This window comes from Hippopotamus amphibius, chromosome 16 (genome assembly GCF_030028045.1).
Source record: "Hippopotamus amphibius kiboko isolate mHipAmp2 chromosome 16, mHipAmp2.hap2, whole genome shotgun sequence".
NCBI classification, from domain to species: Eukaryota; Metazoa; Chordata; class Mammalia; order Artiodactyla; family Hippopotamidae; genus Hippopotamus; species Hippopotamus amphibius.
This window is the reverse complement of record NC_080201.1, coordinates 44,579,422-44,723,600: the sequence shown is the minus strand read 5'-3', so window position 1 is coordinate 44,723,600 and position 144,179 is coordinate 44,579,422. Positions and strand designations below refer to the sequence as shown.

The 144,179-nt window shown below is 40.0% G+C and overlaps 1 protein-coding gene and 1 long non-coding RNA gene across 7 annotated transcripts; one reads left to right on the top strand and one right to left on the bottom strand.

Annotated features, from left to right (window-relative positions):
* Nucleotides 1-66,194: 66,194 nt before the first annotated feature.
* On the bottom strand, nt 66,195-135,703 carry DPY19L3 (dpy-19 like C-mannosyltransferase 3). 6 transcript variants are annotated; one of them, XM_057712779.1, is made up of 19 exons: nt 135,478-135,695; nt 133,565-133,710; nt 131,242-131,375; nt 112,332-112,422; nt 106,371-106,492; nt 105,202-105,347; nt 103,622-103,745; nt 102,951-103,085; nt 94,020-94,151; nt 92,416-92,517; nt 90,254-90,327; nt 89,933-90,091; nt 86,879-87,001; nt 86,388-86,499; nt 85,711-85,767; nt 81,705-81,787; nt 74,114-74,246; nt 71,441-71,599; nt 66,195-69,979 (listed from the first exon to the last, which is right to left on the bottom strand). In XM_057712779.1, exons 4-19 carry the CDS (start codon nt 112,357-112,359, stop codon nt 69,818-69,820), a joined length of 1,851 nt encoding a protein of 616 aa, XP_057568762.1. In that variant the 5' UTR covers nt 112,360-112,422; nt 131,242-131,375; nt 133,565-133,710; nt 135,478-135,695; the 3' UTR covers nt 66,195-69,817. The 6 variants fall into 6 exon arrangements, 5 of the variants coding, with proteins under 5 accessions (XP_057568762.1, XP_057568759.1, XP_057568760.1 ...); XM_057712776.1 differs by having other exon boundaries at nt 133,569-133,710; nt 135,478-135,693; XM_057712777.1 differs by lacking the exon at nt 135,478-135,695 and adding an exon at nt 134,823-134,960 and having other exon boundaries at nt 133,569-133,710.
* Nucleotides 85,435-122,197, top strand: LOC130839010 (uncharacterized). Its single transcript, XR_009049758.1, has 3 exons — nt 85,435-85,457; nt 91,196-91,290; nt 121,997-122,197. It is a non-coding gene; the product is annotated as an uncharacterized LOC130839010 (long non-coding RNA).
* Nucleotides 135,704-144,179: the final 8,476 nt, after the last annotated feature.

Genomic DNA, 144,179 nt, shown 5'->3' with positions numbered 1-144,179 from the left:
GTCTGGTTTTGGTATCAGGGTGATGGTGGCTTCATAAAATGAGTCTGGGAGTGTTCCTTCCTCTGCAATGTTTTGGAAGAGTTTGAGAAGGATGGGTGTTAGCTCTTTCCTAAATGTTTGATAAAATTCACCTGTGAATCCATCTGGTCCTGGACTTTTGTTTGTTGGGGGATTTTTAATCACAGTTTCAATTTCATTACTTGTGATTGGTCTGTTCATATTTTCTACGTCTTCCTGATTCAGTCATGGAAGATTATACCATTCTAAGAATCTTTCCATTTCGTCCATGTTGTCCATTTTATTGGCATATAGTTGCTTGTAGTAATCTCTTATGCTGCTTTTTATTTCTGCGGTGGCTGTTGTCACTTCTCCTGTTTCATTTCTAATTTTATTGATTTGAGTCCTCTCCCTCTTTTTCTTGATGAGTCTTGCTAGAGGTTTATCGATTTTATTTATCTTCTCAAAGAACCAGCTTTTAGTTTTATTGATTTTTGCTGTTGTTTTCTTTGTTTCTATTTCATTTATTTCTGCTCTGATCTTTATGATTTCTCTTCGTCTACTAACTTTGGGTTTTGTTTGCTCTTCTTTCTTTAGTTTCTTGAGGTGTAAGGTTAGATTGTTTATTTGGGATTTTTCTTGTTTCTTGAGGTAGGATTGTATCGCTATAAACTTCCCTCTTAGAACTGCCTTTGCTGCATCCCATAGGTTTTGGATCATTGTGTTATCATTGTCATTTGTTTCTAGGTATTTTTTGATTTCCTCTTTGATTTCTTCAGTGATCTGTTGGTTATTTAGTAGCATATTGTTTAGCCTCCATGTGTTTGTGTTTTTTACAGTTTTTTTCCTGTAATTGATTTCTAATCTCATAGTGTTGTGGTCGGAAAAGATGCTTGATAAGATTTCAATTTTCTTGAATTTACCAAGGCTTGATTTATGACCCAAAATGTGATCTATCCTGGAGAATGTTCCATGTGCACTTGAGAAGAATGTGTAATCTGCTGTTTTTGGATGGAATGTCCTGTAGATATCTATTAAATCCAGCTGATTTATTGTGTCATTTAAAGCTTGTGTTTCCTTATTAATTTTCTATGTGGATGATCTGTCCATTGGTGTAAGTGGGGTGTTCAAGTCCCCCACTATGATTGTGTTACTGTCAATTTCCTCTTTCATAGTTGTTAGCATTTGCCTTATGTATTGAGGTGCTCCTATATTGGGTGTGTGTGTATTTATAATTGTTATCTCCTCTTCTTGGATTGATCCCTTGATCTTTATGTAGTGTCCTTTCTTGTCTCTTGTAACATTTTTTATTTTAAAGTCTATTTTATCTGATATGAGTATCGCTACTCCAGCTTTCTTTTGATTTCCATTTGCATGGAATATCTTTTTCCATCCCCTCACTTTTCGTCTGTATGTGTCCCTAGGTCTGAAGTGGGCCTCTTGTAGACGGCATATATATGGGTCTTGTTTTTGTATCCATTCAGCCAGTCTGTGTCTTTTGGTTGGTGCATTTAGTCCATGTACGTTCAAGGTAATTATCGATACGTATGTTCCTATTACCATTTTCTTAATTGTTTTGTTGTTGTTTCTGTAGGTCCTTTTCTTCTCTTATGTTTCCGGCTTAGAGAAGTTCCTTTAGCATTTGTTGTAAGGCTGGTGGTGGTGCTGAATTCCCTTAGCTGTTGCTTGCTGTAAAGCTTTTGATTTCTCCATCAAATCTGAATGAGATCCTTGCTGGGTAGAGTATTCTTGGTTGTAGGTTCTTCCCTTTCATCCCTTGAAATATATCATGCCACTCCCTTCTGGCTTGCAGAGTTTCTGCTGAGAAATCAGCTGTTAACCTGATGGGAGTTCCCTTGTATGTTATTTGTCGTTTTTCCCTTGTTGCTTTTAATAACTTTCCTCTGTCTTTAATTTTTGTCAATTTGACTACTATATGTCTTGATATGTTTCTCCTTGGGTTTATCCTGCCTGGGACTCTCTGCACTTCCTGGACTTGGGTAGCTATTTCCTTTCCCGTGTTAGGGAAGTTTTCTTTGTTCTTTTCTTTTTTGAAGATAGAAACAAGGATTTATTGATCAAGGCATGTTGAATAGCCCTTTTTTAATTTTTTTATTTATTTTATTTTTTATTTTTTTACATACAATAAACTGCATATACTTAGAGCATACAATTTGGTATCGTTTTCAACTATAATCTCTTCCAATATTTTCTCAGGTCCTTTCTCTCTCTCTTCTCCTTCTGGGATCCCTATAATGTGAACGTTGGTGCGTTTAACGTTGTTCCAGAGGTCTCTTAGGCTGTCTTCAGTTCTTTCCATTCTTTTTTCTTTATTCTTTTCCACATCAGTGATGATCACCATTCTGTCTTCCAGCTCACTTATTCGCCCTGCTGCCTCATTTAATCTGCTATTGGTTCCTTCTGGTGTATTTTTCATTTCAGTTTTTGTGTTGCATATCTCTGTTTGTTTGCTCTTTAATTCTTCTAGGTCTTTGGTAAACTTTTCTTGCAAATTTTTGATCTCCGCATCCAGTCTTTTTTCAGAGTCCTGGATCATCTTCACCATCATTATTCTGAATTCTTTTTCCGGAAGAGTGACTATCACCTTTTCATTTAGTTGTCATTCTGGTGTTTTATCTTGTCCCTTCATCTGGTACAAAGTCTTTTGCCCTTTCATTTTCTCTGTCTTTCTGTGGCTGTGATTTTCAGTTCCAAAAGATGAAATACTGCTGATAGTGCTTGATTCTGCTGTCTGCCCTCTTGTGGAGGAAGCTGTCTAGGTGTCTGGTGGGTGCTTCCTGATGGGAGGGACTGATGGTGGGTAGGGCTGGGTGGGCGGAGCTCAGTAAAACTTTAATCTGATTTGGTGGGTGGAGCTCAGAGACACTTTAATCTGCTTGTCTGCCAATGGGTGGGGCTGTGTTCCCACCCTGGTGCTTGTTGGCATGAGGCAACCCAGCACTGGAGCTTACAGGCTCTTTGGTGAGGCTAATGGTGGACTCTGGGAGGGCTCACGCCAATGAGCACTTCTCAGAACCCCTGTTGCCAGTGCCCCTGTCTCCTCGGTGAGCCACAGCTGCCCCCCACCTCTGCAGGCAACCCTCCAATGTGAGCAGGTAGGTCTGGTTCAGTCTCCTATGGGGTCACTGCTTCTTCCCCCTGGGTCCTGGTGAGTACACTTTTTTGTGTGCCCTCCAAGAGTGGAGTCTGTTTCCCCCAGTCCTGTGGAGGTCGTGCAATCAAATCCCACTGGCTTTCAAAGTCTGATTCTCTCAGGATTCCTCCTCCCTGTTGTTGGACCCCCAGGTTGGGAAGCCTGACATGGGGCTCAGAACCCTCACTTTAGTGGGTGGACTTCTGCAGTTCTCCAGTTTGTGAGACACCCACCCAGCATTTATGGAATTTGGTTTTAACGTGATTGCACCCCTCCTACCGTCTCAATGCGGCTTCTCCTTTGTCTCTGGATGTGGGGTGTCTTTTTTGTTGAGTTCCACTGTCTTTCTGATGATGGTTGTTCAGCGTTTAGTTTTAATTCCGGTGCTCTTGCAAGAGGGAGTGAGCCCCTGTTGGGATTTTGACTTGGATTGCGTTGAGTCTATAAATCAATTTGGGTAGAATGGCCATCTTAACAAATACTGAGTCTTCCAATCCATTTACATTTCTCCATTTCTTTAGATCTTCTTAAATTTCTCTCAGGAAAGTTTTGCAGTTTCCAATATAGATGTCTAGCACAGATTTCATTAAACGTATTCCCAAGTATTTCTTGTTTTTTTATGTGATTTCTACCACTATAGATTATCGTCGATGGTATTTAAAAATTGTGTTTTAAAATTTTGTTTTCCATTTATTTGTTGCTGCATTCTAGAATGAGACATTGTGACACTAAGAAAACTGAGAATCAGATTCACCTTTGTGTATTTTCATTAAACACAACATCTTAGTTTACGGCAAAAATGTTTGTAAAACATCATGTTAAATTCTGTTTGTGTGTGTGTGTATTTGGGCATAAGACCTATTCCCTGATTTCAAGAATTTTGTTTGCTGAGATTGATTAAAAGGAGCTGACTTTCTAGAAAAATGGGTTCACTTTTTTCTTATCCCCCTCTTTCCTGAAGGCAGGAAGTTCTTGGATGGAATCCAATTCTTTTGTCCCTTTATCTGTTTCTGAACAAAATAAATGTAAGTGGAGTATTACAGAGAAGAACCAGGACATCCTCAGATGAACCAGGACACTGGCAATATGCACAGACTTTTCTTTCTTTACCTAGATTTTTCTGATAGGCTCAGAGTCTTAATCCAGAAACTCAGCCCAGTAGGAGAGCCAGCTCTCAGATGGCCTGGAGTCATTGGAAGTCCAACCATTTGAACATGTCTGATAAAATCTTCTGGGAGAGATACTTCCCATGTATCACCTGGAGCCCTTTCTGTCTGCCACAGTAGAAGCTCTAGAATGCACTTACCTTGTGATACCGTTTCCAACACGCAGTAGAGTTAGTGCCCTGGATGCTGGGCTCATGTTCTCCAAAAACCCATGTGGAAGACATTGGAGAGAGGCATCCCAGGATAAGAACTAGATTAAGGGATGGGATAGCCAGGTGGCTTCCCTGGGCACCAGTCTAGAGGGAATGCTAAAATATCACTGAAACACATCAGAAATGTGGTGCCAGTTAACTCAGGTTTCTATACTCAACTCTTCACATAAATGGCAACGTGTAAATTGCTCCTGTAGTGGTGAGAATTTACTTGATGTAATGGTAGCCTCTTATACTATCAGGCAGCCTACCCCAGAGGCAGCAGAACCAAAAGACTCACAGGCCAAATTAAGATGCTTGTTATGTCCATTTTATTGAGTCAGTTTGAAACATACAGTGAGAAACAAGGGAAAACAGAAAAAGGGGCCCAATATATGGAAGGTGCCTGGGGTCAACACATACTTGCCTTATTGGAAGAAGGCAGGGGTGTGGCCATAGCTCTTGCTCACAGGTGACCTGCTGAGCAGTCATGACTTCTACCTGCATGTCCCAGGCAGGGGACTCATGGGACCAGAATGGGTGGCATCAGTGGCTGTCATCAGTAGGGTTGACAGAGCTGAATGAGCTGACATGAGCTGTGCCTCCTGAATAAGTGAGATTCCCTTGGCCCTTCCATGCTTTTCTATCTAAAGATAACATTGGTTTGTTCCATCCTTTCCTGCTATGCTCACCTCACATAGGCTCTGTTCTTCTTTCCCATATTGCACACGTTCCTAATTTACAGACACATCTTAGGAGTTTTCCTAGTGCTCTACTCATTTGTGTCTTTTATTCTACACACCAGAACTGAGTTTTCTCAGGAATTCTCTGGTGGTCCAGTGGCTGAGACTCTGCATTTTCACTGCCAAGGGTGTGGGTTCAATCCATGGTGAGGGAACTAAGGTCCCGCAAGCTGTGCAGCATGGCCAAAAAAAAAAAAAAAAAAAAAAGGGAAAAAAAAGATTAAAAAATAATAATAAAATAAAATCAGTTAATAGGAAAAAAAAAAAAAAAACAACTGAGTATTCTCAATAGTATAGCAACATCCCTTACAATCCAGTCCTAGTTATTCAGTTCTCTGACTCAAATGCATCTTCCAGTTGAGTTACAGCCCACAGCAATCCACCCCAAAAAACTCCATTCTGTCCCAGGGTGAGATTTGGATCCAGACAATGTGGTTCCAGGCATTCTGTTGCTTTTCCATGCTCTTGAATTGTCTTTTCAAGGCCAGAGTCCGTCTTTGGTGTCAGGCAACATGTGTTCAGTTATCTTCTGTGCTTTGTGTTGGAAGCATCATCCTTCTTTATTGGTGACATTCATTCTAACACGTCGAGTCCCCTGCCCAAGTGATGCAGGTAAAAGCCACAGTGCTCAGAGGGTTGTCGGCCAGCTACAGTCTGGGCCAGGCATCTTTGCCCATGTAGCTCTTGATAGAGCAAGTGTGTGCAGGCCCCAGGCACCTACCATCTACCCACTTGCTCATCCTCACCTCTGGTCCCCATGAGTGGGGAAGGCTGATGCCACTGGGTGACGCGGGACATATAAACATTGCCTAAGCCAGGATTCAAGCAGTGAGGTCCTTCCAACCACCTTCTGCACCCTATTCTAAGGGTGCTGACCTGCCGCATCTTATTCCTTTTGCTTCTAGCTCTCTTTTCTGTTGTTCCAACACACGGTGTGATTCCAGCATCATAATTTGGTTATCACCTCTGGGATATGCTGCCTGGAAGTGACCTGCGAGGCTGCCATTACATCAGGGCAAGATTCCACCCAAGAATGTTGCTCCTGCCGAGGTGGACAGTAGCCGGGAGGAGAAATGGAAAGCCCTCTTCTTCCTGACTGATCTAAGGGGTGTCTTTGACATTCAGTACAAGCAGCACAGACAGCTTTAGGTGCACAGCTGTAGGTGAGACCAGCCAGACCGGCCAGCCAGCTTGCACGCAGCTGGGATTCTTTGGGGACTGGGCCTGCTTCACTGGAAACAAATGAGTTACTGTATTTTTTTTTTCCTTTTTGGCCGTGCCAAAGGGCTTGTGGGATCTCAGTCTCCGGACCAGGGATTGAACTCGGGCCAGGGCAGTGAAAGCATGGAATCCTAACCACGAGACCACCAGGGAACTCCCAAGTTACTGTGTTTATAATCTACATTTTAATGGGTATAATAAGCCTCCAAAGAAGTTGTGTAGTTTGGAAATGTGTATAAACTTATTTGTATATTTTTTATACATTTTATATTCTTTATTTGAAAATCAAAGCATATTAGTTTGGAAGGGTGCCTACTTATAGACCATGCCCAGGTGCTCAAGAACCTGGTCTGACCCTGCAGTAGTGACCAGGGTGTGGGTCTCCTCCCTGCCCCTCTCTCCAGGGCCCCAAGGGGGAGGAGGTGGCCTAGGCAGCCAAGGCCTGGGAGGGGTGGGGGTGGGTGGGAGGGTCACCCCCCTCTATCCCACTGCCTGCCTCTGCCTGGAGACCCCTCTCTGGTCTTCCCTTCTCCTTCCAGCCCCTTCAGCAGGGAAGCAAGGGCACGAGGAGAGACAGGAGATCTCAGATCCTTGGCGCTCCTGTTTTTCAGGCACTGGCAGAAGAGCCCAGAGGGTGCCAGGCTACAGATCACATGGCGGGGGGCACCGTTTTCGTCTGTGGCAAGGATCCCCGGCCTAGGAGTCACATGGCAGCTGAGCTGCTCAGGCAGAGGCAGTGCCTGGTCTTGCCTGAATCCTGCCCAGCGCATTTGGGCAGCCTCCTTGCCACCGTCTAAGACCCTGACAAGCTCTGGAAGACGGGAGGGGCTGGGACCGCTGGCCACGTGTCCGAGGCGGTGGGGATGGGCTGCAGTGCCGGGACTGGGAAGTGACAGGGAGCCCCCTCGTTGCGGGGTCACCGCAGGCGCCTGCGCCGCTTACCTGGGAAACGTGCCCTTAGCCAGCCACTTAAGGGATTAATTTTGCAACAGAGACTTTGGCACAGTAGAAACCACATTGAGTTTTCGGCAACACCTTCCACGCTCCCGAGTGGTGAAACCAGAAGTGTTCAGTGGTTAACCGAGGCCGCGGAAAAGAGCCATTGCTAACAAGCGCTCTGAGGATGGAATCAAAAGACTGCAGGTGACGCGCTGTTTTCAGCGATGGGTCCTCCCTCCCACCGAGTGGGGAGTCAAGGGGCTCGGCCAGTGTCCCCTCTCCGCAGCGGGAATCTCAGCTCACCAAGCTCGGGGGTCGGGCGCTTAGGGCGCCACCAAGATTCGGTCCTGGGTGCCGCAGCCACGGTTCCCGGTGGTGATGGGGAGGAGGCTGGGAACCGCCACGCACAGAAACATCGAAGGGTCTTTCTTAGCACTGGAGTTAACCTTCCTCTGGCCAAATCCTTGTTTCTGGGTTGCCCTCAGAGGCATGCCTCCCCCTGTCTTCTCGGGGCTTCTCCATGCGGTGGTCCGGCAAGCAGAGAATGTGGGGGAGAGTCAGAGCAGGGACCACCCCCTTAAAACCTGGTCACCCTGCCCCAAACTGGGAGCATCTGGCATCTTCCTGCTCTAGGCGGCTGCAGAGCTCCTGAAGGGCCCTCAGGCATCTGGGCGCAGGCTTGTCTGTAAGGAGATGGGGTAGGGAGGAAGCCTGGAGGGAGACAGTATTATTTGACTACTTGACAGCAACATAAACATACTTTAAAAAGAAAAATATTTCTTTTCTGCCAGCTCTAAATTCAGGGCACGTACTCTTACCACCACAGGGGAGGGGATATGGGTTAAACAAACAAATAAATATCTGCTAACAGATATTTGTCTTAAAATCATTATTTTAGCAGAAATGATGACCACGCCAAACCCCCACCCCACGCCTTTTGGTACAAGTCCTATGTCCCAGTCCCCAGAGGGGTTGAAAGTCAGGGACAAGTTGAAGAGTGCCTCTTTGTTTCCTAGAAAAGCAGCAATGTTTTTTCCTGCTAATAATAATAATACAGATAATAATACTTGATGAGTACTGAGCACATTTCATGTGCTAAGAACTCCACTCCCAACTCGAGGGGCACAGAGGATTCAGGGCTGAGCAAATCAGCAGGTTTTAATCTCCTGGCCACAGGGACCCATTTGGAGCCAAGGAGGAAAGGTGAGACTTAAGCAGAAGGAGAGGCTAGTTCTCTGTGATGACCTTGGGAAGGCTGGATCAGCCGCAGCTCCTTGCCCCCGGGGGCAGGGGGGAGCCAAGTGCCAGGAAGTGTCCAGAAAAGTGCTGGGGTTCACTGATTGGACCAACTTGGGTTACAGCTGAAACAGCAGCTGTCTACTGGAATTGCTTTGTTTATTTGTGATGAGTTCAAAATTCCATGATTTATGATAAAAAACAAAGTTATCATTTGCTATTGATTGGTGCAAAACAAATCACCCCAAAATTTATGGCTCAAAATGTCAACAGTTTATTGTATCTTATGGTTTTTTGTTTTGGTTGTCTGGGTGGTTCCTCTGCTGATGTCACTTGGGGTCAGTTATAGGGCTGTGTTCAGCTGCTGGGTCAGCTGGGCTGGAAGGTCCAAGATGGAGTCACTCAGGTGCCGGGTAATTAGTGCTGGCCCCTTGGTTCTCCTGCACGAGGTCTCTCGTCCTCAGTGGGCTGAAGTTTCTTTAAGTGGCAGTATAGAGGCAGCATTCCAAGAGAGAAAAACTTAAAATTGCCATGATCAGGAATTCACACACATTCTACTACCCAGAGTAAGTCAGAGGATAACCTAGGTCCAAAGGCTGTGTAAACAAACTCTACCTCTTAACGGAAGGAGATATAAAATATTGTGGCTTTGTTCTTCTGAGTAGATGGCAATTTTTTCTGAGTATAACTGTGTCCCCATCTGACAGATTTTCACATATATTGCTCTTACAGTCCTTTATTTATACATGGTGACTTTTGTTGATTTTCAATTTGATCAGGAGAATGACTTTCAGCTTACAAGTCATTAGATTTTATGTATTCATTTTTTTGATTTAACTTTTTTTTTTTTTTTTTGTGATGGTGCTGGTAAGAGTATGTGCCCTGTTATTTGGGGAATTAATTTAGGTTTTATTTGTAGCTTAGTATATAATTACTATTTTTTATGTACCATGGACATTTGAAAAGATTGTTTTTTCTGTTTAAAAAATACAGAAATTGATAGATTTATTGGTTTATATTTTTCAAGTGTCCTATATCCATTCGATTGTTTTCTCTATTCGTCTAGTGTATCATGGCACTTTCCTACAGGATTCTTATGACAGGCAGAGTAGGGGGCCATTATGTTGAGGAGGGTGAGGAGGAATTGAAATAAGTAAAGGATGATTGTTGTTGTAACCATAGTTGACTTCAGGGAAGGGAAAACTGTAGAGTTTTTTCCCCCTAGGTCCTTGCAAAACCTAAACGCAAGCTTTCTATATTTCACACCCTTAACAATGATCACAACCACAGAAACAAGAGTCCTCATTTTCTTTTTTTTTTAATAAATTTATTTGTTTTTATTGGCTGTGTTGGGTCTTTGTTGCTGCACGAGGGCTTTCTCTAGTTGCGGAGCGTGGGGGCTACTCTTTGTTGAGGTGCACAGGCTTCTCAGCTCGGTGGCTTCTCTTGTTGCAGAGCACTGGCTTTAGGCATGCTCGAGGGCTTCAACAGTTGTGGCACTCAGACTCAGTAGTTGAGGCTTGTGGGCTCTAGAGTGCAGGCTGAGTAGTTATGGCACATGGGCTTGGTTGCTCCGAGACATGTGGGATCTTCCTGGACCAGGGATTGAACCCGTGTCCCCTGCATTGGCAGGCAGATTCTCAACCACTGCGCCACCAGGGAAGTTTGCTTATTTTCAAAGAATGCCATAGAGATATTGAAGACAGTATTATGTGCTTCTTGGTTGGTGATGGATTACATAATTGACTTAGGGAGACAAAACTAACATAGCAAAAATATAAGGGAAAACAGAGGAGGTGGCCAAAAGTTGTGAACTAAAGAGAATGCCAGAGATGAGGAGAGCTATGGGGAGGGGTTGGGTGGAGAGCCTCTGAGCTGGGGTAGGGGTCTGGGCTTACAGAGCTGGCTTGACGCCTAGGCACAGTTTCCTTTGGCCTGAGAGAAGGGCCACTCCTGAAATGCCTAAAGCACATAAGCAGTTTAAGTTGTAATCACCACTAGGCTTCCCAGTGAACCAACAGGTTCCCATTTTTGGTGGAGCCTTGCTTTGAGCTTTTGGTGGCTGCCAATGTACCTTATGAATGTTGATATACAGCACAACAAAGGCTGGTCTTGAACAGAGGAGTTGGGGTGGCCAGCTCGGTTTTCACAGGACAGGGACCTCATGGCTTGTCTTTGGTCCTATAGAATCATGTGATGATTGTGGTATCCTCAGAGAACTCATGTTCTTCATGAATAAAGAACTTTTTATTAAAACAGCAGGGTATAGTTCCAGTTGTTGCAAACTGTAACTTATTTTTTTGTCTTCTAAAAATGTTCGCTAGTTGATGGCTAAGTTTTTGACCATTTTACCTGCCAGAGTGATACCCATCTTAGGCCACTTAAGAATTCAAGAACAGACTCCCTGTGGGATGTCTTTCTGTGGTCATGGTAATAACCAGTTCAGCAAAGGTCCAAGCATAATCATAACGTGGAATGGAATGCATTACGCAGGGTGTTTCAAACCCTGAGGTCTTGAACTAGTATGCACATCTTGATTGCTAATTAGAAAAAGGTGTTTCAGCCCAGAAACCACTAAAATATGTGAACTGAGAGGCATTGGTTATGGAAATTAAAATCAAAGGCATCAAGCTTTGCATTTTTGATTACATATTCAAGTCATACAATTACAGTGTATAAAATCAATTTTTACCATAGTCATAAGTAGTAATTAGACATAGACTTTAAAAATTCAAATCATATTTGTATTAGATGAAATTCCTCCAGTTCTTTACCCTCAAGCAGAAAAAAAGTCTGAATGGGAGACTATTGCCTGTTCCTTTCTCCAGAGATAATCACAGCTCAGTTATAACCTGTTTCAGCTTGAGGGGACACACTGGGAAAAGAAATGAAGAAAGACAATGAAGACGTCTCCCTTCAAATGTTGTACCATTTAGGTCCACATTTTCTAGTCTTCAGACCTTCCAAAATTCTGTCAAGGATTTGATGCCAAAGAAGGGGGGAAAGAAAATGAGGGTGGGATAGAGAAATGATGGAGAGCTGATTAAACAGCAGAGACCAGCTTTTTACCAGAGTGAATAAGTTAAAAGAGCCCAGAACCAGTGAAAACCCCTAGCACCCAGACTGTGGTCTCTAAATACCATTCCGTACTCAGAGGAAACAAGGCTTCTTGAAAAATAGTGGATTTCAGGTCTGGAGCATAAAATGTGCAAACTGAGGCTGGAACATCTTGTTCCCAAATGCAAGGACATTCTGCAAGACTCATGGGAACATGGCAAAAGGATGCAGGAGCTAGCTTGAAGGCATCCCCATTGGGCAAATCTGAGACAATTTGAGCATAAGAATGATGATGATAATGGATTATGACACACTGAATACAAAATAGTTTGAGTCATAATAGTACTGTCCTGCATGCCCTACCCTGTAGAAAGATTGGCAATTAGTGTAGAAGAAATGGTGAAACTAGAAAATCATTTTTTGCAACAAATTTTATAATTGATTCAGATAAAAGTTATCAGTGGATGCTAAAGCACTGAGTCACAGGTTGTTGCAACAGGATAGTCATGCAGTCTCAAAGTATCACCCCCAAAGATAAATGCCACCTTGACCAAATGATCAAACTTCATTGCTAATGATGGGACCAGCTGATACCATAAGTCTTCTGATGCAGGGCACAACATCACTTGTGATATCCTGCCAAAAATGTTTCACCTGAGTCTAGTCATGAGGAATCAACTGGAAAATCCATATTTAGAGACTTCCTGCAAAACAACAGGCCTGGATTCTTCAAAAATGTCAGTGTCAAGGAAGGCCAAGAGAGATTTGGGGAACTGTTCTGGATTAAAAGAGACATAACAGCTGAATGCAATGTGTGATTGTTGGCCGGATCTTGGATGAGAAAAAACGAGTATAAAGGACACAATTGGGAAAGTCTGGGGAATTTAAATATGGGCTGTTGGATTAGTTAATAGTAAATTTCTTGATGGCATTAACTTGTGTTTTTGTAGGGAATGTCTTTGTTCTTAGGAAATACATGTTGAAATACATAAGGGTTGGGGCTTCCCTGGTGGCTCAGTGGTTAAGAATCTGCCTGCCAATGCAGGGGACATGGGTTAGATCCCTGGTCCAGGAAGATCCCACATGTCGTGGAGCAACTAAGCCCGTGTGTCAGAACTATGGAGCCTGCGCTCTAGAGCCCACAAGCCTGAACTATAGTGCCCACGCACCACAACTACTGAAGCCCGCACGCCTAGAGCCAGTGCTCCGCAACAAGAGAAGCCACCACAATAAGAAGCCCACGCACTGCAGTGAAGAGTAGCCCCTGCTCTCCACAACTACAGAAAGCCCTCATGCAGCAGCAAAGACCCAATGCAGCCAATAAATAAAAATAAATAAATAAATAAATTTTAAGAAAAGAACTACATAAGGGTGTAAGTGTCATGATGTCTACAACTAATTCTCAGATAATTTAGGCAAAAAGAAAAAGGGTGTGAATTGCTTGTGTACATGTGTATAGAGAGACTGATAAAGCAAATGTGGCAAAATATTAACAAGTAGTGAATCCAGAAGAAGGACATATGGCTGTTTAATGTGCTATTTTCAAATTTTTTGCAGTTTTGAAAATGGCTGAAATTAAAGTTTGGGGGATAAGAGCTGGCCAAATCAGTGTGGCTCTATTTTTGCCTATGTTAAGACAACTTTTAAGTGAAAAGAATAACTTTAGATGCAACTACATTTTGAAACTAATGTCATTATGATTGTAATAATACTTGCTTTTCTTAAAACACCTAATGAATTTTTGTGTGTGTTTAATTTTTGAAAAGAAGTATTTTCACATGACTTTAAAAATGAGTATAAAGAAATTTCTTTCCATCCTTGCTCCCATCTGCTGTGTTTCTGCCTCACTTCCCCTCTATACCTTTCTAGAGGATATTTATGCATGCATAAAAATATAAAATATATATTTTATACATATGGTTCTGTATCTTGCCCTTTTCATGTAACATCTTAGATATCTTTCCATATGAATATACACAGAGTTTGGTCATTTTCATTCTTTATTACAGCTGCATAGTACTCTACTTTATGAACATACTATATCTTATTAACTTTTTTTTCTTTAAGAACTTTTATTGAGATACAGTTGACATACAATATCTTAATTAACTTTTGACAAACTTTAGAAATTTTTCTTGTCTTTTGCCGCTGCAAACAATACTACAGTGAACACCCTTGAAGAGTTACCTTTTCACATATGTACACTGGTGTGAATACCTGTAGAATAAAATACCAAAGTGGGATCACCTAGTCATAAGGGGTATGCTTTTGTAATTTTGATGGGTACTGCTGATTGGGAAATAGAAATCCCTTCAAATGCACTCCCCACCCCCAGGGTGGAAAAGTCCTTCCCACAGCCATGTCAGCAGAATGGCTATCAAACCTATGGGTTTTTGTCAATTAGACAGATGAAAAATGTATCTTGGGAAATTTTCATTTGCCTTGTAATAATGAGGCTGAACATCTTTTCCTATTTTTTTTAAATTTTTATCTTTTTGCAAGGAATGCCTGCATTTTATTTGCTTTTCTTTTCATATGTTTAACAGTCATTCGTGATTCCTTTTCTCTGAACTGTTCACATCTTCTGCCCCCTCTCCTATTTGATTATATTTTTTGCGAACAAAGGATTTACTGGATGCTGGGATCAACTCGGCGACTCGAGGTGAGTGACGGGTGCCGCAAGCTTGAAGAAGACACAGACACAGACTGAAGAGAAAGATGGGACCGGGGGACTCAAGACCTCTAGGATCAAGAGCCTTGCTGATTGATCCCAGTTGCTTTTATTGAGTTCTCTGCATAGCCTAAGGGTCTAACACGCCCAGGTTAATCCCATAAACAATCAAAGGCCTCACATGACTGGGGGCAATGATCTTTGTTGGCCTCCTGGGTCCTGATTTGAGCTGGGTGTGGAGAGCAAAGCAGCCCTGGGGGCAGGAGACCTCTCTCAAAAGGATTAAGGGTCTGTGCCCCACCCGTGTTGGCCCCTCTGCGACTGTGCCTGTCTTAGGTTGTTCCTCCCTTGAGGAATCTTACCCGTCTCTGGCTAACCAGTCATCCTCCAGGGCCAAACACGGTGATATAAGGAAGGCTCTATGCACCACCCCTGTTGGCCCCTCTGTGGCTGTGCCTGTCTTAGGTTGTTCCTCCTCTGAGGAATCTTACCCGTCTTTGGCTAACCAGCCATCCCTCAGGACCAAACAGGGTGATATTAGTCTCCATGCCCCGCACCCTCAGCTCCTCCACTGCTCAAGCAGGACATTCTGAATCCCATCGCTCGGCCCACATACTTCAACATTTTCAATGTTTCAAAAAGGTTCCAGAATGTCTTCCCACAACTGGAGGAATTAGGACTTACACAAATGTGGGAAATGAAAGGTCTGGATTAGGGGTGTTCAAAGTCTGTAATCACAACAGCCAGAAACACTGGTGGGTGCAGCTGGGCAGGTCAGAGCTTGTGGTACAATCCCTGAAGCAGGTGTGTGAAAGGGAACACAGGTGTGTGAAAGGAGGTGTGTAAGGTGTATGGGAACACAGCCCAGCACTCTGCTGTGGGCTGGGGGCCCCTGTTGGTTGATGGGGCCTGAAATTAGGAAGTGTCTCACCAACAAGACCTTCCAAGAATAGTGGCTTCTGCTTTTTAACTATCCTTTCTAATGTCACACTTATTCCTCCCTTTGGCCGGCACTAACCCAGGACCATGCATGATTTCCCAACCTTAGACTAGAGTGGTGATGCCAAGTTGAAAAGAATCTAGCACACTCCACCTTTGTCATCTTGGCATCCTTACTCACTTCCTTTATCCACACTTAAGTTCCAAATAAAGACAGTAATAGAATCACGATTTCACCTAACAGGATGCAACTATCCCTCACAGAATCAACGCATGTACTCCCTGGTCCTAGGAAAAGGGTACACAATCCTGTTCGTCACTTACCCCATCTTTAGGTGATGTTTAGCCTCTTCTGAGTCACAATCCATATTTGATACCCTGTAACTTAAAAACTGAGATGCAGGGTTAACTACTGTTGTCATCAGTCTGGGATACTATAATAGAATACCACAGACAGGGTGGCTTAAACAGCAGACATTTATTTCTCACAGTTCTGGAGGCTGGAGGTCCAAGATCAAGGTGCTGGCAGATGTAGCGTCTGGTGAGGACCACCTTCCTTGTTTGCAGATGACTGCCCTCTTGCTGTGTCCTCACATGGTAGAGTGAAAGGGGGAGAGAGAGAGAGAATGAGTGAGGCTGCACGTTCTCTCCTGTCTCTTCTTGTAATCCCATTCATGGGGGCGCCACCCTCATGACCTGATTACTCCCCCAAAGGCCCCACCTCCAAATACCATCACATTGGGGAATAGGCTTCAGTGTATGAATTTCGCTGAGACACAAGCATAGTTATCTGTCTGTTGCTGTATACAAAACCACCCTAAAACATGGTGGCTTAGAGCAACCACCCTTTTATTTGTTCATGATTCTGTGGACCAGTCATTTGCGTTGGCTTCAGGTGGTTCTTCTGCTATTCTCGTCTGGACTCACTCAAGTGGTTGTAGTTACCTGTGGTCCACCTGGGGCTGGACACTCTAAGATGATTTCACTCACATATTTGAATTCTTACTGGATTCTTTTACTTGTTCTATTCATTCCCTTGAATTTTCCAATCATTTCATCTCCAAATAGTGATAGTATACCTCCTCCCTTATAATTTTTATGCTTCTTTTTAAAACAATTTTTTATTGGAATATAGTTGATTTACAGTGTTGTGTTAGTTTCAGGTGTACAGCAAAGTGAATCAGTTATACATATACATACATCCACTCTTTTTTAGATTCTTTTCTCATATAGGCCATTACAGAGTATTGCGTAAATTCCCTGTGCTATACAGTAGGTCCTTATCAGTTATCTATTTTATATATAGCAGTGTGTATGTGTCAATCCCAATCTTCCAGTTTATCCCTGCCCCCTTACCCGCTGGTAACCTTAAGTTTGTTTTCTACATCTGTAACTATATTTCTGTTTTACAGATGACTTCATTTGTATCCTTTTTAAAGATTCCACATATAAGGGATATCACATGGTTATTTGTCATTCTCTGACTTACTTCACTCAGTATGATAATCTCTGAGTCCATCCATGTTGCTGCAAATGGCATTATCTCATTCTTTTTTTTATGGCTGAGTAATATTCCATTGTATATATGTACCACATCTTTTTTTGTGAGTTTGTTTTGTAGCTTTACTGGGGTATAATTGATATGCAAAAATTACAGACATTTAAAGGTAAGTTTGGACATATGCTTTCACCCATGATGCCATCAAAGCAGTAGGCACATCCACCACCTTCAAAAATGTCCGTGCTAACACAGGGAGATCAACTCGATGATTGGTGATGATTTAGAGGGGTGGGATAGGGAGGATGGGAAGGAGTCGGAAGAGGGAGGGGATATGGGGATATATGTATAAATACAGCTGGTTCACTTTGTTGTACAGCAGAAACTGGCACAAGAGTGTAAAGCGATTATGCTCCAATAAAAAAGTAAATCAATTAATTTTTAAAAACCCATGCTTTTTTAAGTTTTTTGTTTATTTTGTTACATAAGATCTGTTCCCCTAATGTATTTTTCCTTCCAGTTTTATTGAGAAATAATTGACATGCAACACTGCATAAGATTAAGGTGTACAACCTGAAACAACACAACATTATAAATCAACAGTTATACTCCAACAAAATTTAAAAAAGAAAAAAGAAGTAGAACATTAACCACACCACAGAATTTCCTTTCCAATCACTATTACTATTCCATTCAGGGTTATAGTGATTTTGAACATTGTAGATTAGCTTAGCTTGTCTTTGAACTTTTTACAGATGTGATACTACCATTTATACACACACACACACACACAGGCACACATACATATACAAAGATTAAGATATACAGCATGACTTGACATAGGTATATATTGTGAAATTATTTTTTTTCTTGGTTCCCAAATTTTATCTCGCTGATCTTCCCATTTTATCACAAACTCTTTATAGTGAGAGCGTTGCAAGTTAATAGGATATATTGGGGTTAAAAGGTTATTGCTTTGGAAGAGTTTAGGAAATTTTAGAATGTTTCTTTAAAACTCTGTACCACATCTTCTTTATCCATTCCTCTGCTGATGGACATTTAGGTTGCTTCCATGCCCTGGCTATTGTAAATAGTGCTGCAGTGAACATTGGGGTGCATGTGTCTTTTTTTAATTATGGTTTTCCCCAGATATATCCCCAGGAGTGGGATTGCTGGATCATATGGTAGCTCTATTTTTAGTTTAATTTTTATGCTTCTAATTTCTATCAACTAATTGCTTGGCTAGTGTTACCAAAACAATGGTATATAATAGGGGTGATGGGGCATCCTTGTTCTCTTTACAACTCTAGTGGGAATGTCCCTAATGTATCCCCACCATGCCGATGCTGGCTTATTTCTCATATTAGAAATAGATGGAAATTTCCTTGTTTCTGTGCTTATTAAGATTGGTATTGAATGTATCTTTTTAGCATTTATGGAAGGGATCATAATTTTCTCCTTACTTTCACTGATATGAAAGCAAACAACATGGTTGGGAATCTATTCACAGAATTCAAACCAATTTCCTGTTGAATATTGGCAATAGAGGTTTCTATAGAGAGCTAGATCCAGGCGGGAAATGATAGCTGTCCAGGATCAGGGTCATGATGGTGGTAATAGAAGTAGATGAATCTGAGTTACATTTTGGGAGTGAAACCATTGATGGATTCAACGTGGAATGTGAAGAATAAGGAGGACTTAAGGGTAGTTTCTAGGCTCTGACAAGTGGCTCAGATAGAGCCAAAAACTTTTTATTTTTTAAAATTTACTTATTTTTTATTTATTTTTGGCCACATTGTGTTTTTGTTCCTGTGCACAGCTTTCCTCTAGTCGCGGTGAGCAGGGGCTACTCTTCGTTGTGGTGCTTGGGCTTCTCATTGCCGTGGTTTCTCTTGTTGCGGAGCACGGGCTCTAGGCGCGTGAGCTTCAGTAGTTGTGGCACACAGGCTCAGCAGTTGTGGTGCACGGGCTTAGTTGCTCCCCGGCATGTGGGATCTTCCTGGACCAGGGATCAAACCCATGACCCCTGCATTGGCAGACGGATTCTTACCCACTGCGCCACCAGGGAGGTCCCGACATAGCCGATCACTCTCGATTGCCAAATGCAGTGGGGTTTTCCTCACCTTACTCAACACCTGAGGTCTGAGAGCCTGCTGACCATGCCCCCCACCTTCTGTTCTGCAGCACCAGGGCCTCCTCCTTCCCTGCCCTCACTGTTTCTTCTCAGTCTCGCGGTGGGCTCTTCTCCACCTGCTGGATGCCCAGGCTGAGACCCCCACCTCAGGCTCGGTTCTTAGCCATCTTCTCTCCTTAGACATTTTCTCTCCTTGGACTTTTTCATTTCTCCCCAGGGTTTCATGTATCACTTGTAGCGCTGATGGCTCCCCAAACTGTGTCTCCAGCCCCATCCTGCTCCTGAACTCCCAGGGGAAGATCCAGCTGCTTATAGGATTTCTCTCTGCATGGGTCTTCTGTAGGTGTCTCAAATCCTTCAAGTTTGAAACCAAACTCCTTATCTACTCCAATTCTGATCCCAATTCCTATGTTTTTTTTCACACCATCAAGCAATTCCCCAACACAAGATAAGTGTCCTACAGTCCAACTCAATTCTGACACTAACTACCTGGAGATAGCAACAGATCCCACAGGTTAATGACTCAGTCCTATAAGACCACCCCTCCCTTCAGATGCCAACTGAAAGTTTGTGCCTGGGGAGGTTCCAACAACCTTCTCCTTGGGTTTGCTTAACTTGCTAGAGTGGCTTACAGAATGCAGGGAAATATTTTACTTTCTAGATTTCCAGTCTGTTATAAAAGGATGTAACTCAGGAACAGCCAGGTGGAAGAGATGTGGAGAGCAAGGTCTAGGGAAAGGGTGTGGAGTTTCCATGCTCCCTAAGGGCGCCATTCTCCCCTCATCTCCACATGTTCACCAACCCAGAAGCTCTCCAGACTGCATCCTTCTAGGGTTTTTATGTAGGCTTCGTTACAGAGGCTTGGTTGATTCAGTCACTGGCCATTGGTGAGTGATTCAACCTCTAGCCCCTCTCCCCTCCCCAGAGGTCAGGGGGATGGGACTGAAAGTGCCAACCCTTTAATCACTTGGTTGGTTCCCTTTGCAACCCCATCCTTAGGTGCTTCCCAAAGTCATCTCATTAATATAACAGAAGACACTTTTTATCACTCTGGTCACTTAGGAAATTCCAATGGTCTTAGGAGCTCTGTGCCAGGAACTGGACAAAGATCAAATATATATTTCTTATTATAAATCACATCATGTCTATCTTCCCCCAGACATGATGGGGGTGAGCCTTATCATGGGTTCCATTCTCTCCTTCACCCTTTTTCCTAATCAATAAATCACGAAGTCTTGAAGATTCTACCATCTCATATCAGTTCCTCCCAGCTTCTTAGTCCTGGTCATCTCTATTGGGACTTACATGACAGCATCCTGGACGCTCTCTTCACTTCCTTCCTGCATTTCTCCCTCACATTCACCATTTCTGAGCGTCTCTGTTTTCCTAGAGTGTTTCAAAAAGTCTGTTGAGAAAAGTTTTGTGTTGTAAGAGACTCTTCTCTAAGAATGGCTTTTTACTGGAAAAAACAATGAGCATAAGGACAGAATGTTGCGTCCTTCCTAGCTCCTTATTCTGACCATAGAAAAAGGATTCCTTAACCTTGTGACCAGTGCTTTGTAGAAGTTCATGTATTGTTAAGAGTATTTAGTTGACCAGATCCATCACAAATCATGTGCAGGCTCCTAGCTTGAATCGGTCTCAGGCATCTGAAATACAGTCTCTCATCGATGAGCCTGAGATGCCTTGCTGTTCCATAAACTGCTTTCCTACTCCCATCACTTGACTTTCAAGGTTAACATTTAGAAATTTGTATGAGAAAATTTTATCCAGGAATGTTTTGTTTTGTTTTGTTTTTTGCCTCACCACATAGCTTGCAGGATCTTAGTTCCCCGAACAGGGATCGAATATGAACTCCCCCCCCAACCCCCTGCCCTCCGGCAGTGAAAGCGCAGAGCCCTAACCACTGGACCACCAGGGAAGTCCCCAGAAATCATTTTAACTAATCACAAATACCAAGAACCACAGTCTGCTGCCACTGGCATTTTGAATGACAGAGGGAGAGGTATGTGTCCTGAAGGCTCAGCTGGGGCAGTGGCTGCCAGTCTGTGGGGCTGTGTGGCTTTTAGGGCAGGATGTGGCAGCCTGGAAGGTGTAGGACTGGGGCAGGTAGGCTGTGAGACTGAGGCAGGGCATTGGGGATGCCAGAGGGAGACTGACAACCCTGCAGTGTGTGGGAGTCGGATAAGGAGGGAAGTGGGACCAGGAAGTTTGGGAGGGTCTAGGGAAGGGCAGGGAGGAGGGGATAGAGGCTCAACCAACGAGCTGATAGTGTCGGGGGTGGGGAGCAATAACCTCAGTTTATGGGAGTTCCTGGAGAGAAAGGGATAGAGAGAGACAGAGACATAGACACAGATAGACACAGACAGACCCCACCAAATGAGGGAAAAACAGCCAGAACTGACTAGGCAGAGAACTTAACTGAAGTGTCCCTACCTGTGGAATCATTCTAAAGTGGTAAAAGAAAAAGAAAAGGAAAAAGAAAAAATATATATATTATATTATTACATATATTTATATATACTCTCATAATATATATACTATTATTGCATAATGTATATTTGACCACTTTAGAAGGATTCAACATGTATTTTTTCTTTTTCTATATTCATAGAAAATAAGTTATGCTTAATGAAGGCTCTCTGGGCCAGACACTGTGTGGTGTGCTTCAGGGCATTATTTCTTTTCATCCTACTGCAGTCCTACTTTACAGATGAGGAAGTGGAGTCCAGAGAGGTTGAGCAGCTGGTAATCAGAGGAACTGGTATTACAGCCCCGGAGCCTGAGCTGACAGCTGCTCTGGACAAACGTTTCACCACTTGTGTAGAGTATTCGGAGGTACCTTGGACAGTTCCGTTCCTGATGGTAATGAGTTTGAAAGAATAAATGATGATCTTAGGTGGCTGAGTGGTCTCCAGTTCTTGTTGCTGCCCTGTGCGATTTGGGGCTGTGAAGGTGAGGACTGTTGAGCAGGTGTGAAGACAGTCAGTAAATAGGTAACGGGCATTTTAAAATAAGGTGCTGGATTGGATATGAGACATGACATCCTCGCTCTCAAGAAGCTTCTTATTAAAGTCACTAGAGGAATCAGCTCTTGATAGCAAGCCGACGGGCACATCTTTTTCTCTCCATTAGGGCAACCCCAATTAAGAAACTGGACTTACGATCACTTAAGAACTGTATAAGATTTTAATGTCTGAGAATCCAAATCAGCATGTCTCTGTCCAAAGGGTATGAAAAACTAATCTGAGTATAATTACCATATAATGTGAATCCGGGGCATGGACCTGGAGTCTGCTGCCTGTGGACCTAAGTTATTAATGAGGGGGTGGGGTGTGGACCACTAACAGCTCCATCAGTCAGAGTCCCACTTGGAGCAGCTTAGGGGAACAGCTGGGATGGTGACCCCTGCAAGGTCTGAGAGAGGTCAGCTGCCGCTGAATGTTGATGGCCTTACAGCCAGGTCCTGCAGAGAGATTGCTTGGAGTCCTGGAAGAAAATCCACATTTAAAATTCAGATGTGAGATGCTCTCAGGGGGAAAATGCTTGTTCAGTGAGAGGTGTGACTAGGACAATAGGAGGGGAGGGGGTCTTCGAACTGTTGATTGAATGCTACCTGCCTCAGCGCATCAGATCTGCCTTCAGGCTGCTCCAGGGAGCTGACCTGTGTCTTCTATTTGATTCTAAGGGGTGGGGCCACCTCTAACAGGGTGTCAATAGAGCTTCAGGATAATTAAGTGCCTAATTGAGTGTCTAAATTCAGCTGAAGCAATTTACATGCAATCTTGCCATGTCTGGGATGCCTTTTCACTTATGTCTGAGAAGTCACATTTTTGACTTTTTATTTTGCTTCTTAAATTCCTTTGATATGACTGTGGCTGCCTTTGCATATTTATAACATTGGATAGGTTGCTGTGGCCACACTATGCAAATCAACAAATAAATGCAGTAGAAAAAGAATATGGAAATCTAAAAAGGTAAATAACTGGGGGTTAGAAAAGAGTTTAGACAAGAACCGCAGAAACTCCCTTAGTGAGAATGACCGTCAGTGGAGCACTGGAGTATTTGGAGTATTGGCACTTATTCATGCCAGGGAGCTGTTGGCTTTTTGTTGGAAATTATGTACGTTTTTATTCTGGCCTTTATCAACAGACCTCTTCTCTCACCTCTGGGAAAAAGTTACTGCCTTTCTTCAGTATCTATGCTTTGGGTCCCATCCATCCAAACATTTATTATGTGCCTACTGTATGCACTCTTCCAGTTGCTGGTCTGGTTCTCGCTCTCAAATCTTGCCCCCCACTCTCTCCTTCTGCTTCATTCTTGGTGGAGGTTGGAGGGGGGGGACTTGGGGCTATTTCAGAAGGGTCCTTGGAGCTTTGGGGAGTACAAAGAATGGTTCCCTTTTGTGCATTTCTGGTCTCTCTGTTCCACACCACCCAAGAGCTGGAGATTGCCAGTGTAATCACACTTCAACTCTTCAGAAATTTATGGTCAAATCTCTTAGGAGGAGAATCTGCCCCAATTAGGGCTTTACCTTAAAACTGAACATTACATTTAAAAAAAAATTTATTTATTCATGTATTTATTGGCTGCAATGGTTCTTTGTTGCTGTGTGCAGGCTTTCTCTAGTTGTGGTGAGCGGGGGCTACTCTTCAGTTGTGATGCGCAGGCTTCTCAGTGAGGTGGGTTCTCTTGTTGCAGAGCACGGGCTCTAGATGCGCGGGCTTCAATAGTTGTGGCACATAGGCTCAATAGTTGTGGCTGGCGGGCTCTAGAGTGCAGGCTCAGTAGTTGTGGCACATGGGCTTAGTTGCTCTGCGTCATGTGGCATCTTCCTGGACCAGGGATTGAATCTGTGTCCCCTGCACTGGCAGGTGGATTCTTAACCACTGCGCCACCAGGCAAGTCCTGAACATTACATTATCAATAAAAAATATAAGATGTCAAAATGTATGCTATTGCCACTTAGTGTATATGTCCCTATTTTGTGTCTGGCTTTAATATGGACAATTTCAAACATACATACAAGTTGAGAAAATAGTATGACCCCCCCACATTTCAATAATTATCAACTTATAGCTAGTTCGCTTTTATCAGTACCCTCTTCCCACTGGATGATTTTGAAGCAATCCCAGACATTGTAAAATGTCACCTGTAAATATTTCAACACTTCTAAAAAAATATGTAAAAATAATCCACAAACCATTATACCATCAATCCCCTTCTTCAATTCCTTAATGTTAAATACCTATCAGCACAGGCTCAAGTGATTCAACTGCTTTTTTAGTTTGTCTGTTCTAATGGGTTTTCAGAGAAGGTCCATATTTTGCAGTTGGCTGAGATGTCTGTTAAGTCTCAATATGTACATCACCCCCTTTCCCTTGTGTTGATCAAGTCTTTTTTTTAAAAAAAAATATTTATTTATTTTGGTTGCGCCAGGTCTTAGTTGCAGCACATGGGATCTTTGATGATGCATGCGGGATCTTTTTAGTTGCGGCTCATGGACTTCTTAGTTGAGGCATGCATGCGGGATCTAGTTCGCGGACCAGTGATGGAACCCCACGCCCTCTACATTGGGAGCGCATAGCCCACTAGACCACCGGGGAAGTCCCTGTCTTTTTTAAGATGGTAAACCACCTGTTGAATATTATCGAAGATGTGTTTTGATGTTACGAAGTGATCATCAGTGAAAAGTTAAAACTGTTTGATCCGTTTACCCATGGTTGAATACATACATGGAGAATTGCTTACGATGGAAAGAGTTCCCCACGCCATCGTCTTCCCCTCCGAGTGACTCCTTCATTTTCTCGTTTCTCTAGTATTTGCGTCTGCGACTGTAATTAACATACGTGGATCTCTGTTCCATGGATGTTACGCACTGGCTTCCCACTGTGAAAGATGGGGACTTAGTGCTCCTACCCTATCCCCCCTCCTCCTCCTTCCTATTTACATTTTGTTGGTGGTGGTGGTGGTGGTGGTTCCTTTTGTAACATTAAATAACTCCCTTGAAGTTCTGTGTCTTAATCCCTTACTGTTCAGTAGAATCTCTAAGCTTGTCACCATGGAGAGAGAAAGCACTGATCCCCTCTAACTTGCCCTCCCCTTTCCTTCTACTTACATTTCCTGACTTCTGTTAGACCAGGGGTCCTCAAGCCCTAGGCTGTGCACCGGTAGCGGTCCGAGGCCTGTTATGAACTGGGCCACACAGCAGGAGGTGAGTGGCAGGAGAGTGAGCGAAGCTTCATCTGCCGCTCCCCATCAATCGCATTACAGCCTGAACCACCCTCCCCCGCCTCGCCCCCCGCGCCCATGCCCCCACCTGTGGGAAAAAACTGTCTTCCAGGAAACTGGTCCCTGGTGCCAAAAAGGCTGGGGACCACTGTGTTAGAGGGTCCTTTCACTTTTTCCTGTGTTGAAGGTAAAAACATTGACCTTTTTTTCCCTATAACTGTTCATTCTTTCTGATCTGCCTAGAGGCTAATTCAAAAAGGAGAATCCAGTGCACCATTTATATTATCTGTAAAACAGAAGTTGGCGTAGATCAAGCAAATACTGTTCACTGGAAGACCTCATTTGTAGTTAAGTGCATCCACATGTAACTTTCTCAGAATGAGGGCTTGGCAGGTCAATTTTCTAAATCTTTGCTTATTTGAAAACACTTGATTGATGGTTGGCCTGGGTTAGGAGTTCTAGGGTCAAAATTATTTTACCTAAGAACTTTGAAGTCCTTTTTCCATTGAAAATGTAATTTGCAAGGTTAACTTCCTTAGCTGTTTTTACTGTGTGCTCACATTTGAGTACTTATGATTTGAACAGTGCCGAGCACTTTTCCAAGTGTTTTCATCAGTATTGAATTTTATCCTTAACCCTTTGAAACTTGTAGTATTATCATCCACATGTATAGATGAGGTAACAAAGGCATGTAGCTTGTCCAGGCAGGATTTAAACCCCAGAGCCTGCATCCTGAACCTGGCAGCTTTCTTCTACCTAAGACCACACCTCCTGTCAAGGACCCCCTCCCACAGTCCCAGTGCTCACAGGATTCCCCTTCTGACCCCTTCAGGCCCAGGAGTAACAGCTTCCCAGGGTTGCTGGTTGCCCTACCCCAGCCCACACCTTTAAAGAGTCTGTTTGCTGCCGAAACTCGACCTCTGTTCACCAGGGACGAATAGAAACGTGGAGACAGAGTTTTGGGGTCAAGTAGAAAAGAGCAGTTTTATTGCTTTGCCAGGCAAAGGGGGCCCTCCAAACTGTGTGTCCCACCCTGGAGGGGGTAGTGAGGCATCTTACAGTGTTCAAGGAGCAGGGCGTGGTCAGCTCATGGACATGTTTCTGATTGGTTGGCGGTGAGGTCATCGGGAGTCAGCATCATCCGCCTTCTGGTTCCCACTGGTCTGGGGTCTGCGTGCCTGTGGGCAGCGTACAGTCAACTTCTTCCATCTGGTGGGGGTCGCGGTATCTGCAAAACAGCTCAAAGGACATGTCTCAGAATATTACCTATAGTCCTTGAGGAAAAACTAAATGTTCCTGACTGTGTTTAATGGCTAAAATATTATTATTTTGTCTTGCTTGACTGTTTTCCTTTCTCTCTGCATTTTTTCACTTCTCTGATTAAACTTACTCATTGACTGAAGTTTTTCTACAGACCAAAGGTAGGCAGAGGACATGGTGGGGGTCTATTCTGGGAAGGCCTCACGGGGTCCTGCTTGGTTATATGCTCATTAACAGCTTTCCTTAAACCTTCTGAGCACCCAGCAGAGACCATGACCGATGCAGTCGCATGTCTGGGAAGTACCAGGGCTCACATTCAGCCTGGTTCTGTCAGACTCTGGGCGCTTGTTACCCAGAAATAGGTTTAAGATGTAAGAAGACGACAGTTTAGAAGCTGTAGAAAATGAAAATGGAGAAAATTTAGGTTAGTGTGTTTTAATTTAGTATTGAATATCCCCATATTTTAAAAAAGCAAACCTGTTCTAATATTATTATAATCACACTGTCTACTTTGTCATTTTTATTTATTACTACTTCATATCTGTATAGCAAAATAGTTGATCTAAGCAGCTTATCTTTTTACAAGTGTCATATAACTTTAAGCTCTTGTTTTACCATTTTTGAAGTGTTTTGAAAACCAGTGAGGGTCTCCCTGTGGTATACCCTGGGGCTGCCAGGTTCCCTCTCCCCAGTGGGTTTTTATTGTCATCACAGAGCAGAATGGCTGTTCTCCAGAGTTTAGACAACTGGTCCACAGTGCAGACATTGTTTCTGAAACAGTTACCATGACAACCTCCTTCTTCAAGGTAAGCATTTGAGTTTTATCAAAACAAAGGACTTGGCTTTGTATTAAATTGGTCCCCATGGCAGTGTTCATCACGCTGTGCATGCTGTATTAGCTGTCTTCACTCCTGGTATATTTTTTTCTTGAGATTTAGGGGCTAGGCTCATGACTGGATGACCACCTCCTTGCATCTTGGCCTCAGACCAGAAGCTGTATCTCTTCTGTGAAACAAGATCAATCTTCCCTAAATAAAGCAAGCTCTCTGTTGGCTGGATACGCCTCCTTACTATGCAGTTACTATTTCCTCTTTGAATACAGGCCGTTAGATTTGGAAAGAAAATTTTTTGCACTGGAATGGATGCTTGTTTTTTGCATCTGTCTGGCATCTCCCTCCTCTCTCCTTTATCTGATAATAGTATTTCACTTCTCTTGGTGGATTGGTCCATTCGTTGGTCCATTGGATTGGTTCAGTAAATATTGCCTGGACAACTGGTTATCCATTGGGGGAGAAATCAGTTCTCTGCTTTCATGTTATTCACAAAAACCTTGATGGGTTAAAAATAAAAGAATTTCTAGAGTAGCAGAAGAAAATATAGGAGCCTATTTTCATAATCTGAGAGATGGAAAGAAAAGAAATCTAGATGCAATAGAAGAAAAAAAGAGGAGACCCCTCAAATTTAACTTATATACACAAACAATTATAAATAAAGTTAAACAATAAATAACAAAATTAGAAACATATTTGTGACATTTGTCAAAGCATTAATATCCATAACATGTAAAGGGCTTCTAAGAACAGATAAGACATAGGTAAAAGGTATGCAAGTTTATGAATCAAAGATAAACAAATACGAAACTAGCAAAAATACCACTGTCAGACCAACCTAAATGTAAAAATTTAGGGAAAAAGATCAGCATTTGTAAGGATGTGGGGAAGCATTCCTGCTCTGTTGATGGGAGGGTGAAATTGTTTACCAAATCAGGTCTGGCTGCTCACTGCTGGAAAATCAGTACACGAGAGAGAGACAAGTGTTGGTAGAAACGAAAGTTGTTTGTAATCAGAATGCCGGCAATCTGGGGAGACAGCGGACTCAATGTCCCCCAAAAACCACCTCCAAAGATTCGCTTGGCCATGAAAGTTTTTAAAGGGAAAAAGGGAAGTAATCTCAGTTAATCACTCAGATAGCGGATCAGAGTCGTCGCCATCCCCCACTGTGTGAAGGCTTGCTGACGTCTAGTGATTTTTCTTTAGATGCTATCTTGTTCACACAGTTTGTGAGATTACTGAAAGGGAAGCTAGGGAAGAGATCTGGTCATCTGTTAATTACTTATACTTCATTTCCACTTCTTTGATCTATGGAAAGAACCAACAGATTAGGCAAGGTATTGTGTGGTCAAAAGATCTGAAAGATATGTTAGCAGAGATGAGTAGAGCACAGGGGTGCCTGGTGTCAGGTTAGTGACAAGACAAGGGGGCCTCCTGCAACGAGCTCTTTCCTGCCTAAAGCTGCTTACAAAATTATACCCTCTTGAATGGGTAAATGTGGCAGTTTTTGTCCATTTGTCCATGACTTTCAGTCCCCAGATTCCCTTCATAGAAATCTATTCTACAGGAATACTGATACAGATTCAAGATGAGTGTGTGCTAGAATGTGTGTGAGTGTGTGTGGGGGTGTATGACAGTGTGTGAATGTGGGACTGTGTGGGTGTGCGAGTGTGAGTCTAACATGCTTGGTAAATTTGCTCACAGACTCTCTCCTCCACTAGAAGCTCCCTGAGGGCAGGGTTCTTTTGGTTCCATTCACCTCTTTGTCCCCAGCTCCAGGGATGGAGCCCCCCACATGGCAGATGATCAAATATTTGAACAAATAAATGAATGAGTGACTATCAGGCAGCTGCAAGAGAAGAAGTGGGATTATGTTATTAACATGCAATATGGATTGGGTCAATGTGTTAATGATACAGAGGGCACGATTCCCAGTGAAGATGTTCATAGCACCCACACAGATGTAGTACATTACTGAAGTTGAAATATACACAGCAAGAAAAGAAAAGAATAAACTGTCATAAGGAAAATCAGAGTGAGACACCTCAACACACGGTTCTCAACCTTTGACAGGTCAAACAGGAAAAACAGAAGAGTTACAGACTTTGTATGTACAAGGTTGACTTACAAATCCATGGAATTTTGTGCCCTGTGCATAATCACCTTTTTGTCTCAGTGAAGAGGAAAGTTAGAAACTTACACTCAGCTAAAAATAACTCCATGCTTGCTTTGCTTTTGTGAAATATGCTTGCTGCACCAAGAAAAACAGAAAAACAGGATGACCTAACAATCCAATGTAACTTTAAGATGTTTTGCTAAAAAATGGAATGTTCTGCACCTGCTCTTGTAAGTTTCTGTTTGGAAACTTCCATGCTCTGTAAACATGTGCGCTATAAAAGTAAAGTTCACCCTGAGCTCAGTGCCCAGAACTTCGGAGCGTCAGCTCGTCTGGGGCCGCTGGCTTAATAAACCTGAGTTCTCCAACCCGCCGAGTGTGGTGCTTGGTTTCTCAATGGACCGATTTCTGCAACATCAGAACTTGTGAAACTCTCCAGTTCCAAACGGCGGGAGTACATTTTCTGACAACCAATGTCATAAAACTAAAAACCAATTACAGAAAGTTTGGTTTAAAAATTCAAGGCCTGAAAGTGAAGCAAAAAGAAGTCTTTTCAGTAACCCTCTGTCAAGGGTTAACTTCTTCCAAAAGTAATTGTCTGCTGGAAAAAAACCCACAACCTGAAAGTTGAGAATTATGTTTTATTTGACCAACAACACTGAAGACTTAAGCCCAGGATGCAGCCTCTCGGAGAGCTCTGAGAGACTGCTCCGAAGAGGTAAGAGTCCTCCAGCATATATAGGAGTTTCTGGTGACAAAGACCAGTTAGTCAGAACATCAAAAGATTACTGTTAATTAAAGAAAACCAGACATTTCAGGTTAAGGAGTTTAGCGCTTTTTCTATATATGGGAAGATGCAAGAGTCTAGGCTCACTGAAATCATGCCTTTGATATGCACCTCAGCTATCTGGGGCCAGCATGCTGTGCTTCCTCATCCTGAGTCTTCTCAGGGTGCATCGTAGGGGTGGCTGCAGTGGCTGCCTGCTTGATGGTGGGCGTTCTGTTTCTTTTCTTTTCCTTTTTTTTTTTTGAATATATTTAAGAAATAAATTTATTTTTTATTTATTGGCTGCATTGGGTCTTCGTTGCTGCATGCAGGCTTTCTGTAGTTGCAGAGAGCAGGGGCTACTATCTTCATTGCAGTGTGCAGACTTCTCACTGCGGTGGCTTCTCTTGTTGCAGACCATGGGCTCTAGGCACACGGGCTTCAGTAGTTGAGGCACAGGGGCTCAGTAGTTGTGGCTCACGGGCTCTAGAATGCAGGGTCAGTAGTTGTGTCTCACTGGCTTAGTTGCTCCACAGCATGTGGGATCTTCCCAGACCAGGGCTTGAACCGTGTCCCCTGCATTGGCAGGCAGATTCTTATCCACTGGGCCACCAGGGAAGTCCTGGGCATCCTGTTTCTAACCTGAGTTTCCTCAGGGCTCACCTTTGGGCAGATGAAATGTGATGGCTTGATGGCTACAACATCCTTTGTTCAGTGGTATGGCAGGCAACATGCTTTCATTGACACAATTATGGACTCCTTAAAAGTTAGGACCGTGGAGAGCACCAGGCACCAAAGCTTATGAGGGATGCAGGCAAACTTTTCTCAGAGCGAGAGAATGAAGCATTTTCATTATTAGGCAAGAGAGGATGAAAATAAATGAACTAAGGATTCAATAAAAAGCTGGAAAACCAATAAAACAAAGCCAAGGAAAATAAAAATGGAACAACTGGAGACAACATTAGAGAACAACAAATTAGAGAAAAGAACTAGAGTAGGATTTTTAATATGAGGAATGGTTCTCTGGAAGAAGTTAAAAATGACAGATGTTAGCCATGCTAATCAAGAAAAAAAAGAGAAAACATTAGTAAATGGTAAAGGGCATGTGAGCACAGAGATGTGGGGGGAGGTGAATGCCATTACAACACATCCCCTCAGCCCCCAGCCTCTCCACGGGCCCAGCTCTCTCCGGTATCAGGAGGTAGTGAGGGCCCTCAGGGAAGCCACCCCTGGTCCCTGAAGTGGTACATGGTAATGCGCCTGCAGAAACGTCACAGCCTTGTGCTTATCTTCCAGTGGCCAAGAGGCAGATGCTGGAATCGTACTGGGCAGTCTCTCTCCTGGAAATGGAATTAAGATTCTTGGACTCTAGTCAATCTGGGTCATTTCCTCTAAGTGGAGAATAAGCAAACTTGAGAGCCATTTTCCTTAAGTGTTACCAACAGGGTTCTTGGGCTCCTTAATTGATAGAAATTGATAAGAGACCAGACAAGAAATTCAGGCAAGGCTTTATTGGGGCCCCTGCTGCAGTGAAGGGGGAGGAGGGAGTGAAAACAAACAGTAGGTTCCCTGGCTTGCTCCTTGAGGTGGGGGGAGCTGGTTCCTCATATGGGGTGAGGGGTTAGGCCAGAGGGGTGGATTGGGTGGTCTGTCCACCCCCTTGGTGGTGCCGTGTGGAGTTTTGGTCTTTTTGTATCTTGTTGTTCATCATTTGCCCCAACTGGGCATGAACGCAGTTATTTTTAGTCCCTTATAGTTTCTTTGCATTTTGTTGTTCAGAATGGCTCTTTCCACACCCTTATGAGACAGGCTGGGACCTGGGACCTGGGACTCTTTGGTGCAGTGCTTGCACCTGGAAAAACAGCTCCTCCAGCAAGTACTTGTTTTTGCTCCCTGGTGCTGCAGCCTGAGTCCCATGAAACTCACCTGAAGTCCTCCTCTGGCCTCCTGTCAATTTCTATTGATTAAGGAGTCCAAGGACCTGAGTTGATAATTCTGGCAAGAGGGGAGTGCAGTAGCATGGGGACTAATGGAGAGAGAAAGAGGAGAGAGAGGAGAGACAGACAGACAGACAGACAGACACACACACACACACACACACACACACACACACACACACACACACACACACACATGCTGTGTGGCCTAGAGTGACCCCAAGGCCGTGGCTGCTACAGGCCCTTGGGTTCTCTGATACCTTTTTTTTTTTTTTGGCCTTACATAATTTACAAAAGATTAAATAACATGTTTAGGGTTTCCTTTAACTCAATTAATGTGGGAACTGGGAAAATGTTGAAACTGGTTCAAAGTGCATTTGAGGAACTGGGTATTTTAGGCAACTTTAGTAAAGGAATGTTAGTGTAGGATTGTTGGTTTACACAGAAAACTGGGTCATCTACAGGACTATAACCATAGCATCTGCAAGTATTTTTTTCACTGCTCAGAGCGTATTTGCATATCAACTGAAAACAAAAAAATCTTTAAATTCAGCTCTGCTTGTACAGAGCTGTAAAATAGCCCAGTCAATAGAAAAGCAATCACGGATGCAACTCAGCACTGCACTGAACGCGACCCCAGCAAACCTCATCTATTTTCAAGCTTTGGATAGCTTTTATGATACTTAAAAATAAGTCCCACCTTCACCTAGTCTGAGAGGAGTTTTGGTACTCAGAGCCTAAAGGTGTGGTGGGAAGGAAGGGAATCCAGCAGTGGGGAGCAGCCAGGTATGTCCTCAGCTGATTGGAGGACCAGCTCCAGAGCACCCATACTCCCATACTCCCTGCGCCCACTTCTAAACGAAGCTCTGTAAAAGAGCAACATTGGGACAAACATCAGTGGATTTCAGTTCATTATAAATTAACCAGTTAAACTATCAATCAACTTGTGTATTTGAAAGTCTGCTATGTGATCATGGTCAGGTTGGTGTCTGCGGGTTTCGCATCCTGGGTTCAACAACTGATCAGGTCCATGGTTGGTTGAATCCACGGATGTGAAACCTGGGGATAAGGAGGGACCCGCTGTACTATGCCTTTTTACCTAAGGGACTTGAGCATCCACGGAGTTTGGTATCCGCGGGGGTCCTGGAAGCAATCCGCATTCCCCATACTGAGGGTCAACTGTATACAGATGCGGAAGTACTCTAAGACCACCCTCAAGACTTCATCCTCGTAGTCAGCACACTGAAATTAGTTCTGCGTGTATCACCATACATATGTTATTTTCTCCTAGAAACTTTTTATAAGCGTAATCATAGATGTTATTGTGACTTATGGAGAGACTAGGAATAATAGTATGTGAACTAGCAGCAATAATTAGTAGTGAAAAAAAATGAGAAAAATCACATTTGTGTTTTCAGGGATTATTGGTGATAGTCACACCCACTGCGGTGGTTTCCAGTATCATAGAGGCTTTTCTGGGAAACTGGAGATTTGGAGATGGTGTCAGTTATCTAGGACTCCTTAGCAAACCACCCCCAAAAGTAATGTTTGCAAACAAGAATAACTTACTATTTCTCACGCTTTCATGAGTTGGCGGGACTCAGCTGGGGATCCTTCCGTTGGTCTCACCAGGCGTTTGACACAGGACTGTAGTTCACTGGCAGCTGAAGGGTCCGAGATGGCCTCCTCACATGTCTGGGGCCTTGATGCGGGACCTCTCTCTCCACTTGGTCCCTCATCACTCGGGAGTCTGGTACAGGCTTGCTCACATAGCAGCTGCAACAATCCAAGAACTGGAAGAGAAAGCTGCAAAGTTCCTTCCTGCCTAGCCACACATCTACTGTGTTCTGTCAGCCAAACTTGCAAAGCCTAGATCCAAGCGATGGGAAAACAGACCACACCTCCTGATGGGAGGAGCTGCAAATTCACGTGGAAAGTGGGTGTGGCCCCAGGGATGCGTGAAGTGTTTGGAGTCTTATTTGTCTCCTGTACCACAAAAGCATAAAGTAGTTGCTATTCACCAGGTTCAGCGTGAAACAGACATTTGGCACCTACAATATCTGCTTAATTCAGACAGGACCAGGCCAATAGGAGGATTTTAATAAACACTTACTATATTGAACCAGACTGAATGAATTTAGACCCAAAATGTTTCCTCTCCTTGATTTGTAACCTTTATAACCTTACTTTGTACAGTCAATGGACCAAAAGCCCTGAAAAAGGTAGTTAAAGGATGGAGTAAAACCCTCTTCAGAATTTTTCATTCTACTTAATTTTAACAAATAGTGTATATGTCAGCTAATGAATATTTCAGTCTTTCGTGTATGAACCAAAAATGTAATTATGGATTTGATTTTACCAGCGTTTGCTGCCTGCAGTAGTCAGTGATCACAAATCGCATTAAATGAAAGGTGAACCCCATTATGGTATCTGGAAAATGGTACTTAATAAGTTATGTAATTATGGGGCAAATCTATGCAAATTGCAATTTTTATTAGGCAATTTTCCATCTTCATCTAGGCTCTAATAGTCTATTAGACTTGTGGCAGTTCAGTGCTTTTATTAAAGAAGTTCTTTAACTTCTTTTCTGTTTGGTTCCTTATAATGAAGAAATTGTATTTTGGGGTAAAATGGTCACAGACCCGCTTTAACTTATCTTTTTCAATCGTATTGCAAATAGGAAGCTGAATTCTAAGTTATTTTTCAGCTAAAACTCTATAGAGCCATCTTATATAAAGACAGAGAACTTAAAGAGAATTTTATGCCAAGAAAAAAGAAATCTTACAATCCAGTTCTTTTCCATTTACTGCACCATGTTGCAATGTTGGCTGAAAGAAAAGAACTTAAGTTTAAAATCTTACCAGGCCAATTTCTCATCCTAAAAATGTTGTTTCACCTGTTTGGTGATTATGAAGCTATAAATCATTTTATAGGCTGGGAATTCAGAGTTGACACATGAAATTACCCATCATACTACCCTTTTCTACTACTTTGTGGTTGTGGTAAGATTTTATGATATATACGATCCAGTAATTCTATGTTTAGCAAATTCTCAGGTTTTATTGTCATTTAAACATTTTTGTAATATGCTTTTAAATTATGATTTCATAAGAAGAAAGTGTCACTAAGTATTAGGAAAAAGCTTTGTGGAAGGTTTCTCCAGGTTGCTTGGATATTTCTATACACAGCATTGGAGGTGGCTCAGGTAGGATGGGGCTGAATTCTGCTCCAAGCTCAGTTAGAGATTTAAAGTGTGGACTTGGCCTGGAAACAGAGGACATGACAAATGATGCTTGCTGTGAATAATTCCCAATACAACAGAATTCATCTGACTAGGCTCAGGGACACGCACACTTTTGGTTTAGTTTTTCTTTTTTTAAATTAATTTTTATTGGAGCATAGTTGATTTGCAATGTTGTGTTAATTTCTGCTGTACAGCGAAGTGGTTTAGTTTTAAGAAGGTTTTGTGACAGGTGCTCCTGTCTCCATAACATTTTAAGTTTTTGGTGATGTGAAAAACACATCTATCTCTTCCAACAAACTACTTTACATCGTCTACATGTCACCCTTACAGACAGTGCAAACAACCTCTCACTTGGTGGGGTGGGGCTTCCCAAGTAAATGAAGATATGGATTTCCTTGGGATCAATGATCCAACAGATTATTAAATCTGATCAAGATTTTGACTTCATCTGTATCTATTCTAAGACCTTACTCCTTCCTCTCCTGTTAAGGTCATAGATAACATTCATCTGATAACTAAGATTTAACTGTACATGTATTAGTATCTTTCTTTACTAATCTGGGACATTTCGTGGCTCCTCAAAGTCTGTGTTTTTCATCTGGCTCTTAATTTTGAAAGCTAATCAGGCTGGAAATGATTTTCTAGGTGCAGAATGATTGTCCCTCAAAACCTTGAAGAAGTTGCTCTATTGTCTTATAATTAGGGTTGTCATTGAGAAGCTTACTGATTCTCGTCCATTGTAGGAAACATTTCTTTGGACACGTCTCTCTCTCTCTCACTCTCGCTCTCACTCTGCTGTTGTGAATTTTGCACATTGTGACTCGGGTAAAGGTTTCCTTTTGACTGATGATTGGAGGGCACTTTGATCTCGGGACTCAGGTATCTTCAGCTACAGTTATTCTTCCTTTATTTTTTTCTTCACTTCTCTTTTCCTTCTGGATCTTCAGCTGAATTGCTGTTGACATTCTTGGATATCTCTCTGGCTCAGCCTTCAGCTTTCCATCCTGGTCTTGTGTGCATCCAGTTCCACAAGGGGCTCTCTCACTGGCTTCTGTCCATTCTGTCGCTTGGCCCATCGCTTCATTTCCAAGATTTTTACATGCTTTTTTTCACCCAGCCCTTTCTTACTCTGTGGGTTCCTAGGAACTCACCCTCTTTGCTCTTGCCCACTGTTGGGCGTGGCCTGGGGAGAAGACTGGGTGGACCTGCCTGGGGGGTCACTGCTGCGGTGTGATCAGTGCCTGTTTGGACACCTCCTCGAGCGTGCAGTCCCTTCCTGTCCAGCACCCCAACTGCTCCCACAGTCCACAGAAGTCCGCTCTTGTGCATTTTTTGGCCTGGTGAGTTCTCCTTCAATTCAGGCCCGCCTGCCTTCTGAATCTCAGGAATTCTTCATAATTGCTGGTTTATTAAAGACATGCCTTCTTTTTGTGAGGCCTGTGTCACAGATTAAAAAATATATGTTTCTGTGTGCGTATGCGTGCATGCCATTTTTAGACATTTGCTGTTAAAGGAAGCTGGATACACTATCTTTACCTAGTCTTCCTAAAGTACTCTTTGAGAACAAGATTCTTAGTGGTTGCATGACATTTTGTTGCAGGTCTGTACCATTGTTTATTTAACTAACCCCTTATTATTAGAATATAACTTTTGCTATCATATAAAGATATATAATAAATATCACACACATTATAACTGCAGACTTCTCTCCAGTTATTACCTCTTCATTTGTATTTCCTTGTGTTGTTATTCATATGTCCCATCTCCTGCTTTGGGGTTATTGCCTTTTTGTTTCTTTTGGCATTAGAAAGCACATTTCTTTTAATTGAAATATAGTTGATTTGCAATGTTGTGTTAACTTCTGTTGTGCAGCAGAGTGATTCACTTGTGTGTGTATGTTTGTGTATTCTTTTTTATAAATCACATTTCTAATGAATAATATTCCATATGTCTCTTGGGGCACATGTGCAGGATTTCCTTTAGTCGGGGAATTACGGGATCGTAGAATACGTGTGTGTTCAACTTTGTGAAACTGCTGTGTTCTTTTCCAGGTTGGTTTTGGCAGGTCCCACTCTGATCAGCAGTGGGGCAAGTTCCTGCTGGTCTGCGTGCTCATCAACATGGGTCAGGCTTCTTTTTTGGCCAATCAGTTGGGTGGAAAATTGTATCTGTGGGCTGAATTGTGCTCCCCCCAGATTCACATGTTGAAGTCCTAAACCCTCAGAACCTCAGAGTGTGACTGCATTTGGAGGTAAGATCTTTAAAGAGGTAATTAAGTTAAAATAAGGTCACTAGAGTGGGCCCTATTTCAGTATGCCTGGTGTCCTTATTGAAGAGGAAATTAGGACACAGATATGAACAGAAGAAAATATGATGTGAAGATGTAGGAGGAGGACAGCCATCTGCAAGACAAGGAGAGAGGCTTCAGGAGAAACCAAACCTGCTGACACCTTGAGCTCAGACTTCCAGCTCCCAGAACTGTAAGAAAATGCATTTCTGTAGCGTTAGCCCTCCAGTTTGCGGTACTTTGCTATGGCAGCCTGAGCAAATGAATATAGTATCTAACTGTGGGGGTTTGGAAAGGTTTCTATTATGGGCATTTTCAAGTGTTTATAAGTAGAGAGAGTAGTAGTATAACTGGCCTCATTTCCCCATCACCCAGCTGTGTATATTTACTGAAGTATTTTAAGGCAGGTCACAGACATCGTATTCACTGCGGTCTTCAGTTGCATTTCTGGGATGTCTAATGAGGTGGAGTCATGATTATGTTTATGGGTCATTCTTGTGTGAAATGACTGTTCATATGTTTTTGTTTTATTTTTGTGTTTAGTATTTTGTGTGTGTGTGTGTATACTTTTTTTCTATTGGGTTATTTGTATAGTTTTTCTTATTGACTAGTAACAGTTCTTCACATACGACATTAATCCTTTGACGGCTTATATGTGCTACAAATATTGTCTCCTATGTTTGTGGCTTGTCTCTTCACTTTCTATTTATTTGTTTATTTATTCATTCATTCATTTACTTATTTTTGGCTGCGTCGGGTCTTAGTTGTGGCATGCCGGATCTTTCGTTGCAGTGCGCAGGGTTCTCTCTAGTTGTGGTGTGTGGATTTTCTCTTCTCTCGTTGTGCGCAGGCTCTAGGGTGTGTGGGCTCTGTGGTTGTAGTGCGTGGGCTCCAGAGCATGTGGGCTCTGTAGTTTGCTGCACGCAGGCTCTCTTGTTGAGGCGCATGGGCTCAGTAGTTGTGACACATGGGCTCAGTTGACCTGAGGCATGTGGGATCTTAGTTCCTCGATAGGGGAGCAAACCTGTATCCCCTGCATTGGCAGGTGGATTCTTTACCACTGCACCACCAGAGAAGTCCTTCTATACTTGGTTTTAAACTTTTAATTTTGAGATCATTTGAGACTAACAGAAGAGGTACAACACAATACAGAAAGTTCTTGTGTACCCTTTATCTACCTTCCTTGCTGTTAACGTCTTATACAACCTGCAAAATATTTTTGGATGAACAAAAGTTCTTAATTTTAATGTACACATTCATATTAATATTAATATATAATTTGTATAATATATGATACAAATAAAATATAAAATATACTCATATATAAATATATATACCATATAATATATTATTAAAATATACAATATATAATTATAAAGTAACTATAAATTAATATAGTATATATAAATGTACATTATATTAATATTAATACTTTCTTTTACAGTTGGTGCTTTCTGTATCTTATTTAAGGAATCCTTCTCTACTCAAGGTCATATGTTATCCTATGCTAGCTTCTAGGCATTTTTAAAGTTTTGCCCTTTAGATTTAAACCTTTGTAACCCATGAACAATTTCACCCATCAGGTAAAAGGTAGGGCCTCAACTTCAACTTTTCTATACCAATTGTTCTATTACTGAATGTTCCATCCTATGACGCCGCCTCTGTCACATAGGGTTTCCATATTAATGGAATATGACAGGTGAGAAGGCATGTCTAAGTGCAGGTTTAACACACATTTCTCTTATGCATTTGGAGTCATCTCTTAAATAATATTTTCAAGACATAGGGTGAGAAGTGGTGAGCGGGGAAGGGAATTAACAATTGCTGAGAACCTGTGATGTGCTGGCCCTTCATGAGGCCCAGAGGCATCGCTTCATTTAATTCTCATGATGTCCTGATGAGACGAGGAATCATTACCTTCCCCATTCTCGGTGAGGACGCTATGCTCACGGAGCCAGCAAGTGGCTGAGCGATGGCTCTGGCCAAGCCTGTCTGGCTCCACACTTCTGTCCCCAGCAACATCTTCAGGGATGGTGCATATGCCCCAGGACCAGTCTGGTGTCAGAGGTGGGGTGCTGCCTGCTGTGCCTCCTCTCTCATTGCTGAAATGACATTGGTGGGGGACTGGTTAGCCATGTAGGACCTCAGTCGATGTGGAATGTCAGCTTTCTCCTTGCCTGACTCCTTTTCTACCTTCTCCGCATCAGGATATGAAGCTTTATTAAAAGAAATAATCTTGCGTTAAACACACGAAACTTTACGATCTTTCTAAAGAATTTATCAATTATGGAGATATTGTGATTTATAGGAAATATATATTTGGTCATTCAGGTGACCAAAATATATTTCTCAAATATATTCGGTCTTCATTTACAGTTCCAGGCTTACAACTCCCAAAACCCTTGGAATTTCCTAAATGTTGAGCATGATAAAAGTTTCTTTTGTTATGTGAATGAGGTAAGCACCTAAGAAAGGGGGCTGGTTGCCTGGAGAGCCAACCATGTGATTAGAGGGTGGGAATTTTCAGCCCCACCCTCTGATTTCTGGGGAGGGGAGAGGGGCTGGGGGGTTGAATAAATCATCGTTGGCTCATGATTTAGTTAAGCATGACTGTGTAATGAAGCCACCGTACAGACCCAGAAGGGCAGCTTTTTGGCCCCATTTCACGTCAGGGAAACAGAATGCTACTGAGTGCCACCTTGCCACGCCCCGGGCTCCGTGAGGGCAGAGCTTCTTTGTTTGGAACCTTGCTCTGTGTGTCTCTTCATCTGGCTGTCGGTTCACAGCCTTCAACATCCTTTTATAATAAGTTGGTAATCGAGTGAGTAAGTGGGTTTTCCGGAGTTCTGTGAGCTGTTCCAGCAAATTAATCAAATCCAAGGAGGGGGTTATGGAAACCTCTGGCTTATAGTCAGTTGGTCGGAAGCACAGGTAACAACCTGAGTTTGCTCCTGGTGTTTGAAGTGGAAGGCAGTCTTGTAGGACTGAGCCCTTTACCTGTGGAGTCTGATTCTCTCTTTGGGTAGATAGTGTCAGAATTGAGTTGAATTGTAGGACACCCTACTGGCATCCGAAAATTGCCTGTTGTTGTTGTGGGGAAGCCTCTACACACACAAGTTGGAATTGGGTCCAGGAACCCTTTCCAATCACTGACTATAGGAAAAAGTTGCAGAGACAATCTTTTGATTTAGGCAAAATATGTATCTTTTAATTGATAGTTTTGTTTGAACAGAGTTAAACTTGAGTTTTTGTGACTTTAGGATAAAAAAGTTATGACTCTAAATTGCCCAATGACATTTGGCAACAATTATTTACATGTATGTCTGTTTCACTGAATTGGATGTGACAGTTATTTGATACCCTAGAGCTTTTGAGTAATGTGCTTTTGGTATGTAAATGGTCTAGAGCCCTAGGGTCTATTTCTGTGTGGCCTACAGATTTATCTTCATTTACGTGCAGGGAGACAGCCTAAGGAATCCCAGTTGACAGAAGGGTCTTAGAGGGGCGCTTTAATCTCTTGCTTCTTGCCTCTGTAGACAGCGTGCAGGAGCACATTTTTATCAATGACACGAAGGATAAAAACAAAGTCTTGGGACTTCTGGTTTCAGCCCCAACATCTAAAGAGCTTAGAAGAAATAGATAAATCCACTATTTGGAGAGTTCAAACTCTTCTGTCAGTAATTGATAGATCAAGCAGGCAGAAAATCAGTAAGGATGTAAATGACCTGAGCATTATCAATCAACTTCATCTAATTGACACTTATGGAATACTCCATCCAACCACAGCAGATCACCAAGATAGACCACATTCTGGTCCATAAAACACACCTTAACAAATTTGAAAACATATAAATCATACAGAATATGTTCTCAGAACAAAATATAATGAAACTAGAAATCTGTAACAGAAAGCTGGAAAGTAACAGAACGCAATAAAGATAGCTGGAAAATTCCCAAATACTTGGAAATGAAACAACATACCTCTAAACAACACATGGGTTGAAGAAGAAGTCTCAAGACCAGGTGGCCAACAGGTACATGAAAAGATGCTCAACATCACTAATCATTAGGGAAATGAAAATCAAAACCACAATGAGATATTACCTCACACCTGTCAGAAAGGCTGTTATCAAAAAGACAAAAATAGCAAGTGTTGGAAAGGATGTGGAGAAAAGGGAATGCTTGTGCACTGCTGGTGGGAATGTAAATTGGCGCAGCTATTATAGAAAACATTGCTAAATGAAAGAAGCCAGTCTGAAAGGCTACATACTGTTTGATCCTGATTACACGACATTCTGGAAAAGGCAAAACTGTAAAAATGGTAAATGGGTCAGTGGTTGCAGGGGTTTGAATAGGTGAAGCACAGGGGATTTTTTTAGAGCAATGAAACTATTCTGTATGACACTGTAATGGTAATGATGGATACACAACACTCTGCATTTATCAAAAACCATCAAGTGGTTTCTGTGTGCTTTAAAGTTTGAGAAGCACAGGTTTACCATGACCCACATACTCAAGAGCTCCCCACTCCTTTTTTAGCCCTAAGACAGAGGGAAAGTAGTTCTGTCCCAGAAGTCAACTGTTGTATCCCTCCAATCTCGACTGTTTTAATTCAAGTCACATGCATGCCAAAGACAGCAGCTCTGCAATGGCTCCATCTAAAAGCTGACTTGTGCTTTTTGGAACTCTTGCACAGGGGTTGCAGGTTGCCATGTAAGAAGTCCAGCTACATTGAGACCACCATACTGTGAGAATGCCCAATTAACCATGAGGAGAGAAGCCATTTGAAAAGAGAGATGCCCCACTCTTCTATCTATTCTATCCACCCCGGCTCAGATGCCAGACATATTCGTGAAGAAAATCTCAGATGACTCCAACCTCATCTGAAAGCAACAGCATCAGACATTAGAATCGCCCACCTGAGCCCACTCAACCCACAGAATTGTAAAGAGATAATAACTTGTTGTTCTTTGCTGTTAAGTATTGGAGTGGTTTGTAAGGCCACGATAGAGGACCAATCCAGAGCTGTAGGCTTTATCTTGATCTGGGGACTCCTGCCATGTTGCCTTGCTTACCCCAAAGAGAGAAATGCCTGAAATAACAGAGGAGCATGATGGAAAAGATTTGGAGGCACTGTTCCCACGTCAAGGCAGACAAGTTAGTCTAGCTCACTCCTTGCCCTTCTCTCTCATTCTCCAGCCACTGCAAGAATGAGCAGATTTCATTATAGTCAGTAGGTAGTTATTCTCTTTCTAAGGGAAAAATTAAAGCAATGCTCAGTGTCCATCAGCAGATGAATGGATAAAGAAGATGTGGTACATATATACAATGGAATATTACCCAGCTGTAAAAAGGAATGAAACTGGGATATTTGTACAGACATGGATGGACCTAGAGACTGTCATACAGAGTGAAGTGAGTCAGAAAGAGAAAAACAAATATCGTATATTAACACATATATGTGGAATATAGAAAAATGGTACAAATCAACCTGTTTGCAAGGCAGAAATAGAGACCCAGATGTAGAGAACAAACATATGGACACCAAGTGGGGAAAGCGGGGAGGGTTGGGGGGGGGATGAATTGGGAGATTGGGATACCAAATTGTGCACTCTAAATATATGCAGTTTGTTGTATGTTAAATGTATCTCAATAAAAGTTCTTAAAAAAACAACAACACTCAGGTTATCAGGAAGAAAGGGTGATGGCATCACGCAGTTCTTAGTCAGGCTCAGAAAGCTACGAACCAACGTGGGACTTAGGCATCGACGTTATAAAAATGGGGGTGGAGAGTGCAGATACACACTTGAATAAGAGTTAGCTCACACAACTAAAGAAACTTTTTTTTTAAGCTGCACTGTGCGGCTTTCGGGATCTTAGTTCTCCGACCAGGGATTGAACCTCGGCTCAGGCAGTGAAAGTACCGGGTCTTAACCACTGGACTGCCAGGGAATTCCCTGAAGAAACATTTAGATAAAACTTCTCCAAAGTCTCGAAGAAATTATCCTTAATCTTAATCATAGGGCATGCCTATGAAACAAGAGGCCAAAAAAAGGGACAAAGACAAGAGCATCAGACAACAGAAGGAGAAGGAAAGTGGCTCTTGGAGGTTGAGTGGAGGGGAAGCTTTACAAAATGAAAACCACCTCAGAAGCACCTTGGAATCAAATCTGCCATGCTGCCATGGAGATGAGATCCGCGCGGAAAACCCATCAAGTGCAAGGGGCAAAGGCAGAGGAGACACGTTATTAGATGCTGGGTATGGAAGCTGACAGTAATGATGCAGTGCACAGTGGGTTTTCCCGAAGAGAAAAGAACAAATGTAACGAAACCAAATTTGTAGATAAAATAGAAGGATGACTGTAATTTGTACACTAAAAGAATTCTCTTACTATAACAAGACAAATCAGTATAAAGCCATCAGGACCAATACAAATCTTATAGGCATTAGGGCAGCATGAGGTCAGCTTATCAGGGGAGATTTTAGGTTGGCTTCAGATTTTCCTCCAAGACTTAAGATGCCAACAGATAATGGAACAATTGTTTGCAGAGTATGGTGAGGGAAAGCCTTTGAGCTGAGAACTCGCAACTGCTTCTTAAATTATATGCTTTAGTTGATGGAAGACATAGTAAAAGAAGAATCAAAATAAAGAACTTATGAATGTGAAGAATGAAGTCTGTGGTGAGCCTGGAATCTAAATAAACAAAATCATTAGGTTAAAATGACTGGCAATTGTGGTCATTTACTTATTAAGATGTTACTATTTTTACATCATACTACTTATTCAAGAAATGTAGGAGATCACAGAAACCTCAGCCAGTGCCAGCAGAAGCAATGGAAGCAGAGAGAATTGGAAAGGCTCTCTGACATCTTCATTTTTTCTACAAGGGGAATGTCTTAGTCTGTTTGGGCTACTATAACAAAATACCACAGACTGGGCAGCTTTTAAACAACAGATATTTATTTCTCATAGTTCTGGAGACTGAAAGTCTGAGATCAGAGTGCCAGCGTGGTCAGATGAAGGCTCTCTTCTGGGATGCAGACTTCTGGCTGTATTCTTCTCTCATGGGGGAAGGAACTTGGAAGCACTGTGGGCTCTCTTTCATGAGAGCCTTAATCCCATTCAGGAGGGCTCCACCCTCATGACCTAATCACCTTCTAAAGGTCTGATCTACTAATACCATCATCTTTGGGGGTTAGGATTTTAACATATGAACTTGGCAGGGGAGGACACCTTCATACCATAGCAGGGAATCAAGAAATAATATTTTATTTTCAATGCTAATAAATATATTTTGACTTTTTCATGCCACCCTTTAATTTTAGATAACCACAAACTTCAAGAAATTCCTTCTACATATACATACTAAATTACTTCTCTATCAGCATACTCATTTATGTTCTTGACCTGACTGGTTTTGAGAGTTTTATGCTGTCTCCACCTACCACCATGTTTATCTCTCTCAACGTGCGTTTCCTATAGTTTTTCTTCATATATTCCAGTGCTGTGTTATTTGGTGCGTGAAAGTACATGATGCTCTCCTCCATTGTGGACTGTAACATTTATTATTGTGAAGCTATTCTCTGACTTATTGAAGGCTTTTTGCCCATGATTTATACCTTTGATGATAGTATTGCTACCCATACTTTCTTTTGTTTACATCTGCCTTGTATATTTTTATATATCCTTTTTCTTTTCATCTTTGCAGTGTTCTTTCATTTCAGGTATGTCTCATATAAACAACACAGAGTTGAATTTAGTTCTTAGACCCAATTTTAGAATCTATCTAATTAAATAGGTTACTTTATTAACATTTTCTTTTATCATAAGAACCAATAAGGCCAGAAGGAAAAATGAATGGTATAGACCAGAGAGTTCATAATTAGGCCCAAGAATATAGAGAATTAATTTTGTGATAAAGGTAACTTTTCAGAGAAGTGTGGTTTGAAAAGCCAGTATGTGTTTAAAAATAGCTGGAATCTTCATCTTTTTCCTTACACCAAAGTAAGTACCTTACATTCCAGGTAGATTAAAAAAATAATAATACATGTAAAAGCAGTGATAAATTGTCAATAAAATACAAAAAAGGATGTTTAATCACACAAATTAAGGAAATTCAAATGAAAGCAATGTTTACACCCAATGATTAAGAAATAAAAAGACTGATTATAGCAAGTACTGGTGAGGACATGAGGAATTAGGTGCCTCATGTACTACTGCAGAGTTTATGCATTGGCACTGTGCTTTAGGACTGGCAATATCAATAAAATATTTAAAGTATTGGTAAATTTAAAAGCATCAGTAATTTTTTAAAAGTCAAAAGCGATTCTACTTTTAGTATCATCCTCTTGACATACTCAAAGAACAAGAAAAATTTTCAAGCATTATTTGCGTTAGCAAAAATGTTAGAAAAATTCAAAGGCATCAGTAGGACATTGGTTAAATAAATCGTGGTATATTTACCATTTTGATTGCAAGAGATGTCATTCCAACTTGAACAAATTTTAAAAGGAAAGAGTCTACCACCTTGTGGGGTTCGCAGGAGGGACTGGAACCTGGGACTCGAATGCCAGTAGGATTCTCTCGGTCTACCACCACCTCTCTCTGCATGCTGGCTCAGTCTTCCGGCCCTTGGGGGAGAACATGGGCTCAGGCAGCGCTGGGCTCATGCCTTCACAGCCAGCAATCAAGGGCTGCAGTCTTCAAAAATACTTCCTGGTTTGGATCCAGAAGCTCCATTTCCATCACCACTCGCACCAGTGTGGAAGCGTTCACTGGCCTTTTCCTATGTTGGCAATACGGCAAGGCAGCAGTGCTTTCTGACAGCAGAGAGCAGGGGGTGTTCCATATGTGTTCCATCTTATAGGGAGACCCATCTGTGAGAGGTGTGAGTGTCCGACCAACTCATCCTGGGCGAAGGCAACAGCGTGAGGGTAGAGTAGGCACTGGTGATTCCAGCAACAAATCTCTTCCCTGCAAGACTAAAATATACTTCTCTTAATAAGCATTTTCCCACTTTTAGGTTGCAGGTTTGATTTAGAATTTACTTGTAAATGAGTCTCTAAAAATGGAGACATCCTGAAAAGGCAGCATGGTATAATGGTTAGGAGCAGACACTGGAGCCAGGCTGCTGGGTCAGCTCCAGCACGTACCAGCTGGGGGACCTTGAACAAATGCATTGGATGAATTTTCTCGTCTGAAGATGGGGTTTGTGATCGTACCTTTTTTATGGGGTTATAGTGAGGATTAAATCAATTGATATATGTTTGGCACCTAGAGGGATTCCTGGCAGAGAAATGATGCTTTGGAAATGTTAACTGTAATAAGTCCAATAGAGAAAGGGAAATAGAGTGCGTGTCTGAGGGTCTTTTATTCTTCCCCTTGCTGAAGGGTGTGTTGATTGCTGTTAGCCCACTATTATTAAGGAATATAGCCAATATATTATATATATTATATATAAAATAATGTATATGACATGCATTATATATTATATTATAATAATGTAATGGAATAATAATATTATGGAATATAGCCAGTTATTCCATCTTTTTATGTTGGGAGCGGGCAACAGTTTTGGAGGTGGAGTAGAGAGCATGGCACCTGGTTCTTAAGTCTCTGGAGAGAGCGCCTCCTTCAACACAATTTAGAAAGTCCTGTGTAACACCCACAGGTCCTGGACTTTCAGCCCGATGCCGTGATTGGATGGAACTTTTGGCTGTCACCCTTAGGGGGAGGTGTGTCTGTATATATTGCTTGTAGGGAAGAAGGGTGGTCTAAATGTTTAGTGACAAGAAGTGCAGACGGTGATAATCTTTGCCAATATTTGCACTTCTTCCCATTTGCGGGCTCATGACAGGGTGCACTTTGGGGCCCCCTGGTGGTTGAGTGAGTTGTGAAGAGAAGAGACATGTATCACTTCCAGGCCAGACCTTTTGATCACTCGTGCAAGACCCCACGACGACATCTCTCCCTCTCCCATAGTGACCAGGCACATCCCCGACGGACTGCTTCATCCATCAGTCTAGGACGGAGGACAGCATGATGGAAAGCCCCAGTCAACCTGCTGGATATATAGCAAGGATGGGAAATAACACTTCATTGCGTTAAGCTGCTGAGATTTTAGGGCTGTTTGCAGCAGAATTGAGCCTATCCCGAAGACTCAGAAATGTGAAGGGAACATTTCACTTGCATAAAATCACCTTGCTCTCCATCTCGCTGTTTTGGGGCCAAAACCCTTGTTAAGGCCAGAGAGGCCAGCACAGTGCTGATGCATCGTGGCTGCCCAGAAGGTGGTTTATGATTGATTGGTGAACGTCACGTTTTTCATGCTAGAAATTTGCTTCCATTGGACCTATAAGGTCTCCACTCAGCTATTATTAGAACATAAATTGGAGCAGACTGCGTTGTAGTGACAGGAATATGAAAGTCGGTAACTTAGAGGCACTTCATTTTGAAACCATTTGGACAGCTCACATTCAGGTATTATAGCAAGAGAGTTATAAGGAGAGATGAGCAATGGGGAAAGCAGACAAGTTTAAAATGCTGCTGCCAGAAATACTTGGGGGGGATCCCAGCCGTCTCAGTATTTACTACGTGGTGAGTGTTGAAGGGAGGCAGATGCTCCTCAGCCCATCAACGACCAGTGACTTTGTTTTCTTATAGACCAGAGAAGGGGCCTAGTAAGGCCGCAGTGTATTAAATTGCTGGGTGTCGAGCAGGCTGAGTTCAAAATCATTCATTTTTTTAAAGAAAGATTTGCATTTTAATGTACTTTTTATTGAAGTATAGTTGACTGACAATCTTGTGTAAATTTCTGCAGTACAGCCAAGTGACTCAGCTATACACATATATACATTCTTTTTCATATTCTTTTCCATTATGGTTTATCCCAGAATACTGAATACAGTTCCCTGTGCTATACGGTAGGACCTTGTTGTTTATGCATTCTATATGTAATAGTTTGCAGCTTCTAACCCCGAACTCCCAGTCCGTCTCTTCCTCACTCCCCTCCCCCTTGGTAACCACAAGTCTGTTCTCTATGTCTGTGACTCTGTTTCTGTTTCATAGATAGGTTCATTTGTGTCGTATTTTAGATTCCACGTATACATGATATCACATGGTATTTGTCTCTGTCTGGCTTATTTCACTTAGTATGTTAATCTCTAGGTCCATTCATGTTGCTGCAACTAGCATTATTTCATTCTTTCCTGTGGCTGAGTAATATTCCATTGTATATGTGAAAGACATCTTCTTTACCCATTCATCTGTTGATGCACATTTAGGTTGTTGCCTTGTCTTGGCTGTTGTAAATCTCCAGGGTTTAAAATTGAGAGCACAAGGACTAAAAATGTTCACCAGATCTCATGGAGTCATTGGTGACACCAGCAAGAGCTCTGCTAGTCACGTAATCCTGCCAAATATACCTTGGAATGGGTCGAAAAGTGACTATAGGCAGCTTTTGGGGGAGAGGAGAAGGGCATTTGGACTATTCAACAAACCAGAGAAATAGATATATCAATATGTTGGAAAGAGAGGATGTGAAGGTTTAGATTGGTTTGTGCTTTCGTTGTTGTTTTTAAAATAAATTTATTTATGTATTTAATTTATTTTTGGCTGCATTGAGTCTTCGTTGCTGGACGCGGGCTTTCTGTAGTTGTGGTGAGTGGGAGCTACTCCTTGTTGCCGTGCATGGGCTTTTCATTGCAGTGTCTTCTCTTGTTGCAGAACACAGACTTTAGGTGCACAGGCTTCAGTAGCTGTGGCACTTGAGCTCAGTAGTTGTGACTTGTGGGTTCTAGAGCTCAGGCTCAGTAGCTGTGGCACATGGGCTTAGTTGCTCCCTGGCATGTGGGATCTTCTCAGACCAGGGATCGAACCCACATTGGCAGGCAGATTATTAACCACTGCATCAGCAGGGAAGTCCTTGTTGGTTTGTTTCTGCCAGAAGAGTTGTGAGTATAGTGGAAAGCTGATGAGAAAGACCCAGTTGAATTGAGATGTTGACTGTGTAACAAAGGAGGGATAATCTATCCTGAAAGCATCCCGAGAAGAAGGGTCAAATGGGAAAAAAACCCACAGGTGCTAGGGCAGCTTCTCTGTTGTGACGGGAGGAAAGGATCATAGGTTGGTGCAGATGAGTGAGTAGAAGATGAGAAAGTTCTCGTGCCATGGCTTCTCTTTTCTCTGTAAAATTGGAAGTGGCGTGTGGTAGGCAGCCTCAAAGACCCCCCCCCCCAGTGATGCCTCCTGGTGCTCATGCCCTTGTGTAATCCCTCCCTTGAGTGTGGGCTGGACCTAGTGACCTGCTCCCACCAAATACATATGGCAGAGTCATGAGAAGCCACTTCAGTTATGAGAGAACCTAAAAGGCGGTGGCTTCTGTCTTGAACTCTCTTGCATGCAGGTGCGCTCGAGGGAAGCCAGCTGCCCTGTTGTGAGCTGCCCCATGGAAAAGCTCAGCAGGTGAGGAACTGAGGGGGACTTCTACCCAACAACCCACGAGGAACCGAACATTGCCAGCAACGTGGGAGTGAGCTTGGAAGAGGCTCCTGCCCCAGTTGAGTCTTCAGGGGAGACACAGATCCCAATGACAACTTGGCTGAAACCCAGTGGAGCCTTGAGCCAGAGGCATCCAGCTAGTGCACACCTGGGTTCCTGAACAGCAGAAACCATGGATAACAAATGCTTTTTATGTTTTAAGCCACTAAATTTTAGGGTAATTTATTACACAGCAATAGATAGCTAATACCTGGTTTTATCTACTGAGAAGGTAGGACGGGAAGGGGATTAGATGTTTAAAGAGGGGAGAAGATTTGAAATGGTTCTTGTGGAAAGTGAGAAAGGATGTAAGTCAACCAGCAACACAATAGGATTTCTGGGCTAGGTTGAGGGCCCAAACGAGCTTAGCAATCATGGCTTTATGATAGGACCAGTGTGCCTTCTGTCAGATATAATAAGGTTATTATTCATTTGTTTTGAATGGAAATTTTTATGATGCTTTGATGGACCATGGGAATCTTTAGCCTTTCCGTGACGTCTTCAGGGACATAGATTCACTCAGCACATTTGCTGAGGATTTGTTTTGTGCCAGACAGTCTTTATCCATTAACAAATATTTACTGGATGTGTAATTGGTGCCAGGTGTTCTAGACACAGTTCTAGTGCGGGACATGGAAAATACATAAGTAAACAAGATGGTGATGCAAACTCTAAAGGAAAGGAAAGCGGAAGGGATGGAGTGAAGGAGGCTCTTTCCTGTAGGGGACCAGGGCAGCCTAATTGCATGCAGGGGCTTCTGGAAGCAGAGGATAGAGCAGTGAACAAGATAAAGTCTTTGACCTCCTGAAACTTACATTCTTGTGGAGGAAATAGAAAATAGAACAGGGACTTCCCTGGTGGCTCAGTGGTTAAGAATCCACCTGCCAATTCAGGGGACACGGGTTCAATCCCTGGTCCGGGAAGATCCCACATGCTCTGGAGTAACTAAGCCCGTGTGCCACAACTACTGAGCCCATGCTCTGCTACTACTGAAGCCTGCGTGCCTAGAGCCCATGCTCTGCAACAAGAGAAGCCACTGCGCTGAGATGCCCGTGCACCACGATGAAGAGTAGCCCCTCGCTCACCACAACTAGGGAAAGCCCTCGCGCACAGCAACGAAGACCCAACGCAGCCAAAAATAAATGAATAAATTTTTTAAAAAGAAAACAGAACAAGCAGAAGAATAATTGTAGGCACTGACAGAGCGTAGGAAGCAGAATTAGAGTGAGTAGGGCATGCCTCTCGCAGAAGGTAATATTTGCGCAGAGAGTTGAATGGAGGGAGGGAAGGGAGCCTTGTAGACATGGGAACAAGAGGGAAGAGAATGGCAGGCCTAGAGGATGGCACCTGGACATGCTCCTGGATGCGACCTTGCTTGGAATGGTCCAGTTGTGGCCAGTGCTCTGGGAAGTTAGAGTTGCGTTTTGCTGATGGCACAAGGTGTTTCAAAATGGTCATGGGGTAGAAAAAAGGGAGAGGGGGCAGAAGTGTCTACTAATATCTGATCTCATCACACCAGGGGTAAACACTTTATTCCACTGGATACAAAGAATAATTACACAAGCCAAACTCCCCTTTAAGAAGTGTCAAAATTGTGTTAATAACAGCAGTAAGTATTTATTAGGTGCTTACTCTGTACCTGACACTGTTGGAGAGCTTTAAATTATTAGCTAATTTAATCCTTTCAGACCTTCTGGGATGAGACTATTGATTTAATCTATTTACAGTTCAGGAAACTGAGACACAGTTTCCTGTGTTTATGTGTTTCTTGTCCAAGGTCATGCTGCTGTCAAGTGATGACGCTGGGGCAGAATCTTTTGCCCTTGTGCTGCCTTCCTCCAAATCTCTTGGAAGGATATTACAAAATATTAGCGAATAATATGCATTATAATTTAAGTTTAGTGGAGTGGGTTATATATGTGAAGGAAAAATTAATTTCAAATATCTTAATGTAACAAGTGTCATTAGATTTCAGTAGTCAGATAGAAAGCAGCTTGATTTTATAGATGGCTCACCAGTTGTTTGGGTTAGAATTCTTAAAATATCATTTATTGAGTTTGTATATTATCATAAAATGTCACAGAAATATTAACGGGCTAATGATTTATGTTGAAATCTCAGCTGCTGCTATGCCGAATCTTTTAAAATATTGTCCGTCTGGAAAAACCCAAACTGACCATGGCTAGCAGTCATTCTTCATCTTTTATAGTCTTGCTGTTATACAGCAGGCTCAAATACTCTGCATTTTTTTTCTTTGCTTTGAGCTCAGTCTGTTAATGACTGATTTTCGTTTAACTTAAAAATAGGCTTTATGTTTTAGAGCAGTTTTAGGTTCAAAGAGAAGTTGAGCAGAAAGTACACAGGTTTTCCATATACTCCCTGCTCCCCCAGCCTCTCAGACAGCTTCCCCCACCATCAACATCTCCCACTAGAGGGGTGCATTTGTTATGATTGATAAACCTACATTCATACCTCCTAATCACGCAAAGTCTGTAGTTTACATTAGGACTCACCCTCAGTGGTGCACATTCTAGGGATTTTGGCAAATGTGCAATGACAAGCATCTGACGTATATTTAGGGAGGATGCACTTCGCTAAAAATCCTCTGTACTCTGCCTATGCCGCCTTTCCTCTCCACCAACCCCTGGAAATCACCAATCTTTTAATGTCTCCTTAGTTTTGCTTTTTCCAGAATGTCATATAGTTGGAATAATACAGCATATAGCCTTTTCAGACTGGCTTCTTCCACTTAGTAACACGCATTTAAGGATCCTCTATGTCTTCTCGTGGCTTGATAGCTCATCTCTTTTTAGTGCTGAATCATTTTCCATTGTCTGGATGTACTACAGTTTATCCAGTCACCAACTGAAGGACATCTTGGTCGTTCCCAAGTATGAATGAAGTTGCTATAAAAGTGGATATACATTTTCAACACATTTAGGTAGTGTGATTGCTGGGTCATATGGACTTGGTGGCAGAGGGAGTAGCCCTCTTTTGAGTGACACCCTTGCTTTTGGAGGAGGACACTGGGGGAGGGTGGTAGCTTTTGGTCTTCCCAATCTGCTCTTCTTGGCATTGATCCTCAGCCCTGTGAACAGGGCCTGGTGTTTTCAGTGTGCCATCCCAGAGGTAGGACCTCCACCTGTGGGGACCCAGGCAGAAGAACGGAGCCCCATACCCTTGGCCATACCTGCCTGGAATCTAGTCTCTGCAACATGCAGCTGGGGTTGAGAGCTAAAAATCCTGGTGGCCTGTGCCTCCTGGAAAGGTGCCACAGCCACCAGCTGGGAGCCCTGTGTCCTCGTCTGCACCTGCCTGGACTGGAGTTCCTGTCAGGCTGAATTGAGAGGGCGAGCGGGGAGAGGACAGGCTAGGGTTCAAATGCCACAGACTTGTACTGTGTTTATCAAGTTTGAATAGATTTTCTTGAATAAATATTTTTTTTGTTTGCTGTATGCCCTTAAGATAATTTCCAGACACTTTAAATGGTTGGATTTTAAAAATTGTTTTCCAGCTTATGCTTATTTCACTAGGGAGCAGGACCACAGAACTCCTCATGCTACCAAGTGTGGAAGTGGAAATCCTGGGAAAGGCTTTTGATAAATTCAATTTTATTAAGACATTCATTCTCAAAGTGTGGTCTAAATAGCTACAAATAAGATGTGGTAGAGAGAGAGACAAGGGGGGGGGATTACTTTAAGGTTTACAGTATGCACCTTCATTACAGAGTACCTTCAAATAATGCTATATCACTTCAGGTATAATATAAGGACTTTACAACAGGTGGAGGCAAGGGTGGAGAAATAACAGTAAACAAAATATATTCTGGCAACATGTAAAAAATACAACTAAAAATTATGACTAAAATTTGGAGGAGAAGGGAGAAAGGCAAAAGGAGAATATGATCATTGACTGCTGAAAAGATAACAGGTGAGAACCAACAGACATCTTTAAAACTGAGACATCAGATAGTAAAAGTTAAATGAATTATTCTTATTTATGCCTAATGAAGAGCATAAAAGGCACTAAATACAAAGGTAACCAATGGAACAAAAGACACGCTTTCCTAAATATAAAAAATAATTTTAGAAAGAAGTTGACATAGCGTATAAAGAAACACAGTAAATATAATATACACAGTAACTGCAACATGAGGGCATTAAGACCAAACATAGCAATCATATCCATAAGTGTTAATGGGCTTAACAGCTGTTTTAAAAATGAGTAGGACTTCCCTGGTGGCACAATGGTTAAGGATCTGCCTGCCAATGCAAGGAACACCGGTTCGATCCCTGGGCCGGGAGGATCCCACATGCCTCGGAGCAACTAAGTCCATGGGCCACAACTACTGAGCCTGCACCCTAGAGCCAGTGCTCTGCAACAAGAGAAGCCAACACAATGAGAGGCCTGCGCGCACCGCAGAGTAGTCCCCGCTTGCTGCAACTAGAGAAAGCCCACAGAGCAGCAACAAAGACCCAACACAGCCAATAAGTAAATTTAAAAAATTTATTTAAAGAAATGAGTGAAATCTCTGTGAAAAGATATGGAATGATTTCTAGAATATATTGTTAATAAAAGTAGCAAAGTACAAAAGAATATGTTCATTTTGTGTAAGGAAAAATGGAAAATAAGAAAACACACATCTGCTTATTTTTGCAGAAAGAAACAAAAAATGAATGAACATCAGAAACTGGTAAAATGGATTGTGCACAAGGGTGAAGTCGGGTGGGAAGGATAATGGAGAAAGTGACACTTCTCTGAGTACATGGTTTTGATTTTTTTGACTTTTGTAATCATATTCACGTTCTAAATACTAAAAACAAACAAAAACCAGAACAGCATGGATGAGGGGCAGGGACCTAAAACTAAATGCAAACATCAACCAGTGACTCCCACTGTGTTTCATAAGAACACAAACACAAGAAAGGGGGAAGGGATTAATGTGAGTAACATCTGAACACAGTACTTTGACTGTATACCCTCAGCCTGAAAAACAAACCAACCAAACCAACAAACAAAAGCCCTGCAAATAAGTACTGAACTTTTCTGAGTAGGTTTAATTTTCACAGTGACTTACAGGCATAGCAATTCTGAAACTATTTGATGTGATTTGGGACTGATAATATTGGGAACCAGGGTTCTCATTCCAAAAGAATAGATATAACTATTGATTTTTGTTTGTTTACATTTAGGGAAAGAACACTGTGGAGTTGAATTGGACATGGCTGTATCAGCACAAGGTCATGTGTATGTATATGCATACATGCATATAGATGTTTATGCACCCACATATGTATGTAAATTTGCTTGTGCTTGCTCACACGTGCATGTATAGGTGTGTGTGTGTGTTTCTGTACTTCTTCACATAGTCCACCGAAAAAGCCTAGAAGCCATAACGCTCAGTAGCAATGAGCCCACCTAGCATCTAGAGTTTGGTCTCTAAATATTTACCATTTCCTATTGAAAGGACCAGAGCTCCTTAGAGAAATGTTTGGTTATAGGGCTCAGGAAGGAATCACACAAAGTAAGCACGGAATGTATTATTGTACCAGAAAGAGAGGAAAGGTTAAGATAAATAATAGGGCGTGTAAAAAAGACAGAAGATCCAGCTTGAAGGACTTCCACTGTTCAAATCTAGAAGAATGTGAACACTGAAATAATAAGATCAGGGATGGGTCGTAAATCTAGTAGGAGGAGCTGGAATTGATGAAGAACGGGGTTTTTGGTCTCAAAATACCTCCCCACACATCACTTACTATTTATCATTTCATAATTAATAACTGTACAGTGGGAAATTGGACAACACCGTAACTTAGTGATCAAAATTAATATCATTGAGAAAAGAAAAATGGTATCATGCGCCTCCAGACGTGATGCCCTGAGAAGGACACACAATCACTTGTTTAGTATCAATGTATCTATACAGTGTATTTATTCCAGTGTATCTATCAGTGATTACACTAAAATCTAAACAGACTAAACACTCCTGTTGAAAGGAAAACATTTTCAGGATGGAGGGAAAAAAACAACTATAAGTTTATAAGAGACACGGAATACAGAAAGTTTCCAAGAAGTAGGGTGGAAATATATATACACCATGCAAAGAGAATTGCCGTGACTCTACTAATATCAGACAAAGTAAGCCAAGGCAATAAGCACCATTTAGAAATTAAGTGGGGCATTTCATAATGTTAAAGAGACTCGTCCACCAGGAAGGCATAGCAATTCTAAATCTTTTGTTTGTTTGTTTTTTGTTTTGTTTTGTTTCTTATTTTATTTATTTATTTTTGAGGTACACCAAGTTCAATCATCTCTATTTATACACATATCCCTGTATTCCCTCCCTCCCTCGACTCCCCCCCACCCTCCCCATCCCAGTCCTCTAAGGCATCATCCATCCTTGAGTTGAACTCCCTTTGTTATACAGCAGCTTCCCACTGGCTATCTATTTTACAGTTGGTAGTATATACATGTCTATGCTAAATTCTAAATCTTAATGCATCCAATAGCATAGCTGCAAGACATGTAAAGCAAATTAGCAGGAGTAAACTGAGAAATAGGCAAACCCAATAGCCGCAGTGGGAGATTCTAACACCTTTCTCAACAACTGAAGAAGAAACAAAGAAATAAGTAATTACATGCATTCAATATCTGAATAACAAAATTAAATTTGGCCTAATAAATATTAGAGCACTGTATCCAATAAGGACATAATAGATATCCTTTTAAAGTGTATATACATTTTGTCACCAGTGTTTGTGGGTTTTTTTTGACTGTTGACTTGAATGCCTGCCTGTTTTTGAGTGGAGTTCTCATATTCATACATTCCTTTTGGAATGTGTTCATAGATGAATCAGTTTCTTCAACAGGAAGTAGGAAGAGAACGTTGGCTCGCCTGGCACCATTCTCACTCCCTTTCTCTCCCTGGGAGAAATTGACTAACTGTAACTCACTATTATTTGGCCATATGAATCTGATCTTAAGTGCAGAATCCAATGCAATAAACCCTTACAACACACTCGCTCTGAGTGTCCATTGGGAATTTGAAGATGAGAAAGAGAATAGTCCCTGCCCTCAGGAAGCACAGTGAGACGGGTAGAAACTTACATAATTAATGAAAATTAATGGTACTGATGAACCTAGTGGCAGGGCAAGAATAAAGATGAAGACGTAGAGAATGGACTTGAGGACACAGCGTGGGGCGGGGAGGGGAGGAGAAGCTGGGACAAAGTGAGAGAGTAGCATTGACACATATACACTACCAAATGTAAAAGAGATGGCTGGTGGGAAGCTGCTGCATGACACAGGGAGATCAACTTGATGATGGGTGATGACCTAGAGGGGTGGGGTAGGGAGGGTGGGAGGGAGGCTCAAGAGGGAGGGGATATGGGGATATATGTATACATACAGCTGATTCATTTCATTGTGTGGCAGAAATTGGTACAACACTGTAAAGCAATTATACTCCAATAAAGATCTGAAGAAGAAAAAATTAACCACAATTCAGGATGGCAAGCGCCACGTTAACTGTATGGAAGTGGTCTTGTGAAAGTAAAGAACATCAAAAGGAGATGTCTGCCTTAAGAAAGCCAGACTCATGAGAACTCTTTGCCTTCACTGGAGTGTCTTCATCAAGGGTTACTTGGTTACAAGAAACAGACACGCAAACTAGCTGAAGTCAAAGAAGGAATGTGTTGGAAAGGTAACGGGGTACTTCACGGAACCCAAGAACACTGCGTGAGGCCAGGGGGTCTACAGGTAGGCTCTGGTCATCCACAACCCCGTGTTTCTCCCCCTGCTGCACTGGGCAGCCACACGGCCTCCCAGGGCTGCTTTTCGTGGCTGCTTCACTCTGCAGGCTGGCTTTGTCTGCTCTGGCGTGCACATAGCTGCTGCAGCCCTTGGTTTCACAATTCAGATTGCCAGAGGAGATGGACTAGGGTCCCGAAGTCTTAATTCCAAACACACAGAGGAAATCTGATAACCCACTTAGAGTAAGACAGCTGTGGGGAGGGATCATGAATGTGGTCTCCCGCCTGTTAAACAGAGGCTGAGGGGGCAAACTCTCTGGGAAGCAGGTGTGGGCAATACAGGTAGCACACCTGCTGCAGATGGGCAGACCATAGGTTTTTCAGACACCTTTCTGCATAGCTAATTATCCTAGTCGTTGCACTGGAAACAAATGTTACTTATTGTTTTCATAGTTTCTATGGGGAAACTGTTTGTCAAAAGAAACCTGTGGGTGGGGAAAAGTTACACACATGATGTCTGCAACAGTTTTAGCTGAGATTAATAGTGTTTATAATGGGTTCCATGAAGGATGGAATTACTGATAAAATGATGCAAGCAAAGTACCAAGCACCATGCCAGACCTACAATAGGAACTTGAAAATGTGTTTTTCTCTTGTAGTGAACATGTATTCTCAGCATCTTCCTTCCCAATAATACTCCGGTTTCCCTAGCCAAGTGATTTACATGCAGTTGATCTCACATTCAACTCCAGAGGGAGAAACTGATTGGCCTAAGTTATCAATATAACCCATCCCCATGGTCTCAGTGATTGGTTCTAAGATGGACACATGAACCAGAAAAACTCCACTCTTGGACCTTTGAGCTATCTGGGAAGTATACTCGCTCCCCTCTGAACCTGAACCATGCCAACATATAGATTGGAGAGCAACTGACAGCTCATCTAGAAATGCGAAGAGGTCTGTGAGAATGGAGGTAATATGTTAATACTAACTGAAGTAGAGCCATGAAGTGGACAGAGGTACACTTCCTGGACACACTATCGATTAAGCATCTTGAACTTAACCTGGCCTGTTCATAACTCTATTCTTGCTCCTGCAAAAGGGCTGTTCCTTCCCCAGTATGTCAGGTCAGGATAGGTGAGACTGAGGTGCAATAACAACCTAAAATCAAGGTGACTTAAAACAGCAAAGGTTTATTTCTTACCCTACATCTTGAATGCAAGTTGGCAGGAAGCTCTGTTCTACACCATCCTTTCTCAGGACCCAGGCTGATGAACTGGAAGAGAGTTCTTGAGGATTTTGCACTGGCAGGTAAATGCTCTGACCCAGAAGGGACACATCTCATTGGCCAGAAATAGTCATAAGGATGCATCCAACCAAAAGGGGGGCAGGGAGAGGGGAGAACCAGAGATATTTGTTGAACACTGATAATGACTACCATGCCACTCTTCTCCATCTCAAGAGAGGGCGCGGCCACCATATACCCAGTTACCCCAGTGAAAAAAGTCTAGGTGTCACCCTTGATTTTACCCTTATTCCCAATGTATAATCCACCAGCAACTCCTGTTAACCCTACTTCTCTTCCTTCTCCATCACTACCATTCTGTTCCCCAAACTGTAACCTTTTACTTGGACTACTGGAATACCCTTATACTGGTCCTCCTGCTTCCAGTCTTACCCTCTGCCCACCCAAGTCTAATTTCCACACAGCATCTGTGATAGGCTGAGGAATACTGCCCTGCCCCCAATTTCCACTTCCTAATCTCTAGAACCTGTGAATATCTCATGTTACTTGGCGAAATGGTCTTTGCAGATGTGATGAAGGATGAGATGGGGAGATTATCCTGTATTTTCTGTTGGGTCTAATTTAATGCCACAAGCCCTTAAAAGTGGAGAACTTTTCCCAGCTGAAATGAGAAAGATGCAGCAGACAGGAGGTAGAAGTGATGCAGCAGGGTGGGGATCTGACACCTTGTTGCTGGTCCTGAGATGCAGGAGGCTATGAGGAAGGACCACAGAGAGATCACCAGGTGCTAAGGGTGGTCCCCAGCTTAGAGCCAGCAGAGGAATGAGAACCTTAGTTCTACACATGCATGGAGCTGAATTCTGCCAACAATCTGAATGAGTGTAGAAATGGTCTCATCCCTAGACCCCTGAGAAGGCAGCCTTGATTTCATCCTTGTGAGGCTTTGAGCAGAGGCAACAGCTGAGTCATGCAGACTTCTGACTCCAAAACTGAGGGGAAACATATCTGTAATGTTTTAAGCATAGAAGTTTTTGGTAATTTGACATGGCAGCAATAGAAAAGGAATATAGAATCCATGGATACTTTTTTTTTGAAACAAAAATTAGATAATGTCACTACTCTGCTAAAAATCCTCCAATGTTTTTCTATTACGTTTGGAGTGAAATTCGTCCTCTTTACTACGGCATACATGGTCTGACGTCTGCATACTTCTACCATTCTCTCCCTTCCTCATGTTCTCATTTCTGACTCTTAGTTGCGCCAGGCTCCTCCCACCTATTTGCCTCTTTCTTGTCAGTCAGATCCTAAGTGCCATCTCCTCAGAGAAGCTTCTCTGAGCACTTAAAACCAAGTACCCCCCTAATTACACTCTACCACAGCACCTAATTTTAATTCTCTTCAAATATTTGGCATTTTTCTTTTTTTTTTTTAAAGAGAACTTTATTTTTTGGCTGCATTGGGTCTTTGTTGCTGCGTACGAGCTTTCTCTAGTTCCGGAGAGCAGGTGCTACTTTTCATTGCAATGTGCAGGCTTATTGTGGTGGCTTCTCCTGTTGCAGAGCATGGATTCTAGGTATGTGGGCTTCAGTAGTTGTGGCACATGGGTTCAATAGTTATGGCTCAAGGGCTCTAGAGCGCAGGCTCAGTGGTTGTGGTACACGGGCTTAGTTGCTCCATGGCATGTGGAATCTTCCCAGCCCAGGGATCGAACCCGCATCCCCTGCATTGGCAGGTAGATTCTTAACCACTGTACTACCAGGGAAGTCCCTTGGCATTTTCTTCTATTTTTCTTATCTGTTGCTGTATCCTCCACTAAAATATAAGTTCAGTGAAACCACAGACCTTGTCTGTCTTGTACACTAATGTGTTCCCTGCCTATGGGTCTCAATAAATATTGGGTCCATTTAATCAATATGCTAATAAATTCCTTTTATGGCTTGAGCCAATGTGAGTCAGCTTTTCTGTAACTCACCACATAAAACGTCCTTACTTTGTTTTCCCCGAGAGGAGTTTTTATAGCTCTGTCTGAAGCACATCATCACAACCACTTTCACTCCGTACAACAGGATATGTGTATTCACGTTTATATCACAGGACCTTCTCTATCCTCGGGCCTCCCCCTGTCATATAGTAGGTGCTCAGGAAGTTCTCATGGAAGAAACCACTGAGCTCAGTGATGAAGCTTGTGTTCATAATGCTCATAACCCACCAGGCTCTTTCGGAGATTCAGATTTTCTATTAAACAAGCAAAAACGCTGCCCCCAAAGACAGAGCAAAATAGCTTTACAGTAGGTCCCCTAACAACGGTTTTGTCCATGTGTACTATACCATGAATGAGCAATAATCCCCAAATACTTTCCTGGCCAGAGAGAGAATCTAGCATGAGATCAGGCATTGGGGGAAAAAAAAAAAAAAAAGCATTAGCAGCAGTGAATTCTGAGTGAGCACAAGTTATGTAAATGATCTTAATAGCGATGATAAGAGAGAGAATTGCTCACAGGTGTCAGTTCCTGGGGGGAAGGGGATCCACCTTTTCTTGCAAGAGAAAATGCTAATAGTTTCATTAAATTTATGAGCCTTCATTAGCACACTGCTGTTCTAATTACTGTGCTGATCCTGAAATCACGTTCCTTCCCTCCTTTCCCTCTCTTGAGTAGACTCATACACAATCAGACACTTCTACTTTATGAATATGTGCATTTTGGCAGGGCTTTGACATTTCTCTTCAGTAATGATGATGTTGCTTCCAAAAACATGCAAGCCATCAGCTTCTCAGTCTTTTTCTATGGCTCTTTTTCCCCCTCTTCCATACATACAACACACCCAGACACAGACACAAACACACCTCTCTTTGTGATGCACATATATAACTCAGAAATTACTAAGAAGTTGGTTTCCCTACAAGCTGTTTTTGTTAATCTCCTAAGTCCCTAAAGGTTTTTGTTTGTTTTGTTTTTTAAAGATATTTTCTGTAGCAACACAGCAAGAACAGTTCACATAAAATCACCCAGGGCTCTTTATCACCTGTCTTTAATGTCTAATTTTGATGATAATGATGATGGTGATACCCTGTAGTTTCCACCTGTTACACTCACCATGTACAATGTATTAGGCCTAGTGATTTAAATGTTATCTCATTTAATCCATCCAGTGACCATACAGGTAGATTATTAAACCTCTATTTACAAAAAAAGGAAACTGAAGCTAAGAGTATATGTGGCTTGTCCAAAGTTATATAGCCCCATTCTCTTCCTTCTCTTTGTGGGGCTTTAGTTACACTTACAGGATAAAGTGAAATGTTCTAATATATGTCTCATGCTCTTTTGTTTTTCATTCTTTTCTCCTTTATGTTTTAGCCTGAATATTTTCTTCTAGCCTATCATCTAGTTGACCAGTTCTCTCTTCAGCTGTGTCTAATTTGCTAGTTAACCCTTCACTGAGTAATTTATTACATTTTTCAATTCTAGTATTTCCATTTTGTTCTTTTTTATACTTTTCTATTCACCTAAATTTTCCATCTTGTCATTTAATTTCTTGACTATAATAAGCAGTTATTTTGAAAGTCTATGCTTTGGGACTTCCCTGGTGGTGCAGTGGTTAAGAATCTGCCTGCTAATGCAGGGGACCTGGGTTTGAGCCTGATCTGGGAAGATCCCACATGCCACAGAGTAACTAAGCCCCTGTGCCACAACTACTGAGCCAGCACTCCAGAACCTGTGAGCCACAACTACTGAGCCCAAGTGCTGCAACTATTGAAGCCTGCACACCTAGAGCCCATGCTTCGCAACAAGAGAAGCCACTGCAATGAGAAGCCTGCCCACCACAATAAGAAGCCCATGCACTGCAACAAAGAGTAGCCCCTGCTTACCGCAGCTAGAGAAAGCCTGCGTGCAGCAACAAACATCAAATGCAGCCAATAAATTAATTTAAAAAAAAGTCTATGCTTTAAACTTCAATATCTAATTAGCTTGTGGCTCTGTTTCTATTTCAGTTCTGTTTCAGTCTTGCTTTTTTATTATTCCTAGTTATTGTTGATTGAGTACTAGACATTGTATATAAAGAATTGTAGAGATTATTTGAGGCCATGGATAAGGTTATCATTCTTTATAGCAGATTTATGTTTGCTTTTGACAGGCAGATAAGGATAATAGCCTCTACTCCTAGAATAAGGTGTAGCTTTTCTTGGGTCTCAAATTATTGGGGGATTCACCATGGCCTCTTCGTGCTGGCTGGACCCCAATTCCAGTGTCTCCTCTGCACTATATAACCTCTGAAATCGCCATTCAGCTCTGTTACTTACTAGATGTGCTCTGCTAAGCCATACATGTGCAGGTTATGAATTGGCCAAGGACCCAAAAGGAACTTCTCAGATTTTCCTCCTTTGCAATTCCCTTCTTGCTGGTGCCCTGCCCTTCCAACTCCTACCACATCTCAGCCACAGTAGCATCCATGAATGCCAATCTGTTTCTTTCAGTGAGACTGTCATTCTCTGCTTGAGCTCCATTTCCCAGTGCCATGGTTTGGGAAAGACTTTAAGGGGAGAAAGCCAGGGTGAGACTGGGACTCACCTTGTGTGTGTCCCTTCTTTCAAAGATGGTAGTCCTGTCAGTTGCTGCCAAATACTCAGTATTGGCCAGACTCTAGTTTTCTTTGTAACCTATTGGTGGTGGGCAGAATTCTAAGATGGCCCCTAAGATTCCCACCCCTTGGTGAACATGCCCTGTATAATCCCCTCCCCTTGAGTGTGGGTGGGCCCTGTGATTACAGTGGATGTCACTCATCTGATTACATTACACTCTATGGTAACGGCGAAGGAAGTTTGTCGATGTAATTCAGGCCCTAAGTCAGTTGATTTTGAGTTAATAAAAAATGATTATTCTGGGGGAGGCAGGATGGGGGGCACTCGGACTTACTCAAGTGAAAGGCCCTAAAAGAGGAGCTGGACCTTTCCTGAAGAGAGAGATACAGTCCTGCTGGTCTTGAAGAGGCAAAAAGCCATGTTATGAACTGCCTATGGAGAGGCATGGCCTCCAGGAGCTAATGGCCTCAGTCCTACGATCACAGGTAACTGAATCCTGCCACCAACTTTATGAGCCTGGACGAGGACCCCGAACTCCAGATGAGTAAGCAGCCTGGCTGACACCTTGACTGAAATCTTGTGAGACCCAGCGAAGCGGTGCTTGGACTCCTGCCCCATGGAAACTTTGAAATAATAAATGTATGTTTTAAGCAGCAACGTTTGTGATAATTTGCTATGTAGCATTAGAAAACAATACACTACCTGTCTTGAGTTCTGGTATTAAAATTGAACAAGTTTCCTAGAACAAATTTGGGAGATTTCTTTATTTTTCTGTGGCCCAGATTAAATATATTTGGGGTCATCTTTTTTTTTAAAGTTGGAATTTGGGTGTGTACACTTCTTGCCCGGGTGTCCTTTACAACCTTAGAATCTCTTTCCAGATCTTCTGTGGTTCTTGTCTATCCATGTTTTCATCTTCTCAGAGGCAGTTTTGACAATTCCTGTTTTGTCAGGAAATCACCCATTTCCTGTGGGGTTTCAGTTTATTTTTTGCTACGAAATTGTATACGTTATTTCATGTTTTTAAATCATTCCTAATTCTGTAATTATGTCTTTTTGCTCTTTTTCTTAGGTATACCAGGTATTTTGTCATTGATCTCTTTAAAAGATTAAGCACTTTTTTTTGCGGGGGGGGTATTTATTCTTTCTACTATTTCCCTAGATAACTGATTTCAGTTATCATTTTAATCTTCCTAGTTTCCTGGTTTAGTTTATTAATTTTAATTTCTCATTTTTTTAATCTATATGAAAAAGCCCAAACTAGCTTATACTATATCAACTCATGGCCAACCTTGTGTCATCTATATGCCCCACAAAATTATTTTGATGTAAACCCTGTACAGATAACTCCACCTGTAAATATTTTAGTATATATTCTAAAAGATAACGACCTAAGACAATAACAATGTCCATATCACACCTACAATTTATAATTTTTTAATATCATCATTGTTCAAAGGGTTCTACTACTGTAGAGTTGGGGGACAAGGACAGAGCCAAGTTCAAGCTGCCATCCTCCCAGAATCCTCCCTGCTATAAGGGCATGGCTTTCTCATTACACTGTAGTTCTGTTATCTGCACTTTGAAGAACAATTCTATAAAGCAAACATCTAGATATTAAATTAACTGAAAAGGGGGACTTCCCTGGCAGTCCAGTGGTTCTCTGTCCTGCCACAGCAGGGGACATGGGTTCCATCCCTGGTCGGGGAACTAAGATCCCACATGCTGCATGGCGTGGTGTGAAAAAAAAATAAACTGAAAAGGTTTGAGATGAGTTTCAGATACCGCTTCTGAAAGGAGGGGCAGAGAACTAGCATTTCATCTGCCATGTGCCATACATCAAACCACTACATGTTTAGTTCATTCATATCCCAGATCCATTCATCTATATGGTTTGCAATTCGTAATTTGCTAGACCATTCTAGCAACATATACTTAATAGCTTAAGTGTAAGTACACCGAATTGTATACTTATAAAGAGTCAGTACTGAATATTTGAGATCCCACTGCCAGTTTCTTCTATTTGGACGTGTATCTGTCTTCCTGACCATTTCTGCTTGAAATTTCAGTATTTGCTTTGAACAACCTAACAGTCAAGCACATTTGTTATGTATACACTCTTACCAAAAATGTGACCACCACCCATTTTCCTGAGTTACTAAAGATTGAGAATTTAGTCAAGAAGTAGAAACAATTCCAAAGGTCGTAACAACAGCATTTATCTCTTTGAAGATAAATTCTGCTGATAGCAGCCTTCCTTTAGAAACAAATATAACCTTGAGGTTCAAGTAAAGCAAATAAGCAGCTATCAAACCAAATTTTGTTAAAAAAATAAATCCCTTCAACATTAGCAAGTACAATCAAGACCTTGCCGCATCCATCTTTTAGTGACACATATTTAATACACATCTATAAGCCAGTTCCTTGGTTTTTGACCTTCAAAGAAATGAAAGACACTCATCTTGTGTAACTTAAAACAGCTTTATTTAGTACATAATCTTCATACAATTCAGTAAAACAAATTATAAAAGCTCTTTGTAATATTTACCCATAGGCTATTAAGTACAGAAAATCCATTGCCACAAGAAAGTAAGCCACGCTCTCATTTTAAAAGCTTTCTTCCATGAACACACAAGCACTCTTCTTCTATGCCAAAAGGTTGTCGTATGTAAAGCATTTGGACGCATACTGGCCAAGATATACGATCTCAGAACATTTTGTCTTCCTATTAATTCCAAGGTTTAAATGAAAATTTAAAAATGGAATATTTCTACTTAATTTAGGTAAGTTTTGGCCAAAGATGAGCTAAAATTGTTACAAGGTTCATGTGGAATCAGAATAAACGTTTTTAGTTAATTGTAAAGATGCAGACCAGATGAAATATTTACATATGTCCTTGCCATCACCAGCACCAACCCAACACATACACAGACACATACACACACACACACACACACACACACAAATACATCTAGTTGATCTCACAAAGGTCAAGAAAACCACCTTTAAGTGGACAACAAATGGCCTAGATAACACCTAATTATGCTCCTGGCTAATATATCTGAAATGAATTCCTATTTTTAAAGTCTGTAATAAAGTGATTGGAACCTTTCAACTCTAGTAGTAGATTAGCTACTGTGATCAGTATCAGTAGTGGGTCATTTAATGAAGTTAAGTAGGTTAAAGTAGGGAATCATAACTTCAAATGTATGACTGTACATTCATTTGTTTATCTTTTGATGTAAAGCTGAGTCCTTTCCTTTGCATAAGGGTCCAGTGATTGAAGTTTTATGCTTGCATAAATTATACCAATAATATGATTTGGGTACTTTTTAATACCTCCTGATCAGTCTAGATTTTTTCAAAGGTGAAATGAGTACTAAAATAAATCTGTGAAGCAATCTAAGCTCAGAAATTTTCTTGAATTTTTTTAAGTTCTTCCAATGTTTTATAATTTTCCCAACCACAATTAATTTAAAAGCAATCTTTATTAGCAGCAACCTTTATCAAATCTTACCAAAGCATTCAAGCTAGTTTTCACAGAAATAACCCTTTCATTTTAGACCGAAATTTCCTGCGCTTATGTTGAACTGTGTATTTACAACAGGAAACAGAGCATGCACAGACAAGTCTGGCGTGGGCAGAGAGCTCAAGGGAGGGAGAGAGGTGTGTGAGAGCACCAGGGAGCAGGCCTCAGCAGTGCTGGGCCTCAGTCAGCTTACAGAGGGATGAAGACTGTGAAGGGATCTGGTGAGTCACACAAGTAAAGGTTAATTAAGAGCACTTATTGTACTTAGAGGTTCTTTTGAATGCTAACTCAGAAGCAAAATCAAGTGGTTTTCCTACTCATAAAATACAGCCATAATTTGAGACTATTACCAAATATTAGCACAGCCACTGAGACCCATGGGGCAGGGAGCTTAGGGAGCCAGGAGTCAGCCGCTTTTTCTCTCTCTCCTCCCACATACTCCAATGAAAAGGTCATAAAAGAGAATACTGAGGAGCACTGAAAATATTTAACATGATTTATTAAGAGGTTTGGTCATCAGGAAATGAACATGTCAACTATACATGGTCACAGTGTTTTGGAACGCGTGTATGTATGGATTCTGTCTTGCAAGATTTTTTGGCACTTTATATTTTTCACTAAAGACTGAACACCAAGTGTTTTGGCAACAAATGGCACCTAAACTATGAAAAAAAGATTACTATATGCCATCAAGGTGGTGATGATACGAATAAAAATTTAGGTACATGTTTCTTATATTATTGAAACTCCAAATACCCAAATGTGTAGATTAATACACATAGGAATATTTAAAATAAATTGAAATGTTTCTGGGAAGGTAACAGAGGGTTTTAAAAAAACATAACTAGATAGTCTAACATATTGTACCTTACATGTGCTTGGTTTCAATTAGAGTAAGGCACTCACTGAAGGATGGACTGACCCATGCTGTCAGCTACAACAGGCATGCATCATTACTGGCTTAATTAAAGTTTTAGTACTGATTAAAATGTTTTATTATTGTATTACCCTAAACTGCAGTGGTCTCCAACCTTATTAAGGGATACAAGAAAGATATAATTCAGGAGTTTCAGTTGCATAATTTAATAACCCAGCTACTATCAATTTTTTATTTAAATAAGTTTTGATAAAAGCCGAGTATCCTTGAATCCAACATGACAGTGTAAAATTTCTTTTTGAATACTGTTTAATAAGCAGTGGCTGGATATAAAATCATGTGAACATGTGATATATCCATCTTCATGCCCATGGTAATTTACATCACTACAACTGCAAGGAGAAACATCTAAATCATTTCCAACTGGCATGAGAGGTGAAAGTTAATTTCATTAGCCATCTTGATTCAATTAAATACACAATATGCTTTTATCAGCAACTTTTACATGTCCCTATCATTAGAAATTAATTACAAAAGCAATTATCAAAAATTTTTTGAGCAGGTACAAGGTACACATAATCCTCTTCGTTGTTTACAAATAAGCATGACTTAGAGGCACTTAGTTACCTTTGAGTAAGAAAAAGAACAATCTATCAAGGGCCCTCACAGTAAGATTGGAGACCACAAATCAAACTTGGTATGAAAATGCTCTCTGCCAAAAATATCACAGTAGTGAGTTAGTTAAGATACAACATTTAAAAAATAGTAAGACTTTGCAAGGTTCTAGGCTGTAAAAAATACAAAGGCTAAAAACAAAGAGTTTACAAAATTTTGCAAACCCAGTAACTTTGAATGAGTAAGAAATGAAGAAAAATTTTCTTACTTGCGGGATAGATTAAATAGTATCAACAGGTTTTAAAATAAAAACACTAAACAGCAACAAATTCTACTCAGTTATGTAACATTTCTGCTGCTTGAAGGACTTACAATATGGAACTTGTAACACTTTTCTGTGTCCAGCATTGAAACATGCATGCACATGCGTGTGTACACACATACACACACAGACACGTACTCCTGAAGTGCTACACATTACATTTCAGATGGAGCACAACAAAAAATTTTAGATACATACGAAGACCTGACATGATTTTTTAAAAAACATTAAAAGCATGACAAATGGAAAACATTATACAATTTTTAGGTGAAACAGGACAATAAAGAGCTTTTTAAAAAGCCACCAGTTGATCTTCACTAGTGAAATAATGTTAAATAATTTAATTATGCATCCCCTCAATTCGATTCAACAATAGCTGTTGTAAGTCAATTAAAAATTAGAAGTATTTCAAGTCCTGAACAGGCTCTGGATTTCCAACATGATATGCAGCTGTTCAGGCTGCCTGTGGAACACTTACTGTCCTCCCCAACCACAAGATTCTAGATCACTTTTAGAAAGTGGAAAACATTTAGGCTAAAGAACATTAATGAAACAAGACAAAGACGGAAGCTTGTAGAAGATACTTTCAAAGATGGTAACGCTTATGTAAACATTTGTAGACTTAATCATATCACAGCTTTAAGGTACAGGCTACCTAATTACATTTGAAACCGTTATCTATTGAGTTTCATTATGATGGAGTTTCATGTATCAAAAATAGAGATTAAATAGAAAGCTCTGTTTACTTGTTTCTGGATAGCTTGTAAACGTGAAATGTTTTGTTCTGAAACACTCTAGTGAAGTATGCTGTGTAGGGGGGCAGGTTTCTTTTTATCTCTTCACAGAAACGAGGGTGGCCTGCAAGTTTCAAATCTGGATCGTTCTCTCCTGGGCCATCCATCACCTAAAGCCAAAACAAAACCAAATACAATTAAGAAAAAAATCATATTTATAAAAGACAAACAGATGTAGGAATGGGGACTGGGTTTCTTTAAGAATGATATGCTAGTGAACTTAAACTGAATGATGTCAATGTCAATGGCTGCTTGGAGATCACCTGGCCCATCCCTTTCCCCTTCAGAAGTGTGACCCAAGGCTGAAGAGCAGAGTTCAGTGTCAAATGATGTTCGCCTTTAATGGCAAAGCTAGAAATTAGAACTTGGATCTCCTTGTCCTGAGGAACATACCTCTCATTTCCTCTCACAAAAATGAAATACAGAGAGGAATTACTATGACCAGAGAAAGTTCTCCAACTCATTAGGTGGCCTAGTTAGAAAAAGTTACACACAAAGCAAAGTTTAAATGCATGTATTTGGTCTGTACCTCCTCTGAATTCAAGACAGTTATGGACACTTATTTTCCTTGGGCAAATCACATATTGTCTTTTTGCCTCAGCTTTACTGAAATACAACTGACAAATAAAATTGTATATATTTAAGGTATATAATCTGATGATCTGATATACATGGTGAAATGATTACCACAATGAAGTTAATCAATACATTCGTGTTGGTTAAAGAGTATAAATTTGCTGTTATGAGTAAGTTCTGGTGACCTAACGTACAGCATGGTGACTAGGGTTAATAACACTATACACTTGAAATTTGCTAACAGAGTAGATCTTAAGTGTTCTGAATCTCAAATTCTGTACAGTCAAGTTTTTTTTTTTTAGATGTAGGCTGGGTTTCTCATTTTTTCCCCACTCATTTTAGAAATATCTATCAGCTTTTAAATCAATAATCAGAGCACACACCACCTCTAAAGGGTGAAAATCTTCTGTTTTCTCTGAGACCTGGCATAGCTCCAAAAATGTTTTCTCCAGAAGGGAGAAAAGAGCAGCTTTCCTGCTCTGGAGTGTAGGCCTGGCCGCAGAAAGCCAACATGTCTGTGGAAGGTGCCAGTGGATGAAAAGAGGCGCCCCACAAGAGAGCAGAGAGGGGAGTGAGATCCTACCACACAGGCAGGGAGTGGCGTGGGGGGGCACCTCAGTCATGGCCACTCATTCGAGCCAAAATGACACTCTGCAGCAGTGGTTTTAGAAGGTTTAGGTTTTGTTTTTCATTTTAGCAGCAAGACCTTAAAAAATAAATACTATGCAGAGCCTCATGACACAGACCAGCTGAAGACAGGGTTGCTCTGTTTGGTGTGACGGTGGCGACCAGAGCTCCCTTCCCATCTCTCCCGCCACCCAGCCCCTGTGGCAAGTCACTAACGTGCCAAGGTAGGGGTTCTGCACAATGTAGAATGCTTGATCCATTGTGTAATTCTACGGATGCAAAGTATAAAGGTAGTTACATGCCTTAGGACTCACACGGAACCCGCTCCTCCCCAGGAGACGCCCACACGTGGTGGCTGGCACGCTTACGTGTCCGTTGGCGACGTCCAGCAGGTCCCGCAGCCGGCAGCCCCGGCGGTGCCTGCGCTCGTAGCAGATGCTGTCTTCCAGGATCACGTAGTCGGTGCCGAAGGACCTTAGCAGGGCGTGCACTTCCTCTGGAGCCCTCTTTGCATATATCTGATAAACCTTCAAAATGAGATAAAAATGGAATAGGGCAAAATACCACTTAACTGCTGGGAAGTTAGTCAAGGACTATATGTCGATTTAACTTCCCACAGGGGCTGAGTCCAAACGTAGACACCCAGCTCCCCCACCTCTTCCTGTGCAGGTCGCTCATTCACCTGTAGTTCTCAAGTGTGTGTGAGAAACTTCCAAAAAAAAAGTTGGGATGGGGGAGAGTGAGTCATGCTGAATACATCTGAATTTAGACACCAAAGAGATTTGGATGTAGACTGTATTAGTTTGAGTTATGAATATATCCATCAGTAGATGCCAATTCTAAGAATGCTTCACCAAGGTAAAGAATGCCATTAAGTAAATGAGACACAGTCTCTAACTTTAAAAAGGGGAACTTTAGACTAAAAGGGTCCATTAAGGGTGGTGGCACAGTTTGGAGGCACAGATACTTGTAAGGAGACCCAGTCTCTGATAATGGCAGTTGGGAAACAGGATGCCCATAGGGTCCCTGGTCCCAGGTGGGGGCAGCACCCTTGCTCTATTGCTGCTCTGCTGCACTCGGCTTGACCAGGAGACCCTACACTCTCTCTCTCTCTCTCTCTCTCTCTCTCTCTCTCTCTCTCGTCCTTCCCAGAGGGAGAGCAACTTTCAGCACCCAGCAGCAGTTCAACAGGAGGCACACCTTCCCAGTCACCACCAGCTTCACACACCTTAAGGGAATACACACAGATGGTGAGTGTCCTATATCCTGGGACTTGGCACTGGGAAAGGTTAGACTGTGTGTGTGTGGGGGGGGGGGGGGGGCGCGGGAGGGGGGAGGTAATGAAGAGAGGTGCTGCTTCCTTTGTCGCCCACTGATTTTAATGATATGTCTCTGACTTAAGAGCCTGGGTTCTGAGAGCCTAGGTCAGCATGTCTGAACAGATGCTGAAATGGTATGTGTGGGGGGGGGGGGGAGCAGGGTATCTACTTCTAGTGCTAACACTGTGAGCTCATCCTACCTACAGTTTCAGCACCAGCCTCAGAATAAGGCATTCCAAAGATTTGAAGGTCATAACTGAAGAAGGGCACTAGGACCTTCAGGATATCAGTTTTCAGGGCATAAAACTCAGCATCCAGGCAGGGACTGGATCTTGGAGAGGATGGAACACAGGACTCCCTGTGTCTTTGACATGTCTCTTTCTGCATCTCTCGAGTCAAAGTGGCGGCCACCTCCTGGCTGAACTTTGGGGTCTGGCGAGCCAGGTACCCTCCCCTCTTCCTCTAGCTAACCAGAGGTATCTGGAACACTTTGGCCAGTTGAAAAACTCCCATTTTAGTAGGAATCTACATTCAGACGATTCTCTTAAAAACGGAGCATTTAGTAAAAATCATTTACTTTTAGGCCAGTTAAATCTCACCCCCAAACAAGACTTTTCAGCCACCAAGATTAAGAAGTGACTGATATAAAACATTTAAAAAGTTTGAAACCACTGCTGGTGAGGACTAAGCCACGTACCCTTCTGTATCACTGACTGGAATGTAAATTGGTATAACTCATACAGACTTAATAATTCTCTCTCTCTTACAAATGCCCATACCCTGTGACCCAGCAACTTTACTTCTAAGAATCTGATGTACAGACAGACACTTTGTACCTGTGCAGAGCAATGCATATACAAGTATATTATTTTGAACATTGTTTATATAAATTGCAGAACACAGGGAAACCACCTAAATCGTTAAATAAAATTTTCTCCATCCACATAACAAAATATTATGCAGCTTTAAAAATAACAAGGAAGCTGTTGATATACCATTATGGAAAGATCTCCAAAATATATTAAGTGCCCCAAAAAAGCAAGATGTAGTATGTTAGTTCTTCTGTAAAAAGGGGGGGAAAGAATATGAATTTATGTATATACACACACACATTTGTATATACATAAAAGTACTGGTAATGTTATTTGCCTCCTGGGAGGGGAACCAGTAGCTGGAAGACAGGGGTGGGATGGAAACTTTTCACTATGTTCTCTTTTGCATGTTCTGAACTTTTAACTGCGTGGCTGTGTTGCCTACACACACACACACACACACACACACACACACACACACACACACACACACACACACACACACACACACACACACACACACACACACACACACACACACACACACACACACACACACACACACACACACACACGAAATGGCCCATAAAAAATGTGACCAATATGCCTCTCCCCCTTTTCCTTCCTTCTCCAGTTCAAAGCTCTGAGGGCTCTATCCTCAAATACTCTTTTCTGTACATCTCAAGGTGTTCTTCTCCTCAGTTACTCTTCTACCCGAGAGGAACATAAGGCCTAAACAGCATGCCTTTAATGGATGGGGCAGGCCAAGATCTAGACTTTGGAGACGCAAGTCCTGCCAGGCACTTCAGTTTTGCCTTCCCCTCATTACCCATAAGCAGCAGGAGTCCCTGCTTTACTACACACAAGCCAGCCCACTGCTGCTCTGCAAGGAGCTGGGAGAGGCCCTCACCGCTTTGGTTCGCTCTCTCAGGCTGTTGTCCTCGTAGTGCGGGTGGTTGGTTAAGGTCCTTCCCGTGCACAGCTTGACGCCGGCCAGCAACTGCATGCTTCCAGCAAACACAGCCTTCCCGGGAGTGTTAGAGCTACAAGATTTTAGAGTCTGAATTAACCTCACTGCTAACAATTCCACGAAGATAATACCACACACACAGGATCACCCAACTATGTTAGGAAGGGCTACGAGTTGGGAAAAACACAAGGAGATTCTGATTTGCACTCAAACGGTTTCATGAAATTTTTCGTATCTGTTCTTGACATTGATTGGGAAGCTTCTAATTTACTGTTTTGATGGGTTTACTCTTATAATGAATTGTCTTAGGATGTGGGTATCTCCTGAGTCTCTAGCCTAAAGCCCACAACCCTCTCCTGCTCGTTTCAAAGAGGCAGATTCTAAACAAGAGGCCTTAGAAGACTGCCAGTGCTTTCTGTATTAAACTTAACTAGAAGGGCTGCCTAGAGTAAAACAAATTATAAAGCCAGAAACTGCAGTTGGCCAAGAGTCAATTTCAAGGGTTTTTGGTTAAAACAAGAAAAAAAGATCACAGATATTACTATAAATTACTTTCCAGAAAAAAGAAAGATTTAGTAAAAACAAAAGAACATGGAAAGCAGAGTCTGAACTAGCAGATATCTTACTACTCAGTATGAAGATGTACAATAGCTCTGATGCAAAAGCACGCGTATTTTATGTATTCCTTTCCTTTAGTCCTGATTATGAAAGACTACATGCATCTTAAAGGAACACAGGGCATCCTGATATTAAATTGCGATCTTACTTTCCAATTATCACCAAGCTGTGATTCTATGCCTCCCCACGGGGTGCGAGGGACAATGATGGAGGGCCAAGGAACGACTTCCTGATTACTGTGAAAGCATTTTTCCTTTTCCCCCTGGAAAAAGAAAACCTTAGTAGTTGATTTAATTCCCTTCCATTTTTTTTTAAACCTGGGAGCCACCTGCAAATCAACGAGGTGTCATTTTATTGTGAAGAACATAACAGCTGTTCCATGGACTCTCCTCAATGCAAAATTTCTGATAGAGGCCCACTAGGAATACTGCAAGATATATTCATCCTTCTCGTGTTAAGAACAAGGAGTCCATGGCTGCTAGGGTGAGTTAAAATGATGGACATAGTTTTTTTGAGACGCAGTCTAACTGAAATAGTTGAAACTCAATATACTTTGCAGAAAAAGCCAGAGCGGGCCGTTCTCCTCAATGCTCTTGGACGTGAGAGCATGAAACTTACTCTAGTGTTCAAGTTTCTAAGAGAAGCCTCATCATATTCATATATTCCATGAGGATGTTCTACTTATTCCATTTCAATGCTATAAGACTACAGCCTGAATGCCACCCAATAAAGGCCTTAGGATGTCGACAAGCTAGGCATCCTACAGCTCAAGCTGAAACATTTACAAATAATTTACTTTTGGAAAACGTAAGATTTGCTAACAATGACCCTCTCGTTCATACAGCTTACTTAAGTGATGAAAGAAAGTGGGTAGAATTACAAGGAGCACGCAGCGAATGACACAATCTGCAGCCCCCCCCCCCCCTTATTCCTGTCGGACCCCAGAAGGGATTACAAGAGAAAAAACTTTTACGTGAACTTGGCTGTGCTTCATAGGATGTCATCATTCTGACAACCAGACTCGGAAACACAGGCATAAATAGATGTCTGCTCTGTCCCCCTGAACCAGCAATTTACAAGGAATTCTTGACATGTGTCCCATGTGATCAAGGAAATAGGAGGGTTTAAATGAAAAGAGGTGCACACAGCTCCTTAGTGAAAGTTTTAAAAATTCAGTTTAATTCAATGAATACTTACTAGACACTTAGTCTGTGCTATGTATACCGTGCTGCCCTCATTTATAGTGTATCATAGTTGTTAAAGAGAATAAGTATGGATAGATAAAATTAAAGAAAATGTCACCATTTTTCCAAACCAGTCTTCTTTCCTTCTGTATACTCTTGACTGGCACAAACCATCCTACTGCAATAAATTATACAATTAACACCACAAAGTGGTTGTCGTCAGGTCCTCTGAACCAAAGATGCAGGGAGAAGAGGAGTCTGGTCTCCATGTCTGGCAAAGCACAAGGCAGAGGCGAGAACTAACAGAGACAGAACCATCCTGGTCTGTACAGTCTTCACCGCCTAAGAGTGCCGAGCTGGGCCCTTCACAAATGATAAATCCAGCCCCTGAGCTGATAGTAGCCATTCAAATTTTCAGGCTGTCTCAGCAGCATCATTTTGAATACATAACAGGATTCAGCCTCGGGGAGATGCACAGAGCTGTTTCTAATTGTGGCACAGATAGATGACTAGCCTGTTGTCTATTCGTGGCTAATGACCAAGGTTTCAGTCCCCTTCCTGGGCTATAATTGTCATCCTTGGATGAGTTATACAGTTCACAAAGGTTTAAACTGTCAAAAATCCTAAACTGCTTGCTGGGGAGTTATAAGGTTCTTCTTTATTCAGCCAAAAGTTATTACTGAGGGCCTACTATGTGCTGGGCTGGTATCATACCCTGTCTTCAAGAAGCTTACTGGCTAATAGACTCAGCTCCCATGACATGCAAGCACTTCAAAGCAAACCCATAATTAGCCCACCACATATGGATGACTGCTTTCTGTGGGCCTGCAGCTATGCTGGAAACGGAACACAACAGACACAGCATGACTACAGTAAATATGGCCTCTCTCCTCTGTAGGCTCTAAGAGCACTTGCTGCCCCTTGCTGCCCCAGTGGGTACGGTCCCCAAGGCAACAGCAGCCATCCCCAGGTGAGCAAGTCACATCACATGACTGCTTGGAGGAGTTGAGTAAAAAATGGAATACAGCTCATTTGATTGTGACAAGTTTTAATGTTTGGCCTCATTAGTAAAGAGTCAGAAAGTTTAAAAGAAATGTAATCTGTCTCAACTGCTGGAGCTACAGTCCTCTGCACTCCTTTCTTTTTTCTTTTCTTTTTTTTTTTTTTTGAAGCTCTTTATTGGAATATAATTGCTTTACACTGTTGTACCAGTTTTTGAGGTACATCAAAGTGAATCAGCTGTATTTATACATATATCCCCATATCCCCTCCCTCCCACCCACCCTATCCTGGCCCTCTAAGTCATCACCCATAATCCAGTTTATCTCCCTATGCTATGCAGCAGCTTCCCACTAGCTGTCTGTTTTACATTTGGTAGTGTATATATGTCAATGCTACTCTCTCGCTTCGTCCCAGCTTTCCCTTCACCCCCAACCCTGTGTCCTCAAGTCCATTTTCTACATCTGCATCTTTATTCTTGCCCTGTCACTGGGTTCATCAGTACCATTTTTTAGATTCCATATATATGAGTTAGCATACGGTATTTGTTTTTCTCTTTCTGGCTTACTTCACTCTGTATGACAGACTCTAGGTCCATCCACCTCACTACAAATAACTCAATTTCATTCCTTTTTATGGCTGAGTAATATTCCATTGTATATATGTACCACATCTTCTTTATCCATTCATCTGTTGATGGGCATTTAGGTTGCTTCCATGTCCTGGCTACTGTAAATAGTGCCCTCTGCATTCTTAACAGAGTCTTTCACTAAAGGTCTTTGGCTTTATTTTAAATGGCAAAATACAAGTACCCTGATGCCTAAAAAATGGATTAGATATAATATTTCTTTGAAAACAACTGACTTCTAAGCATACTACAGATGATGTTTATTCTCTTCACTGTCTGACTTGGTTTTATACACTAGCCCTGCGGTAAATCTGGAATATTTAACTGCTCCCTTAATTACTTAAGTTCCATAAAGCAAATGCAAAAGTAAAACAAGCAAAGTGAAACAAAATGAAAAAAAAGTCACACATTTTCTAAACTTTAAAAACCTAGATTCACAGTATTTTACATTTTCTGTGGTAAACTCGGCAGGCAAAGGGAGAAGGGATCCTTTGTCTTCAACTTAAAATATGCAGTATGACAGATGCAATGACGGGTATTCTTCCTCCACAGATACTTTTGCTGACACAGTCTGTGGTCTGTGTCTAAAATAGCTAATGTGCTTTTAACCACTGAATGACACTTCTCTATTATAGAAAAACAAAACAATTTTTACCAATGTTTGAACAAATGATGTATAAAATGAAAGAATAATTTGTTTTTATAGCTCTCTGCCGAGCTCCATAGCAGGCTGCCCAACCTGCAAACAATTTATTCTGTAAGAAATGTCACTAAATAATGACAAGGACTCACAGGTCAAACGGATTTACATTATATAATTTAAATGTCATTCCAGGAAGACCTGATGGCATTTTGAACAAATAATCTCATTTATTTTTGAAGCTCTAAGCTTCAACAAGTTAATTACTGTTGAACTAATGGGTAAACTGAGCATTATAATATAACGTGTGAACATTTGCTTTATCTACACTTCAAAAATTTATAGAATTATGCAACTGCCACAAAATGATTCATTAAATATAAAAGAGGCTTACAGGCATTTAAGGTCTGAACTTAACCTACATCATATTTTAAATATACAGTAATTCCTTCTGCTTTGATTAAATGTGAAGGGAGTTTGGTCCATTTTCTTAGGCCCATTGAGAAAATATTGTACATGCAGGCTTCATTACTGGAAAGAAACTATTTCTAGTGAAAATCTCCTTGAGCCAAGTAGGTAAAATGTTACACCTCAAAATAGTCAAGTCTACGGTTTCTCTTAATTGCACAATGTCAAAGAAATGTTTCAGGAGCCAAAAATGAAACACTCTAAGGAACGAGATATGAACTACCAATTGCTGTGACATTTGGCCTTGATGAAGTAAACATGCTTTCTAATCACATATAAAACCTACAAAAGTACCACATGGGTTTTGCTGAAAGAGATACCAGAAAGTAAAAGACAAAAACAAAAGCCAGGTTTTTAATCTTTGTATTGAGGAAACATCATCAGCAAAAAGGGGTTAATGTGAACACATGCATGTAAATCTGCTGGAAAAGAGGGCATGCAGCACGTCAGTGTAATGTGGAAGGCAGGCAACCAGCCTGGTAAACACACAGGCCGGGGCTGTGGAAGGCATGTGGGCCTGGCTGCAGCACAAGGTCCTTGCTGATGTAGGAGAACTGAATCCTGAAGCACCAAGCACGAAACCCTAGCATCAAGTACACGAGGCAGACCAGGAGGTGGTGGTAACTTCTTCTCCACACTTTACGCAAGAGCTGCCCTACGCCAAAATGGAGGGTCATTTGTGTCGCCTAGAGTTTCTGCAGGTCACTCATCCCAGAGGGCTGGCAGCCATCCTGTAAGGGAAGCTGTGCCCCCACCCCAATAGATGCTGTCATGATCACCCTGACAAAGGACAGGTGTGAGTGTGTCACTTTGGCTATCTGAGAACAGAAGCAGACAGGATGGAGAGGAGGCGTCTCTCACTAACAGTGCTGGGTGGGGACCAGAGATCTGGCTGCTGCCTTCAGACAATTTCAAACAGACTTTCAGATATACTCCATGTATCTGAAAAGGCCCACAGCCTTTTCTCCAGCACAGCTCAGACCTACTAATATATCACAAACACTGTGACTAATCCAGGTAGTGGAGTGAAAGTAGAAGGTCATATTTTATGTTTTAGAAGCAGAAGAAATCAGGGCAGGTTAAAAGAATAATAAGTGCATTCACTTGTGCTTGGAATTGAAGCCTACAGACCAGAGCTGATTTAAATGTTGATTTAAACAAACACACTTTGTGTCTGAACAGACCCTATTTTGGCACACATTCATCATCACCAGCTTATTTCACAAACATGCCTAGCAGCTATTTTTGCAAAAACAATAATTTAGATTTGAAGACTTTGAAGGGAAAACAGGCAAGATTAGATCACAATGGAACCAATTTTTTGGAACAATACACATCCTTCAGTTGCTGAGAATTTTTAAAAAAGTGAAAAGAGTAAGTCTACATACAGGGAGAAGAACTGTTAGTAAAAGGAGTGCAGACTCAAAGATTATCTTCTTTACACATGGAATAAGCTCTCATCCATAATTTTTCAGAACTAGAAATGTTATTTTAAATAATCTTCTGTGAGCAAAAGCATGAAAAACAAGGCATTACAATAAGTATATCCAGTCTGACACTGCCAAAGACAACTCTGCTAGAATAAAATTTTAATGACACTACAGTTAATTCCTAAAAGACTGGGGAGTAGAGATGGGGTGTTTATAATGCCAATCCAAGCAGATCCAGAAGATGTGCCACGTCCGGGATTCTACAGAGTGGGTACCCTACACCATTCTTATCAGTGGCGCAATTTGAAAAACAGAAAATATCAGTCTCACCTTCAGATGCACATGTCATAAATTGCCAGTTGACTATAGCTAATGCAAAAGTAATTAGCTTCTCTTTATATGAATAACCCTCTTTTACCTTACACAATAAATACTGAAGGAATTATTTACTCTATAATTGTCTGCCATGATGTAAAGGTAAATAAATAAATAAAGACAAAGCACTGCTTCATACTCTCAGCACTGGAATATATGAAAAATTATACTCATTGCATCTAGTCAAACCCAGTCCAACAGTGGGACCAAAGCCACATATATATTTTAGATACAAATCTCTATAAAATCCATGTATTGTACTCAAGAGACTTAAGCTATCAAACATTTACCATCTCTTAATACACAAGCTGTGCTAAACGGTACTGGTTAGTAAACATTAGTCATGAGCAAGTGCCAATACGGCTACTAAAATTCTAAGTGATGGAGACAATACAGCCCATGCTTTCAGAACATGTCACATGAGATTTGCAACATCTATTTATGTGTGAATAATTACACCGCTGCCTTCTGGTTATAAAATAGGAAATACAATATTACAGGGCACAGGAATGCTGTTCTGGGTAAAAAAGTTTATTTTTGCTGGTGGGAGGCAGGTTTCATTAACAAAACTTTGAAAAACACAAATCTCATTGTGATGCTGAATGCTGAGGCAAAGCAACCGTGCAGGCAAAAATAAAAACCAATATAACATGAAAGCATTATGATGTTCAAGAAAGGAAAAGCTCTTGCTTTTTGTATTTTAAATTTCCTCTGGGCTGAATCTTGGGCAATATGATCAGTTAAAATGAAATCTGCACTGAGCTAGTATGACTCTCACTGCAGTTTACAGTATAGTTTTAAATGATTAACAAGGAAGGGATAGTTTATGTGTCAGTACTAATAGAAAATTTGAATGGCATTAAAATCAACGAAATGATGAAGGTAAAATTGGCAGAGAACATAAAGCTTTACTTCCATTGCTGTCACTGGTTTGAAATGCATCCTCCGATTCTGTTTCCCTCTCCATACTGGTACTTTCCCTTCTTCATGGGATTGTGGTTAGAGAGAATATTTCTTGAATGGAAAGAAATTTTTTTCAACTATAGAGTTTTAAAGAAAACCTTGAGAATGAATGTATCTTCATAATTAGGTTCAGAAAAAAACCAAAAAACCAAAAACCAAATGAGGTCTACAGTGACTCTTAAAGGGCACTTTAAATTTTAAAACTTTAAAAAAAAAATCCTCTTACTTAATCCAGTTCATCAGCTCCACTGTATCTGGATCATAGAATTCTCTCAACTCGGAGAGTTCATCCATCATTCCTGGCCAGAACTGAAATTAAAAACAAAACTAAACAAAAACAAAATCCACCCCAGACCCACAACTATCACTAAGATTAAAGTGAAAAAGGAGCAACTGCATATAACTTGTGAACTAAATAAACACGGTAACTGGAATATTAGAACTACTTCACCTCCGCAGTCAACCCTTCTAGTGTAAGTGAGATAAAGTCTGAGAAAAGTTTCCAAAATTATTTTGAGCTGGAGCTAATTAGAACTAGAGATGTTGTCAAGTTTAAAAAATGAGTTTTTATTTTACACCAATAAAAATGCTGTTGTTTGTGGTGTTAATATCTAGTAAAACATTAATTTGGATATGACAAGAATAGCAACCACAAGAAAGTTTACGGGATATGAGAAAAATGTGACTAGCTAACTTCATGTAATTTATCTTTAAATGTAGAATGTACCCCGTAGAGGACAGCACCATTTTTGAGCTGCAAAAGTGCTTTGGAATACAGAATCTCATTTTATCTTCACAGCTCCCCAGGGAGAAAGATGATGCAGAAGGCACCATCACCATGGCTATTTATTTTTCATATTACTAGTTTGGAGGCCTCAGCTCAGAGAGGCAGATAACCTGACTTGCTCAGATCAGAGCAACAGAGTCACAACTGGAAACTTTTCATTGTGTGATATGGTGATTATATTGTTTGTACTAGAAATCTGGACAAGTGATTTGACAAATATTAATATGATTACGTACAAAGGGAGAGGAGAGTATCTGAAAGTAGGACAGCTGAGAAAATCTGGTACAGCTGAGTGTTACATTTATGCCACTGGTGCCTCCTACTCAACTGGAGTTACTTAAGCTGTGTAGATATAATGTAAAAATACACTCTGAATCCACTGCTTTTCTAATGTAACCTGTCTGTTTAATTCAACAATTAATTAAATGTTTTATCACACAGCAGTTGGCTAATAAGACTTGAACATCTAAATACATGCTAAGGTGAACTGCAGAACTCATTTCCTATATTGAAATAGAAGCCCAGGGATAATGTACCTACACTTCATTCATGTTGCAACCACAATCTTTTTATTTAAGAATGACTAACTAGAACCAAAGTGGCACCTGACTGGTCTATGGCTGTTTTTTTTGTCCCCATCATTTTCTTATCTTGTCATCTCATCTTTGGCCATTTTTACTACTCATTCATATCTTGTCTCCTGGGTGGATAAATCAGGAAAACTGCTGGTGATGGAAAATCGGGTGTCAGCACTACTAGTCCTAGGTTTCAGAAGAAATATAATAAAAATGACTGATTAAATGATACTTCTGTAAGATTTCAGAGGTATTTACCCATTAGACAGATAATTTACCTATCATCCCTATTAATTTTGATAACAAATAGAATACCAACTTTTAAATGGTGTTTTAATTATTTTGCTATAAAATATATTTCAAAATCCGTGAATTCAATGGTTATTAGATATTTCTCTCGTTTGAAAGTTGCTGTTGTTAACTCTGAAAATGTTAAAATCTGGTAACACAGTCTTATGGTAAACTTCTTAAACAATGTGAAAACAAATGTTGAATTAACTAAATGCTGTTCCTACATGATAAGTAGTAGTTTATATGAGATTTCAGGTACCTAAATAAGTTAATTAACACAAGGGCAAATAATTGTATTAAACTCTCAATTTTAGAGTGGAGACTAGCACATACTTTTCCCTTTTAAACAGGATTATCCTCAGCAGACATAAAGAAAAACAGGTATTATGAACATGCAAATTTGAAATTCTCATTATAAGTGCTATGTAAAACTTAAATCAGGCTTTGAAATATTAGTTCATATTTGTTACAGATAAATCTGTTCAATAGTTGGAAAACATATTCAGTTTCAGGGTAACCCCTACATAAGATCTTTATTTTCTTTGTGATTTTGTATTTTACAAGTTTTGAGAAGCTTAAATATGTAAACTACTTTATACAGTGAAAGCTGGATGCATTAGGATTTCTCCTAAAGTCCAATACTTAGAGCGAGGCCACCTGTCCGAAGACAGGTGGCCTCGCTCAGGATTCTCCGGAATTATTACTAACTCTCTTACTTAGGGTACATCTACAAAGATTCCCTGAGGAAATGATGGCCTTTTCAGTGCTACCATTGGTTCTTCTATAGCAATGGTTCTCAGGAGGGATGGCGGGAGGGATTCTGCCCCACATGCAAGGGAACATACTGCAATGTCTAGAAACATTTTTGATTGTCACAACTGGAAGTTGATGCTATTGGCATGTAGTAGGTAGAAGGTAGGGATGCTGCTAAGTGTCTAAGACAAACAGCTATCCTGCCAAAATGTCAACAGTGCTGCTGCTGAGAATCCCTGGTCTCTGCAGGGGGTTCTCAAGTCTGATGGTGCAGTAGCGCCACCTGGAGGGCTGGTTAAAACCTGGATCATGGGACCCCACTCCCAGGGCTCTTGATTCTGTAGGTCTGGAGTAGCACCCGAACAGGTATCTGTATGTCGAACAAGTTCCCAGGTGATGCTGATGCTGCTTGTGTCTCCTCTAATGTCCTTCCTCAATTTTATCAAGAACAAGAGACTTAAGTCCTTAAGTAGCTTTTAAAAAATCAATGAATTTTCAAATAAATATCTGAGACATAAAGGAACTCAGCCTACACACAGAGACAGTGGGAAAAGACTGTTGTGCTGTGTGTACGTCTTTAGGGGTGAGACAAGAATGATGATGAGCTGGATCTTTTCTGTGGAGGGTGCTTAATCCCTCAGAATCAATGTGAAGAGATAAAGTTACCTCGTTTGTCATTAAACATATACTCTGCTTAATCCTTAGTTGCTGCCTTCCAGATGTTTTTAAGAAGTTTCATTTATTTACAGTAGAGCAATAAAATTCCCAGAGGGAAGGTGGAAGAAATGATCTATTTCTATGTTTCCGAGTGTCTGGGAGTTGGCACAGTGGTCTGCCCATAATAGCAAATGTTTTGATAGAACATAATACAATAGAACTGTCCAACACAGTGATTATCAAACATTTCTTTTCACCTAAATTCTTTGCTTCAAATACAATCTTACATGAAAATATAAGCAAATAAACCCAGAAGCTGAGCTGCCACAGCTGCTCCTTTCTGTGGGAGAGTCCCCACCATCCCTACTCCCTTTAACTACCCTCCCAAATCAGAAGCTATACACAGCAGAGTTTGAAATCCATTGTTCTAACTGAACACAGTTTGAAGAAACAAATCTGAACTTAAAAAATATGTAAGATTTTTTTTTTCTTTTAAAGAGAGGGTAAGAGCTCAATTGAATAAAACAGTCCAAGCTACCTGCCCAGGTAACAATTCAAGCCTCTAAATCTCAGAGATGTGATAAAAGACTCACTGTCTCATATGGAGGAGTTTCAGAACTGAAACACAATTAATCCTGCTTCAGATATTAGTCAACTGAGAATATGAAGAATTTCTTTATTTCCTCTGAAACTGAAGGACAGATAACAAGGCTAACCTTAGACTGTATTTATATGAGCCCAGCCCTCTTACAAAGATCATTTTAAACATCAATAAAATATGCTGGTTAAAGTAAGATGCATTTTAAGATCTTACTCTATAAAAAGCAGGTAACAGGGAAAACTAATTTTTCTCCTTTATTCACCTCAAACTAGGTCTGAAAACATCTTTATTTTCAGAATTTGCATCAGCTGAATAGTAAGTCAAAACCAAAATTAATTAGAGTAATTAAATTGTATCTTTTTTGGTATAATGTTTTTACCTGTTAAATCCCATTTTGGGAAATAGATCACGTTTCCTATCAATGTCAATTGCCAGAAGAAGCTAAGCAGATAGATATTTGTAAGCTCTGCAAACTGCTTTACTTGCCAATGAAACACAAAGTACACTGAGTCAAAGCAATTATTCTGCTAAACAGATTAAAGACAAGAATGAAGACAATCAGTCTTACCTTATAGCACAGATACAGCAGTATTAATATTGGTATCGAATATCGCATTATACATATCTACATAAGAAAGACATTATTTAGATTACAAGTATTTGGAATCCATTTGCTTTACATTTTTGCTTTGTAAATACTTTTTTTTTTAAACAACAAAAATATAATTTAACAGAGCATGAGTCTCCAATGTGCAAAACAACTGAGGCAGTCATCCACAAGATGTTTGTAGCTTCTACCATATTGCCACCTAGTGAATTTACAGGGCAGAACAACCCAGAACCGCACTGATGGACTATTAATCATGACTGTACACTTAGTAGTAATTATTTTTATGTTATATATTATAATAATTAACAATGATAATCATAGTGATAACTCTTCATAATGGGATTCCTGGGGATTTCTAATTTTCCTTTTCGTGCTTTTCAGTATTTCCAAATTCTGTATAATGAACATATCTAACTTATGGTCTGGGAAAAAAATGATTTAGAAAATAAAGCTAAAATTAAACATAAAATTATTTTAAAATAATTCCTTATAAAACCATTATAACTTATCAATTATTTTCAGCTTTAAATTTTAGTATCCATTTTATCAAACTGATGTATAGACAACTCTTGAAAAAAAAGAAAGCAGAATACTAAAAGTCATAAAAATGAAATGGAAAAAGAGATAGCACTGACCCTCTTTGGGTTATAAAGATGGATCAACTTCAGAAGTAACTCCCATATTTCAGGGCTGCATAAGCCAAATGATGCAAACACACACATATGTGATGTCCAGAGGTACTTCATTCTGCAAGAACAGAAGCAGGCAAAGGTCAACAGTGCTAGCTGTGTAGAAACCTGGAGACGGAGACAGCTGTAAAGGCAGCTGTATCATTTGTGATAGTAAAATCTTACTAAAACGATGCAGAAACCATCTGCCAAGGGGTGAGTTATTAATTCCATTGCCTTTTGAGAACCATCATATAAAAAACAGACAAATATCGGTAATCTGGAGAACACTGGTTATAAATAATCTTCGTACTGGGAGGCGACAGTAAATAAGGACATTTTTATGGAAAACATAATTATTCATGAAGATGATTGTCAGTGTCCAAATTCTGTTGCTAAACTATAACATGTAAAGAGTGGTCAAAAAAAAAATAATCAAATGGATAAGACAAAAATACCTCATCGTACTCAACGCCAACAGTCCAAACAGAATCGTATGTATTAAATTGTAGGCAGTTTCTGGTTTCAGGCCAATTGTATACTTTCCCATTTTATACATGGATTGCTGATTTGCAGAATCACTGGATAAAACAGCACATATACAAAAATTAAAGCTGGGTACTTAATTTTAATTTAGTTAAATCTGTTTTTAAAGAAGAAGATACAAGAAACCTATGCCTTCATTATTTAGAAATGTTTTATTTCCCTAAGATAAAGTGAATCAGCTCTGATCAATTCTGAATTTCTTATGAGGCTAAAAGTGTCATAATATAAATGCATTAATAGAGTAATTAAAATTGAACAAACTTCATTTTAATTTAAGCAAAACCTTAAAGTCCTTCAATCCTTTAAATTATAAGCGATAGCTAAAAAATATTATTTTGGAATCACTGAAACTACAAGAGATATTTGGAGATGTCATAGTAGTTACTCATATTTTTCTAGTTTTTACAAATAAGAAGTAAAAATGTATCCATAAACTCGGAGTTCAGTTCCTTTGTGAACCAATGATCACATTTTTTAACCTACCATAATACCTCACTACATGTCTAACATGATTTTTTAAATCAAAAAGGCCACATTAAAATGACTGCACCCATAAAATTAACCATAACCCTTTAACATCATCCAACACCCAGTTCACATTCCATCTTCTATTTATTGCAATAGCTTTTTTCAGGTGGTTTCTTTGAATCAGGATCCAAAAGCTTTCTTACAGCATTTCCTCAATGTCTCTTTCAATTATCTTTCAATCAATAAAAGTACTCTCCCCTCCTCACTTTTAAGGGCATTTACTTGTTGAAGAAAGTGTATCATTTGTCCTGTAACTATTCCCGCCTTCTGGATCTGGCTGATTGTCTCCTCGTGGTGCCACTGAAAATATTTCTATTCCCATGTTTCTTATAAACTTGTAATTAGATCTAGAGATTAATTATCAGAATCAAGTTCATTTATTTTGGCAAGTACACTAGTGGGGACACGATGTACTCCACACTGCATCACACTGGGAAGCACGTACTGCCTGGTTGTTTCCACTTGCGTGATGTTGAGGTGGATGAGTGGGTTCAGATTTGCACAATTTGTTGTCAAGGGGAAAAGCAAACAACAGTAAGGGCTGCCAGTTTAGGACAAAAACACTTCTGTAAAGGCCCTACTTATCCTTTATACAAATCCAATAGACTTGGATATGTACAATGCTTCTATGTAACTACAGACCTATTATTTCTTGGAAATCCTCTTTTCCATCACCCTAGATACATAAGAAAATTAAAATGATACTCTACGGTAATTTTCACCACTGGTGATAACCTTTACTTAAACGTTATATACCATAACCGGAACTCTGGCTTCCCCTGATACTAAAAGATTACTCCAGACAAGAACATACGCTCTCATACTCTCTTGATACCTGGGAGAATTCTGCAGCACCTCTCCCGGACCCCAAAATTGAGCTGGAAAGCTCTATTAATCCCATGAATATAGAACAGGGTGTCCCTTTCAGTTACATACTGCACACTAATGTAGATGTGGTGTATAAACGTAACAGTACCATCGTTCCTAGTACGAGAAGGTAGAAATACTTTAACTACTTGGCATTGACAATATATCCTTCAACTTACTTAGACGTTAATTCACATTGAGACACTATAATTCTTAAATGACTTTAATTAATGTAGTGCTTTCTTCCAATAAAGTCCTAATGTCCCTACCTGGTAGATGAGGATGCTCTAAAATCTTTATCTATAATCATATACCAAATCACCTTCCAGGGACGGCCCATAGATTCGCACTGAGCGTGGCAGACATTTTCACACAATACTGCAGGCCGACTGAACTTCCTGCTTTGCATGCAGTCTAGAGTCCTGTCGACACCTGATGTGTCTGGAATAATATTAAATTACACTGTCTAGAATAATTTCTATCTATTTTCACAGGGCTAAATTTCTATCTTGGGCTCAGTATAAAAAGCACACTCCTGAAAGATACTAAAATAGTTTATAGTCAATGAAATAGTTTCATGGTTCAATGTTGCTTCATTCTTAATAATCATAAAACACCTCAACTGATCTGGGCTCACTGTAATGACTTTCTCCCAGCACAGTTTTCTGGTGGCTGCGAATCACGGCTCACCAGCACCTTAATTGGCAAGGTAACTACACAGAAAAAGGGCTTCCTTCTGGGCTTCATTACGTTTTCACAAATGACAGTAGCTTCAGCTTCTTACACTTAATTTTCTTTCAATTTAATGTGGACAGTAAATGCAAAAGCTTCCATCAGCTTGATAGGTAGGTATTCTACAAGTTTTTAAAAAGTCTTCATACTCTCTCTCTTTTAAGTAGATTAGGAGACATGCCAAGTTTTAAAAAACTGTCAATTAATACTTATGACTTTTAGTAGATGCTAATAATTATGGTCCATTCCAACTTTATAAGCCCTTAAACAAGAAGCAACAAAACAAACAATGGTTAACTCTTGATAGTTCATGAGAAATAAAAAAGGCAGCTGGAGAAAGAAAGGTAGAAAAACACAGGAAATTAATAATGGGAACAAAAGAGAGAGTACAAGTCAGTAATAATAATACTTGCTAATGACAGCTAAAATCTACAAAGTACTCTATGCTGAGGCACTGTTTTAAGTACTTTATGTAATTTTAACTTATTTCTCACAAAACCCTGTAGAGTAAGTACTCTCAGTGCTCTCATTCTACAAAAAGGGAAATGGAAATACTGAAGGGTTATATAACTGGCTCAAAGATTACATCGTTCCTGAGTGTCCGAGCCAGGACCTCAACCCACACCCGTGTGCACAGCATCCATTGCTTTTTACTGTCTCTTAACTACTCCACCCTTAACAACTGAGAGTAGAGTCCATGCTAACCTAAGTATGCTCCCCCTTTAAGATGACTGTACTCTGTTCTGTATCGGATGTTCTGATTTTCAATTTAGCAATTTTTCTGTAACATAAAACAAGTTCATTAAAGCATAGAATTAGCTTTCTGAAATATGCCATACCTGAGATTATGGAAGGCAACAGCTAATGCTGCAACCACTGTGATGGACAGAACAAATATATAAGCATAAAAAAGCAGAGTATCTGAAAGCCTTTCAAATGTATTAAAAGGCAGAAGGCCAAATGCTTCTTCACACAGATACAGGTTTGCATCAAAATCTCTAGGAAACAAAGGGAAAGCAAAGTATTAACTTCAGTATAAGATAAGTAAACCTCAAATTTTTCCTCAAAATAAGCCTGAAATTAATAACTGATAACTTACATTTTGAAGACCCTGCTGATTTAATATAAAAAGCAAACACAGACTTTAAATTGAGTCATACCTTGTTGCTCCACATCCAAATTTTGCTTTCAGAAATTTGAATATGTGTTCATCTGACTTGAGGTTAAGAATTTTCTATCAGGGAGGGAGAAAATAAAAATTGCTATTAGTTCCTTATGCATTGTTTTCTGATAATTTCTCACTGAATACACACAGTGTCCCATTTCATAGGACTGTATGTGTGTGTACATGTAAAATTAGTAAATGTTCACAATAGTCCTTAGAACTGAGAAATTCTAAAGCAGGAATTTTCTATTTGAAAAAAAATCTTTTCTTGAAGTATAGTTGATTTACAATGTTATGTTTCTAGTGTACAACAAAGTGACTCAATTATTTTTATATATTATATATATTCTTATCCATTATGGTTTATTACAGGATATTGAATATAGTTCCCTGTACTTTACAGTAGGACTTTGTTGTTTATCTATTTTGTACACAGCAGTGTGTATCTGCTAATCCCAAACTCCTAATTTATCCCTCCCCCAACATCTTTCCCCTTTGGTAATCATAAGTTTGTCTTCTATGTCTGTGAGTCTGTTTCTGTTTTGTAAATAAGTTCATTTGTACCATATTTTAGATTCCACATATGTGATATCATATAATATTTGTCTTTCTTGTTCTGACTTACTTCATTTAGTATGATAATCTCTAGGTCCATCCATGTTGTTGCAAATGCCATTATTTCATTCAAAAGCAGGGATTTTCAAACTCCCTGTATTCCTGTTTTTTTTAGCAAAATCATTTTTGCAAACAAAATCTAGGTATAAGTTCAATATGCAAAATAGGTAAAAGATGAGGTTCTTTGGTTTCAGGGAGAGGGAGATGGCTGAAACCCAGTGAGTACAATTTTTTAAATCAATAACCAATAATATCATGATCTGAAACCTCAGATAGGGAAATAGCCCACAAAGCCTATTTTGCTTTCGTTTTTTGTCCGCAGATACAACTGATATAAGATTCATTCACTCAAAGACAATTCAAGACACAGCAGTAACCCTCAAGGGGTGAAGAGACAAATGCCAGTGTTTATCACTAGTGAGTATAATTTTAATTCACATTTTATTTTTAATTCATGGTTTACAAAAATTCACATAACAGAAATGGGTGAAGAAACTGTATGAGAAGAAAAATGAAGATAGAAAAGAAAATAAGATTAATCCAGAACTGAGGTTAGTACACAAAATATATTCACTAGAGATGAGCCATAAAGCTGAGCCTATGCGTTCTAGTAGCAAATGCAAAGAGGGAAATAAAAGCATTCATGCTACTCACAGGGTCATGAGATTAAAACAAAACAGTTGCTCAGAAGAGATCGTTATAATTTTAAAACAGAGACTCAAGAGAAATTTTACCCATGGGTACAGTAAAAACAGTGAGAAGTCTCAAAGACGGTTTTTTCTAATTCTTCTCATTGTAGGTGGCTGGCAGAACATTAAGTGCAAATCAATACACGTTATTCTTTGGGGAGTCAAAAAACAGTGGTCCAGACATGTAGCTCTCTCTTGGCTTAATCTAGGCACAGACAACTGAACATCTAGAGTGGCGAAACAGATGGACTGCATACCTTTCATCCAGTCTTTCAGAAATGCTGACTGTTCTGCTCAAATGAATTTTTGATAAGTACTGAACTATATGGAGTTTAAGAACATAGTGACAAGGCCCTGGAGTAGAGGTGTTTAATGTGGCTGGCTGAGTGAAGGGTCTTTTTTTCCTTTGACAGTCAACAGACAGGGAGAGGGACTGCCATTCTCTTACAGAGGAGGAGTCTGTCATGTACATGCAGCTGTCTCCTGTCCCAAGACCAGTCTTCCCAGAGGGGGAAATGATCTCCATCAATGTGGTTCTGATAGTAAAGCCAGTTTACTTATGAACTTAAGCCCAATAAAAATCATGTCTTTTTTTCAGTACCACTGTAAAGAAAACTATCTTTAAAAAGTAGAATTTTTTAAATTTAGAAGAACACTTGTTTATTGCTTTTAAAGCTGAGTTTTTAAAAAGTTTAATAACTCAAAAGGTGGGTTCAAAGTAGAATATGTTAAAGAGTGAACAGAAATCAAGGAAACAATCCTGTTACCAAAACAAAGGTAAAACTGAGTCTGTTTAAAGTAAAACTGGTAACTCTTCAGTAATGTTAAATTAAATGTCATTTGAGTAACCTACCTTAATAATGTTGTTGAGAAAAAGTGTCAAACATAAAACCACAAATAAATGTAACAATAGTTTCCCAAGCCTATTAAGGAAGCTTCCAGTTTTCAGGTTTTTCTAGAAATTAAAAGAGTTGCATTTCAATTTTTAAATTTTAATATAACTTCATAAACATTTAAGATGAGATTACTTAAGAATTTAAAACACTGGGCCATGCAACATACAGGGAAAAATATAACCTATATTTTCATGAGGTTACATTGTCTTAACTATTTGTCATTTTCTAACAGTAAGTGAATCACTTAATGATAAGCTCCATATGATGAGGAAATGTGTCCTAGTCCTTTTTTTTGAAAGACCTCTTCAACCAGAGTATGGAGTCGGCTACTTAGAAGGCACTCAGCATATACTGACTGAACAAACCTTTTGATCATTTATCCACTGATTCATATATCACAGACTACAACCCACTAAACAAAAGATGTATTAAAAAAAGTAAATTGTGCTCTTTGATATATAATAGTTGTCTTATAACCCTCAGCTTTATGGATATCAAATATAAAACTATCTAAAGAGTTCAAATATGAGTGATGTTTACTTATAATTAAGGTTAAAAGGATAAATGAGATGTACAGTTTTTTTTTGTTTTTTGGCGCATGGGCTTAGTTGCTCCACGGCATGTGGGATCTTCCTGGAGCAGGGATCAAACCTGTGTCCTCTGCATTGGCAGGTGGATTCTTAACCACTGCGCCACCTAGGAAGCCCAGAAGTACAGTTTTTAATAGTCAACTAAAAGCCTGTTTTTTTAAATCTTTGTGAAGATTTGTCCATAGCAGCTCTCACTCAAAAGACTAATAAGAAAAAGGATTTATTTTTCCCCAAATGGAAAACAAAACAGTTTCTTGATATAAAAGTGCTTATGAGAAATATTTCTTATATCTTTATGAGACAGAAAACAGACTTTGCAACGTTATTAAGGAAAAACAACTTAAATTTTATGTAAATTTAAGAAATTTTAATTGTATAATAAAGTCAAAAGATGAGGCCAATATCAAATATGTTATTCTAGGAAATGTCCCATTATTTCTAAAGGTATTTATTTGGAATCTCAAAATTCTCCAAACAGACTTAATTTTAACTCACTTAAAAATCAATAATATGATATGGAAGGATGAGGGAAGAGTGGTGTTACCACTTCAAATAACAACAAAGTGTCCACCGACTTTAAAGACTGTGACAAACACATTTCCAAAAGCAATAGGTTCTTTTCACTCTTGAGTTCACACATGAAAAAAAGTTAACATTTTTTTCTCCTTTACTTCAACTTTAAACCAATGCCATTCAGATAGGTACCTCTGGATAATTCTGAATTTAATTAAGATTCCAATTTTCTAAGAAATAATAAATGCCAAATCAAAGGAATGGCACATCAGAAAGCTTGAAAACAGATGCTATACCATGCACTTCAAAAAAAAAAAACACACCAAATAATTCCTCTACTGCTTTTTAGTGGGAATTTGGTCATAAACTTTCCTTTGTATGCTATATGAAAACAAGGTCCAAATAACCATACAATTAAAAAAAAGTTTACTTCATTAAGGACAAAAAAAAAGTCCTACCTGAAGTTTTCTTGCAATTAATACTGAAAGGTTAAAACTAACAAGCAATGATCCAAGAATCATGGAATTAAAAAACTGAAGAATGCAGACCAGGAGTAAACCTGTTAGCTGTATACCATACAGCCATGTCACCTGCAACAACCAAATATTAGATGGTTAAACAGATTTTATCAAGAGACTCCCACGTGCTGACAAGTTGATCCCTAGCTGGATACATCTCAAGTTATAAATAATGCAGAAAACACACCTAGCTTCAAGTAACACAATCTAAGAAAGGAAAATAAATCATAATAAAAAAACTGTTTATTTACCTTTTAGTTACAGAACATTTAAAACTTTATAACATTAAGAAGAAAAGAGATATATGAAGCAGAGGAAGCAAACAATGGTATAAATATATTCTAGAAATAGGCAAATGCTGTTTGTAGTCTTAATTTTCTTCTAAATTCCTTTACAGTTATGGCCTACAGTATTTTATTGTATTCCAACAATCAGTATTTTATCATACTCCATTATTTTCCGATCTTCCCTAATGACAAATGATGTTGAGCATCTTTTCATGTGCTTATTGAACATTTATATGTCTTCTCTGGAGACATAACTATCTGATCTTTTGCCCATATCTTACTGTTGAAAGAGTTGTAAGAATTCTATATATATGCTGGAAATCCCAATTCAGATATGTGATTTGCAAGTACTGTCTCCCATTTTGCAAGTTGTCTTTTCACTTTCTTGATGGTATACTTTGAAGTATGAAAGTTTTTAATTTTGATGAAGTCCAATTCATCTATTTTTTTCTTTAGTCACTTATGCTTTTGGTGTTATATCAAAGAAGGCTTGGGCTACTCCAAGGTCATGAATATCTATTCCTATCTTTTCCTCTAAACATTTCATAGCTTTAGCTCTTAAAATTAGGTCTGTGATCTAGTTTGAGCTAATTACTGTGTATGGTAAGAAGAAGGGGTCCAACTTCATTCTTGTGCGTATAGATACCCAGTTAGCACAGCACCACTTATAGGAAAGATTATTCTTTCTCCCTGATTATCTTGGCATCCTTGCTGAAAATCAGTTGACTGTTTATTTCTGGTCTCTCAATTCTATTCCACTGATTTATGTCTATTCTTCTGCCAGTATCACATTGTCTTGATTACTGTAGCTTGGAAGTTAAGTAGTGAAATTGAAAAGTGTGAGTCTTCCAACTTTGTTTTCATGATCTTTTTGGCTATTCTGGGTTCCTTGAGTTGCCATATGAATTTTATGATCAGCTTCTCGATTTCTGCAACTGGGATTCTGAGAGGAATCATGCTGAATTTGTAGATCAATTTGGGGAGTAGTGCCATCTTAACAAAAGAAAGTCTTCCAGTCCATGAACATGGGATATCTTTCCGATTTATGCAGGTCTTTAAAACTTTCAACAATGTTCTGAGTTTTCAGGGTATAAGTTTGCACTTCTTTTGTTCAATTTATACCTACATTGTTTTATTCTTTTTGATGCTTTTCCTTCTAGGAAGTATTTGTATCTTTTGTTCCCTTTTCCACTGTGGTATAAATATCTTCCTCACTAAATCTGTAGGAACTCTTTAAGGATAGTGACTCATTCAGAAATATATTTTTAAAAAGTAAAACTTTTTTGTCTTTCTTTGGACTATGATGTTTTTTGATGCTGGCAGTTCTTTTCATACCAAGTAGGCATATTTAGAGAAAAAAAGAGTAGTTTGTGATATAAGACTGCATAGTTTTGTAAATGTACAATCATCCCTTGGTATCTATGGGGGACTGGTTTCAGGACCCACCCTCAGATGTTCAAGATCCATGGTCAGCCTTCTGCATCCATGAATTCAACCAACTACAGAGGGCTATATGTATTTATTGAAAAATCTGCATATAAATGGACCCACGCATTGATACCCATGTTGTTTAAGGGTCAACTGTAATGATATCCTATTTTTAAGAGAAACACTGCAGGTGATCAGCCAGAAATGTAAAACTGAGCATTATTATATACTAGAAAGTCCTGGATTATCAGTGGTACCTTTAATGTTCCTTCTCAGGTTCTCTTAGTTCAGAGTTTAGAAACAAGGCAGCAATACTATATTCTTCCTATGTAGAATAATCAAAATTTTCTTCAATGGATCATGCTCATGCTCTTCATTATCATTCTTAATCATGGTTAACATTTTTTTAACATTCATAAAATATCAGGCAGTGTTATAAACAACTCACATATATCAACTCATTCATATTGAGGTAGTCTGGTTCTAGAGTCTATGTTCTTAACCACTATGCTATACTGGCTAGAACATAAGTACTACCACAGAGACTCAGAACTTTGGTATCAAAGTTTGTTAACACTGAGTTTTTAACACTCCAGGGCAATGATAGAGGTTTGTAATTTTACTGATCTTTTGAAAGAACTCACTTTTTATTTCACTAATTTTCTCTATTGTTTTTATGTTTTCAATTTCACTGATTTTATTCTCTTTTCTTTCTTGTTTCTTCCTTCTGCTTGAGTTGGGTTTATTTTGCTCTTCCTTTTTCTAGTTTCATAAGGTGGGAGCTTGGTTATGATTTAGATTTTTCCTCTTTTATATTTTAAGTGTGTAGTGCTACACATTTCCCTCTTACTGCTGCTTTAGCTGCACCCCCACAAGGTTTGATATGTTGCATTTTTGTTGTCACTGAGTTCAACATTTCCTCAGGGCTTCCTCTATTTAGAAGTGTGCTGTTTAGTTTCCAAGTATTGGAAGCTTTCTTACGTTTTTATACTGATTTCTAGTTTAAGTCAATTGATTCAATCCACTGGGTATTCTGCTGTTGTTGGGTGGAGTGTTCTATAAATGTTGGTTAGATCCTGATGATTGATGGTGTTGTTGAGTTGTACATCCTTAACGATTTCTGTCTGGTTCTCAGTTGTTGCAGGAGAGGAGGGATGCTGAAGTCCTCAACTTGGTTTGTCTATTTCTCCTTTTAGTTCTGTCAATTTTTGCTTCACATATATTGTTGCACTACTGTTTAGTACATATACATTTAGGATTGCTATGTCTCCTTGGTAGATTAATACTTTTATCAGTATATACTAATCTGGTAATTTTCTTTGTTCGCATGCCTACTTTATCTGATATTAATATAGCCACTGCTACTTTCTTTTGATTAATATTTGCATGGTGTATCTCTTCCCACCTTTTTACTTTCAATCTTCCTATATTGTTTGTTTGAAGTGATTTTCTTGTAGAAAACAACTGGGTTGTGCTTTTCTAATCTACTCAAACTCATCTCTTTAAATTGCTGTATTTAGATCATTTACCTTTAATGTAATTATTGCTATGATAGGTCTTAAATCTGCCATTTTATCATTTGCTGTTTGTTCACTCTGTTTTCCATTTCTGTTTTCTTTCTTCTGCCTTCCTGTGGGTTACTTGAACATTCTTAGAATTCTATTTTTACTTATTTACAGTATTTTATATATATATATATATTTTAACATTTTATTATTTTTTGGGGGGGTATACCAATATTTACAGTATTTTTAAATGTATCTCTTTGTACAGATTTTTGGTGGTTGTTCTGGGTTATTACACTACACATTCATAACTTGTTACAGTCTACTCATACAGACATTTTACCAGTTGAATCAAGTGTAGAAGTTTTACCTCAATTTAAGTCTCTTTACTGTTCCCATTTACAACTGTCTTAAATATTTCCTCTACATACATTGAGAACCATAAGATAACATTATAATTTTTGCTTCAGTTATCAAACATAATTTAGAACACTCAACATGAGACAGCAAGTGTATTATATTTATTCACATTTTTACTTTTATATTGCCTTTTCTCTCTTCCTGATGTCACAACATTTCTTCTTTTATCATTTCCTTCTGTTTCAAGAACTTCATTTAGCCAAAAAAAAATTTTTTTTAACAGTAGGGCTGTTGGTAACAAATTCTGTTAGTTGTCCTTCATCTGAGAATGTTTTGCTTTCCCTTTCTTTCCTGAAAGATATAGTTGCTGGGTACAGGACTCTGGGTTGACCATTCTATTCTTTCAGCATCATGGTTTCTGAGAGAAACCCACTGTTATTCAAACTGGTTTTCCCCATAGGTATCATTCTTCTCTGACTGCTTTCAAGATTCTTTTTTCTTTATTTTTAGTCTCCAGAAGTTTGACTATGACGTATTTGGGTTGATTTATTGGGTTTATTGATTGGGTTTATTGATAAACCCATTGATTAATTTGGGTTTATCCTATTTGACATTAGCTCAGCTTTTTGATTCTGTAGGTTTTGCCAAATTTGGGAAGTTTTCAACCATTCCTTCAAAAAGTATTTTTTAAAATATTTTTTTTCCAGCCTCAGACTCTTTCTCTTCTTTTGGGGTTCTGATTACATGAATTAGGCTTCTTGTTATGGTCCCACAGGTCTCTGTTCATTTTTTTTCCAGTCTATTTTCTTGTTCAAATTAGTTCATTTCTATATTGTCCTGTCTTCAAGTTCACTGATTCTTTCCTCTGACCATTCCAGTCTACTGTTGAGCCCATCTACTGTTGAGTTTTTTATTTTCATTATTGGAATTTTTCAGTTCTAAAATTTCCATTTTCTTCTTATTTTTATCTCCTAAACCTCTGTTGAAAGTTCCTATTTTTCATTTGTTTCAAGTGTGTGTGTAATTGCTCAATGACAATTTTTTTATGATGGCTGCTTTAAATTCCTTGTCAGGTAATTCAACTTTTGTGTGCCTTGGTGTTAGTACCTGTTGATCATCTCTGCTCATTCAAGAGATTTTCCTGGTTCTTAGCTTAACACTGATCTTCAGTTGTACTGCATTATGTTATAGAACTCTGAATGTTAGTAAATCTTCTGTCAGCAGACCTTCTCTGACACCATGCCAATGTCATGCCATTGAGGAAAGAAGGATGCTGCCTCATCATTTCCAGGTGGGTTTGGATGTCTAGGGTGCCCATTTGACCTCCACTGACCTTGGGGGGGGCAGGAGAAAGGGATGCCTCATTACTGCTGGGTGAAGATGAAAGTTTAGGCTCCCTACAAGGCTTCTGCTGACACCAACCTGCCAGAGAGAGAATTACCAATAGGTAGAAGTTGCAGGTTTTCCATGTGGCATTCATACTTCACCCTTTCTGGTCCTTTTGGCTTTTCTTAAGTCTTTTTTTGTCTGAGTCCATTGATATTTCCTGGTTGCTGACTTTTCTAGTACCTAGTCTGAGATATGTGCAGCAAAAAGAAAACCCAGGGAACTCATTGCCGTGTTTTTCCTCTGGTCTCGAGGTCTCTAGGTATAGTTTACTTTCTTCTCTCCACCTCGCAAAATCTTCTTATGTTTGTTTTTTATATACTGTCTAGGGCTTTTAATTATACTTAGTAGGAGAATAACGACAAGTGCATTTACTTCATTTTGTCTGAAAGAATATGGAGTACTTTAAAAATTGCCTCTTAAGCACTGATCACTAATGTGTCTTGTTTTCACAATGGGTAACCTCCATATTCTTAGTCTTTAATGGAACAGAATTATATGCTTAATAACATTTACTGTCCTGTTTTATATTTTAAAACCCTGTACACATTTCTCACCGAAAACTTGATCTTTTGATGATAAGAGATTTTCCATCATCCATGAAAAGAAGATGATATGTACCGAAAAAGATATTGTTTCTGTTTTTTATTTTTGGCTCTGTTTTTATTTTTTGGCTGCATTGTATCTTTTGTTGCTGCACGCCGGCTTTCTCTAGTTGCAGTGAGTGGGGGCTACTCTTTGTTGCAGTACTCTCATTGCAGTGGCTTCCCTTGTTGCAGAGTACAGGCTCTAGGCGCTCGGGCTTCAGTAGGTGCAGCAGCACAAGGGCTCAGTAGTTGTGGCTTACAGGCTCTAGAGTGCAGGCTCAGTAGTTGTGGTGCACAGGCTTAGTTGCTCCACAGCATGTGGGATTTTCCCGGACCAGGGATCAGACTCATGTCCCCTGCATTGGCAGGTGGATTCTTAACCACTGAGCCACCAGGGAAGTCCCGATATTGTTTCTTGTCACCACATCAGGCTCTGAATTTGTATTACCTTTTTCTATATCAATTATTCTGACTCTTTCCCATTTGACATCATTAGAGATCAGTGATTCCAATTTATGAAGAAACTAAGGCTCCAAGAAGTTATATCACTTGACAAAGTTTAAAGATCTAGTTATTTTCAGAGTCGATAGTAGCTACTTGGTATTAAAACCCAAGATCCTTTCATTACAATACTGTTTCTTCTTAAATTCTGATACTTATAACTACTTCTTTTTTTTTTTTTTTTTTTTTTTTTTTGGCACACGGGCTTAGTTGCTCCGTGGCATGTGGGATCTCCCTGGAGCTGGGATCGAACCCGTGACTTCTACATTGGCAGGCGGATTCTTAACCACTGCGCCACCTAGGAAGCCCTATAACTACTTCTTATACCAACAGTTTCAAGTATAAAAGTTCAAAGAAGCTTAGAACGGAATATGAAATAAATTAGCTGTATTATTCTTTAGTTTTGTGTGTGTGCCAAAACAGTACCTTTTATTCTGTTTCTAATTAAAAAAAAAAATGTTCATTACAAAAAAATTCAAGAGATCTAAAGAACAAAAAAAATGGGCATCAATCACATAGCTGACTGCTAGTATTTTAATGCATATATTTCTGGAAACTTTCCTTTCTCTATATGTATGTTTTACTTTTTAAAAAATGGAGAAGGAAAACTAGTGGTTATATATAACACTTTGTCACATAGTTAAGATGTGTTTATTTAAAAATGCCCTATTACTATCGACTTAAGTCATTTCCAGACTTTTCTTATTACAGTATAACTAAAATGAACATGTTTTATTATTTCCTTAGGATAAATTTCAAGAGGTGAGAGTTTGGTGAAAAGACAGATTTTCTTAGGCTTTTTATACCTACTATGGAAATACACTTCAGAAAAATTATACACTACTGAAAAATTTTATATGTGTATTTTCAAAATGGCTCAAAATTATTTATTTCTTCTTTCATTAATTTATTTTTTATGTTAAAATGTACAGTGTTCTTTTGAACATACTTGTTAAGAAACCGCCATTAAGAATGCAGGGGACACAGGTTTGAGCCCTGGTCCGGGAAGATTCCACATGCCGCAGAGCAACTAAGCCATGTGCCACAACTACTGAGCCTGTGCTCTAGACCCTGCGAGCCACAACTACTGAGCCCACATGCCACAACTACTGAAGCCCACGTGCCTTTTTAAAGCCCATGCTGTGCAACTAAAGAAGCCACCACCCTGAGAAGCCCGTGCACCACAATAAAGAGTAGCCCCTGCTCGCTGCAACTAGAGAAAGCCCATACAGCAACAAAGACCCAACACAGCCAAAAATAAAAATAAAAACATAAATTTATTAAAAAAAAAAAAAAAGAAAGGGGATAAAGGTGATATCACTTATGAAGAGACCAACTGGTCTAGGAGTGCACGACAAGGAGAAATACAAAGGCATCTAGGCACTCTTTCCCCTTAGCTTGCAAGTCTCCACGAATGAAGTATAAAGAGTTTACAAAACAGGGGAGCAAATATAAATAGACAGGAATAGACTCAGCTTCATTTGTATATGCAGCTTTTAGAGGCATGTGGGCTCTATTATCATTATCTAATATCATGTATATATACACACATATACATATATTATACACTCACACATACACACCTACACATTTCAACTTTGGCTTATCTACCTTTCTTTTTTCAATTTTTAAAAAATTTTTATTTTATATTGGAGTATAGCTGATTAACAATGATGTGTTAGTTACAGGTGATTCAATTATACCCATACAAGTATCCATTCTTTTTCAAATTCTTTTCCCATTTATCCACCTGCTTTCTTTACTTTATTTTACCTTCATATCTTGCCCTCTCACACTCCATCCAAATTCTACTCTCCTCATTTTTGGTTCAGCTCTAGCATCTCATTTCTGTGAAACCTTTCTAGCCTAAAAAGAACTTTTCTCTTCTAGACTTTTAGCACTTAATTGTTACTACAAATTGACATCTATAGATATACAGACATCTCTAATGGTACAGACATCTTTATTTCCCAAGCTAGATGGCAAACTCCCTGTGGATGGGTCAATGTCTTACAGAGGCTGGAATTTTCTGTAGTGCCTATCCTACTATAATGGCTCAGTAGATAGATAACATATATGTGTTGGTTGACTTTAATGTTTCCTAATTCAGATTCAGTCAGTTTCCAAAGATTCTTGCACCTCTTTTGACATGGAATATGTGAGTGCAACTCCTCTATCAGATTATATCGCTGCCTTGCATCTGGAAATAATATTTTATTATACTTGGAAAATAAGTTACTGTTACTTGAGAATAGTAATTATGAGCAACTTTAAAACATAACACAATACATTAAAACATATTTCTGCACATGATAAAAACCATGCAGTTAAATGACAGCAGCACACACTGGGAGCTTTATAAGCTCCTTATTTCATATGTGACCTCTGACCACTCAATAGGGATTCACATCCCACACTGGTAAATGCTACTAAGAAAATTTTATAGAGTACCACAGAAAAGTTGTTATATACCCACTGATTTCCTCGGGGGGGTGAAAAAAAGGGTGGGGCAATACACAGTAACACATTTTAAAACAGCTATCTTATACTTTAAAGTTTAAGTCAACTCTATAAAGGACAATTGATTTAGACATTTGTGCTCCAAATAAATCCATCATTAACGTAAAATAAGCAGAATAAAAGATGGTCAAGCTAGGCGGCATAAATTACTCAGCTTCAACTGACCACAGCATACTTACACTATAGCTAAGAAGTAGCTTCAACTTTATCAGCAAGCATGCATATTTGGAGCTCAATCTACGATATAAAACATTAAACAATGACCATCTCAACTGAGAAAAAGAGAGCAAAGCTTACCTTCACTGCTGGCAGCATGTCTAAGGAGTCCAGTATGAAAAGCACTAATGCTTGCATCAGCATCATAAATTGATTAAATTGCCATGTTAGACTAAACAGAAAAGTTGATATGAAAATGGCAAGAAGTGTCAGCCTCTGTAAAAAGAAAATCTTTGTGTGATTTACATGTCTCTAGTAATAAAAAGCCTATCAGACAAGTGTTCTCAAGAGCAGCCAATATCTCTATAAACCAAACAGAAAAAACTATAAACTGTTGCTCTGAAAACTCTTGCATTTGTTACTTAAGCTCTAAATATCCTACAGTGCCACTCTGCATATAAATACCCACATATGGTATGTGTACTCCATATTATTACGGAGGCGAGAATGCACCAAATCACGTCTCAAGAGCAATGACTTAAAAACTGACAGTTTTGCAGAAATTTTGTGTGGGCTTGCTGCAACTATTTAAGGGCAGATAATATAGGGTACGTTTTTAACATCAAAAATGAAAACATTTTCTTTGCAAAGTAGGAAAAGGTTTAGAAAAAGAAAATTTAACTCAAGTTAAAAAATTGGTCATGGATTAAGAGCTATTAACATGCACTGGGACACTGAACATCACACTTTCTGAAGCTTCTAAGATAAAACTGGAGAACTAAAAACATATACAAAGTATTATAAGAACTTACTTGAGAAAGAGGCTGTAAGTTTGGTCTCAGAAAATATGTAATTGCTGCAATCTGAATTGCAAAGAATGGCAGTGCCCAATTCTCTCTCAGTGGGATGGTAAACTCAACCCTTGTGGTATCTATTCTGCACAAGGAAAACAGAAAGGGCCAAAGTAGTAATTACTATCATTACCTCAAGATTTCCTAAAGTGAAAGATATATTAACTATATTTAGATTTTTGTTTTTGGTTCTCAATAATTTGTCCTCCTCATCATCATCCCTGTAACACAAAACTGGCATTGGGAAAACTTACCTAACCTGTCCACGAGTATGCAGTGGTAGAACTGGGGTAGAACTGCTGGCGCTTTATAATTTAGTCTTAATTTTGTCATTGATTAATAACTTTTAAAAGCTCCTTGAACTCTCCCCCCAGAATGTGAACCCCTAGAAGGCAAGTATAGTAAAGTTTTCATCTTTGTACACCCAGAACCAGGAACCATCCCTACATATAGGAGGTATCCAATAAATATCTTTTATTTGCTTTTAATAGAAACAATAAATCTGACTTTCACTTATTCTTTTTTTAAAATTTATTTTTTAATGAAGTATAGCTGAATTACAGACTTTCATTTACTCTTAGCAGGAATAAAGTGTCAGATTAAAATGTTAAGAGGCAGCATAACATCGTGGTCTCACACTCTGCATCTGAACTCTGAACAAGACGTAGCTCCGTTTATGCATGTGTGTGTGGTGTGTGTGTCTCTATCTATAATCAATCTATCTATCTATCTATCTATCTATCATCCATCCATCTATCCACACACACACATGCATATATAAACTTTTACATATATTTTTACATATAATGTACATGTATAAAACTTAACCTTTTAAGCTTCAATTACCTCATGTCTAAAATAGTAATAATAATAGTACCTACACTATAGGGTTGTTAAAATAATACATATAAAGATGATGTAAAGTGCCTGACATATAGTAAGCACTCAATAAGGTTATGATAAAAAGTAATTTGTTGAGGATTACAACATAAAATCAATATTAGAACTCATGTTCAAATTTTAAGACTGCTACTGAATATTGGTGTTGCTTTTATAGGTCAGGCAATAATTCGATATATCTTGAATATGTTTTTTAAAAGTGCTATTTCATAATGCTCCAGTATATAATAGATATTAATTAAATAATGTAAGAACTTCCTTACATTTGTACAGTGCTTTACGCTTTGTTAATTATGAGCTACATATAATCTTATTGAGGTTGATAATAAAGATATTATTAAACCTTTTAAGAGATGAGATTTTTGGCTAGAGAAATATTGATCACACAGCAAGTTAGTAACAGAATTGGAATTATTATAGATGATTCTCTTCACTTAAAATTCAATGTTTTGTTCCTCAGCTGTAGATATACATAAGTAGGACTTTCTACCTTAGTAAATAAGACAAACTCCACTAGGTAACCCAAAGAGAAAATACTCCCACACAAATGTGGCAAAACAACCTTCTTTAAACTAGAAATAAGTAACTTCATTTTAACTTACACTTTAGAAAGGGAGACAGGAATACTGCTTCCAACTCACCTATTTGTGACATACCAGAAAGCTGCTAACAGTCCTGATAGCCACGTACCACTCAGGAGCCAGCTGGTTATGTAAAGAGCTGTGACATAAATTGCTTGGAGTCCAAATAAGGTGTAAATATAAAAATAAACCGGCTCTATATATTTCTGTAAAAGGGAACAATAAGAAATGTTTGTTAGAAACATATGGACACCAAGGGGGGAAAGCAGGGTGGGGGAGCAGTGAGGGGAATGAACTGGGAGAATGGGATTGTCATATATACATTACTAATAAGAAAAAAATACCAAATTGTATACGCTAAATATATGCAGTTTACTGTCTGTTAACTGTATCTCAATAAAAGTTCTTAAAAAAAACTGTACACTTTAAATATATGCAGTTTATGTCAATTGTATCTCAATAAAAGTTCTTAAAGAAAAAATAATGCTTGTTAGAGAAGCCCTACTCCTTCTCATTGCCAATTACAAAATATGACAGTGGAAATTTAATATTCAGAAGCTTGATATTAATTTCAAGAAATAAGCATACATCACTCCTTCCACTGTAAAAGTGTGCTAGCATCCTTTCTTCTCAATACCAAGAGCAGAAGGGGGAAGTCCTTGAGGACTCTGGCTTCATTCTCTAGACAAGTTTTACACCCAACTTTGTCCAGTATTACCTACCTTATTCACTTGAGAGGTGGTCACTGTGATTTGCTAATTTTCCAAGTTTTTTTTATTTTTATTTTTTTTATTTTTTATTTGGGGGGGTACACCAAGTTCAATCATCTGTTTTTATACACATATCCCTGTATTCCCTCCCTCCCTCGACTCCCCCCCCACTCGCCCTCGAGTCCCCCCCATCCTCCCCCTCCCAGTCCTCTAAGGCCCAAGTTTTTTTTAAATTTCAAAGATAAATGAGGATTGATCACACGCTTCCAAATGAAAATATTTATCAGCTTCTAGATTCCATACTTATATTATAAGCCTGGAAGCATCTCTATGTAAAAATATCTTATAAAACATAAATAAGAAGCAAAATTCACAATACCCATGGAGAAAATTAGGATACTGTTGTTTTTATACCAAGCCAGTTGAAGATCAGAAAAACATATGTGAAACATTCAACTTAAAATGTCAGACTTTGACTTTCATCTGATATTAAATTCAATGTTACAGAGCACAACATACCTGTATGGGTAGAACTCTATATAAAATACTGAGAAAAACTTCTTGGTAAATATTCATTCGTTGAAGGAGGTTAATTGTCCTCATAGATTCAGTTTTGTTATCATATATTAAGCCACGAAAACCTAAGATTGATATTTGAAAATTCAGGGAAAGATAATTATAATCATTCATTCAAAACTATTCACAGATTCTTTAGTACACGCCAGAGAATGTGCTAGGTGTTGGGGATATAACAGTCCTATCCACAAAGAGCTTACCATATATTAGGTGGACATTATTTAAATGTTTACACAAACATAGGTAAATTATAACTTCTGTGATGTAACAGAAGAACCATATGGTTCTTCTATAGAAATTTGGGTGAGAGGATTTTATATTTCCCTGCTCTGCCTTCCTGCCATGAGACCTGTAGTACCTTCTTTGGGAAAGTATACGAAGCCCCCCACCCCTCACCCCCAACCCCTGGGATGGGTTTGGCCATTTGACTTGCTCTGACCCAATAGTATATGAGTGAATGTGACACAGGTCACATCTGAGCAGAATCTTTAAGAGACAATGCATGTTTCCACCAGCAATCTTGCTCTTTCTCTCTGCCGTGATTAACGGTATGTTCCACATAGGGGCTGCATAATGAGAGCGAGAAGTAAACCTGCTGTTATAGAATTCCACTGCTATATTGAGGTCATTTGCTACTGTAACCAAGCCAACTAATTAACAGAAGGTATGAATAAAGAGTTCAACCTCACTCCTACTAGAATTGCAAATTAAAACTGCACTGAGGTACCATTTCCCACCTATCAGCTTGGAAAAAAATCAAGATGTTTGACGATATACTCTGTAAGGCTCTTTCATACACTGTAGTTGGGAATGCAAAATGGTATAATCCCTACGGAAGAGAATTTGGCAACACTTAGCAAAATTACATGTGCATTTACTCTTTGATCAAGAAAGCCCAGGTCTAGGAATCGATTCCAAAGACAGACTGGTAACAAGACAAAATGACATGGGTACAAGGTCATTTGCGCAGTGCCACTTGTAAAAGCAAAAGATCAGAAACAACCCCAAAGTCCATCAATAGGAGTATTTTGAACTGAACCGTATCCCCCCAAATTCCTAAGCTAAAGCTGTAACCCCAGTGTGTCTGTATTTGGATAGTGTCTACAAGGAGATAAAAAGGTTAAGTGAGGTCACAGGGTGGGGGCTTAATCTGATAGGTCTGGTGTCCCTATAAGAAGAGGAACCGACAAGAGAGGGCTCTCGCCCTCTCTCTATGCACACACACAGCGGAAAGGCCATGTAAGGCCACGCAAGAAGGTGGTCATCTACAAGTCATCTGGTAAAGAGGCTTTACCAGAAACCAACCCTGACAGTACCTTGATTGTAGACTTCTGGCCTCCAGAATGAAAGAAAATAAATTTGTACTGTTTAAGCCACCCAGTCCGTGTTATTTTGTTACGGCAGTCCTACCAGACTAATACAGGAGTGTTATGGACTGAGCATGTGCCCCCTTATGTTAAAGCCCTAAGGCGCGCCCCCCCCCCGCCCCAGCGTGATAGTATTTGAAGACGAGCCTTTGGGAGGTAATTAGGTAGAGACAAAGGTTATAAGAGGGGGACCCTCATGATGGGATTAGTGCCCTTATCAGAAGAGACACTGGAGAGATTGCTCTCTGTGAGGATGCAAAAAGAGGTGGCCATCGACAAGCCAAGAGAGTCCTCACCAGAACCCAACTGTACTGGCACACTGATCTCAGACTTCCGGCCTTCAGAACTATGAGAAAATAAATTTCTGTTTTTTAAGCCACCCAGTCTATGTCAATTTGTTGTGGCAGCCCAAGCAGACAAAGACAGGAAGGCTACTTGAATAAAGTATGGTTACCCAGACAAAGGAGTACTATGCAACTGCAAGACAATAAGTAAGTAAATAAATAAGGAATGTCATGATATTCTATTAGTACTATACAGTGACCAAGATTTCAGTCAAGTGAAAAAAGCAAAATAGAGAACAGCGTATACAGTAAGCAGCGGTTTTTCTGTAATAAAAGGGAAAATATGAATATATAAAGTATTTGCTTCTATTGAAAACATTATCTGTAGAAGAATAACCCAAAAACTAATAAAAATATTTACCTAAAAAGTGAGGAAAGAAACAGGGTGGAGGTGACAGGGAGGGAGGTATGCTCCCTGTTTTATAGTTTTGACTTTGGAACCATGTAAACATTTTTTTAATAAGTATAAAAATATATACAATTTTTTTTTACCAAGAAATCCCTGAAAACCAAAAGCAGGATAAAACAAAGAAATCTACTGAGTTGGTAGCTTGGTCACATAAAAAGAACTCTTTCCAGTGTTCTTGGGAAGAGAGGAATGTGACTGTAAATTCCTGGTAGGCTATATCCTAAGCACAAAAAGAATTCCAAGGACAGCCTGAACTGTTTTCAGGAAATCATACTGTTAGTAGCAATATTATTGCTAGTATATTATTATATTACTATATTATATTATTGTTAGTAGCAATATTATCTTTGCTACATTGAAAGCATTACACATAGCAGCACAAAACAAATAAGTGATAATGTTAATGTCATAAGAAGCCAAAATTTTCAACTTAAAGAAAAAAGATACAAATATAAAGTCAAAAAAGTAGAAACCTAGTTATCCTAATTTTGAACTAAAAATAGCAATATTCATTCATATTCTCTCTTAGGAAAAAAAAAAAATCACATTTCCTAAGCTCTGCTCACTAAAAAGGTCTGGAAACAAGGACCAACCTAGCAGCAATAGTGCTTCTAGTACCCAGACTGCGGTCTCTAAATAGCCAATAAAGAGAACTGGGGCTGCCTGGGGAAACAGCTAATTTCAGGTTAGGGGTAGGAAATAAACAAAATGGGCTCGAAACATCTTGTCACGCCAAGAACAAGGGAGTTTTCAAAGACTACTGGAGTCGTGTCAAAAAGCCAGCAGCTGATTTGAAGGGCACCCACTGACCAAAGATTGGACAATTTATCATAAGAAGAATAATGCAAAAGATTGAAACACATCAAATATGTTAGAAATCCATGCTTTTATGATAATATTGAGAAAGTAAACCTTTAGGGGATGCTGGAGAGGAAACTCATTCTAAAACAAAGGGAAAGGATCAATGCTTATCCCACCTTTCCTTTAGGAACTGAAATTCTGGGTTGCCAAGTAGTTGAGAAAAAGTTTTTCTCTAGAGAGGAATTTCATCTGATAATGACAGAAGGAATTACAGAATCAGAATATCACCATGTTATAGTCCTTATGCAATGAACAAACTTAGGTAGTGATCATTAATAGTGCTAAATAAACCACCAGGTGAAACCATTAACTGAGAACTTAATAATGGATGGCGCAGTCTTAACTCCAAAAGAGAGAGCTGCACATTATGTACATCCTGATGTGGAAGTGTACAACACGACCTAGGAAGTATTCTTGCCAAAAAGCAGAACCTAAATCTGAGCAAGCCTCTAGATCTAACTGCCAATTAAGAGAAAATTCAGACAACAGAGAAACACTGAATGGCACCACTGGGATTCCAGTAAAATCCAGAAAGTGGAAAACACTCAGATAAAGCAATCAGGGTTTCCAACAAAGAATTACAAGAGAAAAAGATGGTAAGAAATCTACAGCTTAAAAGAAGCAAAGAGACACAGCAAAAGATTGCAGTGTATGAGCTTTATTTGGATCTCAAAAACTATGTTAAAAATCTGTAAGACAATCAGGACAATGAGAATACTGAGTGGATATTTGATATTAAGTAACTTCTTAACTGTGACAATGACAAGTTAGTTATGTTTATAAAAGGGAGTTGCCATTCTTTAGAGAAATACACGGATATATTTACAGATGAAACAATATGATGTCTTGGAGTTACTCCAAAATAATCCAAGTTGAGGATGGGGGTACAGAGGAAACAAGACTGGTCACAAATTGGTAACCATTGTAAGTTAAGTGATACCTGAGTGTAAATCCATTAGAGGATTCTGATTCTCTCTACCTTTTAATGTTTGAAAGTTTCTAAAAGAATAATCTTAACAAATGACTTGAATTGAAACAGATCAACCATTGACTTCATAGTGATACTCAGAAAGAAACCACTCATCATTCCCCTTTAGAGCAGAGTTTCTCAACCTCAAACACTGCTGGTATTTTGACATTTTGGTCCCAGTAATTCTCTGCTGCAGGGGCTGTGCTGAGCACTGCAGGAGGTTCAGCAGCATCTCTGCCCCTCTACTCACTCAATTCCAGTAGCACGCTCACCTCTCCCTGCCACGTTGTGACCATCAAAACCGTCTCTGGACATTCCAGATGTCCCCCAGGGACACCACTGCCCTTTAACGAGAACCACTGCTTTAGAGAGTGCTAGAGAAGCAATTCACAGTAAGTACAGCTGATTCTCATTACTCCCCGTATTTATGTTCTATAAAGTTGCAATGAAAACTGCATTAGCAATACTGAACGAGTAAGGAAATACCGGGTTAGGTTCCTACAAGCTTCTGGTCATGCATTTTCATCAACTGATCAACACATGACCTTGATTTATCTGAGTTTTTGTCTAAAGACACCTTTAGTATATATCATTGATTCATTAACATTTAACTCATGGACAGCAGCACTCTAGCTCACACTTGAACAAAGCTGATCTAACACACATATTTTCTCTGTATGCCTTCACCATAGCCTGAAGACAGCACTTCAGCACTATGCTTGGGGGCTACTTTAAACAGCAAAATCACCAAATAAAAAGCACAAAAATGCAAAAAAACATGGCACTAAACAGACTGTGGAAAGGACTCTACAGTCTGAGAGCTGAAGCACGAAAGCAGTGTATCACTTTGTTTGACCTCAGCTGGGAACACGCACGTCAGGCAACTGAAATTTTTCAAAGCTCTGCACATGCCTGTGAGTGACTGTGAAAGCACCATAACTATTGATTCTGGGGTATCAAATAAGTTTCAGTAGTAGGTGAATGTGCAAATATGGAATCCATGAATAATGAGGATGCCTTTTTTGATAAACTGTACCTCAGGGCAATCAAACAGCTGATGAGAAAAAGTTTTTCCATCTGACAGAGTTCCAGCTAATGAACACAGGAGGAATGAGAGTCACTTCTGTAGCTCTACTGAAACAATGGACACAGGCAACAGTCACCAATGGCTGCTAAGACCATTAAGTGCAAGGCTGGGGGTCATTCACCTTATGATGTGTGAACGCGGCTATCTACACAGGGACCAACTGATTAACTTTTATGGCAATAAAAGAAAGGCAACCAAAATCTCATGTCTCCTATCATGATAAATTTAGAAGTACAAAACACTGCCCATGAAGAATTCTTGCCAAAAATATATCTGATTCCAAACAAAGCCTAGAAAAAGGCAATTCTCTGTCATGTACATCCACGTTAAGCATATACAGCGTATATTAAGTAGGAGAAAGCCTTTTGGGAGGTTCCATTAAATGGAGTAAAGGTAAAGAGTACATGCTCTAAACCACTTAGAAACAGAAAATGTGGGAAAACGCTAACTGCAAAATAAAGGAATGAATGGGGGCATTGCGGACAAAAAAGACAACTGTAATTCTCATTTGTATTACCAAAATGTCTCCTGTTTTTCAGAAAATACTCCTTTCACATACAAAGACCTTTTCCAAAATGATTACTAAAACAACCAACAGTACAACCAAGAAACTGCAAACAGATAATTTGGGATGGAGTAGAGCTGAGGAGCAAGGAGAGGAGAATTACATAAAACATTACATAACTTCTTCCAGAGCAGAACATTTTCATGGATTGATTATGTTAACAAGGAAAAACTATACAAGTTCTAAGAAAAACTACACAAGATCTACAAAGCATTTTGGATGCATTACTGCCAAAGTGTATTTTGGCTAAAATACTGAAAAGAATGCAGTAGACCCCAATAAAGCTATCAGTTGTGATTACCTTGCATGAGGGTTGGAGCCTGCAGCATCTGCTTGTAGTAGGAGTAATACAGTCCACATTCTGTTCTGAATGAGATTTCTCGCTCCACTTCCTGAAATAGAGTTAGGTCTGCTGGGTTTATATGACGTTGTTTTGCTTAAATATCTATTGTCACTGTAGAAACAGGATATAGAACTACAACTTAAAAAGAAAAAGAAACCTCTGACAATACAGTCTTAAGAAACCTTGGCAAATAAAAACAATAGAAGGTTGATAATTACTGAAGCTAGGTGTACATTAGAGGGGTTTATTTTACTATTTTATTTTTGTAGATGTTTAAAATTTTTGATAACAAACCATTTTTAACAATGGAGAAAACCAGTTTCATTTAAGTTAATGTCTGGAGTTAACATTTTTCCTTTTATTTCATACAAATTAAAACCTTAAAAAAAAAAACCCACACTTCTTATGTAATATTAGTGAGAAACAAAATAGGAACAGTAGAAAGAAGTCTCTCAAATAAAAAGTATAATTGCATTAGACACCTGCCTAAAAGCTAACAATATATAAGATTAATAATTTTCTTTTTATTCTAAGAATATAAGGTATTCTTAGTAAAATGGGGCAGACTTTTCATATGTGAATTTTACTTTGACATGTGTAACCTAACCTTGGTGGAAAGATGTTCATGTAGGAAAGTGAATACAAGAAATATTAAAGTGCTTTTATAAAAGTATTCAATTTTAGAAGAAATGAAAATTTAAAGTAGTAGCTATTAGTCAACTTGGTTGTAAGATGCTTTTATGAAATTTAAGATTTAAATCAATAATATCAAATATGGAGGCAATGAGAACGGGGAAGACTTTCTAGATTAATCCTATTAATATTCTTAGATTCTATATTTCATATATATATAACAGTATAAATGAACAAAAAGTTATAAGCTATGTCATTATAGATTCTTTTACACCAGTGTTCAAAAAACCAGGTTCTGCAACACATTGTCTAAAATGTAAGACCACCTATATTTTTTCCTATACTGTAGATCCATATTTCCAACTTTATTTAGGGAAGATGATAAACACTGAACATCTTACTTTCTAGTGGATAAAATTCTTTTAGCACATTTTTGTTTTCCCCTACCTCCAATTATTTTTCAAACAGGAACAAACATTTCATTAAAAGAGCCACTCATTCTATTTATCTTCAGATCTAGAAATTATTAAATGTATTTCCTCCTGCCCTTAAGATATTTAAAGAGGGACTTCCCTTGTCGTCCAGCAGTTAAGCACCCGCCTTCCAATGCAGGGGAACTAGGTTCGGTTCTTGGTTAGAGAACTAAGACCCCACATGCCGTGGGGCAACTGAGCCCATGTGCCGCAACTACAGAGCCCACGTGCTCTGGAGCCCATGCACTCTGGAGCCTATGCGCCACAACTAGAGAGCCTGCGTGCCACAACTAGAAAGAAGCCCATACAACAAAGAGCCCACGTGCCGCAACTAAGACCTGACACAGCCAAAAATAAATTAATAAATTTTAAAAAAGATATTTAAAGAAATATTTCTCCTACCCTTTAAAAAAGTATCATAAATCAATTCATGAATAGTGCATTGAAGAAATACTCAACTATCAAAGAGTATAAACATCCACTTACTGACATTAAAACAAACTATTATGTTTTATCATTAACTCTTTTTTAAAAAAGCAGGAGAATGTATAGGATAGCAAACCTTCTTATAAAATGATCTTCCTTTCACAGACAACAAATTTATCCTTGGAAAATCAAACATGAAGAAAAAAGGCCCATCAGGTTCTGAAATTTAATTTCATTAGCATACTTGCTTTATAAAAAGGACAATAGAAAATGATGTAGCTTTTTTAGCTTTTACATTTGCTACTGATTTGTGTTGTATCTTTCATAGCTGTAAGGTTTTATCTTCTTAGCAGTCACATTAATCCATTCACCTTTAATCTTTGGGAAAAACTGCTGCATTGCTTTTATAACATAAAACTAAATTGGTATTACTTGTTTCTAGGATGTTCAACCTCCTCCTTGGTCAAGTAACTATAGAAGCTGTGAATTGACATTAACTAAGCAAATATTAGTTTTTGTCCATGCAAATAACAAAAAAAAAAACCACATTATGTATATTACATTCCTTTCCTTCTCTCCAGCTGCCTTAAAGTGTTCAAAGTATGGCTGCCTTCAATGGAGTATTCTAACATCAAACTCACATGCCTAAACCAAACTGGAGGACTAAATCAGTCATTCACATGTAGGGGGCTTCCTATCCCACACGGTTCTAGGAATAAAAGGAGACTGACTTCATAAAGATGGGAGGAAAAAAAACACTGCTCAAAGTACTAAAAGTAGAAAGCCACTTTTGTGCCCTATCTTTCTCTCTCTAACATACCCAGAATGTGTAAAGAACAGAGGGGATCCTGATTAGTAAAAATGCATTTCAACATGATTAATTGGTAATCTTGGCACCAGCTGTATAGAACCAAATGCTTTACTTTATTAGACAGACACTTGTAAGTTTTACATCTGCTTCATGCTAAGAGAACATCTGCTTTACTCATTCAAACACTTTTCCAGTTTTTATACAGCAATTTATACTCTGCCTGGTAGATAGTGCCAATGAAAATGCACACCAATAGAAGTTACCCTCTAAAGAACACGAAACGAACAAATACTTCAGATTTTAATTTGCACAAGTCCCACAGGGGAAGCACCGTTGAGAGAATAAAAAACATCATCTCTGAAGATAATGACAGAAAAAAGTAGAAACACAAAAGAATCGTATTTTTAAGAAATAATACAGCTAAAACCACTTAAGTAGTAGTTTAAATAGTAATTTAACAGAAATACTAAAAGGAAATAAACATCAAGAAAAAAATCACAGCTCACAATTAATGATTTGCATCCTCTGGCAACACACAAAAGATAACGAGTCCTTTCAGACAAACAGTACCAAATTTGCAAAGGAACCATATTATTAGTTTTAAAAATTCTCATGAAAATGACTTTTGTTTATAAAAATTGCCCCCCAAGTAACTAGGCAACTGGTAGTGGGGAAGCCACTGAAAGATTAACATTAAAGATAACATTAACATTAAAGATTACATTAAAGACAAATGTAATCTTTCAGAATTAGGTTAACAAATCATCTCACCAAGGAACAGCAGCTCTTGGTAAGACAGCTGTTCGTAAAGCTCTGTACAGGGAATCATGCCCTCAGCAAACATATTGATGGCACCTGCATGGTTTATTGTCTGGTTAAATTCATGTCCATCTGTTAGAATGGAATGATTCTTGCCCTAGAGTTGATTAAAGCCATGACATGTGACAGCTGCCAAGCAGTGTTTGTGACTAGGTTAGACTACTGTTAAAGTGACAGTACTTCCACTGGGCTCAGCTGAAGCAATTATTAGTCGTGGCTCTACCATAGTTACCACTGTATGGATTAACCCTGTTGGGTCTAAAGACTCCTTGCTTTGCAGGAATATTCAATGGGAAGATGTGTAAGTTCTATAATTTCAAATAAATAAGAAAAAATGTTAGCATAAGGAAAAAAGACTTTAAAAAAATTGAGTGATTTGAGTACTTTTAGCCAAGTGAGAATTACCTTTCCTTATCACTGAACATTTATTTGCTAAGGAAACAAAAAGGTATAAGAATTCAGTCTTTGATCCCAAGGAGTTTAAGTTTGAATGAGAACAAGGCATTTTTAAAAAAGGAAAATGACTATTCAAGGAAAGACAGGTATCGATTAGAAGGAATGACAATTCTTTGCCTATTAAACTAGCCTCCCTACTGGATTCTGTGCTTCTAATTGGTATCTTCTTCCTCCAATTGATCTTCCTCATTCACTCACTCCTTCATCCATCCATCCATTCATTTATTCATTCAAAAAATACCTACTGACCACCAACAATTTACAAGCATTCTTTTTCTGGGAGATTTAGCAGGGAACAAAGAGACACAAATCTCTGCCTTCATGGGATTTATAATCTAGAGCAAAAGGAGAAGGGAATAAATGAACAAGTGAAATATGAAAAGGAAAGCAGAGAAGAAGGATAGGGAGGGAAGGGGGTGGTACTGTGACCTTGGAGGCGGGCAGTGAAGGCCTCACTGATGAAGTGACGCAGACCAGAGACTGGATGAGGTGAGGCTGTGAGCCATGTAGATGTCTGAGGGGAAAGCCCATCAGTCAGACAAGACAGCCCACATGCACCCTGGAGATCAGTGAGGAAGACAGTGTGGCTTGAGTGGAGGGAACAAGAAAGGGGCAGTAATAAGGTCAGGGAGGATGCAGGGGCAGAAGCAGAGTCTGAGATATAATGTGGGGTTAGGCACTGGACCACTGAGTCTGGAGGCACACAGACTCTGGGCTTGTATTCTGAGCTAGAAGGTGTGTGTTCAGGGAGGGAGTGAGGTCAGGAGTTTGGTTTTAGACACGCTGAGTTTGAATGTGCAGGGTTTTGAGCAGGGACACACACTGCTATACATTTAAAACAATTGCACTGGGTGCTGTGTTCAGAATAGACTCTATGGGGCGAGGGCAAAGCAGGGAAACCAGGAAGGGGGCTGCTGATGTAATTGGGGTAGAGACAAAAGCGGAGGTTGTGAGAGATGATCGGATTCTAGATACTGTCAAAAGAAAACTGATTAGGATTTCCTGAAGAATTTAATGTGCGGGTTGAAAGAACTAGAATTCTTTGGGGACAGAAATCCTGAGCCACAAAAGGATGAAGCAGGGGATTTAAGGAGAAACACCTGAGGCCAGGGACGGTCAGCTGTTTGAGTCTGAACTTGCTAAATCTGAAATGCCCAATGGACATACAAACACAGGTGTTCGAGTAGGCGGCTGGATATACAAGTCTGGAGTTCAAGGGAGAGGTCTAAGCAGGGGAGAGACATTTGAGAGCCATCAGCATAGAGATGGCAGTTAAAGCTACAGACAGGCTGTTCTTAGAAGTGAGAGTGGACAGAAAAATACAAGGGCTGATTCTTGGGGTTCTCTGCCAGTAAGAGGTCACTTGGGAGGCTGAGGATTGTACAGGAGCCAAAGGAGCAGCTGAGGAGGCAGGAGGAAACCCAGGAGAGTGTGTGTACTGGAGCCAAGAAAAAATGCTAATAGGTCAAGTAAAATGAGGACTGAGAAACAGCCACTAAATTTAGTAACTTGAGGATCATCCGTGACTTTAACCAGAACTTTTTAAGAGCAGCGCAGTGGGTGAAGCCTAATTCAAGTGGGTTCAAGAGAGAGAGAATGGGAAGAGAGCATCAGAGACTACCGGTCAATAAACTTTGGGGGAAATTTTGGTGATAAGATGAGCAGAAAAATGGGACAGTAACTGCAACAGAAAGTGAGGCTAGAATAGACATTTCCCCCTAGGATGGGAGAAAGAGCAAGAGAGAGAACTAAGTGCCAGAGTGATGTGGTTCAGTAGAGGACAGGGGCTAGGATCTCGTACATGTGTGGCAAGAAATCAGCGAGCATGTGCATTAACCCCGGCAGCTGTGCCATGGAGGCAGATGGAAGGTCTCTTCGGTTTGCTTTCACTTTCTCAGTTGACGGGCTTCAGAATATGTTACCCCAAAATATGGCACCTTGTCATACTGAGCATGTTAAGCTGAAAGAATTTACGGGGTGGCAGGTGCAAGAAGGACTCGGAACTCTCCCTTCTCACCTGAAACCATCATAAGACTCCTATGAGAGAGATACCCTCTCTAGAGGCAGAGGAAAGGAACCTCCTGATCTCTGAAGATGGAGGATGCTGACAGGACTCTGAATGAACAGGCCTTGCTCAGTTTCCCCCGTTTACTACCCTGGACTCATAGGTTTTCGCATGATTTTCAATTCCTCATCAAATCTAGTATAAAAGCACTCAGATTTAATGATTTCTTCAGGTCTTCATTTCATTATGAACGTTCTTCTGTCTCGTAAAACTTATATTAAATAAATTTGTGTTTTTCTCTTGTTAATGAGTCTTTTGTCAGTTTAATTTACAGGACTGCAGCCAGAGAACCAAGGAGGGTAGTAGGAAAAAAGAATTTTTTTCTTCCTTACACGGTGAGACAGGAAGCAATGTCACCAGCTGACAGTGAAAACTGGGGAAGGTCTGGTGAGGAAGAGGTGGGAAGAAAAGGTTAAAACAGTCACACAGGAGAGCTCAAAGTGTTACGGGCCTGCCAGGCAGCACTTTTTTAAAGGGCACATGTGAAGTCTTCTTTCCTTATTAATTTCAGTCTGACAAATTTAAAAATAAAATTATCTTGGCTTCTGTATATTTTAATTTAATCTTGGCTTCTGTATATTTTAATTTAATCTTGGCTTCTGTGTATTTAATCCCTGCTACTTTCTGAATTTTCTTAATGCTTGTAATAATTTTTTAGATTCTCTTGGGGTTTACAGGTATATAATTACATCATCTACCAATAACTTTGCCTACTCTTTTCCAATTTTCATACTTTTTACTTCTTCTCCTGTTGTTGCTGGTACCTCCAAAGCAATGTTAAATAACAGTAGTAGTCATGGATACCTTTGGGTTGGGATATGCTCTTAGTGCCAGGCTGTCTCCAGCCACATGTGCCTACTTAACTTAATTACAATTAAAAATTCAGTTCCTCAGTTCCTGAGCAAATTTGGATAATGGCTATAGCATCACCACAACAGATAAAGAACTTTTCACCCAACAGAAAGTTCTTTTAATACCATTGTTCTAGTGTTTCCCTAATCAGTAAGGTCTTAGCATTTGGTCTTATATGTATGCATGCTACAATTAAACAAAAAGTTTCACTGAGATAGAATTCACATACCATACAACTCACCCATTTAAAGTTTACACATCAATGGCTTTTACTATATTCACAGAGTTATGAATCTATCAGAAAATCAATTTTAGAACACTTTCATTACTCACACACCTGAGCTGTCACCCTGCAAATTTCACACACCCTCTAACCCTAAGCAATCACCAATCTACCTTCTCTTTAGATCAGCCTCTCCTGGATATTTTGTATAAGCACAATCATAGAAGATGTGTCCTTTGTGCCTGGCTTCTTTCAATTTGCATGTTTTCAAGGTTCGTCTATGTTGTAGCACGTATCAGTAATTCATTTCAAAACTGCTGAATAATATTCCATTATATGGACATACCCCCTTTTCTTTACCCATTCCTCCACTGATGACATTAAAGTTGTTTCCTCTTTTTGGCTATTATGAAAAATGCTGCTATGTACACCGGTATACAAATTTTTTTGTATGTGTTTTCATTTTTCTTGGGTATACACTTAGGAGTAGAATTGCTAAGATCATATGATATCTCTGTGTCTGACTGAGGACCGGCTAGACTTGTTCTAAAGCGGCTGCATCATCTTACATTCCTACCAGCAGCGTAGACGGGTTCCAACTGCTCCACATTCTTGTCAACAGCTGTTATGATGTTTTATCACAGCCCTGCTAGTAGGTGTTAAGTGTTATCTCACTGTGGTTTTGATCTGAATCTCCCTGATAGCTAATGGTGCTGAGCATCTTTTCACCTGCTTGTTGGCCACATGTATATCATCTTTGGAGAAATGTCTAAGTCCTTTGCTCATTTTAAGTTAGGTTGTCTTTTTATCATTAGGTTGTAATAGTTCTTTATATTTTCTAGATACAAATCCCTTACCAGACATGATCTGTAAATATTTTCTCCCATTCTGAGTGTTGTCTTTTCACTCTTTTTTAATTAATTAATTTATTAATTTATTTATTGGCTGCGTTGGGTCTTCGTTGTTGCACACAGGCTTTCTCTAGTTGCTGCGAGCGGGGGCTACTCTTCACTGTGGTGCGTGGGCTCCTCATTGCAGTCGTGGAGCACGGGCCCTAGATGCGTGGGCTTCAACAGTTGCGGCACACGGGCTCAATAGTTGTGGCTCATGGCTCAAGAGCACAGGCTCAATAGCTGTGGCACATGGGCTTAGCTGCCCCGCGGCATGTGGAATCTTCCCAGAACAGGGCTCAAACCTGTGTCCCCTGCATTGGCAGGCAGATTCTCAACCACTGCACCACCTAAGAAGTCCTTCACTTTCTTGATGGTGTACTTTGGAGCATGAAAGTTTCTAACTTTGATAAAGTCCAATCTAACTATTTTTCCTGTAGTCACTTGTGCTTTTGGTGTTTTTATCTAAGAAGACTTGGCCAACCCAAGGCCATGAAAATTTATTCACGTTTTCTTCTAAAAGTTTCATAGTTTTAGCCCTTACATTTGGGTCTATGATCCATTCTGTGTTAATTTTTGCATGTGGTATGAGAAAAGCGCCCAACTTCATTCTGCTGCACATAAATACCCAGTTGTCTCCAGACCATTTGTTGAAAAGACTATTCTTTCTCCATTTAATTGTCCTGGCACCTCTGTTGAAAATCAGTTGACCATACATGTAAAGTATACTTCTGGATTCTCAATTCCATTCCACTGATCTATATGTCTATTCTTAAGCCAGTACTACCCTCTCTTGATTACTGTAGCCTTGATATTGCAGGTTTTGAAATCAGGAAATGTGAGTCTCCCAATTTTGTTCTTTCTCAAAATTGTTTTGGCTATTCTGGGTCTCTTATTCCACATAAATTTTAGGATCAATTTGTCAATTTCTGCAAAAAGTGCATCTGGGATTCTGAGAGGGATCATGTTGAATCTATAGACCAACTTGGGGAGTACTGCCATCTTAACAATATTGTTGTTCAATGCATGGACATGGTTTAAGTTTCACACTTTTTGGTTAAATTTATTCCTATTTTACTTTTTGTTGATGTGTAAATGGAATTGTTTTCTTAATTTCATTTTTAGGTTGCTCATCGTTACTGTACAGAGATACAATTAACTTCTGTATATTGATCTTGTATCCTACAACCTTGATGAACTTATTAGTTCTAATAGCTTCTTTTTAGTGGATTCTATATACGTCATCTACTTCATGCCTTTCATTTCATTTTCCTGCCATATTTGCCTGACACACTGTCTAGTACAATGTTGAATACAAGCGGCTAGAGCACACATCCTTATCTTGTTCCTGATCTTATGAGGAAAGCTCTCAGTCTTTCATCATTTAGTTAACGGTGGGTTTCTAACAAATGCCCTTTGAGGCTAAAGTTCTCTTCTATTTCTAAACAGTTGAGCATTTTTATCACAAAATGCTGTCAAATTTTGTTAAATGCTATTCTTGTGTTTTTTGAGATAATCACATGGTTTTTATTTTTTATTTTATTCTACTGATGTGATGGGCTCACCTAGTCTATTCCTATTTTGAGTTATATACATTACAAAGAAATGACAAATGAATTTGAATTTTTCAAATACCTTTTTTTTTTTTTGCATCTCTTGAAGTACTAATAAAGCAAAAAAAAAAAAAAAGTATATATTTCCCAACAATCTCCTTTGTATTCCTGGCAGAAAAATAACTTTTGTATGGTGTGTCATGCTTTATGTGCTACTGGATTCTCTTTACTAGTATTAATTAGGATTTGGGGTCCAATATACACAGTGGGATTAGTCTCTGAGTTTTGTTTTTTAACATTATCTGGGTTATATGCAGTTGATCCTCATTACTCATGGATTTCCTATTTGCAAATCTGCCTACTAGCTAAAATTTATTTGTCACAACAAAATTGACGAAATCAATACTTGCTGTGTTTTGCAGTATTTGTATACATGTGAAGAATCAGAGTTGCCTAATGTGCATGGCTCCCAGCCGTGATGTGTTCCAGCTCTCACACAGAGATGATCAGAGGATGAGGACAGTAAGGGACAGTGCAGCACAGCAGGAGAAGCCCCAGATCTGGGGCCAGTCAGACCAGGTTTGAATCCCAGCTCTGGCACCTGTTAGTGAATGGCCTCAGGCAACTCACTCAACACTTCTGAACCTCAGTCTCTCTTTTGTGAAGAAAAGAAAATAGAATCTACCAGGAGTTTTTAGGATTTAAGGTTGTAACCTATGTGTGATATGAGTATGTCTATATATATGTACATGTTTCCCCAGAAGCAATGCTTCAGTATTCTATAATTCATTGTTCTCAAGACTTTATAGAACATAACTGGTGGGAATAAGAACTGACTGTAGTTACATTCTGATCCTCAGTTTTGGTGTGCAATACCTGATTTATAACAGTAATTTGGAAGTTTTCTTCCTCTTTAGTGCTCTGGAATGGCTCAAATAATTGGAATATTTTGGTTCTGTAAAAGTTTAGTAGAGGGACTGCCCTGGTGATCTAGTGGTTAAGAATTGGTCTTGCAACGTGGGGGACGCCAGTTTGAGCCCTGGTTGGGGAACTAGGATCCCACATGCTGTGGGGCCCACGAGCTTCAACTACTGAGCCTACCCACTTGGAGCCAGCACACCGCAACGAAGAGCCCGTGCGCCACAACTAAAATCCCCACAAGAAATAAAAAAATATTAAAAAAAGAGTTTACTAGAATTCCTCCATAAAATCAAACACGGTCTGGTATTTTGGGGATGGAGGATGGGTAGGCAATTCTCCAGTTTTCTCTGTCACATCTACAGAAGTAACTGTGTTTACTGGGGCCATTTTGGTAATTTATATTCTTCTAGAAAATCACCCATTTCATCCATTCATCTAATTTGCATAAAATCAAACAAAAGAGTCTCATGTGGCTCTTTCTTACTTCTATGGTTATTCCTCTGTTACCATATTTCATGATCTCTGTAACCATCACTCTCTCTCTTTTTTTTTTTTGGCTGCACTGTGCAGCATGCAGGATCTTAGTTCCCCAATCCGGGATCGAACCCATTCCCCCTGCAGTGGAAGCACGGAGTCTTAACCACTGGACCACCAGGGAAGTCCCATCTCTGTGATTATTTCTGTTATTTCTTATTTTGGATATTTTCACTTCCTACCCCACCTTTACCTTTCTTTAGTTTCTACCCTCCAAATAACCATTCACTTATGAACTGTTCTCCTGCTTTCTAGGTGATCAATTTCTTTTACCTTTACCCATCCTTCTGTTGTGAGATGTCATAAGTGGAATAATTCATTATTTCACAGTATATTAATTATTTCATAATATAGTATTTACAGCTACAAATTTTCTTCTGAGTACTCTTTTAGCTGTATTCCATAATCGTGAAATACGGTTTTCATCATTTTCTAGATTTCATTTATAATTTCTATAAATTCAGTTTTAATTACCTGTGGCCCAAAAGTTATCTTTTAAATATTTTAAAACGTCCAGGGCGTTAGTGATTTTTCTTTTTAATTAGTTATCTCCAATTTCTATTTAAGTGAATGAATAAATTAACAAAAGAGGATACTGTGACCTCTATTCCCAAAGTCAGGAACAAACCAAGACTATGTGCTATCACACTGATTAGAGAATAGTGTTCATATAATTTCTGTATTTTGGGATCTGAGATTTTTCCTTATGGCTTAAATTTATCAATGTTTTAGTGAATGCTCTGTGGATACTGGAGATGACTGTATATTCTTTCTTTACATGATCTGTGTCAACTTGTTTCAGTGTGTGTGTGTGTGTGTGTGTGTGTGTCTGTGTGTGTGTGTGTCTTTAATTTGGAAGGCTGATGTTTTTGTTCTGGGGCTACCTTTCTTTATAACTATAACTTCAGAGGATAACTTAATTTTAACTTTATTTCTATGGAAAGTATCTACTGACTTCCTATAACGAGTAATGACAACCTTATGAAATTCATGCTTCTTCCCTACCCAATTTTACTTGATATTATTTTTCTTGGAATTTTCTTTTATATATACTGTGTGTCTGTTTCTTGACATCATTTTTAGTTGAAACTTTTTGACTTCTAGCTATAAAAGATAAATCAGGATACCTCCACCATCTTTCACCTTCTTTCCTCTCCTCTTTTAACTTGTTATTCTGTTATTACTATACTGTTATTGTGTTACTATTACATAATAACATTATTATGTTATTACATTGTTCATGTCACACATATTTTGTCCTGTAACTATTCAGTCTCAGTCCTACAGTTAAATAAATTTGAACTTCACTGACAATCTTTCTACCATTGTTTTGCCTTTTATCTCTTGACTAGGTAAAGGTTTTCCTCTACCAATTTCTCCAGGTGTTCGTAAAAATACATATTTCTCAGAATCAAAAAAATTTATATGCTGCTTTATATATGACGGAATAACTGGGTTAAAATATGTATATCACTTTCTTTTACGTGAGTCCTTTGTAGACATCATTCAAAGCCTTTTGAGAAACTAGATTTTACTGTGGTGGAAAACTTGGAAGCCAAACTGACCTTTGTCTCCTCTTAGAGATAACTTGATCTTTTTGTCTGGATGTCCAAAGGTTTCTTACTATTTAAGTACAGCAATTTCGCAGCTATATTCTGCTAATGATTTTTCTAGGCCAAATGTTCCAGGGACCCGTTGTGCCCATTCATTTTGTAGATTCAATTCTTCTTTTATTTCTGGAAAGTTTTCTTGATTTATAGATTTAAACTTTTTTTCCCGTTTCATGGTTTTGGTTCCTTTGGGACACACATTATGCAACCTTGCCGTTGCCTTTCTCAGCTGTCTCTTCTCTCTAGTATTTTAACTTCACTAATTTTATTTCACTGTGTTTACTTTCACTGCCCCTGTCCAATACTTCTATTTCTGTGCTTTTTGCAGATTCTGGTCTCCTGTGTGTTACTTCCAACACAGTCATGATTTCTATTATGGTTATATCTTTAAATATTCTATTTCTTGACTAAGTTCTGCCAGCTCATGTTTCATTTCCTTTAGTTATCTTCCTACAACTCTTTGAAGAGGGCATATACCTTCTTACATTCCTGTTTTGAATTCACCTTCTACAGTGGCGAATGCTTTCTTATGTTTGTTTTTTAATGTGATATGTTTGGCCACAGTCTTCATGTCTCTGCTGTAAAAGTTTTCTGGTGACTGTTCTTCATGTATCATTTGTTCTTGTTCTTCTCTTCCCTTTTTCCTTGCAGTATCACTGCACAGATCCTGTGCTAGTTCCTTTCTGATTATTAGTCATTTCTGAATGTGGGAAGTTCTCACCAAATCAGCTATGTGCAGGAAGTTCATGGAGGGGAGGGGCCAGGGTCATAACTCAGGCCAGCAAGAATTCTTCTGGTGATAGAGTGGATTAGAAGAGTGAGCTCTTTAGTCCTTTCCTCATCTCAGTCATCAGAGATCGTCAGCTTCAGGGCCGTTGAAATGCAAGTTTTCTCGCTTTATCCTGGCCTTCTAAACTCTACTTTTACGAAAATGGCTTTTCTCTTTGATTATTCCTTTCAGCCTGCCTACCTTGTTTTCTCTTTCACACCAAAGTGTGTCCAGGAAAGCTCCTGTCATTACTCCTCACATCTAGTCCCATGGTCCCACACAGGGGACCATCGGTTTACCTCTCAAGAAATGCCAGTGACTTTGGAGGACTAAACTTTGACAGCTTTATCTAAAATCTTTATTTATTTATTTTTTTAAAAATCTTTATTTTTGAGAGTCTTCTCTCAGACTCTTTCTACACTCCTTGGATATCACTGGATTTGGCAGCCCTTCCTCATATGTTGTGGTTCCAGATTACAGACCTCTCTTAGTTTCATCAGAGAAGGAATCTGACTGTTTTTCATTTTCTTTCATTGCTCTGAGGTAATTTAAAAAAAAGAAGGAACTGACACCTTTATCCTGCCACTTTAAAATGAGAAATTAAGTAAGCAACTTTAGGGGTCTAACCACACAATTAGAAACAATTTACCCCAAACTGGGCAGCATGGAAACAGTGAAAAGACCAAGGATATAAAAATGTCAAAAATATTAAATTATGCAGCTATCATTATTTACATAATAATTGTGAGTGTTTGTGAAAATATATAATTGTATATGGAAAAAGCATATGATGATTATAAAAACCACCTATATTGGGATCATAAATAAGTAAAATACATACACATATAGGATGAAGAACGGAAGGGAAAAATGAACATTGCTTTTTCTTAAGGGTAACAAAGCAATGTTTCTCATTAAAAAAATTTTTGTTTTTGTCACAGTATAGTTTGTACAATAAAAACATAACACATGTTCCAAAAAGAAAAATAATCCAGACCATACAGATATTAACTCCAGCACCTACTAAACACATATCATTAAAAATGCAATGACTGGCTGCCCACTTGCCAGTACTAACTATGTCCTATCCCTGAAGGCAAGCTCCCAAGGTGCATCCTTCTGCTCTAGTCCCAACCCAAGTTCTTTACAGCAGCCAGCTGTCTCCCTGTCCCCCCTGCCCACACCACCCCCTCACCCCTAGAGATTAACTCTACTCCAATAGACCACTGTCTCCTTAGCACTGATGATGTGCCAGGCACTGTAAGGGGAGCACAGTAAGTAAGAGCATGGGCTTTAAACTCTGTTTTGTTTATAACAAAGAGCAGCTAAAAAAAAAAAAAAACAGATTGCACTTAAAGAACAAGTTAGAGTTAAAATATTTGGGCTTCGGAAACAGCCAGATTAAATAAAATATGTGTAAAAGGCACCTAAAACAGTGCCAAGTACAAAACAGACATTCAATTAAGGATATTTTAAAAATCTCTTATACTTTCAATTTCCCAGCAAGGGCAATATAACACAACAGTTAAGACAATAGGAAAGGGACTTCCCTGGTGGTGCAGCAGTTGAGAACCCATCCGCCAACACAAGGGACACAGGTTCAATCCCTGGTCCAGGAAGTTCCCACATGCCATGGAGAAACTAAGCACGTGAGCCACAACTGCTGAGCCTGGGCTCTAGAGCCCGGGAGCCACAACTACAGAGCCAGTGTGCTGCAACTACTGAAGCCTGTGCACCTAGAGCCCATGCTCCGCAACAAGAGAAGCCAGAGCGATGAGAAGCTCGCTCACTGCAACAAAGAGCAGCCCCCACTCACCACAAGTAGAGACGGCCTGTGTGCAGCAAAGAAGACCCAATGTGGCCAAAGGGGGGAAAATAATAATAAAAAAAAAGATGACAGGAAAATTACTTTTTAATTCAAAAAATATGCTAGGAAAGGATACTACGTACATATTTTCTATGACCATTTAAACCAACAACTTCTCCTTTTCAGCTTTCAAGCTGCTCTGTTTCAGGGTTCCCACATATTAAACACTAACATTGCTATGAACATTTTAAAAAATTATTTTGAATACATAAACTGAATATATGATTAGTCTATTTCATTACCAATATTTTTCCGCTCTGAATAATTACAACTAATTCAAAGTATTCAAAAGATCAAAGTATTTTCAAAAATAACTAGCCCAGCAATTTTGATACATTTTAACTCACAAATAAAAAAGGAAAACAGATTTACACTTCTCAAATATTCCCATAATCCCCCAAGATGAAAATGATGTAAAAGAGTAAATTTATGAAGGCGTGTAAACTCTGAAAATGAGTTTTCCTTCGGCTAAGTAATACCATTGATCAGTAATGGCTATAATTTTTATTGATTTATTCACCAAAAATGTATATTCACTTTAAAATTAAAGTTCAATTTAAAAAAAAATTAAAATTTAGTTCCTCTGTTGCACTAGCCACATGTCCAGTGTTCAATCGCTACATCTGGCTGGCAGCTCCTGTACTGGACAGTGTGGATTTAGATCATTTCCTTCAATGCAGAGAGTTCTGTTGGAGACCACTGGGTATAGATAATTCTAAGATGAAAAATAAACCAATGCCTACCATCTGGTTTGAGAAATGATTAGAACCTCTGAGGTTTCCTCTTGTGACATGGGGGAAAAAAAAAACAGAGAGAGCTTGAATAGAGAGGAAAAAATGCACTAAGATTCTGAGCTCAATTTTAAGTTTAAGGGGCTGGGGGTGGTGGTGGGGAGAAACCTGTTAGAGGATGTGCCTGCTTCGTAGCTTCTCCCAGATGGTATCTGAGACACAGACAGAATCTAGCCTCGGGTCTCTTTCTTTTCTCACTCTACACACTCCTCAAACAATCCTGCCCACACAGCTCCAAGCTGGTAATATGAAAATGCCCGTTTCCAACGCAGATGAACTCCTGCCTTCAGACCCATAAACCCGGATGCCTTTACTCCACATCTTTACTTGGATTGTTTTGAAAGTGACTCGCAATGTACCCAAACCTGAACTCATCATTTTTGCCCTGTCCCCACTTCCTGGGAGGCAGTCAATAAACCCTTGAATTTCCCTGGGACAAGAATATCTTTGTTATTCACGGGGGGCTCCTTGGCCCACATCTGACAGCTTGTGCTAACAGGTGACTCAGGGTGGGCCCCTAGATGGTTTTTGCTAAGGAGATGACTCAGGATGGGAACTGGTCAAGCCAGAAAGACCAACAGTATGATTAGAGGACTGGGGTTCTGAGCCAGCAGACATCAGCCCCTCTGGTGAGTAGAGCGGGCTGGAGATTGAGTTCAACCTTGTGGCCAATGATTTAATTACTCATGCATACCTAATGAAACCCTAGTGAAGACTCCTGACACCAGAGCTCAGGTAAGCTGTCCTGGCTGGCAATACCCTACACATGGCTGCACAGTGATGTACCAGGAGGGTAATGCATCCTGACTCTACAGGAAAAGGAGAATGGAAACTTAGGGTCTGGGACTCTCCCTGACTTTGCCCAATGTGCCTCTGCCTTTGGCTAGCTCTGGTTTATATCCTATTTCTACAATAAAATTGTAATTGTAAGTATAGAGCTTTCCTGAGTTCTGTGTCACTTCAGTGAATGTATAGCTAGTTGGTCAGAAGTGAGAGTAGCCTGGGAGTAGCCCAAAGTTGTGACTGGTGTCTGAAGTGAGGGGCTGTTCTGGGGAGGGCTCTACCCTCAACCTATGAAGTGTGGCTTAACTCCGGGTGGTTGCTCAGAAGTCACTGTACCCTTCAGATCCACTCCTCCCAAAGGGTTCGTGACCATAGTGAATGAAGATCCACCCATCTACCCTTCTGCTAATGGGAGAAAGAAGGTCATCACAGGTGATTCTTCCTCCTCAATTGCACTCCATACAAATGATGAAACAATACATCCTTCCAGCTCTATCTCTGTACATTTCTCTCCAACGCCCACCCAGTCTACAAAGCCCTACATGACCTGGCCTTTTCTTCAGGTTTCTTGAGGATGGGATATATATATTTGTGGATGCTAGTAGGGTCATGTATAAGCTTTAAATTAAGAGCTAAAAAAAAAAAAAAAAAGAGCTAAACTTACAGTTTAAAATTATGTGATCGGTTTCACCATGTCTCCTTGCTATATAGTTACTAACATTTAATTTTGACTTTATGCCCACAAAAGGGGAAATTCCAGGCCTTATTCAAAATACTTCTGTTAATAAATAAGTTGTAAATTTCTTAATTCCAGGAAATCTGTTTATAGGTACTCCATTTTGAAGAAATAGGTGAATAAAACTTTTCTTGACAAGAAAAACTACCAACTGTCACTGAAGGATAAGAATTATTATTCTTTGGTACTATGATCATTTGTATAAAGATATATACACAGATACATGCTGTACCTATAAAGTAATACGACAGGTTTTAAAAACAAACAAACCAGAAATTACTCATAACAATAAAATTTGTCATTCAAAGTAGTCTCCTTTGGAGACTCATCCAAATAATGAAACCAAAGCTCAAAATATTTTGGAAAACTCTCTCTGGGAACTGTCTTTACATTCTGCACAGATGGTTTTGAATATTCTCATAGATGATAAATCTCTGCTTTGTCAAAAAAAGTCAATTTTACCTTCGTAAGGAACTGATCATTAAAGGCCATGGTGGGAAATAAGGTCAAGGATCATGACATTTTTGATGAAAAGCAAGGTATATTTGGATGAAAAAACTGGCAATGTGCAGTGTTTTGAATGAAAAACATTGGCAATGTGTAAGTTTTCTTTTTTTTTATAAATTTATTTATTTATTTTATTGACTGTGTTGGGTCTTTTTTTGCTGTGCACGGGCTTTCCCCTTAGTTGTGGTGAGTGGGGGCTACTCCTCGCTGTGGCGCACAGGCTCCCCATTGCTGCGGCCTCTCCCGTTGCGGAGCATGGGCTCCAGGCGCATGGGCCTCAGTAGTTGCAGCACATGGGCTCAATAGCTGTGGCTCACGGGCTTAGTTGCTCCGCGGCATGTGGGATCTTCCTGGAGCAGGGATTGAACCCGTGTCCCCTGCATTGGCAGGCGGATTCTCAACCACTGTGCCACCCAGGAAGCCCTGTGAGTTTTCTTTTAAGTGATATACTTGCTCTGAACCAAAGCCAAATTAAAGGATGGGGAGGGAGAGAGAGAGAGAGAGAGAGAGGGAGAGAGAAAGGAGAAAGACCAGGAAACTGGTGTTTGAAGAGTCACACACTCTCTTGAAAATGTGATGGCAGTTATGGCTTCCCTTCAATCTTTTGTATATACCATTAGAAAGGTACACCACATCAAGGTCATTTATGAAGCCAGATTAAAACTCCCTGGTTTAGAACAGTAGCTTTGGCTTTCTTTTTCTTTCTTTTTTTTTTTTTTTTTTTTTTACTGTACCCAACAGAAAAAAAAAATTTATATTGTGATCGTTTGTACATGCATACATATAATTAAAATAAAAGTTTCACAAATAATTATCGACCTTACTATATGACAGTATTCTCTTGTATTTGATTTTGTTAAGGAAAATGCTACTCATGACCTACTACACCAACTTCACAATCTGCACTTTGAAAAATATTGGTTTAGAATAACTGATGCATAACTGTAATAAGTTAACGAAAATGGGAAAATTCACTTGATTATAAAAATTCTGATATTATTTTAAACTAACAAAGAACAAGTCATTTTACCCTATAGCCAAACCTTTCAAGAGACTGGATTCTTTATGGAAAAATGGAACTGTCTTGGTCATTCATCTAAATGGCTAACTATTGGAGACACTGATGGGTATATCATACCATGTTCATACCTTAATATTAGAAAACCACAAATCATTTTCATGTAAAGTGGCCAGGTAGACAGATGTAAGAAGTCCAATGCAAAGGGCAACAGTTCCACCAGTTGTAAATGACAGAATTGTCCATAATCTTCTATTGGTACAACCTTTTAGAAAAATGAAACAGATGAAAAATCAAGTCAGTAAAGGATTCAGCAGTTAATAGTTTTATTCCAGACTGTCAAGCATGCTAAGTTCCAGCTGCCTGTCACTGGTGAAGCCTTCCCTGTCTCCAGCAGACAGTTAGGGGCTCCTTTCTGTGATTCCAGACTTTTTTTATACTCTTCATACTTTTATTACAGTTTTCTTCCCCTCACTGTATCTAACTGTTCATTTGTCCATTTTGCCAGAATGTGAGCTTCTTGAGGACAAGCATACTATCTTTTTCATCTTAACACCAAGGACCTGTGTTTGATGTAGTTTAACTACAAAGTTTCTTAAATGGAGGGATAAATGGGTTACAGATCTAAAATATAAACAGCCTTTTAGATAATCTACTCACAATGTGTGGATTATTCATTAAAAGCTACCCCAAAACTTGATTACTTAAAATTTTAAACCCCATTACACAAGTTAAAGGATATATAAACTAGGAAACATGTTTATAGTACACATAAGAAAGGTTAAATATCCTTAATATAGGATAAATACTTTCAAGATAATAAAAAAAACAATGAATATTCCAGTAGGAAACTGATTAGGGACATGAATAGGCAATGCACAGAAGAAAAAAATGGCCAATAAACTTAATAGAAAAAAATAGTATTAAAGAAATGCAAATCAAAACAAAGAGCTATCACTTTGACAATACTGGCCAATTTGATAGCTTAAAAATGCTTAGTACTCTGTTTCGGTAAGGATACAAAAAACAGACATTTTTTTAAACACTGCTGGTGTTACAATAAATTGATACCTCTCTGGAATGCAACATGGCAATAGGAAGTAAAAGCCACCAAAATGACCAGTAATTCTAAATCTAGATATATACCCCGAAGACATAAAGTTTTAAACAAACATCTGACCACAAGGATATTTATCACAGTTCAGTTTGTATAGGTAAGAGGTTAAGACTCATCTAAATATTCAATGAGAAATTAGTTAAATAAATTACGCTACAGTCACACAATGTGACTACACATTGACAGAACTTTAAAAATACATTGACTATGTTCATAACACAATAAGAGAAAGATAGCAAGTTACCCAACAGCATGTAGGATCTCAGTTTGGAAAAATCACATCCGAATGCTTGTAGGTGTACATGTACAGAGAACAACATTTAACCAGCAAGATAGTTAAGGCACCAGAGGTGGTAATCTCAGGAGGAGTGGGTCTGTGGGAGTATTTTTTCCTTCTTTTTTGCTTTTCTTTAGTTTTTTTTTTTCTGACATGAATAAGAACTGCTTTGGTAAAATGAACAGTCCTCAAAGTTATGATTTACTTTAAAAGGACAAACTTGAACTTGTATTTGTATAAGATTTTCGGAAAGTAGTCTAACTGTACCCAAATTGCTAACAGCTGAGCTGGGTGGCATGGCTGCTCAATACAGATTACTTTTGTTTTATAAAACTGTTAGCCCAAATTACTCTCCTAGCTCTAGCTGCAGTCCACATAAACTCTGTCAGATACCCAAAATGGCTGATGGACATGAGATTTTTCATGTCTACTTCTAAAAGTTCTTACCATGTTTTGTCTAAGAAAGCAATCTAGGAAGCAAGAAGTTGGTAATTAATGCCATTTGATATATGGCTTAGCAAGAGTCTTCAACATTATATAAACAATTAAACAATTTACCAAATTCTGATCACTTTTCACACACACACACACACACACAAACCAAAAAAGAAAATTCCAGGATTTTGACTGAAAATAAAGAATAAGAAAAAAAGTTTGATTCATCTTTCTATACTTTAATGAAATGAGAAACTCACCCAAGGTAAGGCTGTCTAGTTGTGAACAGCATACACAAACAAGAAAAATTAGAACTAGACTAAAATCTGAACAGTGGGAAAAAGTATTACTCTGACAGTCAAAAGATCAGATTGGCATAACCATACTGAACAGACAGCCGATAAGCAAAGGGTTCTAATCAGAGGTCTTTCATCTTTCATCTAATTGTAACTGTAAAATGAATATTATCAAATTGCAATCAAATCATATGTAAAACAAAAATATCAGGATAGTAGAACAAGTTTCTTCAACTATTAGGTCTCATCAAATTTTTATCCTATTGGAGAATGGTTATTTCAATATGTAGCCAAAAAGCAATCTAAAATGTTGCTTTAATTTAAATCACCTACTAGATGGCAACTTATTTTCCAACTTCACATTTTCTTCTTGTGCCGTGTAATCCTCCGAAATTTCTGTGGTTTGTATCCCTTTTCTTTGCCTGATGGATATCATGGTGTCAAAGACTCTCATGCATTGTTCTTCCAATCACTCCTACAAACAACATAGAAATAAACCATCATCCATATGTCAGTACCCTCTCTGCCAAATACATCCTGTGCTCATCTGTGTTTTAGAGACTTTACCTGAGCCATTTTCCCTTGCTTAGATGCCCTCCCATTTTCCCATCCAAACCTTAACCAGCCTTCAAAGCTACTCTCAAGACACAACAGAAATATTTCTCTAACACAACCACATTTACAAAATGCCTGTTCTATGGCAGGCAATGCCAAGAGTTAGGAATACAGGCGAGCATCACAGAAAAGCCCCTGCCCTTTTTCCCTGGGATGCACCAGCACCTACTGATCTTTCCCCTTTCTGTGTCATAACAGTTACCATGCAATTTGTCACATAATTAGGTAGCTTTATATTATTTTCTATGGTACCATACCATGAAAAAGGTGTTAAGTAGTAAATCTGACTGTTGATAGCCTGATTTTGAAGAACTGAAATACTGTTTTGTCCTAGGTATCTGGATTTTGACACCCGTGTTCCTTCAAATGATTCACACTGGAAGCTTTAGGAATATGCCAGAGTGGGGATCGCAGCGGGGGTGTGCCAATCAGGGCAGCTGCTACCCCAGGGAGCAGCAGTGGGAGTGATGGCAGGGAGCAGGAGCCTGGTTTGGAAGCAGCAAGTGGGAGGCGGGGGAGTGGTAGCAGTGAGTAAGCTGGCTACAGTCCCCTGGAACATCTTGCATCACTCCTCCGACAAACGAACACCGTTAAACTAATTATTAACTATGACCGGTTGCCGGACACGATTGTTGGGGCAGCTCATTAATTCCTAAAGGTAAACAAGCTGCTCTATTTAAAAGAACACACCAGCCAACATTATACAATTCATTCATTCATTCATACCAAAAAAAAAAATCTGAGAGGCAAAACACACTTAGGTGCAAGCATAGAAAATGGAGAATCCGGGGCAACGGGGGAGAAAAGGAGTGTCGGCAAAGTCGTATCTTCAGAGATGAGCTTATCCCCAAATCACCTCATCCTAGAAACATGCCCTTTCTACGGGCTCCCAGAGGAGTTGTAAAAATCCCACAACTGACACACTGTGACACGTCAGGGCAGAAAGGCAACAAACGTTTAAGTGCCAACTACCTGTGATAATTGCATTGCGATCACTGCATGAACGCAGGAAACAAAAGTTTCGCCATCAGATTACAAGGAATGCCATCTTAAATGTCTGAAAAGGGAAATGAGCGCGGTGCATTTTCTCCCTCCGTTGCTTAGAAGGACAGCACGTACTGGGCATCCCGGGGCGCTGCGGGGCACGTTACTCAGCTCACCTCCGCACCCCAACCCCGCAGCACCGGGGTCCCCGCCGGACCCCGAGGGGGCGGAGGAGTTCAGAAACACGCCCCGGCTCACCCAAGAAGCGGTGCGGCCGCCGAGGCCGGAGACCACCCGGGCCCTCGCTCCGCCCGCGTGGCCAAAGCCAAAGAAAGCGCCCCGCCCTCGGGAAGCTTGCCCTCTCCGGAGGGGCCGCCTCCGGCCCCGCACGCCTGGGAGACCAGGCGGAGCCCCGTCCCACAGCGGGCGCCCAGAGCCGCCGCGAGGGCCGGGGCCGCGCCCCGCGACTGCGCGACGCGGCGGGGCGGCCCCGCCGGCTTTCTGTCCTCGCGGCGGGTTCGGCCACACGCCGCCAGGCACGGGCGCAGCGCCGCCCGCCCGCCGGACGGTCCGAGTCCGCCGACTGAGCCTCGCGCCCGCGCGTCCCCTCGCGTCGCCCGCGGCCCAACATGCCGCCACAGACCTGCGGCCTCAGCCGTCCTTGCGCGCGGCTCCGGACCGGGAAGGAGGACGGCCGGCTGGCCGGCCAGGGGCGCCGAGGGCCGCGGGGGCGGGGGCGCACCACGGCCCGCAACGCGCCGCGAGGACGGGAGCCAGCAGCCGTGGAGCTCTGTGCGGCGCCCTGGAAATGGGGTACTCGGGGGTGCGAGGGGCGTCAGCCGCCCCGGGGTGGGGGGAGGGCGCGCCAGGGAGGCCGGGCCGCTGCGGCCGCACCCATAGGGCCCGAGAGCCGTCTGTCAGCGTGGGCCCCCGCCCCCTCCCGGGGCGCCCCGCCCCGTCTCGTGCGGCGCCGGCCGGAAGGAAGTGGCGCACTTCCGGCCGCTAGGCCGTCCTAGCCGGCTGAGTCCTGGTGTGTCCGGCCGTTCCGGGGACCCGTTACGGAGCTCTTGCACCAGCCCCTCCGCTACCGACCGAGGGGCCTGAGGCCACCTTCGCCCACGTAGACGCCCGCTACCCGCAGGCCAGAGTCAGCGGCGCGGCTCGGGGGAGAAGGGCCGGGCTTCGAGGAAGGGTGGCCTCAGGTCGGACCGCGGAGCGGCGGCCCCACTTCGGCTCCCGGGAGGAGGTGGGGACTGGCCGGGGACCACCTTCCTTGCGCCGGTGCCCTCCTGTCCCCTGTGCTGGTGGACGTGGAGGGGTCAGTAAGGGGCCGATGGACGGAAGCAGTCCCATCACTCGGACATCTCCCAGCTTCCCGCGTGGCAAGGCTTGGCGCGCCCCCAGGGCCCGACTGCCGCCCATCTGTGCTTGGAAGTCTTTTCACCGACTGCCAGTGAGAGTATCTGCAGGGATACTTTCGCATCTCCAAGACGCCTCTTTTGGGGGGGGGGGGGGGGGGGGGGAGGTCCGCTATCTGCTTCCCAGTTTTGTCTTGTAGAATATGTTCCTCTGTCTTCTTACTCTCCTGTGTTACTCCGACTCCAAACTAGAGTGTAAGCCTTTTCTGAGGGCAGTGACTGTGTTGTGTACGTGCATGTCTTTCTTAATCACACTGCGATGAACAGTAGGTAAAGTCTTTTGTCAGCGGATTCTCAGAGCACATGTTAATTGTTTTTTGTTAAGGAATGCTCCTCTGGGTCCTCCACCTGTGAAAAAGACTGCCCATATGTCTTAATTCCAGGAATGACTTCAGCCAGGTGCCTTTCCTAGTTACCCCTGTTTGATATATTTTCCTCCTCCTTTGTGTGTCTGTTGCTGTTAATAACAAACACACATTCTGTGCCAACGGGTTGAGGTATCTGCTGGGTGGTTTTAATAAAAATAAATGTCAGCTGTTTTTTCAGATGGCATTTGTCATGTTTCAACATGACTGTTGGTGTCTTTTTCATTTCATGTTATGGACTTGAGAACAGGGACTGTATATTTATAATCTTTCTCTTTCACCTTAAGAGGGCTTACATAAAATACATTTGTGTGCTTAATAAATACATATGTGAATGGATTGCTCCTTAAGTAGAACCCCCCACCCCCACCCCACTTATTATATAGGGTTTTTTCTTAAATTGTCTCACGCTGGGAAAAAAATGAGTCTGTTGTGAAACATGCATCCCTTGAGTAAAGAAAATAGTACTTGTTAGCAGCTGCTTGTTTTAATATGAAATGGCTTTATTAAGCAAAATAAAGCTTTGAGAGAAATAGGCATCCACTGCTGAGGGTAAGTCTTGGGAATAAAGTCTTGGTAATAAGTTAATTAAGAATGAATTCCTTCTGATACAGCAGCCATGGGGATGATGGGTAACAAGCAGTAGACCTTTGCCCCCATTGAGCTCTGGTCTTGGACCGTGATTGCAGGGGTGTACAGGAATACTTGTTTGCATTATGTTTTGAAACCCAGCGCAATCTGGCTTTTCCTCTGTTGGGGCCAGCGATAGTTAAATTGTACGAGAACAGTTCAGCTCAGAAGTATGGCCTGGAAACCTGTGGCATCACTGTCACCATCATCAGGGAGCTTGTTGGAAATTATCAGGTTCTATCCACACCTACTGAATCATAATCTGTAGGTGTCAGGGACCAGTCATCTGTTTTAAGGAGTTCTCCACGTGAGTCTGTTCTACAAAGTTTGAGAGCCATAGCAGGACCTTGCTACTCGAAATGTTGTCTGTGGACCAGCAGTGTTGGCATCACCTAGGACCTTCTTAGAAACGCTGGATCTCCGACTCTCCTCAAGGCCTAATGAATCATCTTCATTTTAATATAAACCCCAGATTATTTGTATGTACGTCACACTTTGAGAAGCACTGCACTAGATGTCATTAATGCTGTTCACATCCTTCCCATGAAAGCATCTTGCCTTGGACCAAGGGAAAGAGCTCTCCTTCTCCATTGGCTTTTTCCTATCTGATGTATGATGTTTTTTCAGTTTTAAATTGTTTGGCTTAGTACTGTGAACACTCTGGATCACTCCTGTCTTCTGGGGCAATAGACTCAGCCAGCATTCCTCCTCTGTACACCTTTCTGGCATTCCTGTTCAGTCTTGTGTGAGCTCCTCTTCCACTCTGGCTCATGGCTCCAATTTCCAGTGATATTCTGATGACTCATAAGCTTTTATGTCCAGGTATAGCTCCTGACAGCCAGGTCCCACGTGTCTAGTGCCTATTGGAAATTTCCACATGTGCAAAGCACTCAAACTCAACTTGTTAAAAATTAAACTTTTTCTAATCCCCAAACCTACTGTTCTTCCCTTGTGCCTCTTTTACATAATTGCTGTCAATAGTTTAGGAGCCAAACTTGATTCCTCCCTATTGTGTAACACATATATCCAGTCAAACATTGAGTCCCGTTGGGTTTACTCCTAAATATCTCAGAACTTGCCCCACTTTTCTCCATCTCCATTGCCACTACTATAATCCAAGGTACCATTTTTTTTGTCTGGATCATTTCAGTAGCCGGCTAACCAATTGCCTTGCCTCCAGTCCTGCCCCCAGGCCATGTGCACTCAATCCACCTTCCATATAATAACCAGACTGATCTTACTAAGATATAAATCTTTTGGTGGCTTACTGGCTTTCTGTAAAAATCAAGCTCCTTAACAAGCTTGAAAGTACTGCCATGAATCAGTCTCCATTTATCTCTCTGGCCTCATCTCTACTTCTATTCATAAATTTCAAAGTTTTTATAAGTGGTCTCCTTGCCTGACTTAATTACTATTCAGCCTTTAAATTTCAGCTTGAATGATCCTTGCTGCATGGTATTTATATACTCCTCTCTCACTGAATCATAGCTGTTCAGTGTGATGCATAGAATATGGTGGAAGTGATCTTGTTGGACTTCGGAGGCCAGGTCATAAAGACATCCCAGTTTTAGCCTAAGCCTCTCTTGGATTGCTCACTTGTGGGGGACGCCAGCCATCATGTTGTGAGGGCACTCAAAACAGCCTGGAGAGGGACTTCCCTGGTGGCACAGTGGTTAAGAGTCTGCCTGCCAATGCAGGGGACACAGGTTTGATCCCTGATCTGGAAAGATCCCACATGCCACGGAGAAACTAAGCCCCACAACTATTGAGTCTATGCCCTAGAGCCCATGTGCCACAACTGTTGAGCCCGTGTGCCACAACTACTGAAGCCTGCGCACCTAGAACCGTGCTCCGCAACAAGAGAAGCCACCACAATGAGAAGCATGTGCACCGCAACGAAGAGTAGCCCCTGCTTGCCGTAACTAGAGAGAGCCCGTGTGCAGCAACGGAGACCCAACACAGCCAATAAATAAATTATTTAATTAATAATAAAAAAAAAACCCAGCTGCAGAGAAGGCCACATGGGCAGCACCTGGCCTCTGGCCAGTAACCAGCCTGCCATGTGAGTGAGCCACTTCGGCGGAAGATCTGCCAGCTCCAGGGCATCCACACCTAAAAGAATAATAAATGTTTATTTTTGTTCTAAAGCCGCTAAGTTTTAGGTAATTTTGTTACGCAATGATGGGTATTCAATACAGTAGTCATCCTCTGTATGGATGTATCGTAATTTATTTAATATTCCCCTCTAATTGGACATACTGTTTATAGCTTTATCCTATTACAAGCAGTGCTATGGAAAATATCCTTATATTTATGTAGTTCTTTAGGATATATTTCTAGAAATAGAATTGCTAGAATTTAGGATAAACATTGGCAAACTACACTACAAAAGGTTTGAAATTGTATTACTTTACGCTTCCACCAATGTGCCTTACGGTGCTTATTTCTCCACGTCCTTGCCAGCAATGGATATTTTTAATCTTTGCCAATCTTAGGCAACAAATGATACATCATTTTAAATGTATTAGTGAGGTGGAGATATTTATATCAGGAGATTATTGGCTGTTTGTATTTCTTTTTCTGTGATTTATCTTTTCATATTCTTTGGCCAATCATCGATTTAATCTTTATATAAAAGGATTATTTATAGATTATGGATATTAACTTTTTTTTTTTGGCTGCACCCCGTGGCATGTGGGATCTTAGTTCCCCAGTGATCGAACCTGCACCGCTTGCATTGGAAGCACGGAGTCTTAACCACTGCACCAACAGGGAAGTCCCTGGATGTTAACTTTTTGTTGAATACCTTGCAGATATTTTCTCAGTGTTGTGTACCTCATATGGTATGTTTCACTTTGCACTGACCTTCCATTTTATGTTATCAAATCTATCATCACCTTCTCTTCATAGCTTCTGGGTTTTTACATCATACTTAGGAAAGCCTTTACCATCCCAAGATTGCAAAATTTAAAAAATACTTTTTTTCCTAGTTTTAAAAAATATTGCATCTTTTTAATATGGAGAGAGATCTGACAATTTTTTTTTCTAATTGGAGAATCAGCTGTTTCACCATCATTCTTACCTTACTGATTTGAATTGTCTGTATCACATACTAATTTCTGTATGTATATGGCCTGTTTATAAACTCATTGTGTTTAAATGACTTAAAAAGAACTAGTTTGCAACAGTTCTACATACTGTATTTCTTTTAAACATGTTGTAGCAAGTTTTGCATATTTATTTGCTCAGATAAACTTTGTAATCTTTTACTAGTTTTCAAAAAAGAATCCATGGAGATTGTTTTACTGGAATTGTATTTAAAAAAAAGGTATAGAAGTCTGAGAGAACTGAGATCTTTACAACACTGTGTATTCTTTTACAGAAACACGTATTCAGTTGAAGACAGTTTGGCCCACTTACATGTATTTTTGCAACAGTAGTTTCATGCAATTCTTATTTTTTATTTTTTTAATTTTTACAGTAAACTGCATATATTTAGAGTGTACAATTTGGTATCCCAATCTCCCAATTCACTCCCCCCCAACCCTACCTGCTCTCCCCACTTGGTGTCCATATGTTTGTTCTCTACATCTGTGTGTCTATTTCTGCCTTGCAAACAGGTTGATTTGTACCATTTTTCTATAGTCCACATATATGTGTTAATATACAATATTTGTTTTTTCTCTCTCTGACTCACTTCACTCTGTATGACAGTCTCTAGGTCCATCCATGTCTCTACAAATGTCCCAGTTTCATTGCTTTTCACAGCTGAGTAATATTCCATTGTATGTATGTACCACATCTTCTTTATCCATTCCTCTGTTGATGGACATTTAGGTTGCTTCCATGTCCTGCCTATTGTAAATAGTGCTGCAATGAACATTGGAGTGCATGTGTCTTTTTGAATGATGGTGTTCTCTGGGTATATGCCCAGCAGTGGGATTGCTGGGTCATATGGTAGTTCTATTTTTAGTTTCATGCAATTCTTATTTTGCCACCTTGTCCACAGGGTTGGTTTTTTAAGTGTCTTAAAAGTCAGAGCAGTGGTCTCCAAACTTTTTGATCTCACAACTTCATCAAACAAAAATTTTTGTCCTCTCCATGTGTGAATGTGTGTACATATATGTGTTTGTATACATGCATATATATATATATACATGCATATTATATATGTATTGCAATGTATGGAAGTCCTAATATGGTCCTCCTGCATCCCATGGATTGCTTTATACACTCCTTGTGTGTGACCCATGTCAGAGACCTTGGAGATGAGCTGTGTCCATGGCACTCTTTCCAGCCTGGTTTGGCATGCTTGGTCTCAGGCAACCCATGCTGAGTCCTTGGGATCAGCTTCCTCAGTGCTTGCAGATCATTCCAGAGTTGCACAGGAACTGACGTTACATGAGAGTCCTCCTCCCCACCCCTACACCCCCCCTTAAAATATTTGGCTCCTTCCCTGGGAGATTCTTAAGAAAAGGCATTATGTAATAGTAACTTTTTCTCTCTTCCTTTGATCAACTTTGTATTAACTAGATTTGTAGTGGTTTAGAATAGTGAAATTTATAGACAGATTACTATAGGTGCATAATTTTCCAAGGACTATATTAAATAAAGTTAAAAGTATTTAAACATTGTCAGTGTTGTTTCATTTTCTTCAACACCTGCTACTCTTCTTCCTTCTACTTCTCTGTTGTTTCCACCTACACCTTTCTTTTCCATTTCCATGGCTAGAATAACTATTGTGCTTGTATATTTTTGAATGAGGACACGAATAACCAAGCTATCCAATTGAAGCAGATGATGGTACTTTATCACATAATAAGCTTTTGGCCAAATGTGATGATTCCTACATGTTGGCTCTTCTAGTCCACAAACCAGTGGCCGTGGCTGGTCTTTCCAGTTCGTTCCCTTGGACTGCTCTAATGTCACTCCCTGCAGAACAGGCATATATAGAACAGGTGTCTAAAAACCCTATAAGTAGACATTTCCTACTAACAGATGCTAAGGTCTGGTTTGGGATTTTTTTTTTTTTTCTGTAGGAAGAAGTAGGACTTTCAGCCAGAAATGAGGGTGTTTCTAATACCCTCAAATTCAGATATTTTATCATGCCTTAAATTATGGCTGATCTAGCACTGGGCTGGATTTTTCACTAACACTTACCACGTGCTGTCCCCAAATCTTCCTGAGTACAGCTGTCAATGTTGATAAACTAGCTTGAAGAATTGTGCTTAAGAATTCACAGGCTTGTGAAATGGATGGCTAGTGGGAAGCTGCTGCATAGCACAGGGATCAACTCCATGAGTTGTGACAACCTAGAGGGGTGGGATGGGGGGGTGGGAGGAAGCCTCAAGAGGGAGGGAATGTGGGGATATATGTATACATATAGCTGATTTACTTTGTTGTACAGCAGAAACTAACATTATGAAGCAATTATACTCCAATAAAGATGTGGAAAAAATAATTCACGGGCTCGATTTCATCTTGCCTGGCCGGAAAGCTGCTAGGACTCAAAGGACTCCAATAGCTGTGTGGAGACTGGAGTGGGTGGGCTCTGACCTTTGGCGCCCCCACACGATGGAGGAACAGATACAGCTACCTCTAAGAGGTTTTTAATCACAGTTTCTTGTTAGCTTTAAATTTTTTTCAGTCAAGATGCCAGGAAACAAAGTTTGTTTTCTTCTCACAACTGTCACCAACTAGTTCATTTATATGAGCATGCCTTCTCCATGGGGATATTACCCCCTCCACCCCCAGTAGGGAGAAAATTGGCTCTTGGGGGTTGGAAAAAACCTTATTCTTTTAATGTATAAAGTGCAGATATACAATATATCTAAGGTATTCAAATTTCATGGAGGGGGATGATCAGGAAGAAAAAGTCTGAAAAAGCTTCCTTAGGGAGGTGATAATGAAAAGAAGGCTGAAACACTGATACAAATTAAGTTATGGTGGTTGGACCCTGGCCAAATCCTAGAGGTTAACTTTACTCTTTAGTGGATTTTCACTACGCCTAGTATATGGGTGTGTGCGTGAGAGAGAGAGAGAGATTGGAAATAATGTTAAGTTACATCAGTGGATAGTGGTTAAACACAAGTGCTGGTTTGGGTTTTCTCTTTGCCCCTTCTTCCATTTTCCTACATGATCATGTCTCCTTGGTGGAACTAGGAGAGCTGCATCCCGAGCTCAAAGGACAGCACCCCGCAAGAACAGGCTGGCTTTGGAGCTGGCCTGCAGGTACGCTTCAGAGTTAGGATTGCTTTGCACCTAAGTCCTGCAGACGAAACTGTCCTTGTGAGATGGTTAGAAGACTGACTTTCGTGTGAGAGCTCTACGTGGTCTGAGACAGGCCATTTCTCACCATTTCCAAGAAACGTCACCTTTCCCGAATGGTCCAATGCATGGCACTCACTCCTATATAATGATCAGCTGATTATGCTGAGCACATACAATTTGAAATACCATTCTCTCCTTGGGCCTAAGTTTTGTCAGTGCTGCCTGCTCACCAGCTTATTTAGGGAAAGGGCCATTCTCACATAGCCCTTAAGGGCAGTTTATAGGTGTGAGAGAATGATTACATGAACTTAATGTGATGGTAACAGGGTAATGTTCTGACACTTCTCCCAGGCTGTTGTCTTTTTAGATGTGATGTGAATTGTATACAATATTCTAGGTACCAGATTTGTCTTTTTTGGGTATATTTTAAGAGAGGATATTTTGTTTTGAGTATCCTTCCTCAAAACACAAACCAGTATGGTTCTTAGATTCCTATCCAAGTCTGTAACAGGAAGCTTTGATACCATGATTTATAAGGGCGTTTAACACCTCCCTGCCCCCAACACACACAGTGAGTGCTCAAACCATCAAGCTCACAGATGGCCAGGCCCTTTATACACATGGTTACTGATCTTCACAACAACCCTACAAGGTCTAAGTTT

What these genes read in the sequence shown, in the direction of transcription:
- DPY19L3 (XM_057712776.1), bottom strand. Translation starts at nt 133,689, where the DNA reads ATGAGAGTCTTTGACACCATGATATCCATCAGGCAAAGAAAAGGGATA. An exon ending in ATAGAGTTCTACCCATACAG is followed by an intron (nt 105,348 to 106,370) that starts GTATGTTGTGCT and finishes TCCCTTTTACAG; the next exon opens with AAATATATAGAGCCGGTTTA. An exon ending in TAATTGCAAGAAAACTTCAG is followed by an intron (nt 92,518 to 94,019) that starts GTAGGACTTTTT and finishes TTTAATTTCTAG; the next exon opens with AAAAACCTGAAAACTGGAAG.